The sequence below is a fragment of the Thermobia domestica genome, chromosome 2, assembly GCF_964235325.1.
Source record: "Thermobia domestica chromosome 2, izTheDome1.hap1.1, whole genome shotgun sequence".
NCBI lineage: Eukaryota > Metazoa > Arthropoda > Insecta > Zygentoma > Lepismatidae > Thermobia > Thermobia domestica.
This window is the reverse complement of record NC_137455.1, coordinates 333,978,007-334,089,027: the sequence shown is the minus strand read 5'-3', so window position 1 is coordinate 334,089,027 and position 111,021 is coordinate 333,978,007. Positions and strand designations below refer to the sequence as shown.

Sequence of the window (111,021 nt, the reverse complement as noted above, 5' to 3'; positions counted from 1 at the left end):
GCAACTCTCTCCTTCCTGATATGAACTTAGGTAAGTTCTTACTATTTCAGTTTATATTGAATTGTGTTGACTCATTTTGTGAGCGAATTAAAAGTATGTTATATTTCTCTTCTAACTAAACCATACAGAATTTATGTATTCATTTAATTGCTGCTAACACTTTACTTTATCAAAGTGGCACTAACACGCTGTTTCTTAATAGTCGTGTTATTACTTGTTATCTCAATGTATATTATAATACTGAAAGAATAATATTATTTATATTTAAATGTGTACAGGGACAGATACGTAATCAAGGGTCCGGACCCATCACCCCGAAATCTCAGTTTTTCTGTAAATTTAGCCTAATTTTAGGATTAATTTTACAGACTATAATAAAATTTATCCTGATATTGAATTTGAACCCCTCCGAAATAAATTCCTGTGTATGTACCTGTGTATTGGTGTATTTGTGTTTTTTGGAAAAAGAACAAGTTTATGAAAAATTAAAAATATAGAAGCAAAAGCAAATGAGGTTGACACTTCCTTTAATATAGCTAAGTTAATTTAATCATATAATTTCGGTGTCGTCCCACTTGCGACATTCCTACTAGCGACAGGAACTGTTAACTGTCCTATGAGAGACCGATTCGATCTGTTAACTGCTCTATGAGTCACCGATTCGTTCATACTAAGATAATGGAAGAAGACAAGGTTCTCTCTTCTCTAACTTGTTTCATGCTAATGCGATTTAGAACCTAACAAAATATACTATGAAAAATTTCGCTCTACCTGAATTTAATACGTGAGACTACTCTCATTACACTAACAATATTTTATACGTTTTTCCTAATACAGTATTATATTTTTTGAATTAACTTCTATGAATACATTGACTATACCAAGGGGAAAACTAACTAAATATTTAGAGTAGCTCCGCCTTTGTCTATGATTCTAATATAATTAAAAATTTCATGTTAAAATGATGCGGAGCATAAGTTTAGATTGAATATGTTTATGGCATAAGAAAGAAATCAGAAAGAGGTAGGGGCGCCCGAAGAAAATTTTCTAGGGAGGGACATCTTCATGGTTGCTGTACTATGTCTGGTATATCTGGTATTTAATATACGTGGTTTACTATATTACGTATACATTTTCGTGAGCCAGAGGGTGATCCCTGCCTTCCCATCGGGCGCCCATGGAAAGAGGGTGTTTACCACTTGAGGACATCAAAGAAATCTTTAAAAAAATGTATTCGAAAAAAATTATTACACAAGTTACAAATCTCTCGCAGGACTTGACAGTTCGTCTAGTTATAAGGGATTATTTCAAACAAGCTTTTATGTATAAGTCAAAACAAGGAAGGAAGGCAAAGTAAGCAATTAGTTTGCGTTTTAGTAGCTTACAATAGGGAGGAAGGTAATTTAAAGAGTTTGTTTACCTTTTGGATTGTTTAGAGTGAACTGCATTGTAATTGGTGAGATTGGTTAAGAATAGCCAATCAGATGTAAAGGATCTCAAAAGCTGTCTTTTATCATTGACTTTTTTTATTTTATGCAGTGCTTTTGGAAGTCTAAAAAGTAGATAGGTGGCGAAACTGTTACACGTTTAAGTTTTTCAAAATAAAATATATTACTGTCCTTAGTGAGTAATTAGATTTGAATCAAATTAAGTACAGAAAACAGAGCTTTTGAAGAAAGGGGATACTACAACTGGATTTTCAATAATTACATAAGAATATACTTTTCGTGGAAATGTCCCTGTTGTCTCGCTAAGTTATTCCATATGTTTTATGTCAAATCTAACTCAAAATAAATTTTATTTGTACTCACTGTAAAGGGAAAATATATTTGATGAACTGTATTACTGGCACGTACATTTTTCGTAGCAACGTTTTTCGGACGCTAATACGCCAGAGGCAAACATATTTCACGAGAGGGAATCATATCATCTTCCATCATCTCAATGTAAATGAATCGGTCGCTCATAGGACAGATAACAGTTCCTGTCGCTAATAGGACTGTCGCTTCTGGGACTAATTCGCACACAGGAAAAGGGTACTCAACAAACCAGGGAAAATTTGATAAGAAAAGGGAAATTTTTGTGTCAGTCGAGGGAAATTTTCTTAAGGAGAACCTATGCAAAAGTTATAGAATTCTCATAACGAGACGTAAGGCATTACGCTGTATATATGAGTGAACTTTCCGCAAAACTGCTACATTTTATAATTTTATTTCCATAAAATCACAAATGTTACGCAGGCCCGTACAGAAATTTGTGCTGTTTATGGGCAAGATACGTTATTAAAAGCAAGTGCCAAAAGATGGTTCAGTCACTTTCGTTCTGGAAATTTCGGTATTCAAGATACTCCTGACAGTGAACGACCAATCACAGCAAAAGTACACAATATTCTAACGAAAATCTAGCAAGATTGACATGTAAGCAAGCATGACATTGCCAATGACCTAAACACACATTACCAAATCAGATTAAACAATTTGGAGAAAATTAGCTACAAATAGAACCTCGACTTCTAGGTGCAGGGAGTGTGCCAGAGAACCACATTTAATTACTCAGGAGAGACTAAACGATCTTGTTAGAGACTTTAATTTATCCGAATAACAAGCTGACAAGGAATGGACATGAAAGCGTCATCCGGACATCCGAATCAAACCTAGTCCATTCGATAAACAACAAAGATATATTCATGCACTAGAAAAAGGTGTCATGGACAACGAAGTAAATCCCTGGGGTCCATTAAACCTGTTAGTAGAAAGAAAATCGTAGACTCGCTGACTATTGCATCAACACTGTTCCCCTAACAGCACAACATGTTCAACTTAGATGTCCCAGCTACTTTTTAGATACCCGGCACTTGGTACATATGGTATTCATGTGCTAAGTATGTAGTTCAGCTACGTAAAGTTTTAGGTGCTTGTTACATCTAATTGATATTTGCGACTATGTACCACAAATGTAGCATTTATATACCTGGCTCAGTTTCGCACTGTGATAGTCATTTGTATGTCGTCACTTAGGACGTATATCTTTCACGTTCGAGGTACTTCCTTTAGGTGCATCCTTTTTCAGATACTTATGACACATAATTGATATCTGCAGCGACGCACGAATGACAGTCAGCTGTTTGCATTTGCTCATGCGCAGTAACATGGAACGGTTTCTCGCGCTTTCTCCTGCACTTTCTGTCCTTCTAATACACAATCGCTTAGAAAAAAAGAAGCAACAAATGCATCAAATTTGGGAGATAAATTTAGAAGAAAGAAATGACATAACTGATGAATCTGATCCCAAACGATTATCGTCGAATATAAAGAGTTACAAGAGCAATCTGATTAGCCACATTAAAAAGACACCACGGATTTATCCCTCTACAAGCGACGTTTTCTTCATCGCCTCCATGGTTAAGTCGGAAGTAATCAAAGGGTTGGTGGTTTGCGCCCACCCCCGTGTGATTGTTCTTTTTTTACTTTTTAAAGTGTTTTTAGACACCTTAATTTAAACAAATTACGCATAAAGGCGATTTAACATATTTTGGAGGAGTAATTTTCGCTTAAGGTGTGGGGAAGAACATACCTAGAACATACTAGGTAAGTTCCCCACGTACATGTCAGGCATGTGCCTAGGAGCGGACATAGACTGTGACTATCACTTGCCATTCATGTGATTTCTCTCTCATAGGTACATTAGGCACATACTGGGCACATTTCCTTGTACTTGAGGGAACCTGATAGGCATATGATTGCTATGTAATTGTGCTGTTAGGGCCATTGGAAAGTCATGGTTTATAGTTCATTCTCTTCAGCATAAAACAAGCTTTCCAGAGATGCTATGAGTTGGGGACCATAACGTACTTGAACAGGGAAAATTGGGAGAATGTCGGTAAAGTTCCCTCCAAAAATCCCTTCCATCAACTGCGCCCTCCCTCTGGAGTGGCCCTGGATAAAAGCACACAATCCAAATTTATTTCGAAACATACTATACGAGTATGAGTTAGGAAATGAGTATACCAAGTTTCGTTTTGATAGACGGAATAGGTATGAAGGATACTAATACGCTCTGTACATACAAAACCGAACCTATGATCTGACCTATAAAGAAAACATAATATAAACAATATAAACGCACCACTATTTATCCTGATATCAATAATTGTACCACATTCTCTGTAGAATGAAGCAAGCGTTTCAATGGTTATCAGTAGGGCAACCCAAAAGCATAACAGTAATTCACACATATGGTTGGTACCTTCAACATGGTTGTGGTTGTTTATGGGCCCAGAAGAAACTAATTTTAAAAGCATAATAAAGTATAATTTTGGAAAATAAAGCATAAAGCATAATTTAAAATATGTAGCACAATTTTGGGAAAATTCTGTTTAACTGCAAGTTTAACATACTGTATTAATATTTTTAACCAATATTTACAGTGCAAAACCTTTGAGAATGTAACAATGCAACAATGAAAGCTTATTTTTATTTCTGTAAACTTTTCTGTGTAATCCTTTGAAGTGGAGAAAAGAAAAAAGGAAAACAAGAAGAAATTTTCCGCCAACAATCAATAAACAATAGTTTTATTCTAAGTATAATTGCGCAGTTATGTATGATGATTCGAAATGAACAAAAAGTGCACAAGAACTCCATATGTGTACCTCTTGAGCTTGAGCACTTTTGGTGGCATTTTTACTTTCCCTTTCTGCATATATGCACCTCTAAGGGGCACACAAGAAGGGTAAAAGTGGATCTGAAAAGGTAGGGGGACGGTAGGTAACGATATGACGTCACGCCGTCCCCTTGCCTATCTTTGCCCATTGTATTTTTGTAGGAACTGAGGGGACGCCGTACATATTTTTTCGAGGCGGGGGACGGCGTCCTCCGCGTTCCCCCTCACTTTTACCCCTGCACACAAGTGATAAAAAACTGACTCGAGTAAAGCATATCTCTTTACCGTGCATTAAGTAGAAAGTTCATTAAATATGAAAGAAACTGGTTGCATAAAATATTAATAAATAGATCAAGATATTTAGAATATTTAATGTATAGTAAATATTATACATTATGCACGATTAATGTAAAACAATGATTGAAATTAACAATAAAGCATAATTTGGAAAAATATAAAGCATAATTAAGCAAAAAATAAAGCATAATGTGGGTTCCTCTAGTTATCATGTATATTGTTCCTTGATAGGGAAATTGAGGATAAGTCGCAAAAATATCTTCCAAAATAGTCCTATTGTGGAGTTGTGCGTCCTCTAAAGCGACACCGGAACCAGTTGAAGTTAGTGTACAAATTAAAGGATATTTGACAGAAGGAATAAAGTGCACATTCGAGAAATTTAACATGGGGAAATTCAAAACTTATGGGAGACATCCAATTCTTCAGAGGAGGAGTATTTTTCCCTCATCTCCCATGGCAAGTTGCATACTGATACTGGTAGAAGTACACAATTAACATGTACCTTTAAAAATAATAGGGGGTATATTCTTAAAACAAGGGAGAAAATATAGTATGACACCGTAAGAACGAAATAGAGAATAAAGCTCATGGGTGAGGGTATTGGTAGATAACGTGGGTTTATCCCAATACAACTGTAGCACAATTGCTGTTTAAAACTCTTGGTTCATTCTACGGAGAATGTGCTACAAATCTTCATATCAGGATAAATAGTACTGCGTTCATATTTTTTCTATTATGTTCTCTTTATAGTCTCGTCATAGGTTCGGTTTCGTATGTACAGAGCATATTGGTATACAATCTTCCCTTTCATACTTATTCCGTCTATCGAAAAGAAACTAGGTACACCCATTTCCTAACCATTGAAATAGCAATAGCTATAAATATACCACATTGACTTGACACCTAGTCTTCCGTTTCAGGCGCTGCTATCGGCTGAAGGAATTCCACTCTCTTTCGCTAAGGCTCTCTCGCTTAGTATGCTGAACCCTTATTGGCTCAACTCATGGGTGTGTCGGGGTGTGAGTTTTAGTTCGCATTTTTGCCACGGCTCAAGACATTTTGGCAGCACAATACTTCACTGCGAGTCTACGATTTTCTTTATACTAACAGGGTTAATGGGCCCTAGGGACTTACTTCTTTGTTCATGACACCTACATTTTGTGCATGAACATATCTTTTTTATGTTTATCGAACGGACTAGGTTTGATTCGGATGTCCACCTGACACATTCATGTCCGTTCCTTGTGAACTTGTAGCTTCAAGGCTTCAAGGTTGGAATCTTCTTCAACATTCTTCAAACCAAGTGACATTCTACCGTATTTTACCTACTCGACAACATGACTTTCTTAAAGTTTAGTAGTGATGATTGCATATATTGTACAGATATTGTATGACTTGCAGGTATTACAAATATAGTATAAATTATATTAGTGGCGTTTTTCATTCAAAGGCAAGCATTATTGTGTCCTCTACAATGGTAAGCCTTACTCTTCCATTCCAGTGGGATATTCAGTTAACTTGAAGGAAACTTATCAAAAGTTGTAATTACTGTTGAGAACGTTTACCTATATTTATTGGGTAACGATCCGAATCTTGCTGTCCGATCCGATCCGAAGTGCCTCACATTTAAAATACAATATCTTCCAAACGGTACAAGATACGGTAAAACTTACTACACCAGTGAAATTCCGAGAAAATTCTACATAAATTTGATGTATGACTTGCAACTATCCCCAATATAGATACCGAAAGTTGAATCCAATATGGCGGATCCAAGATGGCGGCCCGGCTTTGTAACATGTGTCAGAGAAGCAGTACTTTATCGTTTTTTTCCTTATGCCCACACTCATGAACAGTTAGATCTAAAGAAACTAAAAGCAATTTTGTGTCCAAACGTTATAGTAGTGTGTGATTGAATACCATATATATGAAGGCCAATAAATATGCAAATCACCGGCATGAGCGCTAAAATTAGTACAATACATATTCGGCAGCGGGGAAATTTGCATTTGGTTCAATTTTACACAAATACGGGGAGCACTTCACGAATGTATCTTGTAAGTCCAAGGAATTGAGTGAGCCACAACGTCCAAGAAGAGAGAACACTTCTGGGATAGAGTTACCCATACCTTTCATGCGACAGATTTTCATTATAATCGAATAAACCCTTTCCACCCTTTTATCGTCTCTCTCAAGGAAGCCACGATTCTTCTGAAAGATAAAATGGTAGCTTGATAAACCTTGATTTATTTAATTGTTTTGAGTTTCATATGTACTACAATATTTACTGTTTTCATCACTGCTTTTTGTAATATAAGTTGCACACACTAGTAAAACTTACGGATAATCGTAGAAATCTTCCATTTTATTTCATTTCATGCATAAATTTCAACCATCAGTCTGCATACCGTAATACTTCATAAGCTTATATACCAGGTCTTCTAGCATGTCAAGTTTTATCCAGATTGGATACGTTTGGTTGAACTCGTAGGAATTATAGAATTTTTGTCATTGATTTTTTAGGGAAAGATCAAATGAAGAATGATAATACCATGACAAATTGATTTTTATATCATTGTTTTTGGGGGCGACGTGAAATAAATGAATGAACTCTAAACTATTTTGGGAGGAACTGTGATAGAATGCTTACCTCTGGTGCATGGGATCTCTGATTCGATCCCCAGCCAAGTAAGTTAATAATGGACGACTTCATGTGCGTGGGTTTTCTCGGGGGTACTCAAGTTTCCTCCCATGTTCTCATTCCACTAATTCTTTCATCATCATTCACTTGCCTTAATCATCGTCTCCGTTAGCCTAACGGGTATAATCGTGTGATGTTAAACTGAAAGATTTCATTTCTAAATTATTTTAAATGAAAAATTCTATTCGGAATAGCAGATTTTTGAGAATAGACACGATTAATTTTCTGGAACGGAGTATTCGAGTAAGTAGAAGTACTTGTATTTAAAAAAAAAGTGAGTTTCGTTTTACAGTGTGAAACTATGGTAAACTACCAAAATATGTGAATTAAATATTCAAACTTGGAATAATACATTTAAAACTATTAACTGCAATAGAATACTTTCATGCACTTCCAAGTCATTGTTGCATCACTTAGTAATCATTGATGTCTGCTGGTGTGTTACAAAGTTTGTTGCACAATCTGCCTCCTACGTTCAATATTAAATTCCTAATTGTAATTATGTTTTGGGGACGTCATGATCGCATTGCCGGCGCACCTTTTCCATTAACAAGTGGGGCATTGCCCGGCCTGTCTCGACGCTAAAGACACCAGTGATAATATTATACTGTACTTATATTTCTACTGTTATCTCATGAATTTACAGTGATAGAACATATGAAGATACATATATTTACATTCTGTTGTAAGAAACTTACACTCTTCTTGAATGTTATTTTAGGTAGAACATCAGTTACTTATATACTTCGGTGTTAGATGCTTAAAATTCCAAACAATAAAGTAAAGCAGTGTTTGTTATTTTTAAGTTTGTTTCATGATGATTTTTTTTACAGTACGTACGCAATGATACAATGCTAATAATGTTATTCCAAAGTGGCAAGAATTCGTATATTGATTGTAATATTCAGTTTAGGTAGTATTACAGTTCGAAATTCTGTTTTAAAAAGGTTTAAAGTAAGTAGCCATAATGCTTTATAGATATTTCAAACCTGCAGCTGAAGTAAGATTTGGTAGCTATGTCAAATATTAGGATTTGACATTTATCATTTGTCACATATTAAGAATGAATAGCAAATCAAGCAATATTGTCTCTCGAACTGTGCAGAGTATTTGTAAATTACAAAATATAACTGAAAAAACTAAAATTAACAATTTTCCTGTATTAATATATTAGTGACGGCATGATTGTTCTTGCTAATTTTAATTTTACGTGTGATATTTTCGTAATTTTGCAAGGTGGTAAGTTGCACTAGTAGCAAATAGTTTTTGTACAATTAATTCTGTTTCTCTAGCGACAATCTGCTGTATTATCGCAGCAACAATAATTTTGTAGTGTGTAATGATAAGTGCTCATAGGAATATGGTATTTTACATTTCGCATACTTTCTTAAATAGACCACAATCCCTTAAATATAATGAAAGGTAATATGTAATATACTACATATAAAATTTATTTTCGACTTAGAAATAATAAAAATCGTAATCACTGGAGAGTTCAGTCTTTAATAAGGTTTATATCGATCAAATCTCCGAGTTTGGATACTCTTTATAAGGATGCTTTTTAAAATAAATATAAAATTCATTTAGTTTATTCTTCAACTTCAGTGTAGAAATCCTCTTTTCATGCTGAGAGTATCGATACATAATCACAAGAAATTATGTATTCTTTCTCAAAAATAAACAATTTTCTGAAAATACATATGAATCATATCAAAGAACAGGACATTAAAAGAAATTGACTAATTAATGAAGTTAATAGTCCGTATAAATATCAATCGTATTTCCACATGTTGCTCCTCAAAAAGTAGCAAAACTTGTTGAAATAACAACGTAATGTCAAGTTATTGTAATAATTTCAAATAATAAACCTTAACTAGTTATCCTTGTATTAATTACTTAGTGTATGTAGTTACTGTAAACATGACTGATATTCTGATTACACCAGTTTATCTGTGATACTTGCCTTTACATTACTTGATTTTCTTTCTTTAAAAAATAGTTAAATTTTACATTTTAGTTTTTATCTTCTAGGACTGTCCTATAAGAAATAAAACAACCTTATTCCTTGGAAGCTTATTTATGAAATTATCTTTGTGATTTCGAGCATCATTTAAAACAAAAGTTAAAGTTTCATAAATATCACAAGTCTGTAGTCCATTAAAATTATTAAGAATATCATATATAAGATTGTTTTATTTATTATTAATTAATTATCTTTCTGAAGTTTAAAGTTCTCTTTACAATCATAAGGATACTGTTTACAATAACACTTCCAAAAGTATTTTCATGAATGTGTGATGTAATACAAGTAAAATAAGCTTATATATTTATATTTGATTTGATACTTTTACTATATATATCTAATATATTTATTTATTTTATATTGTCTGAGTTTATATAAAGTGAGTATTACTAAAGCACCTGATTTCATGTAAACACAACTTTTAAATTTGATTCAAATATAATGAACAGATTAAAATGTGTTTTATTACATGTAAATACATATGTTCCTTCATTTATGCGCTTAATACATTAATATGTTATGTTATACTGTATCTAAATTGAGAAAAAGTGTCAAACTGAACTTTGGTACTAATGTAACAATAAAACTACGTACATAATATTTTTCATTAAGGAAATTCATAAACGAAACACGAAAAAAAGACTTCAATATGTAAAACATTTCATGAAACAATACATTTTGTATGTTTGGCCTACAATATTTTACTAAAGGATTGTAAATTCTTACCGTATTTATTGTAATACATGATCTATTCAATCAACTTCAATCACAATTAAAAAGTGAAAGAGAAACCACAATATTAAACTTTCACCCACATATTTTATTATAATAAGAATTAGCATCTCAGTAAACTGAAGCTACCAGTGTACACTAAAAGTGTTACATACCTTTGCAAAGAGTAATGAGAATATTATCAAATGTGTAACTGATACACCCATTGTACTATCTATTGGTTAAATGTTTTGATTTTACCACGTGCAAAAGAAAAAAGGCAGAGAAGAAAGAAAGTTGAAACGTAATATCACACGTAAATCAATAATAAAATAAAAAAGTATTTTTTTAAAAAAGAACTTTATTAGCCATAAAATTATGGAAATCCTTTTCCGCCAAGGTTCGCTGAACACTGACTAAGATTTGTATTTATCTGGCTTTGCTTTTACATTCAGCACTTATCTCGCTTCTTTTGTTTCAGTTTGTTTATACTTTGCGCAAGATGCAATTTCTACTTAGTTCGAGAAACTAAACATCTCTTTCTATGACGTTCAATTTGATTCTGCGACACTATATGATTAACTTCACTTTAGTATGTTATGTTTTATTTGCGTATTTTTGTTTTTCAAGTTACAGAGCTATACATATTACTTTGAGCTCCTGAGATAAAAACATACAAGATCGTTTGTTCTATGTGACACAAATTTCAACAATACTTCATGAGCATTACACATTGAAAGAAGCCAAGAAAATGAGCAGTTGTTAATATTTATAATATAACAATAAACGAAATGTAAATTATAATTGAATTTGGTAAGTGCTAGAAATGTTAATAAGTTGACCACACTTGGTTTAATTTAATATTCAATCATAATTGTACTACTATATATGTACTGTACATGCATTGAAATTCAGCTTACTATACTCATAATCGTTAGAATACAAAATCCATGTATTGAATACATTAGAAACAACTGTATGACTAAATTTAGTAGAAATATTCGATGAGAAATGATCAATCATTGTCTTCTTCTGTCTGAGGGTTTTGTTTCGAAGATATGATTGTAATCTATTTAGCGTAATTAAGCAAAGGCACTAAGTCAGTAGAACATGAGTAACGTGTGTGCATTATTTCTCACATATTGCTTAAAGAGATTCATTCGGAACTGAAATTCGGAGATCTACAATGGAGGAAACTATTAAAAGCTCTTATGATTAGCACCAAAGACAGACGTGTGAGCAAGTGTATCAATACAAACAAAAATATAATATAGATGAACCATTAACCTTCTCAATTAGCAGTGGAAAAGCCCGGGTTAAGAATAAGCATTGACATACTCCAAGATGTAAACTTTCATACTTAATTTAAATGTGAAATATCGACCCAAATTTAGAGTATATTACAAATTTCCTCATTGTAAAAATCATAAAAATATCATTAAATATTAAAAAATGAATTAGCAGCACTTATAAAGCATATATTACTTTAATGTAGGATGTTTGTGATTAGGAAAAAGTTGTATGATAGGGTAAACCATATTGAAATGTTATTATTATCATTATTATTATTACTATTCACACACAAATATGCTTATTGTTGGTTAATTGGTCATGCACATATATGTGAATAATGCATAACATTTTTTTGTGTATTATATATCAAATATCAATTATTATAAAACTCAGTTCGAAGTTATAGGAAAGATAAAGAATTTTCCTTAATAAGCATGCAAACTGAAGGCTCGGTATAAATAAGAAACAGAGAGAGAGAGAGAGAGAGAGAGAGAGAGAGAGAGAGAGAGAGAGAGAGAGAGAGAGAGAGAGATGTATATTTTGTATACTTTCTAATAAAATAATCACAATTTATAATATACTTCATATAAAAAGTTACAAGCGCATTAGAAATGACATCAAACATAACTTATGTCGTATATAATGCTTCTTGTCAATTTTTAGTGAAACTAATGCTCTAGTAAATAAGCATACCTATTAGTTATATTTTATTTGAGTATAACACTGTAGTGACCTTTAAATGGAACTTCTATTTCTAATTACATGACGATTACCTTGTGAATGAAATGAAGTTTGAGCTTGAGCATGACCATAACTCAAGCATTTTCAGAACATACATAAAAATGTTATATTTCTTTTTACTCTCTTTTTAATCATTATCTTTTCATCACAGTGAAATATGACGTGTACGGTGTATAAGGGAATCAAGTCTACTTTTGGTCATTTTGCATGTGTTTCATCTTTAATATCTGTATTTGAAGCACCTTTGAGAGATTAAAAGATTAATTTTCAAGTATTGTAAATAAATTTTATAGTATAAAGAAACAGTGTTAACTTTTCCATGTAAGCATACTGTACCAACTTCATGTCTTTTTCTCACAACTTGGACTGCGGAACTTCATGTCCTTGTTTTCTGAACGGCTCATGATATATGTTCTCTTCTCTTAGGACTGAGACCCTAAACTATAGGTAAAAGAACATAATTTAACCCTTTATTTTCTTATTCCCTTTTTCCCTGCCGCAGAGCACGAATATCATTATTTAATCATATTTTAAATTAATTTTTCCCAAAACATTTGTCTGATAAATGCAATCAGGATTTGCTGCACCCTGTTATGACTTTCCGGAATTTATAATGAAAGAGAACTAAATACATTGTATTGTAACAGTGCAAGAGCAAGAAAGTTCTATCAGTGTTTGTAAATCGTACAATCAGTAAGTAAATTAATGGTTTGTAAATAGAAAGATCTACGAAGAATTTAAAAGATACAAAAATTTTGGAATTTTGCGCAAGAGCATGACTTGTTAAAATTAATTGAGGATTACAGAAAATGTAATCTTCAGCACATGAAGTGACGATAAAGAACATCAGGGTTTCTGAACGTATCTCACATGAAGACCCCTCTTCTCCCATATCATGTTTCTAGTGATCCCCAAAAGTAATGTCTGTTTTGTAATAAACTTCTCGATTATCCCTGTTTAGCGCTTACAGTTATATATATGTGTGTATGCGTTACACAAATATACAACTATACAAAATAATAATAATAATAATAATAATAATAATAATAATAATAATAATAATAATAATAATAATAATAATAATAATAATAATAATAATAATAATAATAATAATAAAAAGATTCAACGGAGGCAAATTTTCAAAATATGTCGTTATTAAAATAAGTTCAGAACAATACTTTCTAAATATTTCTTTTTCGCTACTAAATCCTAGTTTCGTTTCTTTTCCACCTCCATTCGCGATCATCTGGTGATCCCTCTAGGAATCCAGACACCAGTTTGAAGAATTCCGATGTAGAATATTTCAATAGCTAAATTAAATTTCCGCCACAAATCCCCAAGGGACAAAGCCAATTGACGGTTTATTTAAAATTGAGAGAAATGTGGTGAGCACATTGCAATTCCATGTCTTGAGCGAATGAGCCATCTCTTCCTTTCAGTTGGCTCCCCAATCATCCTGACGACGCTGAGTGAATAAATGCCCTGCCAACGTTATCTAGCTTCCTCAAGAGTCATCCATGTAAGTAGTGACGAGACTCAACACTGCTTGACCTCAGTGATTTCACGTGACAATAATTATAAAATAAAACATACTTTATATACCTGGACATACTGTAAACAGTGCTCACAAAGTCGTGATTCCATTACAATGATCGTAGCACGTAAACGATGTGAGATAGGTACATACGTTTCTCTGTAACGTCTTCTACATCTCTCAAAGTTTTATGTACGTATTATATTGTGTGTTGCAAGTGTTCTACATATATATCTCAAAGTTTCCTTTCCCCTCTTTACAGATTCTGATTTGAACAGCAATCACAACAGCACAGAAGGCCCAATGTATGCAGTGGTATGCTGAGTCTGGAAAATCACCAGTAAATGTTTTGCGAAAATTCCCCCGGCAGTATGGAAGAGTTTCCCCATTAAAAGCATCCATAATTAGATGGGGCGCGAAATTTTAAGAGACAGGTAATGTAATAAACATACCACAAAGTGGACGACCAGATATGCAGCAAGCAATGTTGGACAACGTGCAAGTTCCATTTCAACATACCTGCAGAAATCGGTCTGTCGTGCGTCACGGGAATGACATGTACCGAAATCTACCATTCATAAGGTCCTCCATAAGCGGTTACATCTTCATGCCTACAAAGTGCAACTTATGTAAGCTTTGAAGCCAAATGACCTTTCTCAGTGTGCTACATTTGCTGCATCCATGCTGGACTCAATCGAACATGACAATCAGTACCGTACCTATAAAGGGTGATGTTCTCTAATGAAGTATCATTCTTTGTGTCTGGACATGTTAAAAGCCACAACCTTTGGATATGGTATTTTGAACATCCACATGTCATTCGTGAACATGTTCGTGCAAGCCCAAAACTTAACTTTGGTGAGCTCTTATGCATGATAGAGTAATCGGTCAATTTTTCTTTGCTGAGAACATAGTGACAGGGGCAGCTTACCACGACACGCTTCATGAGTACCTATTGCCTCAGATGTTGGGACTCCAGCCAAAAAAATCTTCCAACAGGATGAACCACCTCCTCATTGATCTCTTGATGTTAGGAACTTTTTAATCGCTGTTTCTCTGGAAGTTGTATTGGCCGTGATGGACCAATCACCTGGCTCCCGCTCTCCCCTCATATCACCTTGGATTTTTCCTTTGGGAATAGGTCAAGAATTGTGTTTACGAAACTCATGTTCCAGATTTTGCCGTACGTACACAGATTGCTATGGTTCTCGAAAACTTTGCTTCTACTATGCTGCAGCGTGTATGGATGGAGCTTTTGTACAGATGGGCACATGTAGAGGTGTTGTAATTAGCAATACATCTTTGAAAGATGTAGAACACCTTGCAAAAAGACGCATGTCTCTATCTCATGTAGTTTACGAGCTATGTTTCATTGTAACGGTAGCAGGACTTTATGAACATCCTGTATATTATTGAGTAGTAAATATTTATATCCCTTCTTAAATATTAATATTATTGTATTAACTTCTTGTGGCCCTTATATAAATAACATCTCTTCATTTCGTTTATTTTCCGACTCTTCCTTCTCAAATGGGCAAAATGTTTTCAACTAGACAGTACCTTGGAGTAAAAGAGGATAAATTATGAGTTCTTGCGCTTTAGCAGATATGTTAACACTTGTTACCAAGTCATGCATAATACTGGAATATGAAGTCTAGGAAAATAGCTCATCTCAATACTCGCTCCACATGTCTGTCTACTAATATCGTCAACAAAATTCCTCAAAGGTTTATCATATTTTCTTGAATTCTCCTCAACATGGAACAATCCAGTAAAACCTGTTCCCGGAAATAACTGAGAATCCGGATATTTACAGGATACACCCCAGACTTAAAAATTCTTCAGATGCAATGTTCATCGGTTTGAGAATAAGTGTTAGTGGTGTTATTGCAAGCCTCTGCTTTATATCCAGTCTGGTAAATATGAGATCAAAACAAGGCATGCAAATTTTGTTTATTTAAGGAATGCTATTTGGTCATTCTTTACAGGCTCCTTGAGTTATATAACCAAAACTTTACCGGTATAAGAATAAATGGACAATGATAGGGTTGACTTTTACTAAAATTCAACAAATTTCATGGATATACTGTAGGGGCAAATATATTTTACTTAAGGAAGAAATTATTTTTAACACACACACACACACACACACACACACACACACACATATATATATATATATATATATATATATATATATATATATATATATATATATATATATATATATATATATATAGTATATTATATAGCCGACACCGACAACGTTTGGGAGGTGATTCCTGACACCAAAATAAGACAAAAAATATAGACCAATCTGGGTGCACAAATGCTTCCTTTCTGAGTTAGAGGATGCCGAAAACAAAAAAAAAAATAATTTTAAAAATCCATAGCTCCCAAACTATGAGACTTACCGTAGTTGGGTCAAGATTTCACTTAGGAACTAGTATGTACCCTATCCAAATATCAATGTTTCAGAATTCTGTGGTGTTTCCGCAACAGTTTTTATAGAGGTAGTTGGTGAGTACTTCAAATTATATGCCCGTAGCTAAACTCCCTCTACAAAAATGTTGCATGAGTCTTTTAGGATTCTGAAACATGCATTTTTGGATAGCACATATATTAATTCCTAAGTGAAATCTTGACCCGATTACGGCAGGTCTCATAGTTTTGGAGCTATGGATGTTTAAAGTTCTTTTTTTTCATGTTTTCGGCAGTCTATAAGTCCGCAAGGAAGCATTTGTGCACCCAAATTTGTCTATACTTTTTGTCTTATCTTGGTGTCAGGAATCACCTCCCGAACGGTCGGTGTCGTCTTGAAACACCCTGTATATATAAAAGACAAAAAAGTATAGACCAACCTGGGTGCACAAATGCTTCCTTTCGGAATTATAGTGTGACGAAAACATGAAAATATGAACTTTAAAGGTTCATAGCTACTAAACTATGGGACCTGCGTAGTCGGGTAAACACTTCACTTTGGAACTAATATGTGCGCTACCCAAAACTACATGTTTCAGAATCCTAAGGTACTCACCCAACGATTTTTATAGACGGAGTTTGGCTACGAGCATATAGTTTGAAGTACCCACCAACTACCTTTATAAAAAGTGATGCGGAAGTACCGCAGGATTCTGAAACATGGATATTCGGATAGGGCACATACTAGTTCCTAACTGAAGTCTTCACCCGACTACGGTAGGTCCCATAGTTTTGGAGCTATGGACCTTTAAAGTTAATTTTTTCTCATGTTTCTGGCATCCTATAACTCTGAAAGGAAGCATTTATGCAAACAGGTTTGTCTATACTTTTTGTCTTATCTTGGTGACAGGAATCACTTCCCAAACGTTCTCTGTGTTGTTTTAAAACACCCTGTGTATATGCAATTTGGTGATTGTGCCCATTAAGAAATAACTGTATATTTTGCAGTAAACTGTTTCTATTAAAATACTATATCTCCTTAATCAGAACGCCAACGTAAATGCAGCTTAACTTCTAGATAGAGAGAGACATAGGGAGAAAACACGTTCCAGTACTTTTACAACACATTTAATTTATACATTTTAGAAGAAACTAATTGCGCGTTAAGGAGTTTGAAATCGGAAACTTAGAGTATACAAAGCCACAGTATGGTAATTTTCCTTTAGGTCAAATATATGCTCGAAGCAGTATAAAAGCCACTTATTGCTCAGAAACATATTTGGCAGCATTGGCTACGAGACTATTTGAAACTTATTTTTGTTAAAAATATTTGGTCTTGTGTAATATGATTTCAAGAAATGAGTGTGAGGACGTCAAAGTGAAGCAGCACTAATCACTTTTGAAAACAGAAATCGGTACCGGTACCTCAGTTTCTGTCTGGCTCTCCTCCACTGCAAAGATACTTGAAGTCCAGCGTCTTTGTTCTATAGTGGAAAATATTTCCATCTATATTTGAGGGAAATTTTTTAAAACACAGGAGATGAAGGTAGTCCATTGAAAGTGCTGTAATCTACATTCACAATCAGAGAATTTTCTCCCGATTCACCTCCTGAAATCATCACCACCACTTATGACAAGATCCGTCCTTTGTTTCTTTTAAATTGAACGTACGCAATTTCGAGTATGAAGAACGTTTGGGAAAAGTTAGAAGGACTTTTGTCATCACTATGTTTCAAATGCTCTCGTAGCGTCAAATTGCGTGGTTTTCAGTAGTAGCGTTATTTCAGCATTTAGTTGGAGAAGGAGAAAGGCACAAGACTCTCCGATAGAAATAGAGTGTCATATGTTTTCTATTATTATATTATTATGGTATTGATTGAAATATATATTAAGACGCCTTTGTTCTTAGATTATATTTTGTCATTTTCTCAGGCATATTTGCAAAGTTTCGAGGTCATAGAAATCCGACCCCTCCCTATTGATAAACACTCAATAGGCTTCGGAATCACTATGATTTTTCAAAGAGGAACAGATTCACTGGTACACACTTTTGGGTTAGTCCCTGGCTATTTGTAGCGTTTGCAAAGCGATTTTATTGCTCTTGGGTACGCTTGGAATACGCTGATCATGTATTTAAATGTGGATGTCTAATCACAAACGCGAAAGCAATAAAATCGATTACGAAGACGCGGAGAAAACGTCAGCTCGAGCGTATTTGATGCGTTTCAGAACAATAGACCGCCTGCTGTTTAAAAGATGTCAAGAGGAAGGAAAAAAGGAAAGACGTGTTGCCAGGCAAGGGAATTTTAGCAAGAAACAGTTGCTTTGAAGATGCTTTGTGCAGAGCACTGGAACTCTGCTATTATAGGCCTGGACTTGGCAGAAAAGGCCTGGAAACCCTGACTGGCTCACAGTATGATTTATAACTCTGGCAAAAGTAAAGTTACCAAATAGCCATCTTGGTCGCGTTCGCTCTAGGGGGTAACGCTTCGAAAACGCATTCCCAAATAGCCACAGACTTACAGTTTGAGGAGAAAATTATTCTCTTGAGTGAATGCGATTGCCCTGAGTGCTCCTCTCATCTTAATCCAATCCACCCACGCACAAGCCTAAACGTAAGACTTGGGACGAAGCAGTCTAAGTAAGATTCAGAAACTGGTTTCAATTCGTAAAATCAACCTTGAAGAATCTACATAATTATTTGTTTAAAAAAAAAGCTGAATTTTTGTTATTTTTGTGAAATACATGTTGGCTTTCGTCCAATAATAAGAATCTAACAGGTCATGAAATCTCAATGGCCCTCAATTTGTCTATCACTTCTTTTTGTTCCAGTGACCCCTTTGGAAATGAGAACGCCCCACGGGGGAGTTAACGCCCATGCTGAGAACCACTATTATAGATGACAAAGCTACTTAAAAGATACAGTAGCCTATTACCTGAACAAACTTTGCATCAATAGTTACATAAGTTCAGGTCCATGAATATCTATTAAACAATCCTGTCTTCGTAGGTAAAGTTCCTAGTAATTCCGAAATGAAATATAAATGTTGAGTGTTCACTAGGGTGATCCAAAAATAAATGCAAAATGTTTTGTTCAAGTCGTAATACTGCGGAAAAGTTGCAAATTGGAGAGACTTAAAAAATTAAAAAAAAAACATATAAAATTGGTTTATTTCTTCCGGGCGCTCGTGGGGTCTAAAGTTTGCCCGAATATAGAAAAATTCAAATTTTTACGATAATTTTTGATAATTTTAAATTAGCATTTTTCCAAATGTAATTGCTCAAATTCTTATTTATTAGAAGCAAAGAAAACAATACTTAAATATGATTTAAATACATTAACATCTTCTGGTCGCGCGTTGTCTTCAAAATTAATGAAATTTTGAAACAAAATTTACAAATAAAAGGTAGATCATAGTTCTGTCAATAAAAAGTATGTTTATAAATATTACTAATAGTCTAAAATAATTTGCTTTGAACATTTAAACTTGTACTCAATAAAGAAAAGTAAAAAAAAAAAAAAATCACTTGTTAGTATTATCTTTCCTTGAACTGTGATCTGCATTTATTTGTATATCTTGTTTCAAAATTTCATTAACTTTGAAGCAATGCGCGACCGGAAGATATTGATGGATTTAAATAATATTTAAACATCATTTTCTTTGGTTCTAATAAATACGAATTTGAGCTATTTCGTTCGGGAATAGGCTAATTTAAAATGTTAAAAGTTACATAAATATGTGTACTTTTCCACATTTCGCAAAACGTTAGAGCACCAGAATATATATAAGCCTATTTTATTTCTTTTTTTTAAATCCTTTTTAGTCCCTCAATTTGCTACTTTTCCGCGGCATGACGACTGGAAAAAGATTTTCTGACTTTTTTCCGGCTCACCCTAATGCTCCTACGTTATGTACTGGTCATTTCGAGGTGACTGATATACCTTCTTACTTTTGATTTGCCGACATTAAATTACTTACATGAAAATCTTCAGTATGACGTTAAAAATTAACTCCCAAATTTTGTTCTAAAGCTTTTGAAATATATGTATATACTCAAACATTATATATATAACTACAAATTGCAATAAGGAGCATCATCTGTTCTTTTGTGAATCCAATCGAGGTAAGAAGTGAGATCTGTATAAACGCCAGGGGAATCTTTTCTCGCACATCCGAAGCCCCAAGAAACAATTCCTGAAATAAAATTATATTATGAGTAAAAAGATGGCATGATATAGGTCTACAAGTATATTGAAAACATTTTTGAACATTACATTATTATGGATGCAGAAATAAAATAATTAAGCTTTGGATTACCTTTTAAAAAAATTATCCAAACATCTCTTCACTGATTACTCACATGTCAGGACTTTTGGGTACCTTCTTAGATTTCTGGAAGAACTGAAACTACAAGAAAATGTTGGCCTTTTTAAAATTAATCTTTTCCTTGTTTCAATTATGCAATTATACAGGGTGTTCATTTATTATGTAGCCAAAATCCATGCTGAAATCCTCACACGTAAACAATTAAAAAAGTCCATATAAACATAGGGCGAAAAACGCGTTGTTTCAAAGCTATGAGATGCCGAAATCGAGAAAATTGTAACTTCGAAGCTGTCTAACTCGAAAACTATGAGAGATATCAAAGGCGGCTAAAGAAATATTAGAGGAACTAATACACTCTCTATCTAAATACCTATGATTCAGAGTTGGATTGTACCGGCGCACATGATTTTAGAGTGATATGCCTTACGGCAATATTATAGGATACTTTGAGCTAATCATCATTTTCGACTATATCTCATTAATAATACTGTGTGCTCTCATCTTGTTAATATCACAGTGTAATGATGAGTGCATAGTTCAGTGAGGTATCACAGTTACCGTTCAGCATAAATTTTAAGTTTTAGGAAAACATTAGTTTATGTCGATTTTCGCCAAATATGGAAGAGAATCTACGATCATTCATATCATTTTATTGAGCTCAAGGTAATATATCGATTGGTGTGTTTCATCCCTTCACTTTTTTTTTTAAATCTATAACAATATTTTTCGGTAGCTTATTGACCGTGCTTAAAGTGTAAACAGCACTTCTGACAAAATGAAGTTGAAAATTGAAAATCTACTTACGTAAGAAAAGTGTTTCTTTCTTTGGAAATACAACAAAATTAGCGCCAACCAATTTATCAATCCAACTTTTGGCTAGGTTTCTGGTTTCCTTTCTTAAGAAATAAGAATCGCAATTTACATATTTAGATACATAAAGATGTTTTCATGGTAATTTAGTTAGTTACACGGGGTATGTAGTGGAACTCAATGTGTGGGTAAATTCATTAAATGACTTATAAAGATTTTTAAATTTTTAAATTTTTACGTTATTTCAGGTGCCGTAGAATGTGGGTCATTACGGCATGGGAAATCTTTGGACTGCTGATCGAGGAGAAAGCCTCCAGACCTGGAGTTTCGATACAAATATATTGAACAAGCATTCGCGGACAGCCAACAATGGTTTGTCCTACTTTGGGGTTTGACGTTACGCTAACAAGTTCATTCTGTAAAATATTCAATCGTTCAGAAAAGTCTCAGAACACGACTGACAACGTGGCACGTTCTTAGAAACAGAAAGTGAACATTGGATTTGGAACGTGGAATGTAACGAGTCTTTATAGGGCAGGGGTTTGATATCAGTAATAATTGAGTTGGAAATAACAGTATAGACTGAATTAGAAGAAAAGGAAACATGACAAACTGGAAATTATATCGTTCGCACAACTTACTTACGCTTATATTTCTTTCTACGAATTCATCAGCTTAATTCATATTTTATACAGGAAACTATATAATAAGGCACAATCATTGAAGAAAGATTTGTATACGATTAACATACATCGGCGAGGCTGTAGATATATTTGTGGTAAGAAAATGGTGATCCATCATTACTAATTTAATTTCAGCAATGCTGAAATAACATGAAATATTAAAAGGTTCTGAAGGCAATTACAAATGTCGGGAACATAACTACTAATAAATATCCCATTTTTTGAAAATTGTTAAGAACAGGAAGATAAGATTGGATGAAAAAAAAACTGTGATGCAGAGTGCTGCAAGAGCATTCGGCAGAACGAGAAGGTATCTTTCTTTTGATATTGATATTTCAAAGTATTGATCGATATCGAAATATCTCACAACCCTATAATAATAATAATAATAATACATTTATTATAGTTCAACATTTGGCTAAACTTTATTTACTATCGAGTGCTGTGGTACATATTAAGGATGGCTTTTATTCTTGAATGTGTAACACAGGATATAACTTAGACATGGTGTTTCTGATTGTAAGCTTATCCAAAGAGTACACTCTAGTCAAGAATCACTTACAAACGAAGATCTATCGTCAACTTAGGAAATAATCTTCAATGTATACCTTTTGTAATTGTATTATATTTCCTACACTTTCTTCACATGGAAAATTTGGCCTTGTAAGTTGAACTTTGCTTCTCTTATAACACCCTAAGCAACCAAAAGGGTCGGTATAACATTGTTTTATGGTTGAATTGATTTTTCATGCGCAAAATAATTTTGGAAACAAGCATTTTATGGTAGTCAAAACAGTTGATTTCCACCAACGAATTTTACTTTTGATTCAACCACAATTCATGATTTCTAATTTCGTTGAATTCAACCAATACTCAGCGTATGACCAACGATTACTTTTGGTAGTTAAGTTGATAACTGGTTGTCGATTTGGTTGCTTTTCCGGTGAAAAGTGGTTGGTTGAAAACTACTCCGGCAAAGCGGATACCATCAACGTATTAGCATCGTAGAAAATGGTTATTACAACGAAAAATCGACCGTTGGACAACATTCATTTGGTTGACTTGGGATATGCATGGACGATCATTGGCAGACGTTTTCTTCATTTGTGGTTTCAAAGTGAAAGATATGAACCACAGCACTAACCTTTGTTCCAATTTCTTAAACTAAATCTTGTTATGCGGCAGTTATTACTGAAACATTATTTTTGTGAAATATAAAAAAAATATAAGCCATTGTTCGAATTTTTGTCAAAAAAAGAGAGAGAGAGAACTCAACCTTGTGGACTTCGTGGAAAATTGTTTATGCTGTACTGTAGGAATTTTTAACGAAACGTACATTTATAAAATATAAACAAATTTGTTGACATTATTTTTGAGAAAATCATTCAGAAAACTGGCCAACCAATATTCACCGTATGACCAATAAAGAGTAAACTAACCTCTTATAGACTTTTCCATCCCTACTAGAGTATTCCAAATTATAGAATTGTTAATGAAGTGTTTATTTACATAATACGAACAAGATCACTTACGTCGTTTTTGAGAAAATGATCTGCGGAAAACTCATTCCTAAGCGCAAGCTGCTTCTTGTGAACTTTTTAATGAAAAATGACCTCATTATAATGCAATTAGTTATTGAAACATTAAGAATATGTATGAAATACGAAGAAAATTGCCTGAATCATTTTTGAGAAAATTGTGCACAAAAGTCTCACCCCCCAGAAAGTAAACTACGCTTTCTGGATTTCTCCCAGAGAAATTGATTATGTTACATGGTTGTTAATTAGATTTGATTTATTAAAAAAAGTAAATGAAACCATTAGAGTCGTTTTCGAGAAAATTGTATTTTTAAAATGTTTGCCTTTCTGTAAGGTACCCGTATTTTGGGGATAGGAAACATTCGAATGCCTCTAGAGAATCACATTAAAACCTTAAATTTAAAATGTTGTCGAGTGAGCGATATGGCCTCTAGGTAAGTGAACATCAGAATGAACAGACATCGAAAAATCACTATTCTTGTTACGTAGGAGCCATAAAACTACATCTGTTGAAATCTCAAATTCAATTGACGATCGCCATACGAACTCTTCTATCATTACTCGTAAAAACGTCACTGAACGTAAAATTTTATCTTTTGTGAATTATGCAATAAGTAATTGTTCCTTTCTCATCATTGCTTTTAGTATTACAGGTAAGTTTTAGAGGTTAGTTTTCAGCTTACGAACAATAGCATGGATTTTTACGTATTTACTAATCTTTTAGTCCCTATACGTCTTTGAATGTACTTCACCTCTACATTCATCAGTTACACTATTGTCTCTGAGTTACACTTTGAGAACACTATTTTCCATTCGTTTTTACAGAGACAACCCACAAATATATCGTACACTGGACATCTGAAATATGATCACTTGTCAAATATTAGTTATATATTAATGATGGGTACAGATGTGTTTTATGGATATTAATTCTAGAAATACAAAGATCAGATCAAAATGACTCAGATACTAAGAAATGTTTGATTTTTTATATCAACTATCACACAGACGTCTGAAATATCATACCATGAGGAATACCCTCACTCAGAAGTATTTAATAAAGTTGATACATTTATTCATTATTTTGGAAGTTTATATATTATCGAAACTGAGTCAACTGCACCAGTCTTGGTATTTGTGGAATTTCGGAATGTTTACAAAATTTATAAACAACGATCTTTATTACATATAAAATCAAATATTTCGTCAGTAAACGAAATTCTTATTTTTGTGACCAACTCTTTACAGTTTATAAACACGAATCAATGAAATAGCGTGCAATGAATTAGTCTTATAATTAGTGGAAGTAAATATGTGTGTATATAAATATCAATTTAACATATGTTACAGCCTTATTTGTTACAAGAAATACTGTATGCATGAGTTAACAATGATCTAATCTTGACGTTTTATGCGATGCAAATGTTCTTGGCTTAGATAGCCTACTCGTTCCATCGCTCACTTTCTTCAAAATCTAAACTCTGTTCTGATTGAATTTGACGAGTCTTTAGTACAACCTTGTGGCATGTTGACCCTCTCGCCATTCAAGTATCCTGTCATCTCTCTACGAAAAATGTCTTCTGGAGTCTCATCTCACTCCACAATTAAATATAGCTCAGAATAGAGATTCGTGATGTCCGGATTTGAATATCGAATATCAGTATCGATAAAATACTGAACCTGATATGAGTATCGGAATATAGAAAAATGTTGAATACCAAAATATAGACATTTTGAATATTAAACTATTGAAATATTGAAGATCGGAGCAGTATTTGCCTAAATGCAGTCGAAAAGTATCAGATGTTAACCTTTACCTTTCTTTTGAGTTGTACTGAAAATAGAGTGTTGTAAACGTAAGTGATGGGAGAATGATAATGGAAGTATTGCAATCACTAAATCATATTGCAATGTTCTGTTTGATTGATTCTTAAATGACGAAACCGAGATTTAAACCCATCACCTTTTATTATAAAAACAAAGTCTTATAAAAGTCTTTACAAAGTTCTTGTAACTGTCTAAATGTCTTCAGAGTTCAATGAAAGATCCTCGGACACGAAAGTGGTCTCGGAATAAAGATTTAATTGTCTTTAGCTCATAATGGCCTTAGACAGGTATCGATGATAACTCCTTCGCTCATTGCAGCCTCAGGAGTGAGTTGTTAAAGGATATCTCCTTTGCTCATAACAGCCTCGGGAGACAGTCAAAGGAATTCCCTGTAGCTCATAGCAGCCCCAGGATAAGGTGATTAAAGTATCGTTTATGGGAGCCTCAAGAATGGTTTAAAGAAATTCTCCATTGCCCATAGCGGCCCCAGGAGATGTTAATAGGTGAATGATCAACAATAAACTGATAGTTTCCTCTTCTGGAGGTCTTCTTTTATAGACTTCTCTTGAAGGGGGGACCCATGAGGGGAAGTCGGCCTTCTTCGTAGTTTTTCCGAATCCTCCTCGTGTCTTCTTGGTAATCTCATTCCGTCGACTGCTATTGTTTATGTATGAACGTAATACATGCATGTTCGTAGTAAAATCATATGGTTCCTGTACGTGAGGATATGAAACCTTACAATATGATAGTGTTTCCCCTTAACATGACGTGGATGGTATAGTAGAGGCTAAACAATCGTGATCCGTTGGAAACTTGGGTTTCAGACGGGTGATGCTGTTTCAACTCATGCCAAAATGTCGCTGTAAGTGAAGACAGCAAATCAATAACTCCAAGCAAATGCTTCTCCCGAGATCCTCATCCAAACATTTCAAGAAAAGTGGTTAGACCGAAGCCGTCATCGGATGCAGTGAAACTCCTGGCAACTCTCTAATAACAGCGAAACTAAAGAATACTCCTAATAGCTGTCTTACTAACTTGAATATATCCTATTTATATATACGCCTACAATGTGAAAATTTTGTTCTACAACTCGAGTTTCAGAACATTGGTTGTGTTGTTGGTTCAACCGTTTCCTCTTGTGTTATTTATAATTTAAGTATCACCAGAATAACGGTGGACTGTGAAATCCTCAGTATTCGGATAGTTTGCCTCTGGTTTAAACGAATTTTGAATGTCCAACAATTTGATTCTGTTGGAAATGAGTTAGTTCTGTTATTAGCATAAGACTTAGAGACATACTTCTAGCTTTCGAGAATGTGACGCTACAGACTAAGCTATGAAGACAGGAAGTCATTATCAGGAACTTGTTAATATTCCTGACATTTGAGGAATAATTTCTATTTTTTCTCAGTTTCCCTTATATATATATATATATATATATATATATATATATATATATATATATATATATATATATATATACTTAACTTTGAAACAGCAATACTTACCAACTTGATAGGCTCTTCGATTTCTCTCATAGAATATAGGGCCCCCACTGTCGCCCTGAAAACAATAAAAAAGACATACTTAAAATCTATATAAAATTTCATTTAAATGGGCTCGAATTCCAAACTTGTTACAAAGTGATTGTTTAAACTATATCTAATTAATAATAAGAGTCAAGCATGGGGTTTGTAGAATTGCTAATGTTATTACCAAGTAAAATCAGTTAATTTTCTCAGAGGACACACATCATAAAAAATTCTAGTTATGTTATCAATATTCCAGTGTCTTTTATTTAGTCTTTGATAATACTATTATAACTGAACATGACTGTGGCATGAACTACTTGGACTTGGGATCAGCTAATCTCTCCATAAGCAATGATTTAAATTTACGTGATATAAGGTAATCAAACAAACTTTGCCAAATGGAATTAGGGGCTTTTAAACAGTATGATACCGATGCAGCACTATTACTATTATATGATAAATAATGTTCGAATCATGGCCTATTCCTTTAATGATTGCAGGAAATAAAATAAAACGAAAACTAGTTTAACATTTTACTATCATGCCTTTGTAACTAGGGGAGGCACACGCTGTTGTCACTCTGCTTTTAAGTCTTTCACATTTAGTTGCGTAACAATCCTAACCTTAGACACTGGTAACTCTGGAAAGTCATCCGGTTAATAGGTATAGTACGTGTAAACAATGGATAAACGACTCCACAGTGTAGGAATAACCACTCTGTCGAGTAGTATAACTTTTAATTATCTCGTTCATGTGATTTGTCACTACAAGGGTCATTTCCTAAATAATACGCAGGTTGGTAATACTGTATAGTGGATGACGGAATCGCAGGATGCCTTGCGTCATTTGAACTTCAATTCATGAGGCAACAGGACATGTACTTGTGCGCACGTAGTGTACACACGTTGCTGTGGCAAGTGCTTGAAATAGAGTTGAAGGCATTTTGGGTATTATGCCTGTTAACTACCAGAGATCGTACATTAAGATGGAAACATTACATGGAGAAGAGACGACAGAAATTCATAATACTTCACGGGAAGTTTGCAGTGAATTAACGATGGACTCTAGTACAATTTTGGTCGTGTGAGTATAAACGAAGATGCAAGAACCCTACGATCAACCAAATGTCGAAGAGTTCAATCATAGATCAATTAAATTATTATTTTTTGTCCACAATCATCAAGATATCATTATAACAGACAGATCTCCATGTAGAAGAAGTGTCACACCAATGTATTATCTTGATTCCTGCAAAACTTGAGCAGAAGATTGCATAAATCCAGGTTTTAGTGCTTAAGTCTGGACCATTCGTTCTCCACGAAAGCCTTGCTCACGGGAACGTCGTAAGTGAAAAGTTTGCTAATACAGTTGGAAGGTGTTACCTCATGCTCCCTACAGCCGTACATGAGTCAACCAAACTTCGATCTAAAGCTGAAACAAATTATGCCTGAACATTGTTTTCCACCTCCTGAAGCTTTCTGGACGGGGACTTGGTCACTGAGGGACAGGAAACTATATTGAAAACATGTAAGGATAAACTAAAAAAAATAACATGTAAATAAATAAAAATTAGTGTGCATTATTTATGGAATGACCCTCATACTATAGAGTTTTCATGAAAACCACGAAATTTCCAGTGCTGCCTAAACATTATCATCATAAGTGTCCTATTTTCAGGAAAATCACTTACCTATACAAATTGAAGAACTCTCGGGCAAATGGTCGTTAGCTAACCTTTGCCGAAACAACAAAACGAAAATTGGCGCAAAATTAAAGATATTCTTTATTATTGGGACATTCTTCTGATACGTACTACACTCAAAAGAAATTCAGAATTATGAAAACATTACGTGATGCTCAAAAAATATGTGCAATGCTGAAGAACATAATTTTACCTATATAAAATGTGGCAAATCTTAAATCATCACAGGTAGGCGTAATACGAAAAATTGTTAGTTTAATTTAAAGATCATGTGTTTAATGATTGTAATTTAATTTTTATCTTTAGTTTACTTTGCTGACTGTTGGATAGTTCAAATGAAAGTTGTATAATGCTCTACATAGTCTAGAAATCTCGGATTCCTTACGCTATAGTTTCATAAGATTACCTGGCAAGCATCAGTATCGTTTCCAATAGCGCAAAACATATCATAATCTAATATATTTGTATACACAAAGGGAGGCTTTTTGCAGGCGTCCAAAGGCACAAAGTTAACAGAAGTATATTGAGGACTTGTTGTTGTGTATTTATCCGTTTCCTTTAGTTTTCCCCATCCAGCAACTGTCAATGGCTCATTGGGCTCAATACCTGCACAACACAAGAATACTATTAAAATCTTGTTACGTGTATTTCACTACCACAACATATAAACTAAACATGCACAGAAAACTCTTGTTTAAAAACTCATGTTTCTAGTAAAAGGGCTTATACTCATAGTAGTAAATACTGTATACTCTTGCTAGTCCGGCCCTCAGTGGTCCATCCTCTTAGTAACCCGATTTCAACATCTGGGGCCTTGTGCAGAGTCGTTCTGACGCGTGATTAGGGCCATACTAAAGAGATCGACTAATATATGTTTCCTGCAGTAGTCAGGCCTTTAGTATGACGCTAATCATAGGTCAAAACGACTCTGCATAAGGCGGCTGACGTCTACCGTATAACGTTGCAACAATCTATCAGTGATTGTATTTGTTTATACATACTGTACTAGCGAAAAAATACATACCATACTATTGTGGATTCCGTTTATTGTTGCTATGCACAGAAGAACACCAGTTACATTCCTTCAACATAATCGCCTCCCTTATAAATTATTCATTATAGCTTTGAAAAATTCAAGATTACTAATAAAACTCCAACTGATCAAAGCAGTATATATATATATATATATATATATATATATATATTAAGATTGTATGTTTGTGTTACAGTTTCGTCTATGTAACATAACCTTCCTCAGACATATCTTCAAAAAGTGTGAATGTCGAGGAGGAGAATCGAACCCAAACTGCGGGATTAGGAAAGCACAACTCTAACCACTCATCTAAAGCGTTATGTTACATACGATAATGTGCCTGAGGAAGGTTATGTTACACAGCCGAAACTGTAAGACAAATATATAATCTTAAAATATACTATATATACTGCTTTGGTCAATTGGAGTTTTATTAGTAATCGCGTCCCATGTCTATCACCTCCTGTCACACATATGAAAGGCATTATACGCCCTCAGCGTGTCCATCTTTCTTGATGTCCCGTAGGGACCGCAATATGGCACAGATAATGGTTTCTTTTGCGTCGTAGTGCCTCCCGCCAAGTTATCCCTTCATTTTAGAGCAAAAGTGGTAACCACACAAGCTCATATCAGGTGAATACTTCGGATGCTACAATCAGTCGTTCTTTCAGAAAAAAATGTTCCGAGGGGGCAAACTTAGTATTCCGGGGGGCACTACTGGTACTATTCTATTTATTATTATATTATAGACGTATTATTTTGGTCTCCTCCGGGGAGCAACCTCAGAGCTCCAGGGGGCGGTGGCCCTCCAAAAATGTCTGGAAGAAACACTGGTTACCATATCTTAACTACCACAAATGTAGGAGCTCCATTACAGTGTTAGCCATGTGACATCTTGCATTGTCATGAAGCATGATGGAACTCCGTGAAGTCGCTATCTCCAGAGTGAAAGACGAAGGTGTTGTCGACAGAGGATGCAACAGTAGATTACAAACCGTGGCCCGTCTGCCCTTGAGATATAGCATGATGCAATATGATCCCATGGATATAGTAAGCAATAATGCAATAATGAACATCACTTTCACATCACCACTGTGTGCAGGGTGCATGCTCTTTGCGCGAGAGGAGTCCGGAAATTTCCATTCATTGCTGCCAATCCACTGTGGATCATACGATCGAATTCAGATTTCAACCATAATGACAATCTTTCTAAGGAAATTTTCACTCTCCCTCTGGTTGCGATTCAGGAATTTCTGTGCAAGTGTATAGCAATGCCATTGCTGCATCTCGACGATTTGATGCAACATCCGATGCGCTGTAATTTTGCGGAATCCAAGAATGTCGTGCTGTATGTGTATCACTCATTTGTGGCACACACCTACCTCTGGAGCTAAGGCAATCGACAATCCGCATGCAGCAACGAGGTAAGCTGAATTGTGTTGTTGTTCGTTGAAGATCTTCTAGAATATGGACATCTTGAACGTCATCCCTGCCTTTACTAAACACTTTCGCCCATCGCACCACTGTACGATGCGGCAACGCTGCATCACCGCATGGGTCACGAAATATCTGAGACGTTGTGTACTGTGCTCATGTGCCACTTCAATCTTGATCCACCTACGTTGTTCGTCTTTCCAAAACATGCTGTTATGGTACGTTCACTTTCCTTCTCTACTTCAGTGCACTGCTGCTTTTGACTGAATAACACAGTCGTTAACACTCGTCACACTTTCTCGTCTCACATTTCCTTATCAGCTACGGAACTCTTACAATGATGGGACCCACCCCTCTGAAGTAAGAGGTGTTGCCACTACTTTTTTACCAACATATGTACTAATATTTCGAAGAACATTTCAAAATAACTAACAGAAAGAAACAATTTAAAATAATATTTGATATTTAAACTTAAGGTAAATTCTGAATTCTTACTCTGTATGGTATCCAAGCATATAGGACTAACAAGTCTGTTGAACTTGATGTCTTGTCTAAGACGCACAATTGCAATATCTCTATACTGAGCGTAAGGTGTGGCACGGTACAGTCCATGTTGGATATAGTAATCAGTGTATGTCCTAGCTCCCTTTGAGTTTCCGATGTCATGAGCTCCTAAAATTATTGTAATGTTCTCACGAGCTCTGAAAAGAAAAATTAGGCGTTTAACTTACCATCTTTAATCTTTAATTCTGCAGTAATATACAGGGTGGGCTGCAAGTAAGTGCACATCAAAAGTTGTTTATAACTTTAGTAAATATTAATGACTTTCATTTAAACGAATAGGTTTATTCATAAAGTAGTGGAAATCTAACCATACTGTTATGTTTTCTTTTATTCTTTTTGATAGAAGCTAACTAAACGGGGCAATATTTTCCAGTGTGTGATTAATCTCAACTTGCCTCACGGCACGAATTGAAGCGTTCAAGATATATTCATAAGATGACGAAGCAAGTCAAGACCTCTTTTTATACGAGGAGTGATCAGAAAGTAAGGTTACAAAGTCTGCAGTGAAACATGTACATATTATTTCATACAACCAATACAACCAACAGATAGTACATACATTAGGTTATTTTTCAACATAGCTAGTCTTCATATCAATTGAGGCACTTGTCGCATCGTGGAATGAGTTTGAAGATTCCCTCCCGGTAAAAATCATGTTCTTGCATGTAAAAACCACATTGTCACGAAGTAGTCACTTCCTCGTCTGAAGCGAAGCGATGGCTTCCTAGGTGTTACTTCAAGTGCGAGAACAGGTGAAAGTCGCTCCTGTTTTCCTGAATCAGGTCCTCCACGCGAGCTGTTTTCAAATCTGTAGATGTTGTACTGGGTCAGCCACTGCGCTCCTCGTCGTTGACATTTTCTCTACCAGACGAACGCTTTTGACATCATTCTGCGACATGCTAACGAAGCATTACAGTTTCTCCGTAAACCTCTACCGCGCGGTTACATGTTTGTCCACAGAAATCGAATAACTGAACGGACTTCTTCGCGAGACCATTTTTCCAAACAAGAAGTTAATTTTGTTTACCTACAACTAGTGACGTAGGTGCTGGGTGGCTGAAACTCTGCATAGTTGCCAACTCCAAGTATTAAAATTACCGCGCACTCCTCATTCTTTTACGACAGACAAAACTCGGTGCTAAGTGAAAATAATGAAACATTATTATTATTATTATTATTGTTATTATTATTATTATTATTATTATTATTATTATTATTATTATTATTATTATTATTATTATTATTATTATTATTTGCGAGGATCCATCGTCCAAGCGAAAGGAAGCTCTCAAACACCAAACGTCCTAGAGAGTGGAGGCGACGATCAATCGGTGAAGATTGATACCTTCTGCGGCACTGTGGCTTCTTTTATCCTGAAATGTTGCTAACTTCAACTTCGTTACTTGACGATTGTTGACGATGGTTGATAACGTTTTCGTGGTTGTTGTCTGAAGTTGTTTACAGCCTGAGCGTGGTGCTGGGAGTACGTTTAGATCATTGCAATATTATGTAATTCAGCTTTCGCATTGCAGTATTATTAAACAGTATTCTTTTTCATACCTATTTGCGACAAATCTTAAATTATGGCAAAAATTCGACTTATTCTAAATTTCAACATGCGCAAAGACTCTTGGAACGACCTATTTACTTAATTCAAGGGTTGTCTGTATTTGTTTAAATCAAGGGCATAACAAGTCATAAAATTATAAAATCTCAACATGGAGGTAGCAAATAGTTAAATTTTGAATACTTACGCGAGTACACAATGTCCAGCTGTGAGAATATATCTGGCATTGATAATTGATCCACCACAAATCGTACGTCCAATCAACAGTACTACCAACCATGGCATTTTATGTGGACTCAACTTTTGCCCGTTTACAATTCTACCTTCAACATTTATTATACCACAAGCTATTGGAAAGACAAGTTGTAAATAATCCATGTTGGTTATGAATTTGATATTATACAATTCTTCCGAATATGGGTGATCATCAACATCTCAAGAAACTAACTATTTCTATTAAACAATAACTACAATTTTATAGTAAATGGATGGTATATCAGTACGAGGCGTATTGGAAAATAAGATTACAAATCCTGTAGGCCAACAAGTAACATTTTCGTGGAAGTTGGCTATGCTGGCTTCCATTGTGAGCCTTCCTCTTCCCTCTCGCGGCTGTTTCTCATTGCTACGTAGAGTCTAGTGCGGAGTAACAAGTGTTTCAATGGCTGCGCCGAATCAGAATGCCCCAAATGTCAAGTGCTCTACGTCATTCGTATTCTCCATGCACAAGGAAAGCGTACAGCAGATATTTACAAATCTCTTGTTCTCGTTTATGCAAACATCTTGTTGGACAATACTTTCACGACAAAAAAGAGATCAAGAGCGAAGTTGAAATATGGATCCAGCAACAGGCGCAAGAATTCTACGACTGTGCGATACAGAAGCTAGAACCCCGATATAACAAATGTTTACACAATGGAAGCAATTATATACCAATAACCCCTATGTCACTAAATATTTTACAGAAACATTTTGTCAAATACACATTTTTCAATGAATAGTAGCCATTGTAAACTTATTTCCCGGGCACACCTCGTATTTGTTTACTAACTTGAAGGAAGGTAAGATCAAATATAAATATTTTTTTTCCGATTTAAAACATATATTACTCACATGTGATAAAATTCAGATGGAAAAATAGTAGCAGTGGAGAAAAAATAAAATTCATTTTTCGGTACCCCATGTAGGTGTTAGTAATTGTTTACATTTAGAGTGTAGTCGATTTTTCCTGGTATTTTACAAGAAAATTATGTCTTTTTCAGTAAACAATGCAGGCAGGGCAAATTCAAGTATGGACAACAGCTTTACCGTAGAATATTCTTTGTTCTATCTTTGAACACTATGGTTAACCACTACACTTACAAATGAAATGAATAATCGTTGAACTTAAATTCAGAAAATTGTTTAACCGATGTCTGTAAATTGGTGTTGAGAAACAGAATAGGGATTTCTCATTAACTTGCATGGATTTCGGAAATTCCATCTAGAATGAATGAAAAGTTTTCGTATTTCTTCTGAATCGTTTCACATAAATATATGAGCATGGGCGCATGAAGGGGAGGGCAGAGTGGGTCCCCAGTCCCCAAACTGGCTCACGAAAATATATTAAGTTTCTTAAGATTTTCTTAATACAAATATAAAATACCAAATGTAATATAGCAACTAGGGATTTGAGCCCCCTAACTAGAAAATTTTCTTCGGGCGAACATGTATATGAGATATTATGGATACGGCTCTTGCATAAACAGAATACGAATATCTCACGAATTTTGTAAGAGCCATCCCAAATTGATGGAAATTTACATATTTCTGAATCGTCTCATACAAAATAAGGTATGGAACAGATGGACATTTTTATTGCTAGAACACTTTATTCACTTTTCATGAACTTCTGAAATTATATTCCGAAGCGTGTTTCGGTGTTTCAGTGTTCGGTGTTCGGTATATATATTCGGTGTTTCAAAACAACACCGACAACGTTTGGGAGGTGATTCCTAACACCAAGATAAAACAAAAAGTATAGACCAACTTGGGTGCACAAACGCTTCCTTCCGGACTTATAGGCTGCTGAAATCATGAAAAATTGAAATTTAAAGCTCCATAATTCCAAAACTATGGACCTATCGAAGTCGGGTCGCAACGCTCTTCAGTTTCTTTTTCAGCATGTGCACTAACTTTTAACACTTTCCGCCAATATGCTCCCAACACTCATAAATACAATGCGGGGAGCCCACATGAGCTTTGGAGGGACCCGGGACCCCTCGACCCCCCAGGATCGGCGCCTTTCGATGAAATTTATTATATGGAGCATCTTTGTTATCTATACAGAATATGAATATCTGATCAATGGAATACATTTTACAAATTCCACCACAAAAGGAGGAAGGGGGAAATTTAATTATTATTACATATTGTTTGTTTTTTTCTGATTTAGTTTAACGTCCCACGGTTATGCCTGCTAGGCTAAAGGAAACGTGGACCCGCTGATTAAAGTGGAATCCGAACCATTTTGGTCGTTCAACTGTACCCCCACAGGAAATCGAACCCTGTATGTTTCTCAATAATCATGAATAAAATCATAAAATTTGGTATAGGCCTACATATATATATGTTCTTATTTAATAAATAAATAATAAAAAACTTATTTGTTGATAGAAATTTTTGAACTTACTACCGAAGAGAAGTTTTCTATTTCTATTATGATCGTTAGAGACATAAAGTCACGAAATGTTGAACATCATGAGTTCTTTCTTAATCACTATTATCCATTTGCTTGAAGTTTGGAAATAACGGAAATACCCTTAGATGTATAAAATGGAGATTAATTCAATATTGCAGAAGCAGAGAAAGGTTTTTATGGGAGCTGAGGTGAAGGAGGGCAGGGGAGTTTCGGAGTTCTAGTGGATTCTAAGTTGCATTAACAAGTTTTCCTATGCAGAAGCTAGGCTTATTTCAAATGCTTTTCATTAAAGTGATCTTTCCACGAGTGCAGAAAGAGTAGTTCAAATAAAATAATTTTCTATACGATGCAGCAGTTATACTTAACGAATATGTTAGAAATAATCAAAAGAAATCTTCAAAAGTCACTGTTATTATAGCCAGAAAAGCAGTATGGATCAAAGTATGTGCTTTCCTTTTACTTTCATCCTAGAAGATAAAATCAAATACGTAATGAAGCTATTTTTTTAAAAAAATACAGAACGCAGCTGAAATTTATGAGAAAAAAATAAAGTGGTAGAATTTCTACTCCTTATGGAACTTCGTTTCGGCGTGTCTGACGGAAGATGATTACTTGCAACAAATAAAGAAAATTATAAATGTAAGTGAAGTAAAACACACACTCCTTTGCAAACAATTTATGAAAAAGGTGGAGTTGTTTTCCAACATGAAATAGGTTGGATATACGTTACTATCTAGAAGTTTTCTCTGAGAGTGAGAGCTGAATCGAATAATATGGTTCCATATTGTTACGATGCAAAATCACTCCTTATCTTGTAATACTATGCTGTATGAAAAACTGCAATGTGAACGGATTTCTCACATAGGGTATTTAGTAAGGATGGTCAATCACGGAATTTTTACTTTCCGGAATCCGGAAAGTAAAATCAGAAAAATTACGAAATTCGGAAAAATCCGGATTTCGGAAAAATTTCAGAATTCGGAAAAATCTGGGCTTGATAGTGTATCAGTCATTTCCAACTGCATGCTCCGGGTTTGATAGCGCATTAGTCATTTCCAACTGCATGCTCTGGGCTTGATAGCGTATCAGTCATTTCCAACTGCATGCTCTGGGCTTGATATCGTATCTCGTTTCAAACTGCATGCTCTGGGCTTGATAGCATATTAGTCATTTCCAACTGCATACTCTGGACTTGATAGCATATCAATAATTTCTAACTTCATACTCTGCAAACTGCATTCTCTGGGCTTGATAGCGTATCAGTCATTTCCATCTACATGCTCCGGGTTTGATAGAGCATTATTCATTTCCAACTGCATGCACTGGGTTTGATAGCGTATCTGTCATTTCCATCTGCATGCTCCAGGTTTGATAGCGCATTAGTCATTTCCAACTGCATGCTCTGGGCTTCATAGCGTATTGCCCAGGGGTGCAGTTGGTTGCGAGTATGTAGGGGGCGCCATTTCGATTCAAAATTAGAAGGAAGGGCGCAGATGTACGTGTTTGACCCGGACGCAATATTTCGTATATCCGGCCCTGACGATCCCGTTCTACAACGTAAGGCAGTTGATACTGAGATAATTTTTAGAAGAATGCAAATTTCAGTTATTTTCAAATATTTGTAGCTTAGGCCCTAACTGGTGAAGCCTAAACACAAAACAAGAAACAATATACATGGGATAGCAGTAGCGTAACGCAAAACTGTCGGTCCCACCGGCTGAATTATTTTTGGGCCCCCTTCCCATGCCCATTAACTTCCCACTATATTATGTCCCTGTAGAAGACAATGGTTAATAAATCCATGGAACATAATAAAATTACAATTAAAATTAATACTCACCGAAAAGAGTACAAATTATTCCCTTAACCTTCGAGAGTTAAGATGATTTCTTTTAAATTGGTGTTGCTAGAATGGATGAATTTTCACCCACAGCATATTTTTCTTTTCTAAAGCAAATAATGGTGTTCAAGGAAATGGATATTCCATATTCAGCTTACTTTTTGTAGCCTATAAGTTAATTCTTGCCATTTGCTTCGCGGTGGACCCCCAAACCCTGCGGGCCTCCCCGCACTGCAGGCCCTGCGGCCCCTCTGTTACGCCACTGTAGGATAGAACAAATGTTCATAAGACATGATATGCATATAATATGTTCTTAAATTTTAACTTGCCGCCATTGTTTATTTATTTTTAATTTGTCTGGCCACTAATTATGGCTTTTATTTTGTCCTGACCCACAGAGCGTTATAAATTGGTCATTACTGTTCTACATATTATAATAGAAAATTACTTACTGCAATCTGGAGGTTTAAAAGCTTCTGCTTCTAAGACATCTTCAGGTTTCACAGAAGTGGAATCACCAACAGATGTTTCCTCAACAGTAGATGGTGTTTCGTCAGAAGGAGGAGGCGTTTTCTCAGAAACACATCCGTCTTGCTGAATTTTTAAAATGAATAAATGAAGTTTCGCTAGAGCAGTGTGTTACTTACAATTTTCTAATACACATTTTTTCTACTTGTACATAACTTATTGAAAGAACGTATCATTCACAGATAGTAAAATGGAAAAATGTAGATTTTAAATGAGAAAGGTACAATCTTGTTTTAAAAAAAGTAACCTGGCCCCCACATCTCTTCGAAATGTCGTGTACTCTTACCAAGAATTTAAATTCATTCAAACAAATGTAGATTTTATTTGGCCCATTAAAATTTTTCTTACAATTTCTGACGAACAGTTTTTTGAACCAGACTATACACTGATGGAAACGCATTTTAGAATACTCATTATACTTCTTCCGATTCCAGCAAAATTTGTTGCGCAGAATTTGTTTGTGGTCGAAAATGATGATCTTAATTTGAAATTTTCAGCACATCGGTCACCATAGAGGGCAGTCTGATGGTATCGTATGTTGAGGGTATGCTGTTAGTAGCTTGAAGATCAGAAGTATGTACTGTACTACACCAGAAGTATGGTTATTCGTGCAAATCGTCTGTGTGTGGATTTGTGTCTGGAACGCGAGGACTACGTCAGCGAACGTCTGTGTCAATTAAGAATCTTCGAGTGTTCAATTAAATCGTATGGTAGGACTGTGAGGTCCGACCACTTGCTTCACAAAATTGGAGCTTGTACAGTTTGTGTCTTGTTAGTGGTGGCATGATGTGCTTGATCGAAGGCAGAAGGTAGCCACAGCATATGTGACCCTCAGTGCAATCAATATGCTCCGGCGACCGCCTGGACAGAAGGATTATCAGAGTCACAAGAGAGCAATATGCAGGGCAATAAGAATGACCGTGGCCCCTCATGCAATTACCCCAAAATCAACTGATAGTCATAAACGTCTTGTGTGATGTCGGAAGAAAGTGCAATGGCGCAAGTCGAACAGAAGCAGTAGGCAATGAGAGTACTTTTTGTCTTCGATACAGTAACAGATATGTGTGCCATGTCCGTAAACGTGAGGTAAGCTGAATATCTGCCTACTGGATTTCAGGATCTAAGCTTTATCGAGCACTCTACGATGCATGAGACGGCGCCTAGCCTACAGCCGAGCTTCGATCTCAAGATTTGCAGTGAGCGTTGCCAGATATTCAGAATCTTTACGACAGGCTACCGCGCTGTATGCTGCCTGTGTGGCTATTCGGATGGTTACACGTACCATTACGATGAACACTATGATTTTTGACGACCCTACGCTAACGTATTGGGATTTTCACAAAAGCCACGTTGGGATCCAGGCCTGTAATTTCAAACGGGCTAAAAAGGGTAACATCCACGAGAGAGATGTTTAAGGGAGATAGATCTATCCTGAATGCGTTGTTGGTATCACAACGCGACAGACTTCTCTTGTTTCGAAGCTACTGGCGCTATAAAGGCTTGAGTTATTGTTAAGTGCTCTGTGCTTTTTGAATGAAAAAATTGTAGGCAACAAAAATTACTTCTGAACATTTTGAAATGTACCTGGTGGTGACATATTGTAAATCAAATGATTACATATATCCAAACTGTGGTTAACATCTGAAGGTACATTACAGAAAAACAAGAACACTTGATGTAAGCATCCTAATATTGCAACTTGAATTTTTATATCATCATCATCATATTTATAAGTCCTTTAAAAATAAGTATATCTATTTGTGAGGAAATTCATTTAAAGAAAATGAGAATTAATGTTAAAAATATATTTGTAGTACATGTTTCATTTAATTTACATTTTTGTTTACATATTTCAGACATTTTTACTACATATTTATGTACATATTTTAGGGTTTGATAATACATAAAAGTATGGGCTCTAGTAATCAGTTTTGGCTATTAAATCTAAGGAAGTCTGATTAACAACAATACAAAATGAATAACATAGCTAAATTAATAATCAAATGTATGGTTACTTCTTGACATTGTTTAGACTGGCGTGCGTTGCGGACATTATACAAAGGGTACTTCCTTGAACGTTCAAATGATTCCACTTGCAGTAATATAAATAGTTCAGGGATGCAAATAAGCAACAAAATTTTACCAGCCCAAGAAAAAAGATACTGGCCCACATCCCACAATAGAAATCATTTACTTACCTTCGGTATGATATTAAATACTCACCCGCATCAATGAACTAGCCCCGGGCGAGTGGGCGATTGGTTATTTGCATCCCTGAAATAGTTATATCTTATTTATTAGATAGTAAAGACATTATAGGGCTTGACCACTTTACAGACACCGCGGCAAATTTTCTATACCGTTACTATACCACGACAAATTTTCTGTCGCGGTATATGGGATACTTCCTTTTGGTAGGCGGAAGAACACAATGTCAGAAGTAAAATATCCGTAGATCTTGGCTTCCTTATAGTGTCATGCCAAGTACAAAGATGGCTCAGAGGTAAGATACTGAACTCTGTACCGCAGATTTAACCTTGATCGTGGTACGTGGACTTTCTATAGAGCGTATATCATTCTAAGAAGTTTTTCAAAATAATTTATCGCTGTCTCTGATTGAATAAAAGGCATGAATTGATTAGTCATTCATGAATTTACTGAATTCGACTCTGTATGAATATAAGGCAATGCCTCTGTAATTATTTCGGACCTAATTATTAAAAAAAATACTTAAATTAAGTTTTAGTCGAATTCATTCCGTACCGAGACAGGAAGTACGGGTAGTGATTAAAGTCCACAGTTATACTTGCTAACAATTGCACGAAGCATTTGCATAAGAAGTGATCATTTGCAACAGCGATCTATAAACATTAAACAAAATATTAGCAACTGAAATAAGACAACAAGTTTTCATAGAGCGTGAACGTTCTTGCATGTTCAACACGCTCTCTCTCATGCCGGATTGCACTTGAGCACGGGTTTGTGCCTGTAAATACTACACTGATTGTAACATGGTTCAAAAAATATAAAATAGTGAAAAAAAATCGTACGAAATTTTAAAATATGCCATATCAATGTATTAAGTTTAGTAATACAAATTTATTAGGCACGAAAAAATACCGAGAATTATATAAATAATTAATTTGCAATTAGAATAACTACAGAGGTACCACCTCATATTAATACAGAGAGTCGAGTTCAGTAAAATCGAGAATGGTTATACGTTATATGTGAGATTAATTTATTCCACGGACCCTGTCAGTACAGCCTGATGAACTCTAGATTACGTAGTGTTTTCTTAAGGATCATGACTAACAAATACATCTTTTATTCAATCAGAAACGGTTATAAATTATCTTGACATACATATTAGAATGATATATGGCCCAAGAAGGAAGTTGGACATATGCCTACTGACACATTCCAAGAAAGAATTAATATCCCAAGAGTAATCTTTAGAGAAAAACAAATATATTTTAATTACTCTATATTATTTACTTATGGAAAATAGAAACATCAATGACAAAATTCAATTTCTTGATTATAAAAACTACAAAAAAGTGTAAAATACAGCTAAAATCCATCCATTCCAAACAAGGATTCGTTCCTCTGGATTGAATCGTTTGGTTCCGGCAAGTTGTATGATTCCGAGTTTCTTGGATTTTCAATCCGGTTCCTCTAAACAAGGATCCGATCCTTTCTCTGGATCGAATCCTTTGGTTCCGATGAATTGAATAATTCCGAGTTCCCATACATCTTTCCAATGATTCCTTATTGCAGTCAAACGAGTCAAACAACTTTTACTATCTGATTAAAGTTATCGCAAATTTGCATTTGTGAGGAGAGGAAGAAAGCGTGTAGAAAGGGATAACTTTTTAGACACACTCATACGCACAGAAAGTTTAATTTCTTCCTGAATTCTAGCTCTTGTTTGTTATTTGGTGGCCACCTATTGTATCAGTGTTGCCAGACATACGGTCTCGAACGTACAAATGGGTAATTTGCTCTTCGTACGATATAGTATACTTCCCGACTCCTTAACCGTATTAATTACGTACGGTGTTGCTAAAATTTTGTAGCAAAATTTTATTTTTAAGCAAAATGTGTTATCTTCTGTCATATTTTCTCTCTCTTAATGGCCACTAGTTCATACATTGCCTCAACCAGATATAATATGGTGCTTTGGGCGCAAACTCTCCCTTTCGCCTTTCAGTAAATATAATCAAATCGCGGGTGATTTCAGGTGGTGGCTCAGGAGGAATATCCCCCCCGAAACGTATCTTTGACCGTATTCACAATGGATTACCAGTATTTTCGCAGTACTACTTCCACCCTCCGAGTATTCAAAATCTGCCGGGATAGGATTACCATAATTTCTGGGCACCAATCCCGGACATTGTTTAGAATGGTTTGTGGTAATTGAGAACTTAAAAAAGTCTAATCTTATGTTCCAAAAATGGTTATATTCATTGTCTTTACTTAAAATATATTTCTATAATTGTCTTAATAATTTTCTAAATTTCCGAAGAACACTTGATCATTATTGATTTTTTCATAATATCCGCACAAGACAGATTTGCAAGCCAACCACGACCAAATACAGCGAAACTTCTCGGCTTTACATTGACTAATCCTAAAATTTCGGACATTAGTTAATCCCAGACATTTTTCTGAACACAGGCTTGAATCTCGGACGTATGGTAAGCCTTCCCGGGCGAAACCTTAAAATCATCCCTGACTTTAATGAAGATGAAAAACTGAAATAAACTTGCTAACTTGACAGCGAAAATACAGTATATGTTCTAAACAGTCAGTCTGTGCATTATGATGGATCTACACACTAGCGGATCCAGGAGTATCGTTTGATGAGGGTAGACTCCCTCCTGAACGAATAATGTTGGCTTAAAATACAAGAGTTTTACATTAATTCAGAATAACGTGGTGCATTATTTTATATATAGTTCTATCAAAAGATGGTCTTGAGGAGGAGGACGAGGTCGCCGCAGCCCTCCCCGTGGATGTGTCAGTGGATCCACATGCGATAGTTTCATACCATCCCAAAGTAATCTTACGCTTTTGCATTCCGTTGGGATGCTTTCGTCGTCATTTTGAAAAAAAGAAAAACGATAATCGTTACTTTGGGAAATATAACTCATTGGTAGAATTGAGAGGTATCTGAGAAGATGACGAGCGTTTTAGTTTGCAGGGCACGCAACTTGTAATAAATAAGAACAAATATTTAAAAAAGAAAGTCGAGAGTTTTGGTTTGGGAAGAAAGAAAAAGGAAGATTGTTAGGGCGTTTAGGGCTTTGGATGTGTGTTCCGTACCTCAGCTTCTGGACGTCGACTGATCGTCTCCATGTCTTAGCCTCTGTACCAAATTGGCGTGGAAGTTGGAATAGATTTCTCCTGTTGTTGCTCACACTCGCTCCTCGTGTACTTCTCCGCTTCTCGTGGGCTTCTCCCATCTTCCGGGTTCTGGGACGTTTTTATACCAATCAAAGAAGGAAGATGGCCGTCGAAAATACGGAAAACATCCAAAGTACGCACGGGTAAGAATTGAGGAAAATGCAAGATAAATGGAATTCTCGACTTATTTAATTATTTGTCAACAGTTACAGAACAATTCGGTTACATCAGGTCACATAAGTTACATAAAATTACAAAGAATGAAGAATGAGGAATCGTCTGCAAAAGAGAATTTTAAAATATTTGCTGACTGTCTTATTATTAAAAGTTATGGCTGTTTTTCACCATCCACAGAAAATAAAGAAAAAAATTTTAAAAATAAAATCGTTATTAAATCTTGAATTATCTTTATACTGAATACTAATAATATGAGGGAAATCCAATATCTCTACAGTAAGTTAAACTCCATGACTTGTGTCCTGCATAGTTCGAGCCAGTGGTGTATGCAGAATTTCATCAAGGAGTATTCATGCAGTCAATTTTATTATTTTACGACAAGCATGATCTTTGTATATATGTAAATTAGCATAGTAAAAGTTTATTATTCCATAATATCTTGCTCAAGAGGATTATTCCATAATAAACCTCAAAGCTCTTGTGTACGTTACTACTTCAATCCAAGGTACTTAAACTAAGTTTAATAATACGTTTTCATTTTTTTTATAATAATGCTCTTTTACTTTTATTTTATTGTGCACAATTTCAAAACCAAACAAACATGTCAGGATACAGTTTATTTTAGAAAAAAATTGACTTACCACGTTTATACTCTGAGGCTAAGGAAGATGATGATGATGGTAATGAAGGAAATGTTGGATTGAAGTAAGCGGAAACAAACAGGAGAATTTCGAGAAAAAATCACGCACATGGTGTTTGTGGACCACAAAATTTTACTTGACGCGAACTCAAACGATCCATAGACTCCACGAACTAGAGATATCTGGATATAAGCAACAAAATGTTATGTGTATATATGCAAAGTACATTATTTACGTGAGAAATTTTATTGTTCGATCCTCCGGACAATAAAACAATCCATATTTATCTTGGTTACGGTTTTCGCGTTTCTTAAGTCTAACAACGTTGTAACGCTAATGTTGGTTTAAAACAATTTTACACACTCTTTTCGACAATATAGAATACGTAACTAAGTACTATTTCCTAAGTAATAAAGGAATTTACAGAGAAATTTTAGTATTAGGCAATGGTGGCACTTGCCGCTGGCGCACGGGGTCCTTGGTTCGATCTCATCTTTCATTTGTGTGAGTGGATTTATCTTCGGGGTTACCCATTTTCCTCCCACTTTCGTCATTCCACTATTATCACGCATCTATCTTACCATCGTCTCCCTTAGCCTCGGTGCAAAACCGTGGAAGATTAAACTAATGAAGAAGATTAAACTAAAGATTAAACTAAAGAAGAAGAAGAATATTATTAGATTTCTGTGGTCTTTTGAGGAATGTAAAAAAATGAAGGGGGGACTGATGAGCACCCCTCAAGGAGTAACTCTGCCGTGCAACTAAGAGCGACAAACAATGAAAAGCAACGGTAGTCCGTTTGTTCTGTGCAACCCAAAAACTTAAAGGATATCATTATTATTATTATTATTATTATTATTATTATTATTATTATTATTATTATTATTATTATTATTATTATTATTATTATTATTATTATTATTATTGCCGCTACTTCCCTGATGGAGTTCAACACTGATGTCTTTTTTCGGCTGTACTAATTATTGGTGGGGTGTCGCAGTGTCTCAGTCATAGAGTGTCACTCCTAGTGCGAAACCATATCATGAGAGTTCGTGATGGATATCATTGTGTTACTGTTTTTTTGGGGGGCTCACCTGTTTCCTCCCACATTTTCATACCATCAAATTCCGTTAATTTCTTTCATAATCATTTACTTTCGTTAGAACCTTAGAGACATTTAACTGAAGATTTTTGCTTAAATATTGGCAACCTTGCCTTAGAAACCTAACGTAGAATGATCAGAATTTTGGAAAGTATATTAGTTCACCCTGTGATGTACGCAGAGGTTCGTCAAGGGGGGCTTCATGCGCTCAAGTTTGTATAATTTCAGGTGTTTGTATAATATGTATTGTAATGTCCCACGTGATGTTGTGTGTAAACAACTCTTCGCGCCAATGTTTACAAACATAGAGGCCATACTCTGAATAGACTGAATTATTTTAATAACATGGCAAAAATACCACCACATGGTTTAGCAAGAGGATTTTACACACCAGATGGATCTACAATCACCTGCAGACGACGGGCTTCTGGCCCCTCCCATGGAGCAGGTGATAACGGCGGAGCAGAAGCGCTACCGCCGCCCAAGGACCTCTATAAATTGGCTGGACGACGACAATTCTGTACCAGTTTTCTGGTGATCCTCCTACTGTTTGCCACAGAACATTAGGAGTAACCTAACCCCAGGGCCTCTAGTCTGCTTCGGGACTACGCATATCCTATCTCCTGGCTTAGCCTGATACGGGGCTCTGTTGACCACTCAACCATTCCTCTGCTTGCCACGGAGCATAGGGTCTTTAACTCCACTCTGCTTAGCCTCCTACGGGTCTCTGTAGAGATCCTGTCTACGACCTTACGGTCAAAGACTACCTGTAACTAACCTTGCAATCTTGGAGAGATGATTTGTACAGTATTTTGTAAAAATACTTTTTATAGTGGAAATTTTATAATAAAAGCCGGTAATGGGAGTCGATTCCGGACATTCATTTTATTAACGCTCTACCTATACCTATATGGGACGAAGTTTTACAATATCAATATGGTAAATAATTATTTTTAATTATCATCTTAGTCAAAGGAGGTTAAAACCCCGAAAACTCCAATGCGTACGTCACTAACTCACCTAACGTTGAAGTATATTCTCCCTTTTCTATCCCATGTTTCTCTGGTCTGTTTATTCATTATTTCATCTCAGTAGGAAGATCTGGGACAGGATTCTAAATTCCTGTATTAATTGCTGTGACATATTATCATGCTATAAGCGATATTTTGTTTTATTCATAATGATCAAACTTTTAGTTTAACTTAGAGGTGAGCAAAGTGATTAATATTCGTATGGTTTCGGGTTCGATCCCAGCGAAGGTGCTTGCCTTTCAGAAAAGTCAGAGTAATGTTTAGGATCTCACCTTATGCAATAGGGCTTATCTCATAAAGTCTTTCTGTTGAACTGTAATGTTAAAACTCAATCAAACAATCAATGAGTATTTTATATTAGAATACCTGACGATGGATCAACATAGGTTACACCAAAAAGCTCATTTTCTAAATAGCAATACAAAAAAATCAGTAGACCTGATAACCCTGAACACCTGTAGATAAGTAAACAGTCAAGAAACATTCTGGTAAGACTTATAGTAGCCACCCTCCCCACTCCCAAAGCAGTTTGATGATCAGAATATTCTGAGAACCCAAAAATCATAAAGAAGGCTTGATTGTTTCTAGACACTCGCAGTAGACCCTTTTTTCCTTTCTCTGTTACACATTGTCTAATTGTTTTGCAGTCTTTCTTTTGTCCGATTCCATCTATATCAATCCATCAACTGGATTGATATCCACACTTGTGTCGTGTGATTCCGTCTTTTGGTTCCACTAACCAAATCCACTGTCTCAATCCGTCTCTTCCTTTCGATGAGCGAATCCTCCAAAGTCAATCCCGTTCCTTTCAGAGATTCGATCCTTTCATTCCACTAAAGAATTCGTTGCTTTGGACAGCGGCGCAAATCTGCCTTAACATTGGGAGGGGGACGGGTAAGACCGTTCTCATAACTTTTTTTATATTTTTTAAGCGATGTTCAAAATATTTATGAAGTTGAAAACAATGCTGTGGAGGATCAGGAGAGCAGAGTTGTCTTCAGCATTGGGAGGCGGGCAGATGTGAAGCTTATTCTAGGAGGACATCAATCTCATCTCACTTTCTTTTGTTTCAATCGGACACAAATCATCACATTTCTCCCCAAAAAATACACTTCAAATCGGATTATTGGGGGGACAGTCCCCCAGTTCCAAGATTGGAGGGAACATGTCCCCCTCATCCCCCCGTGATTTGATTTGCACCAGTGATCCGAATCAATTTGCTTCCGGTAGTGTTTTCACGTCTCACAGCGGTCTACACTATTCCTGAAACGTTGCTTGACAAGGATGTAATCGAATTGGTAGCGTTTCTTATTTCCTGGACTCTTCTACGTGTACAGTTTGGTTTTTCTTCTCTTAAACCATATCACGTTCATCACGACCATATCATGTTGCCTACAGAAATCGATAAGCATTTAGCTACGTTCATTTCTTCTGTCTAGTCCAAATAATTGTTTGTATTTCCTCACGCCCTTCAATTAATACCGAAAGGCAATTCTATCATTATTGCCAAAGAAATGTATAATTTTAGGTAAATTATTGTACATATACACAAGTGTTTCTGATTCTAGACTAAACGTCTATTCCAGATGTATGAATAATTAGTATTACCAATGAATTACGAAATATTTGAACAATACAGTTCACATAATAGTCCTATGTAATATATTAACTAGTGCTTTTTAACGTTTTATCGTGTTATTGTTGCAATTGGTAGAAAAAACGCTTATCGATACAGTGCATTACCGGCACAAATCATCACGTTTTTCCCAAAAAAACACATTTCAAATTGGATTATTGGGGGGACAGTCCCTTAGTTCCAAGATTGCATGTCCCCCCTCATCCTCCACCACCCCCCGGGATTTGCGCCAGTGCCTTTGGAACTAATCGTTCCGGATGGTGTCTACTTGACAGTGTTAGGTGTCCAAGTGAAACGAGGTGAAACCTTATTGTTTGTACGTGAATGAAACTGAGTGTTTAAAACTTACAATAGTGCCTTAATAATTATAAAACAGTATCAAAGTAATGTAGCATTTAAAACAAGTCCTAAACTATGAAGTTTCTCTCATCCAGACGGGATAATTGGTAGTTCGAAGGCAATCATGCAACACAGTGGCTGTAGTACCAACGCTGTGTCATCCTGATTTCCTGCAGGTATTAAGTGTACTTGTTGCAAGAAAAAATGTGATGACACAGACCAGTCTAAAACACTTTGCATTATTTAGAAACATTAGTAATGATACACAAGGGAAACTCAATAATTATTATGTTATAATTCTTAACAAATTAACTTGAAATAAAATATTTTGACAAGATTTTGCAGTCTCCAAATATAGGGAAAAGGTAAACATTGACTGAGAAATATTTTTTTTTTCAGCAATAAAAGACGCGTATTCCAAATGCATATAGTGTTCAATGGTGAGTAGGCAACAATTTGTTGCATTCTGATATTGTGTGAATAAATGATGCTACAAAACGTACCAAATAGTTATTTTATTTAGTTTGAAATAATGCATGTAGTTTTAAAAAAATTAAAATTATTACTTTGAGAAGAATAATATGCAAGTTTTTGTTGTTTAACGTTAAACACAGGCAAAATGAACAATTGAAGGCATGCGTTATACGTGCAATATATTGTCAATACAATAGTTTTTTTTTTTTTTTTTTTTTTTTTTTTTTTTAAAGAATATGGAATTAAAATGTTATCAAAAGGAAGAACGTGCGAGCTCTATATCCAACTCCTGCAATAATCAAAGAGATTTTAACACTATAAATAAGTCTTGTCGCAATAGTCTGGATACTCTAAAGAAAATTAAACAAAGAAATCGAATAAGTTTAATAATTTTCTTTGAGAATGGTTAATTAAGAGTGTTTCTACAAAATATTTTATAAATTGTTAATGTAGATAGACAAATTTAAGAAGAAAATAACTTTCACTAAAATTTTCTGTCATAACCATTTCGTTATTGAAATATTTTAATTTGCTTTTGAAAACGTAAGACTCGTCGTTATTTAAAAGTTCAATTTCATAGAACGAAAGTCAGATTCGACAAACAAATATTAAAAAATAAAAATAATACAAAGTTAAAATAACCTCAAGGTGGTAAAAGGGTAAATTCAAATTACTAAAAGGTATAAAATGAGTCCTTGGAAACTGTAACATAAACGGAAAAGAAATAACCTTGTGCAATATTTCTACATTTCTTCAATACGTCGTATTGTATGAAAATGACCCAGTTCATCAGAATCAAAACGGATTTACATAATTCAAAAAGAATAAAGATTCTTTTCTAGAATAAAGTAAATAATATATACGTTCAACAGATATACGTACATTCCTCACAAAAATATTGGGGGCATATCAAGATAGTAAAGAAATGAAACAAGGGTGTACTAAGTTCGTGTTGATAATAGACGATGAACTTGTTTTCTCATTTAAAATACCGAATATTCTCACTTCTATGAAAAAGTAGTTCAGTGGTTCTCAACCGATGTGTCGCAATACGCTGATGTGTCGCGAAATTTTGGAATTTAAAAAATCATGAAGAATTTAATAATAATTAGTTCAGAACGTACCAGCTAACACCCCAGCGGAGCAGTAATGCTCAGTGCTAAATAGAGTCATTATAAAAATCCATAGGTTTCACTATTATATCACTTATTATTATTATTATTATTATTATTATTATTATTATTATTATTATTATTATTATTATTATTATTTATAATTAAAATATCGAACATGTGTGTTGCGGTGTCCTGGACTTTCATTAAAGTGTGTAGTCAGTCAAAAAAGGTTGAGAACCACTGAAGTAGTTAATACAATTGAAGGTACACGGAAAGAAGGGGCTAATCGACATTTTACATTATTTTTTTCCAGGACAAGCAATTTAAAATGTTAATAGGGCCCTTCTTTCCTTGTATAGCTGTTTTTCTTGTGTAAGTTTCTCTGCTTCGAGTCACTGTTTACATAATATTCGTAGTGCATTTGAAAGTTCAAACTGGCACCAACAGGTAGTGTCCATTTAGGCTTTTTCGCAAAAAAAAATGCAATGAGCCCCTTTTTTTCATGTGTACTCTTCAATTTTGTTTCATTTCTTACTTTTCATATTTTAAAGCTTTTGCAAAGAATGTATTGATGTTTACATTTTATTTGGATGACATCGTTAGATTTGCATTGAAAAGTCATTAAGAATGGAAAAACAACAAACATTACATACATTTCAGTAATGTGTGAAATAAAGAATTGAAATGAAAGATGTTATGTAAATATTCAAACGATTGGAAAAATCACCATTAATCCCATAAAATCATTAAAAACTAATTCTGCACATGAAAAAACTAGATTGAAATCTTTATATGTGCATTTTTCGCAAACAATCAGAACAGAGTTCCAGGAGATTTTATTATAAGTTTATTTCAGGCAACAAACAGGAGAGTATGGCAAACATAGTAAAGTTTCCAACAAGGAAAAAAACACTACGTCAAGGTATTTTTTCTAAACTTTTGTACGTAATAAATTAAATAATCTTCATTTTATCAAATTAGATAGACAGAAATAGACCAATCAAACAACAACTGTAACTTTTATAAAGGTAAATTTATAAAGTTTCTCTGGATCTAGTTTCTTCACTCACAGAATTAGTTGCTGATGACTTTATATGTATGATAAATGATAGCTTTTTCCAATCTTTTGATATGTATATAATAATTATAAGATACTCTTCAATTCATATTTGTATTGCATCCTCCCGTTCACTTCAAACAGTGTAGAATAGATACGAAAATACATGAAATCTCAGAAAATCGATTACTAATACTTGTAAAGATATTCAAGGTACATACCGTTGCCAAGAACAAAGCCACAATTAGAAAAGACCTAATAAGTATATCCATATTTCCAATCTGTTTTCTTACATAGTTGAATGTTTTGTGAAAGGTGCGTGTTGTAGTAACAAGCTTACACAACGAAAATGTATATAACTCAATAGATTTCTCGTTATGCAAATATTTGTATTAAGAAAAATGCTTACAAGACTGAACAAAATGAGTGGAGAGTTGCACAAAAATATGAAACAGTTATTTATCCATCCCAGTTTTCTTTCTTGTGTATTTATTTGATACAAATATTTTCGCAAAGACCAATGTTTGATTGTAAAAATATAGTAGTTGATTAAAAATTGTTTCCTATTCTAAACTCCAAAGAAACTAGTACGTTCGATTTTTTTATTATTCCATCCTATAGTGTGTTTTAATTAAGATTTAAAGGAGAAAAATGTTCATGAATCAAAAAGAGAAAATAAATATTTTGCAAAACTTTTTATTACAATATCAAGAAATACCAAAGTAAATTATTATCTATATTTTGAGCATGAATGTAGTACAACGCATTCACTGTTTCTGTTTCAGTTTATAACACTGTAGAGAAACGTGGATATTATGATTATATTAATAGAAAAACGGACTGCAAATTACCTCACCGCCATGACTTTAAATTCTAAAATATAAAGACCTTTTATAGTTATGTTTTAATATTGATATATTCAAAATTAACATTTGAATATCTAAGGTGATTTTAATGTTAAATTGTGCAACAATATTAGAGTATAATAAAAAAAAAGTTCAAAGATGAGACCTATATCAATCGAAAATCTTATTGAGCTAAGCTCAATGATAGAGTAAATTCTTATTTATTTATTCATTTATTTATTTATTTGTCACCTATAACAGGACTGCTGTCCCAATTACAATAGGCTTACATGAATTAAATTATATTCAAATACTTATATGCATGTACAATAATAAGAATAAAAATAAAAATAAAATAAAACTAAAAGAGAGGAAAAATAGAAAGAAAAACGAGTAAATAAAAATAAAATAAAATAAAATAAAGAAAGATATACGTTTGATTGGCATTGGTATAAAGAAAAACAAAAACAATGTTACATCTATAACGTAATAGAAAAAAGAACTATGTATACAATGTTAGAATAATCATCTGACGCATTGCTTGTCTGATATTTGTTTCAACAATTGCAAATATAAAGGATATAATAGAGAAAATTATACAATATATACAATATTTTAATAATCATCTGACACACCTCTTATCTAATGTTTGTCTTAATAATTTCAAATATAAAATGTATGGCAAAGAAAGATCAATCTCTGGACTTTCCTTAGATACATTATTATAATTTCGACAAATTCTAATTAGGGGGGAATTCATATGCATAGAAGTTCTAGATTTTACAGTATAAAATAGCGATCTAGTCCGTAAGTTCATTTTGGCAGTATTAAAACTTAACTTACTTATGCATTCATGATGCCAGTATATCTATAATGCCATTCACCAATTTAAATAAGAAAATCAATTGAGATATTTCTCTTCGTGTAGTTAATGGCGAATATTTAAAAATGTCTAACAATTTGCTGTAAGAAACTCTCATGTCATAGGAATTCACCCTGTACATTTTAAAATACAAATATCGTAAAAACTTCTTTTGTATTTTTTCAATATTTCTTTCCTGTTGTTTATAGTAAGGAGTCCATACTATTGACGCATACTCTAACTTGCTACGTACTAAGCTATTAAACAAAACCGTACAAGCTCTTATGTTAGTAAATTCATTTGTATTTCTAATTAAAAATCCTAAAGATTTGTATGCCTCATTAATCATTTTATGTATATGCTGATTGAAGCATAGTTTAGAATCTATAAGGACGCCTAAATCCTTTACATGTCTACCTCTTTGTATTATAATGTTATTCATAGAATAATTGGAATTAGGTAGGGTTACCTTTCTCGAGAACGTTATTACCGAACATTTATTTATATTAAAAGGCAATTTATTGTCAATACTTCATCTGTAACAGCTATCTAAATCCATTTGTAACTTGATTACATCACCGTTGTTCTTTATTTCTTTATACAATTTCATGTCATCTGCATACAACAAACATTTGGAGTATTTTATAACTCGAGGCAAATCATTGATAAACAACAGAAAAAGTAATGGTCCAAGATTTGAATCTTGTTGTACACCCGATAAGACTCTATACTGTGACGAACTTAACTGATTATATAATACATACTGTACGCGATATTTCAGATACGATACCACTAATGTCAATAATTTATATGATAATCCAAAGGAAGATAATTTTCGTAGTAACATATCATGATTGAGTCTGTCGAAAGCTTTTGCAAAATCCGTATATATGGTATCAACCATAAAATTATTATTTATGGAATCTGAGATATTTTGGATAAATGTAATTAAGTTGGTCACAGTTGAACGTCCTGGATAAAATCCGTGTTGATATATGGATATGTATGATTTAACATGATTAAAAATTCTATTAAAAATTATGTGCTCAAATATTTTAGCCGGAGTTGATATAAGTGATATTGGCCTATAATTTTCAATTAAATTTGTATTACCTTTTTTCAGAATAGGACAAACTTTACTGACTTTCCACAATTTAGGAAATGTTGCCGTTTTCAATATTAAATTAAAAATATAATACAAAGGGGAAATTAAAATATCACCACAACCTTTGAACACATAGCTAGGAATAGAGTCTGGACCACTTACCTTAGATGGCTTTAGTTTTTTGATGGATTCTTTAATTTCAAGTTCAGTTATAAAATCAATTGTTAAATTCTGAGAAACTTCCATAGTACTTATATCAGGAATAACGTAAGAAGAAGAATCTGAACTATACACACTTCGGAAATACAGCACAAAACTGTCTGCAATATCTCTGTCAGAGTTCAACTTCTGATTATTGTAAAACATACATTTATTTACAAAATTATTATTTTTCTTGGATTTAATAAAATTCCAAAAACATTTAGAATTCTTATTTAGAGTATTTTCAGTTTGTAATATATAACTCTTGTACGCAGTGCTCAACATACGTTTTAGCTGTCTACGAAGTTCAATAAATTTATTATAGTTATACTCCGATTGAGTTTTGTGTTTTCTATAATAATCCTTTTGCTTGAGAATAGTAATAATTTCATGTGTAAACCAACAAGGGTAAGTACGTTTCTTAAATCTTAATCTTTTCTTTGGTACGTATCTATCAATAACACCATTAACTACTTCATAGAAAATATCCACGGCCTTATCAACGTTATTGGAGTTAGTTACTTCGTTCCAATTTTGTTTCTGTAATGATTTATGTAAATTGAAAAAGTCAACTTTACTGTAATCATATACAATAATAGGATCTGGTTTAATAGTAAACTTTGAACTCTTAATATAAAGTTGACAGGTTAAAGAGGGATGATGATAATATTCAGGTAATAAAGGAAATATACACTTAGATACATTTAAACCTCCTTCAATGTTAGAAAGAACTAAATCCAAAGTTTTTCCATTACTATTTCTCACTCTATTAAATGATTGTAAATTAACCAATGACAAGAAGTTGGCCAACGAAACGGTAATTTCTGGAATATTGAAATCACCGAAAATTAATAAGTTATTGTGCTGAATATCCTTAACCTGCTCGATTTTTGCAAAAAATTCTTGATATTTATCAACTTTTGTTTCCGGTGGAAAATACACTACAATTATATAAAAAGATTTATGTGCTAATACCAATTTTATGAACAGTATTTCAATTGTATCAATAGTTATTGGAATATTTTCAACAACAAAATCCTTGAGGACAGCAATCATAACGCCACCCTCATGGGTAAATTTCGAGTATATCGGTAAGAAACTAATTTTATAGCAGTAAACAGTATGGTATTCGTGGATGACATTAAGGTAAACAGCAGACTATCTATTATGGGCAAGCGGATGCTAAAATTTAACCTCTTCAACTCTTTTATTAAGACACTAGCAAAATGTCAGTGCACAGTATGCATAAGGGTTAAAGTTAGGGACTAGGGCTTATCTGTTAACGTAGAGAGAGAGGCAGAGCCGTAACTTAAAACTTTTCCTGAGCGAGGGCTGGGCCGTCCTAGAAAAAAAATATGAAATTTGGGTCTCCTAGATGCAAACCTTAATAAACGTTTAATTACTTTTAGGGGCCCCAGTTGATGTTTTACCGAAATAAGGGCCAGATTACATTTATGCTTCATTTAGGGAAAATTATCTGTTCGGATGATGGGGCAGCAGCAGTATCTTACGTTAAATTCTTTTGATATTGACCCATTCCATGCTTCGCTAGTTAAATTTAGGGAGTAATATTTGACTCAATGTTTAAAGAAATATAGGCTACTTCTGGAGGTCGAATAGTGGGCATTTTACTGAACTAAGCACCGAGTACATTTTTATTTATTTATTTATTATTTTATTGTGGTTTACTTATTTCATGCTTCATTTATACAGTACCTTCATTTTCGTATCATATTATATGGAGTAACAAAATTTTGTTGAATTCCCCCCTCTCTCGAACGGCAGGGTGTTTAAATGGGTGCAGTAGTCCCCCCAAACACAAACACAAGTTACGGAATTGGAAAGAGGCTGCTGGAAGAAAGAAATTTCATGAAAATTGTGAATTCTTATGCCATATTATTAAATATAATGAGAAGTACGCGTTGATTGAATATAAGCAAAAATGCCATGAATATTGTTGAGAGAAAAGAAAATTACATATAAATTTATTTTCTTGCTAAGGTTAAGATCCGCAAAGATTTTAAATTGTTTATCTTCAATGTAATTGTTTAACTTCGCAGTGATTAGGCCCTAATCTTCGGTGAGTGTACGTTTCATGATAAGTGCCGAAGATTTTCAATATTTCTCACAAAGAAAATTCACTTTCAAATGAAAAGATCATGCTCTATGACACTTAATGTCTTATTTAATTACATGCAATGTACAATATAAAAAGGAGCATAGTACTAATGTGTATTCTTTATTTTTTATATGCATATTTTAATGATGCACATATCGACGGTGTTAAGATAAAACGTCGTAAGCCTCATTTCCAACTTTTTTTCAGGAGAGCAAAAAAATAACCTCTAAGTTCCATTTACATCCTTGCAATACACAAGTATAAAAAGTGGTTTATTTGCCTTAATAATACACACAAGCTTACAATATTTTTGTCACCTATGGCCTTACCTATAGTAAGCTGAATAATACCGGTATAAAAATCCACATTTTCGTTTATTTATTTATTTATTTATTTTAGGATTGCAACCTTTTAAGTTAACACCTCGATATGTATAATCATGTGTTATACAAATTAAAAGTCATGCAGAAATCTTTAAAATTCAAACAATAGTCAGTCTTACACACGGTTATACATATGAAAGACTTGTTGATTCTTTTTTATCTTATTACTGTTCAGGCCCGTAGCTAGGAAATGACCAAGAGGTTGAACCCCCATGCAACTGTCTTTAATGCTCTTGAAACTTTCATTTCTGCATTGGTAGATATATAGTGCATGTACAAAAAATAGTGTGAGTAATGTTTCTTCTCTATTTGTGGGTCTTCTATATTTTCCACTTGACATCATCAGACTTGTATATAAAACTTTTTGCAACAGTAAAGAATAATCTTCTAATGGGCTATTGGAATCAATCGCACATAAGCGAAATTGATTTTGATTTTCTTAGCTCTACAAATACTTTCCAGGATCACAAATTTATGAACTTATACAATTTTAAAACACTAAATGGTATTAAAAATGAACTTGGCAGAACATTACATCTAGTTCTTGCAAATATCAATGATATTGAAGTGGGACATGAACTTCAATCATTGGTAATTGAAGTTGCTCATCATCCTGCTTTATTTATTGACTTTTGCTACAGGAAGGGAGTCTATTCTGAATGTGAAATATTAAATCACATTTAAATCAGATTATATCTTCCATAAAGCTAATCACTAAGAGCTAATCACTTAAAGCTAATTAGAGAAATGACATCCGTAGAATTGGAAACAGTGTAGCAGTTCTACGGTTTACGAAGCTGTTGATGCTTCCCAGGGGTAAAAATGAGGGAGAACGCGGGGAAACGCCGTCCCTCACCTCCGAAACATACCTAAGGCGTCCCCCAGTTCCTAAAATAATAATAATAATACAATGGGCAAAGACAAGCAGGTTCACAGCGTGATGTCATGCCGCTACCTGCCGTCCCCCTAACTTTTCAGATCCACTTTTACCCCTGATGCTTCCTATAAAATAATGAATATATTTCCGGCAAATGTGTACCACGCAAGAAAATTAATCAGAAATATCTTGTTTGATTCACGCATAAAAAGTAACCAAAATAATAAAGTACAAAGGGCATCTTCGAAGGAAATGGAGACAAGTAGTTGGGACATTACCTATCATTTAAAGAAATTAGGGTTGTAGACAACGGGAAGTTTCAAGCGCTTATGATAGATACATAAGTGATTGCGAATCCAGCATTAATGTAAATCCAACGTTTTTTGGACTTGCGTTTAAAAAAAAAAAAGCAATTCCAATAACAGTATCCTAACTGATGAAGAACGTCAATTAAACACCAAAATAGATGTTGCTAATGCATTATGCAAAACTTTCAGATCTCAAATAACAAATCTAAGTATGATCTTGAGCCTATTTTTTTTTTTTTTTTACTCAGTTTATATTTACTAATGTTGAAATGGAATAAATCATAGATGCTATCAAAAGGCTTAGACCTCAAACCTCTTCAAGAACTGTCAAAATGTCGTCAATTATCATCAACATTTTGCTCTTAAATACCCATTACAGACGATATTTAATAAGCCATTAGCCAGTTTTCACTTTCCAACTAGATGGAGGACGTTGATGATAACTTGCCCAATTCCCAAGGCCAATGAAAATAATATTAATATAAAAAGTTACAGACCAGTAGCAAGACCTCTGCACCCACGAAGACAATTGAGATTATTATTATTCAGAAATATATATATACTCACACATTTATCCAACTATTTTACAAAGTCAACATAGTTTACTACCCAGAAAATAAACAGTAAATAATTTCAGGAAGTCCACTCACTCAAACTAGCAACAGAAATTGATAACAAAATGAATATCATGGTGTTCAAATCACTATTTCCTAAGTTATAAGTAAAATAATAAGTAGCAGTATGACAGTATATACAATGTAAACTAAACTTTTTAATAAGCTAAATTAAAGCAAGCCTGTGCTTACATATAGCATTTTACCCCTGAAATAAAGTGAAGTGTATATTTTAGGACGAATGAATAGTTGAAAATAGAAATATTTAAGTCTTCACATTTGTCAAATATAAAGTAATTTACTTTCATTTTAGCATCCTGAGCATTATACTAACATCTAGTCTCAACTGCATTGCGGGTAGTCTGCAATCAAGGATATCTACAATTACTCCCATAGGAATATATGGGGAACTGATTTTTGATTTGCATATATTGGAATCAAATGGATGAATCACCTCCATTAATGAACTCTTTTTCTTTTTTTTTTTAATTTTTGACCCTGTACTTCCTGGTCAAAATGGATGGTGAGCCATCAAGTAGTTCTTCACCTTTTGTGTCTTCCGGATGAACTCACAAACAGACAGAGAACCTTTGATAAACGAAGCTCCTTAAAAAACAAATGAAGGGCGATATTTCACGACTATATGTAAGTTTTACTTCTAGTACAGGTCAAATCAAAATGATGGACCCGATTTCAGAAATTTATTTTGTGAAATCTACCTAATAAACATATTGTGAAACATCCGTTTCGAAAGACTAACTTTCAAAGTTTATGTTCCACGCAGTGTTGCCACTTTCTACTGCTAAGAGTCAGCACCGAGCAGGTAAGAAAAATGGCGTTGACTGGAGATGTGTGCTTGATTACTATGTAAACAAGTCTGTGATTAGTGTGCAACGTCATTTCCATACCAAATATCGGAGAGACTCACCTGCAGGGAAGACCATTCATAACACCCTTCCAAAAACATTGGATGACCTGCATAACCGTATTGCTCACATTGACCACAAGATGCTACAAAAGGTTTGGTAGGAAATAGACTATCGGTTGATGAGTGCCATGTTACGAGAAGTGCTTACATCGAACACTTGTAATATGTTTGAAGAAAACTTAGACAGTTTACCTTTCTTAGCCTTAAAATAACAAGTTTATTAAATTTCACAGAATACATTTCTGAATTCGGGCCCATCATTTTGACTTGCCTTATATATTTGCTCCTCATGCTTCCCTTCACATCTGTCGCCACTGAATGTTTATTATAAAGTGAAAAAGCAATATCGTGACATCCCAATGAAAAAACAGAAAAGTTTTGCAATGTATACAGAAAAACAGACTTAAATAGTTTTTTTTTTAACGCTCTTTTCCTGACATTCCATATTCTTCCTCTTTCTCCCTGCAGTCTTCATTTGAATTATAGAAAAACATACGTCTTACAGATTCTCAATAATTATTATATTAAAATTTTCTCTTTGCCTTAAAACACTTAAACAATTCCATTTTCTCTGTAACTTTGCTTCATTAAACTCTCTTATACCGATATGAAATGTGCTATTTCATAAAAAGAAATTAATGGTCTATATAGATATTTCTTTGCTGGTAATTTTTTTTATGGAATAGCAGTTTCAGTTTTTGAAGTTATTTCTCTACACGAATAAATATTGGAAGTTAATTGTAATTACACATAAAGGAGTATGTTTAATCAGTATGCTTACGTGAAATTAATTGTATTGTGAATAAAGTAGTGTTGATAGCATAGTAAAGAATGCTAATACTTTTTGCGTCAATATTATTTTTAAAATGTTCATTGTTACAATCAGTAGAGTTAAAAGCGAAGGACTTTCTTATATTTTGGATGTTCCTACTACCTACAAAAGAGGTAATGAAACTTTTTCTTTGCAGAAATCTGATAATACTCTCCTAATATTTCTAACTCACTAAAATAGTTGTTCATACATTCAAGTTATTATAACTTTCATATTTGTAACTGGCAGGTGTATAGAAACAAGTTGTAAAGAATTTTATGGTTTGTTTTCATAAGATTGGGTCAACTTTTCTCCATTTTTTTAAACAAAGAAATTGATAACACGTTATCAAATAATTGAAATGTAGTAAAACACTAAAAATACTTTCTTTTTGTGTTATAGTAAAGGTTTGTAGTTATATATCAGAGTGTGGCACAAAACAATGTAACATGTAACAAACTTTTAAAATCTCATATATGAAACCGATATGAAAGATGCAAATGACAAGCAGCAAGGAAAGAAACATATTGTCCTTATTAAAACCAGTGATATATCGTAAATAAATGGCAAAACAACATTTTTGCAATATTTCTTATATTCTTTAAAGTTAAGTTACTTTCATAGACAGAATATTGCCCTATATTTTTGAATCCAAGACGACTCCGAATTCAAAACGAGCCCCATTTTTTTTTAACAAAGGATTTTGAAAAACCTACAGTACATACTGGAAAGATTGTTCAGAACTTACCATGAAAATAACTCAAAAATCTGATCAGATACAGACCTCCGTTAGTCTTCCTCACTGGGAGGATTAACTGAATCTTGAGTGTTACTGCCAGTGCCATTTTGATCTTGGATTTCTTCCCACACAAGATCGCTCTTAGTTTCACATTATATGTCGCGAAAGCAAGACGACCCCATCTTTTGAATTGAAATTGAGGCAAATAAACTTGTCTTCGATTCGGAAATACAGTATACGATATATTGTTTACTTATTGAAATTGAACTGGGAAAATGCTAAACACTCAAAGGAAAATGACAAAATTTGTATGACATATTCCTAATAAGAAATAAACACAGAACTCAATTTTTTAAAAAAGTGCTCAACTTCTTGCAGTAATTGGATATGCCTCCCCCTTCCGTTTTTTCATATAAAAATTAGGCAATTTACAGAAGTGAGGTAAGAAATGATTATGTGGAGTTCTTGTGTGATGTTTAGGTGTGTAAATTTGGCTGTAAAGTTATGTTTAACACGATAAAAGATAAGTAGAAGTGGGTACTATTTGGAAGACGCGGAAGATTTCACTGATACAGCAGCATGGTAGTTGTATAGGTTGGCGAATCGGTGCGTTGAATGTGATATTTCCGCATTAAGTTTTACAGAATTATATAAGAATAATGAAGAGAATCTATTGAGTTTTTTTAATTAAAAGCACGGATTACAGAATTTAAGTGATGATTGAAGCCTCTATGAGAACCGGTTCCAGTCACTGTTAGTCTAACTAAAATCTTATCGGAAATCTAATCTAAACTTAGCTAGTCTAACATAACATTTTTTAATGTTTTAAATGCTTTTTGTAGGTCTGAAACTGGAGGGGCACCTCTAAACGTAAGCCCAGTAATTTCGTGTGTACAAATAATCAGGCGTTTAAGTTTTTCTTCATAAAGAACTAGGAATTAATGGTTACTCTTTCGGAATCACTGGCATATGGTTTAAATGCCATTTATTTATTTATTTACAAACATAATTCCAGATACAGCTGAACGCCAATTTACACTGGAATACCTAACAAATCTAAGAGATGATGAAATAATAATAATAATAATAATAATAATAATAATAATAATAATAATAATAATAATAATAATAATAAATAACAACATCAAGTAATAACAAGAAAGATTGCCAATAGGTGACTAAAATTTATTCATTAAAATTTAAACTCCAAGTTATTACTCCAAAGACTTAAATAAATAACATTACCACTATCGCCCTAAAAAAAGAAAAAAACTTTTTTTAAAGTAAATTTTTAAATGTGCATGAAGAGTCTTGTTAAAAAGAACTTGCCTTAAACTCCAACCATTCCACGTTTTCTCGACTTGATTTATTTCCTAACTTTGCTCTGTAGATTTCCTGTAGCACTCCTGCTCTAGAGATAGACCAGAAGGACTAATTTTTACCCGCCGAATCCTATGTTCCGCCTCTTGAGTCTTTGTGATGGGGGTAAAATAGAGATATTAGCCAATGCCTACGCCAGCTCCCAATATAAATAGAGGACCGCACCTTCACTCCTCTGCTCTAACCGAAGGAATGATAAGATTCGCGGTCTTTCCTTGCGCCCACAATACCGTATATGACGGCATAAGAAAAACAAATTAATTAAATGTCAATAACTAATATTATTTTTATGTTTAATGAGATATTTTACAATATGTACTTGTCTTTTTTATATCAATATTACACTGGTCTCAATATTTCAATCAGCGATTTTCTCAAAAACGACTCTAAGGATTTTATTCATATTTCATAAATCAATTTTTACATAATAATCCCACACCGTGGTATAAGTAATTTCTCTCTGAAAAATCGAGGATGGGTAGTTTAATCTTGGGATGGTTTTTTTCAGACAGACGATTTTCTCAAAAAATGACAGAAATAATTATCTTCATATTTCATAACTAAATATTTATGAACAATCTGATATGTGATAACTCATTTTTCCTGAAAATATATGGGAAGTAGTTTATTCTTGGAGATGAGCTTTTTCCAGATGATTTGCTCAAAAATTGCTCAGGTGATATTGTTCAAATTTCATAAATAAAAAAAATCATTAATAACTACAATGTTGCTTCAACTACTTCTTACGAATGAATTTACAAGGGATGAATTTACTCTTGGGGTGAGTTTTTTTAATATAGTTTTGTGAAATATAACTTGTGCGATTCTGTTATTTTTATATACAAATATTTCGTTAATAATCCTAACATATGGTAAAGTCATTTTCTTGTGGAAAAATCTACAAGGGAATATTTACTTTAGTAGGTCAGTTTTCTTTGTGCAAAATTTTCCTAAAACGCCCTATAATTTTGTTCATATTTCACAACAAAATGTTTCGTTAATAACTGCAGCACAACATGATTTAGCTTAAGGAATTGGAGAGAGAAAGTTCAGTGCCCTTGCCCATACCTTTTATTATAACTGAATTCCTTTCTTAATAACAGATTCATTCCAAGGTAATTAAAAGTTTTTATTATTATTATTATTCTCGCGTGTAATCTTATTCACAATGACTTCAGATGGTAAATAGCTTATCCACTTTTTTTAATTTATGCAAATTATGAAAAGTATTCTGTTATTGGAAACTCAAATAAAAGTAAGTACATATTTTATTACGTATATCCTAATCATAAACGAAACCTTAAAAATAACATTTTCTTATTTGCAGGTATGCAAAGGAAACCGAACGGAAGAATCAGTATTTATCCCTCCAAATTGTGGCAAGTAAACCTGAACCATTTCCATTATACCAACAATGCACAAACAACCATATTTAGCTTGAAAAGGGTCAATAAAATATACAGTAAAATTAGTTCATGGGAGATTTGCAAATCCACTAATGCATCAAGTAATGTGATTCAAATGCAGAAAATAGTATTAAGTAAGACATAGGAAAGAGCTTCTATTAACGCATTTCCAATTTGACAAGTATATTAAAATTATATGTTGGATACTTTCATGGCTGAATAGGTAACAAGCAGTTATTCGTTCCTTGCAGTCATTGTTCGCTTTGCTGTCCACGTGAAATTAGAATATGTGCTTGTATAGCAGGTGTCAGCACACACTAGACTTTCCCACACACCTGCACGTCTGCACTCTGCAGATACTTGCGCACGGCTGCTACTATATATCGGAGACTGAAACCCTCATCGCTGAATTTTATCGCCTCTATTCATCTCACCTCTGCTTTTTTTCCGACACCACTGAAGATGTTCTCGGTGATGAGTAGGTATCAGGAATGTAAGAATGTAGACCTGTCTCCAAGCGTTTACATTCTTGGCCACGGTGACTAATTTTACTGACAGTTTCCGTCCTGCCAGTTAGGGTAGCCCGAACAATCTTTCTGCTCAGGCGCTCTCCGGACCGGTACGTCGAAGAACACGTCAACAGTGAGAACCTCTACCTCCCATCGTGTACACCACTGATAAATCACTAACACATCACAACCTATACGTGTGGCAATTCTGCGGAGGACTTTGCTTTTTTGCAGCCTTACTATACGCCCACTCTATGTGTCATTTATTATATATTATGCACTTGCTGAAATTGCAACAAAGAAGGTGTCTTCTTGGACTTGCAAACACACAATAGTTTAGTACATAGAACAACATTCTTTGTGATATCCAATATCTTTCAAACTACTTGCAACATACACTTCACAGACACTACGATCATCCTACCATCTGGCCGATGTGTTGGGCAATTAAAACTTTAAGGTCAATATGCCAAAACAGTATTTTCAGCAGCTGCTGTTCTCTTATACTCTTTTATTCGCTATAAACAATTGTACATTCAGGTGTTTTGTTGCACACTTCTAATTTAGATAAATTAACCCTTAAACTACGGATGTAAATCTTTAACTTTTAAACTACGGAGGCAATTTATCTTTAACCTTTAAACTACATTTAAAGCGTTTTCGTAAGGGTTTACAAAGAAGTCCATTTCTTCACTTCTATTTATCGAAGACACATGAAACAAAACGTGTTAAAAAGTTATTGCAGTACCATTTCGAAATCGAAATATCCGTAGTTAAGACACGAAACAGGGTATTTTGAAAACAAAATATGCCGTAGTTTAAAGGTTAATTTTTTTTCGGACAACCATTAATGAAGGACACAATTAATCAGGGCTTATTTATTTATAAAAAGTGTAATTAATATCCTTTATCAGTGTGCAAAATTTGGACATCTTCAGTTTTACAATTCTCGAGACATAAACAGTGAACAAAATTCATAAGAACTTGGAACCGTGTTTCAAATACTGGTGCAACCTAACTCTTGTTTCTTCCCACTCCATCAGTTAGCTTCCTAATGTCTGCTGTAGCTAATTTTATAGCAAGATACATGTGGCATATTGGATTATGCTTTTCGTTTATGGCATAGTGAAATGTGTTGGTTGGTTTATCTGAGAGAGTAGCCAGCTGTTTAAAAATTCATTCAATATTGTCATTTTTCTTTTTCGTTTTCTTTTTCTTTTTTTCTTTTTTTTTTTTTAAAAGAATGTTCATATGAATTTCTATAATGTGTCAATACCTTAAATTGTCTTCCATTTTCACTGAAGTGAAGAAAGAGAATAAGATTGGGTGAAATATAATTATCATATACTGCAATCGTAACTTTAAATCAACGATTTGTTGATCTCCAAAAGTTTAGATGGATAAGAGTCGTATAAGAATTACATTACTATACTACTCTATATAAAAATAAGATTGTTATTTCTTAAAATTTAACAGCATGTGGACTGACAAATAGAAATCTTCGTATTGTTGGTGGTTTCGAAGCACCGGCACATTTCTTGCCATGGATGGTTCTTACTTTTTACTTTGTGGAAGCGGAAAACTTAACAAAGGGAATTATGTGTGGAGGCTCACTCATCAATAACAGATATGTCCTAACAGCTGGGCATTGCGTTATTCCGTAAGTCATTTATTTATTATTCATAAGCTATTAACATTTTGAAAGTGCCCATATTTTCTCTGTAAACCAATACATTTGCTTAATTCCAAAGTTGAATATTTGAAATTGCTTTACTTCAATACCTTGCACTTTTAAACGTGTTTTTCTGTTTTGTTATTGTCGCAACTTAACGGATTTAGAAGCGTGGCCATAGATTTTCTGATGTAGGTTGTATTGACATTTTGACCAGTTGCCCGTTTGCACAGGGTTATCGTAGAGAGTTGAGATTTGTTCTATCTTGTTTTATTTAACAATAGCTTTCATACAATATGCTATTTGAGCCCCGGTTCCATTTGCAAATTTTGAGTTGGACCCCGCCTGGGACCCTACGAGTGCCCCGGGGACATAAATTTTTCATTCAAAAGGTGCTGTGCTCCCCATACTAATTTGATATGTGTTCGTTTAGTTTCCTTACCTGACCGTTTCCGAAAAATCTGACCCGGAATCTGATTTTGTAATGTATAATATGGAGCTCAATTTCTAACTTTTCACGCTTATATCTTCGCAACGGTTGCGATCGAGGATGTATCCCTTTTCGTGTTATGTTCTTTTGGGACAAGGTATCCAACGGCCATAGTCTCGACTCGAAGTCAGAGTTACACTTGGATAGATTCCCTCATAAGATAAATTATAATAACATGCCATATAACATGCCATTCTTCTGTATGTACCAGTGCAGCCCTATCACATATTTACAAAAAACAGAAAAAATCCTATTGAATACTACAATAGGGATATAAATATCAAATATAAGATAATACATAATTAACCCTTGATATTCTTAAAACTTGACAAGAAATTTATAAAATTTGTAGAAGAATTTCCTCAAAAGATATAGCTACAAAATGTGAAGTATTGCACTATTCTCGCTGTTTCTCGAAATAATTATGAGACAATATCCTATTTATAAACGACAAACGTGTGCAGGCAATTAGCCGGTTTAAACTATTGTGACCATTCAATTGCAAATTAAGAACTGTTTTGCTTGAATTTATATGAAATAAGAAGAACCGTAATAATATTTAGATTTTACCACAATTAGATCCTATTAATGTAATTGTATATTAGTTGATGAATAGACTCAAAACAAAAATTATAATAAAATAAATTAAATAAAATTGTTAAATTTAAACAAATAAAACTTTTAATATTGCATGATTTGAATCTCCAGTACCACCAGGGTGACTCAGGTGCAAGAACTAGTAGTATTTATTTTCAATGTTTTTTTTTTTTTTTTTCAGAGAAAATGTCGGAATTATTGCACTTTTGGGTTTACCATCTCCAAGAGATGAAGCAGATAATACTGTCGTTGATATGAAAGTTGATTATTGGCTACGTCATAAGGATTTCCGTTTTACAACGAAGAAGATTGTTTCAGACATTGCGCTTCTTCATTTGGAACGAGAAGTTACAATTAACAGATATATCTCTCCAGTGTGTTTAGTTACAAGTTTTCAAGGTAATAGATTTATACTACTACCAAAAAGTACTTACTAATAATATTCTATAAAACTACTTTTACATATTTTTTTTACTGAAATGATTTGCTTAACAAAATCATTTAAGAGAATTATTGAAATGGATGTTTCTAAAGTTTTGGGGAACTGGGCATATCCACAATTGAACACACATTACATTGTTTTTGATCACTCGCCTAATGTTCCTCATAGAAGAGGTTCGACTGAGTGAACTACAAAATATTCGGGTATATACCTAGGTACTAGTCAATAGCCATGATAATTGCTCTGCAAAATGGAGCTCCATTTTAGGCTCTGCAGAAGGATCCTACAGGCTTTATCACTCCTAATGGATGTAACTGGCACCACTGAAAACGAGAGTAAGTATAACTTGAAATCATGTCAACTATATTTTTCCCGCTAATTTTCAAATTCTAAAGACAACCAGAAATAATTATATCAGACTTGTGACATGTGTGTAAGAAATAAGTTTTCATTTTCTGTTTGTGTTAGTAGATTTTTAGGCTAAACAATCGTATTTACCTTTCATAACACAGTTTAAAATTTCGTATTGAGTGATCGTGCCTTGCCACACTCGGAAACACTGCTTTAAATATTTCAAAGCAAATTTACTTTCAACTTAGCAGTAAGCAAAAATCTATTTATTTAATAAACACCTATTTAGATTGATTTCTATAGACTATATAGGGCGAGAAATACAGTTTAAATTGAGACCATGAATCAAACTCAGGGGCGTGTTGTTATGAGTCTTCCGTCTAGGTATATTACTATTAAATTTGTGTCAAAGTTTATATATCCAATATTGGAGATAAATGGCGCCACCTCCAAAAATTTTTGGATACTATCGGTACTTCTACCTTTCGTTACACTTGGTATTATTTCATACGATCTGGTGCCATAGGAAATAACGTACGTCTCTGATTATATAGTCGACTGTGATTAGTTCTTTTTAGGGATGGTACCGAGACCGAGACTAGTCTCGGTCTCGTCTCGGTATCGTCTCGAATTATCGAGACGAGACCGAGACCGAGACGGCCTTTTATATACCGAGACGAGACCGAGACCGAGACGACCTTTTATTTACCGAGACGAGACCGAGACCGAGACGGAGCTCTATAAATCGAGACGAGACTTAGGTCAGTCTCGAAAGTCTCGGTCTCGTCTCGAATATTGATATAGACAACTATTAAGATTGACCTTTGCTCAAAATTTCTTTCGTTGCTGTATTAGGTAATATGGGAACAGTTGACTAATGTTCAGTGGCGTATTTAGCGAATGGCTATCGGACTGAAGCTCCTCCTGAAATAGATTTGTGATCATTTTTTCGCATTGCACGTACAACATAAATATTTCTTACTCGTTCTCAAGCCTCTCCCGAAACAAAATCCACTGCTGATGTGGATAGTCATCTCTGTCTCTCTCTCCCTCTATCAATATATATATATATATATATATATATATATATATATACAAGCGGATCCAGGATATGATCGAGGGAGGGGCTAAACCATAGTTTGACATTTTATCCAGTGTAAAGAAAGAAGTAAGATTGAAGCCCATTTTATACAGTGTATAGCTGAGCGTCAAGGTGAGGTATAACCCCTTTAACATTCCCCTTGGATCCTCGCCTGTATATCATATCTAATATAAGTAAAAGAAAGAGTTTGTTTGTCTGTGTGTCTGCGTGCCTGTATTTCTGATTACCTGTGTGCGGCCTGAGGACCAGATGAGAGTCCAAGAGTTACGAAATTTGGGTGACAAGTATCATGTCCCAGGCCTCAGACCAAGAAGAAGGTTTTTTTTTTATTTTGAATCAGGAGGGGCGTTTACCGGGACATGTAAAAGTAGTAGAAAATGACCGATATTAGTGTCGAATACATAGTTTTCATAGTCGCTGAGATCAATGATGATACTGCCATTAACGATGACTTTCAAAGTCAACTACCAGTGCATGCGGGCCGTGGTTCACTTGCGGGGGAGGGGAGTACCGAGACGTAAAAATAATACAAAATGACCGATATTAGTGTCAAATAGTTTTCGCATTTTCTGACAAGTAAACCTTACGTTTGGGTGAATCGAGTTGCTGACTGAGACACATATGAAAAAGTAGTACTAAATGTGGTAAGTATTTCAGTGAAGTTTTAGGTGCGAAGCTCCAGGGGTTTAGGAGATACAGCTACCAGAACATCACATGGAAGTACACAATAGTCTTCATACAGTTGGAGGTAAAAGCCCTGTAAGACCTCTTGTAACGACAAAAGGTGAATAACAAATATATGGGTACATATTAGGACTAGGGGGAAGTCATATAGTAAGGGTATACCTGACGGCGGCCATCTTGAAATCCGCCATTTTGAATTAAAGTTAAGTTTTTAAAATAGGAATAGGGTCATGTGATACATGATTTAAGGCTCAAATTTAATCAGAAGAACAATGGTGACGTTAATTTTGATTTACGCGCAATTGTTAAAAAGTTACAGGCAAATTAAATATTGTTGCAGCATATGTATTAGTCCTTTATCCCACCTTGTAAATTTTGTGTTAATGATAATAATTAAATAAAAAGGAGGTGGATAAATATTAGGTCTATGGTAAGAGTTGCCTTGATGGCGGCCATGTTCAAATCCCCCATTTTGAATCAGACAAAAGTTTTAAACAAAACGCATGACAGTGACACCATATTAATAGCAAATTTTACCGTAAATCCAACAGTATAACCATTTTTGCTTTATCATTAACCAGCACAAAAGTAAATGGGAATAGAGTAATGCAATAGATGACTTCGGGCTAGAAGTTAATCAGAACTACAATGGTGGCGTTACAATGTTAGTTGTTTGATGCTGTACTTGCACGCCATTTCGTTGTTTTTCGTGTATCCTGTTCACATCTATTCCTCGCTCGCTCTTGTCATTGGATCGCTCCTTACGATTACTGCTTTGACGGAATTGTTAACGACAAATGTGTGAAGTGTAACTCGATTGCCTTTGTCAGGTGTGCTCACTGTGAGCAGAGCATTTGTGCAAGTCATGCACTCTTTTCTGAACTACATATCGATTGTACTAATTGAGGACTTTTCTGGAAGAAAGACCCAAGTTCAATTATGACTCACTTCCACTTTGGTCATTTTTTCTTAAATTAGCAACTTGTTTATGCGATAACAAATGCTGGTTCATGATAAAGTAAAAATGGTTATACCGTTGGAAATTTGCTATTAATAAGGTGTCAATGTCATGCGTTTTGTTTAAAACTTTTGTCTGATTCAAAATGGGGGATTTGAACATGGCCGCCATCAAGGCAACTCTTACCATAGACCTAATATTTATCCACCTCCTTTTTATTTAATTATTATCATTAACACAAAATTTACAAGGTGGGATAAAGGACTAATACATATGCTGCAACAATATTTAATTTGCCTGTAACTTTTTAACAATTGCGCGTAAATCAAAATTAACGTCACCATTGTTCTTCTGATTAAATTTGAGCCTTAAATCATGTATCACATGACCCTATTCCTATTTTAAAAACTTAACTTTAATTCAAAATGGCGGATTTCAAGATGGCCGCCGTCAGGTATACCCTTACTATATGACTTCCCCCTAGTCCTAATATGTACCCATATATTTGTTATTCACCTTTTGTCGTTACAAGAGGTCTTACAGGGCTTTTACCTCCAACTGTATGAAGACTATTGTGTACTTCCATGTGATGTTCTGGTAGCTGTATCTCCTAAACCCCTGGAGCTTCGCACCTAAAACTTCACTGAAATACTTACCACATTTAGTACTACTTTTTCATATGTGTCTCAGTCAGCAACTCGATTCACCCAAACGTAAGGTTTACTTGTGAGATCAATGGTGAAACTCCGATCGCATTAACCTCCAAATTCACCCCCATTCAGCTGCGGGCCGGAGTTCACAGGAGAGATACCGAGACATGTAAAAGTAATCCAAAATGGCCGATATTAGTGTCAAATGTATACTTTTTGCGGTCGCTGAGATCAATGGTGTCACTTCCATTAGCGATGACTTTCAAATTCAGTTACCAGTGCATGCGGTCCAGGGTTCACCTGCTGGGGAGGGGGTGCCGAGACATGTAAAAATAATACAAAATGACCGATATTAGTGTCAAATACATAGTTTTCGCGGTTGCTGAGATAGTGATACTCCCACAGGCCTTGACTTCCAAATACTGGTCCCATGAGGAAAATGGGTATTTCATCAAGTTATATATAATAGTCATATATATTAAAAATGCTGAATTTTTTTTAACATGCTGTGTGAAATATGGAAGGGGAAATTCTTCTAGATACTCTGCAATACCACTAGATAAACAAGCAATGTTGCCAACGCAACATAAAGTTGTAATTTCTCAAATTGCACTATGTTTGATATTACATATTTATGTTCAGTTAATTTAGTTTAGTGCATGGGTTTTCTCGGGGTTCTCCCGTTTCCTCCCACTTTCTTCATTCCACCATTTCATTCATCTCTCATCATCACAGTCTCCTTTAGCCTAACCGGCATAAACGTGGGACGTAAAACTCAAAATTTTCATTTCTTTTTTAATTGAGTTTAACGCCTCTTTCAGCAGTGAGATTATATGAGACTGAACCTACTGATTAACGCTGAATCTAAACCACGTGATCTCCCGCCGGGAATCTAACGCATAGGCTAACTGCTTAGTCACGAAAGAGCTCTACATATTTCTAATTTAGATATTAAATAAAACCATAATACCACATACATTATTCAGTGTAACAAAGAACAATACAGTATCACTAACATCAACATTTTGGAGATCTCTAATAACTCAAATGACATGAACATTATAACATTAGTGTTCAGTAGTTTTAATTACAACAAGTCTCAGTTACATTATTTTAAGCAGTGTTGCGAACTTAAATAAATTGCTAAATATTATTATAAATATAGTGCAAATAACGTAGCTAAAGTGCAAAATGTTTTAAAATTACTCGTAATTTGTTTTATGGTGCAAGAATGTTTGCAAAACACGATGTTTTTCATAGTCTTTGGGCTACTTATAATGTTAATGTCAAATTTTTCGTTCCAGCAATACATGTAAAAGCAAATTGTATTTGAAATTAAATGCAATTGATAACTTTTCAGTAGCACTAGTTGTTCTCCCTAAGCCTTAGGCCTGGTGTATTTTTTAGATTAAAACACTGCTTTATTAAAATTTTAATTACACCCTAACTGCATTTCATTTGTTATAGTTTGACCACCGACCACCTCAAACTCGATCCATACCATATAGCTAAATGCAATTATTCAAAGACTTACAGTTAGTAATACACATTGTGTTGATTTTTGGTTTGTTTTGTTTTAGTTTAACGTCTCACGATTATGCTAAACCAAAATCAAGCGTACTAGCCATTACAGCAAATGGGGGTTCTTACATTGTGTTGATTTAAATAACTGAGTCAGTGTTGCCAGATCCGAAGATCAAAAAGTAGCGTGTCTGTTCTCCAAAAGTAGAGGATATGAACTATTTGTAGCCCAAATATATAGAAATGAATTATTTGGCAACTAATGACTGGTACTAATGAAATAATGTTTAAAATAGACCGAAAAAATGTGATGGACATATTGCAAGACGAAATTATGATCGATAGACGAAAACAATTTTAGATTGGATACCACGTGACAAAAACAGCCTAGGAAATGTCCGCATACAAGAAATTGTGACAAAATCAGGAACCACTGGGGAGTAACCTGGAAAAGAATTACCCAAGATAGATAGTTGTAGAGAAAACTTGGGAAGACTTCATCCAGCAGTGGATTGATAATGCTTGATTATGATGATGGTGATGATTTTATATCGAGATCTCAGAGGTAAACTAAACCAAGTCATAATTTCGTAATTTTACAGGAGAAGCGAAAAACCTTAACTAAGATCTATAATACTGTTTTTCAAACTATACTAAGTAGTTACAAAGTAGTAAGATGGCTTTAGACTTACATTATTACACCACTAGAAAGAACATAGTCTATTTAAAAAAAATATTCTAACTCAATTTGAGCAAAAAGTGACTTAACATAGTCTACCACTAATGTTCATATATATATATATATATATATACTGTATAAATTTACTAGGTAAGTTAGGGTAAAATTGGATCCAAAATTTAACGAAAGTCATACAGCGAAAAAAAAATATTTTTGACTATTTAATACTTCATGTTGCTGCAAAACTACGAAAATGAATACAAAAGAAAACTAGAATGTTAAGAATCACTTGTTTTGGCAAGAGAGAGAAAATAGATACAGCTAGCTCGAATTACCTATATACTTATATAATATGTATGTTCATGTTTCAATCAATATAAGTATATCAAGTAATTTTCAATCAATATAAAATTTCAACGTAATGAACGCACGATTGGTTTTCTCGAATAAAAATCACATGCACCGCTAAGAGCTCAGGAATAAGCTTAATCTATGTTACGGCAGTGGATATACGTATGCGTATGTAAAGCATTACAACTTTAGGAACTTGTATAAGAAACAGAATGTACTTAAATTTAGACGCGAACTATCCGAAACATCTGACTTTGAATCTAACTTGTTTTATGATGCAACCCGAGGCCACACATAGCAAAGATGAGTGCCGTAGCTCCCACCACAAAGTTCAGGAATTTCGTGTTATAAGGTGTCAATTAAACACGTAGATGTGAAACGGTAATAAAGCATTTGATCAATTTTAAACAAAATATATTGTAGTAATAACTTACCCTATTTGTTCAGATAATGAACGTTATATTATGTTTTTAAAATGACAGTGAAAACAGAATGTATTGGATAATAAATGAGAAATTGTAAAATTTCAATTTCGGTACGATTAAATACATTTAAGCTGCTATGTGTTGCGTTATCCGTTAGAATGTATTGAACAATTCTTATTCTAAGGAAGGAAATAAACTACTGTATAGTACTGAAGTTAATTTAATAGAGTTTAATTGTATAGGCAGTACTGAGGCCATATAAGAAAGTCTTTTGCGGAAAGTGAAATATGGGTTACTATTAGAATTTTATCCCAGATATGATATACCCACTGATGATTGAAACTGGAACACACGCATGGAAGGCATAGCACTAGCAAATTAGCTCTGAAGAAGTACAACATACTATAATTCTAAGTCAAGAATAAGGTCAAAAATAAGAAGCAGAAACGACAGACTTTACAATAATAATACTTTTACAATTTTAATTTCACCTATTTATTTCGAGACTTTCGAGACGAGACCGAGATTTGGCCCTCGAGACCGAGACCGAGACCGAGACAAGCATTTGTTGACCGAGACGAGACCGAGACCGAGGCGGCGATTTTAGACTCGAGACGAGACCGAGACCGAGACAGCTATTTTTAAACCGAGACGAGACCGAGACTGTACAAAGTCTCGTCTCGTCTCGTCTCGGTACCATCCCTAGTTCTTTTCGAAATAGGGCCAAATTCAATGTTCAAGTGACCTGATTCAGGCCGCTAGCCAGTCCAAAAATGTAGGGGGGGGGGCGTTCCAACCATATAGTGCATCATCATATTATAGTTCGATTGCCAGCCTACCGTGAAAATTTTGGGGGAGCAGCAAAAATTTAGGGGGGCCCGGCCCCCTAGACCCCCTGGATACGGGCCTGACCTGATTCATCACTTGACAACGATTATGGTACGTGTTAACAATTTTATGTTTTTTGTGTTACAATAATTTGTGATAATAGAGGTTTATATAAGCCGTGAATACGAAACTCTACACATTAAGAATAATACAATTGATCTTTCTTTTCATATGATAATGGTAAATTACCCTCTTAAGATAAATATTTCATGCTTTTTTGACTGAAATACAATTTTTCGAAAAAAGTGAGAGGCCATATTAGATACAAATACTGACATGTGTAATGAAATGTTATTTGTTATTCGCAAAGTTTGCAATTCTTTATTCTAGTCTGTTAGCTATTGAAGGATTAAGTATCATCCATGTGCATAATTTCTGTAAACTGTAGTTTTTGTATATTATATTTTTTTGTATATTATTTTTGTTGTAATAAAATTATTCATGCACTTTTAAATAATGGGTTCTCCATTACCAAAAAAAAAAAAAAAAAAAAAATGCATACAGCCCAGAACTGAATTGAAACCTTTAATTAATTATTTTCAGTTTAAAAATGCACTCTAGCGTTCTTAGATTAGAGTATCGGTTCACTTCTTCTGGACTGTTATTCGGATACTTTGTGTTCATTCTATTAGAAATAATTTTTTAGTTTTTTAAGTTTATTTTAGTTTAGCGTCCCTTTCAGCAGCGAGGCTATATGAGACGTGGACCTACTGATTAACGTGGAATCCGAACCACATGAGCTCCCGCCGGGAATCGAACCCGGGTCTCCCACGCCAAAGGCGCGTACGCTAACCGCTTAGCCACGGAGGAGCTCTCCTCTATTAGAAATAAAACTTAAGCTATATTTTGGGCGGATGTCCTGTTTGTTTTCCGAGTAGTGGTCTGGACAGGGATACAGAATGGTACAGTGTACACCAAAAGCACCTGCGTCAGCCAATAGGCGAGCGAGAAAGGCTGAGTGCTATTTAGAGATGAGTTTCTATAATTATTCCCTGAATGAAAACTCGTTTGAATAACGCAATTGATGAGTTCCTCATAATTGTGTTTTCATGTTAATTTATGCAATCAGTGATGTCATTTAAATAATCTATCAACTGGTTCCAGAGAGGTACGCAAGGGGTGGATGAGTCCCGAAGGTTCACACCCCCTCCGTGAAATGTTGACTTTTCTGTAAATTTAGTTTAATTTTAAGAGTAATTTTACAATTTTTTATATAATTTATTCTCATTAAATTTCGACTCTCCTGAAATAAATTCTTGCGTGCCTGACTGGCTCTGATTAGTAGGCTGTCGTATGCTGAGTTACTATATATATATATATATATATATATATATATATATATATATATATATATATATATATATATATATATATATATATATATAATAAACAAAACAGCATCAAGGGCTCCACTTCATGACGGTTTGTGCCAACTCAACACAATATTTGCGCCTCTGACAGGAAACTCGTAAACATCAGAAACAAATTGCGTTTACAAATCAGCAGAATTACTCATTGAAAGATAAGGCGATGTAGAAAATTGAAGTATCATGTCTCAAGTGATACATGTCTTAATTACCTCTTTAAAAGCTGGCAAAGAACATATATACAGGGTGAGGCATTTAAAACTGTTTTTGGAAATAGAAAAACTACAAATCGGATTTTAAAAAAGTTGTAGCAAAAGTCGTTCGTCTCAAAGGAGGACATTCAATGATACCACACTTGACCCCCTACCCCACCCCCTATGGGCGGGAGAGGGTCAACTTTGAATTCTTACATAGGAACCAAGGCATTTTTAACAACTGATTCGCAATTCATATTTTATGATTGAATTCTTGTTGTTCGTGATACAAGAGAAGAGAAATTATTAAAGGAAATGATGTTTTACGTATTTTTTAAGTAAAAAAATAAACTAATTGTATTATGTCGTAAGTCATAACAACCCTTTGACCATCAGGTAAAATAATTTACTTTCTTTTTCTTTTACAGTTCCAAAAGACAAATCAGGAAGAGAAGTCTTTGGTAAGTATTATTAAATACAATTTTTCTCTTTAGCTCATCCAGAGACTTAGTATTTAAGCTATAGAGCTATTAATACACATTTGAGAGCCCTCTTTCTGATCATCACCAATTTTTAATGAACTTAAATAGTTCGTTACTGAATTCTCGATGTCTGTGTGTGTGTGTGTGTGTGTGTATTGTTTGTGAATTTTTCAATTTTGAGCCCTTCATTCGATAGAGCGTCAAAAACTATCTGAAAGAAGTGATGGAATTTTTGTTCATTCTTCCGTTGCCGAGATATTGGCCAATAAAAGTTTAATTTCGGGAGGTTTAAGGAGCCATATCTCGGGAACGTAAGTCATGGAGAGATCATATTATTGTTGATCAATATCTAAAAGGATGGTGAACATTTTGGTACACTCCACATCAAAAAAATTGCGACAGCTAACGCCATGCAGCTAGGCCACCCAATATACACCTTCTTATCCCATAATCTTGTCTGGTAAAGACATCCCCTCTCTCCCCTCCTTTCCTCTCTCCCATACTAAAATCAGCAAAAAAGATGAGTGCAATTCTTATTTCAATATATACATATATTAGTATACACAAAATGAAACAATCAAAGAGAGACGAAACAAGATTCATAAGATAATGTAGGGAGAGACTTAAACACACACACAATGAACAGTTGAAAGCGATGTATGCCTGTTAGACAGACATACAGAACTGAGATAGAGAGAGGAAAGGGGAGAGAAGAAGGAGAAGAAGAAAAACTGAACACAGATAAAAATATGGAATTTAAAAGTATTAATAAAAGAACCTAACATTATAAAGTTCCGTTTCCAGAAATCCAACAAGAAATATAGGAGTAACGTTTGGATTATATATTTCTTCAGGACAATTCGAATACATAGAAGATACAGGAAACAATCATTAAGTTACGTTCAAAATGAATACCAAACTTGGAGGTCAAATTAAATACTCAATTTCCTGTGAAACTGTACAGCTCTGAAACACATATAGAATAATGTCAGTAGTTTAACACACGTGCTTTGTTTCACGTGTTTCGGGAGCAAATTCGGTGGTGTTCATTGAACGTACTGATACGAAATACATGATAATAAACCCGGTAATACCTCCATTCCGGACTACTAATACAAACTGAACAAAAATTAAAAAGGAAAAAGAAGAAGGAAACAGAGAAAAGGATAAATGAATGAGTGCTATTTTACTGCTAAATTTCTATTAAAAAGAGTCAATATTAGCAGTCCAAACTGTATCATAATGAAAAGTTATAAATATTCAAAACAAAAATTGGATGTTCTTTATAAACGTAACAGACCTTGCATGTTTCACATTGAAAACGTGAATAAAATACATCGAATTATAGGATGGAAACGAACTTTGTGTCAAACTAATATAAATAAAATCTTCTCTTGAATCAGAAGAAAAGGGGCCATTTTCTAGTCATCTCTGAAGATTTATCTGTTCTGCAACATCCACTCTCGATTTCACCTATTGTGAATATAACGTTCTAATTCAAACAAATAGAATGAACGCGCCAGAGCTTAAGTGGGCCATTGCATCAGTTGGGTGATGTGGGTTGGTTATGGACCGACACTGCGTCGAAGATTCGAACCCGTACTGACCAGGTGATTCGATTGAGACACGGTAACCTGGAGAACAAAGAACAGATTTACGAGAGAGAGAAGCAATAAGAGAGAGAGAGAGAGAGAGAAGTAATAAATAGGAGACGAAGATAAAGATGACTAGACACAGAGATGAAACGAATTTATAAATGAACACTACTTACCATTATACTGTATGACAAAGAACACATACACTCTTTACTCATATTCTCATAAGTGATGCTTTGTAAGTTCTCCAACGGCAGATGAATCTCTGTTTGTAGCCATTGTTTTATGAGAAAAATATTTTACTTGATAGGGAATCGAACCGGGGTTTTCCAGTTGCAAGTCCAGCACGCTACCGCTTCTCCACAGATTATTGTACCCAAAACATCTTTAACAAATGGTGTAATTTTCTTTCTAAGACCAATAATATGAAAAGTGGATACTTCAGATTATTGAATAGGTTCGATTCGTCCTGGTAATTCCTGTAAATGTTGTTTGCCCATCCCCAACCAACATTCGTAAATTGTCTCCATCGTGATACAGGTGTGTGCTTCCACCTTCTTAACGATTCCTCATTTAGTATGAAAAGTCAATCTTAGATTCCTCACGATCGCTTTGTGAAAAAACAAAGGTTGGCCTGAAGAAGATTTGAACCTATATTGCCTAGCTGCACTACTCATGAGTCCCACACATTACCCCTACACTATCTTGGCAGCTCAAACCATAAGCCAAATATTACAAAATTCAGCCATGATGTTTGGAACGAACTAGTTTCTTTCTGTAATGCTATTTACACCACAATACACGCCGAAATTCATTTATTGGATGACCTGGAGACAAGGTAGTGTCCACTAATAAACTAAATAACATACGATCCAGGAATCCAGGAAAATTTTCAGAAATAATAACAAGTTATGCAGTAATTTCCAGTGCACATTCAAAAATACGCTCATAATAATAATAATAATAATAATAATAATAATAATAATAATAATAATAATAATAATAATAATAATAATAATAATGACATTTTAACCTTCATTGCATAAGATATCATCTCAACGAACAATAATATTAATATGCTCCCAATTTTCGTCGCCACACACACGCACGTCACACAGCGTCCATCTCGCGAACGATCCTTTTGGGATTAGGTTCCTGTCTCATTTCCTTTTCCGTTTCTATAAAAGCCACACACATGGTGTTTATCCACCATAAAGTTATATGGCATGAGGAGGGATCTATCTTACGTATACATAAAAATCGGGAACAGTACTACAAGTATTATTGTCGAATAAGCTTGCGCACAGCTTTACACAAAATATTCACTTACGCCTTGCTGCACGTCCGTTGAGGACTATTGACCGCATTAGTTCTTAGCCCACTTTAGCCCAAATTGCAAGCCCCGTCGTTAGGAGCCTAGATGTTCGTTTTAGTCTTTCGTAGCAATTCTTTAGTACTGGTAATAGTGTTTGTTTTGGTGTATTGTTTTCACTCTTTTCTTCGTTTTAAAAATATATCCAAATAAATGTCATTATAATTCCTCTTATTTGGAATGTAAAGATGAAAATTTCAACGTTCCGACATAGCTGCAAAAAATAAAAAGTGGTAGCGTTGGGCTTCGAACCCATACTCATGGACACCAAAAGTACAACAAGCAAATGCCTGAAACCCCGTGACCATGATGGTTAGTCTTAGGAAGACTCAATTTATTCAAGTTCTGTACCGCCCCATTATAGCAAGCTTGTGCGGATTATTTTTGCTCCTTATTCTAGAGAAGGGGTAAATGTGGAGATAAGTTTGATGCTATGGGACTTCAGTCATTAAGCTTGTTCTTCAGAAAATATAGGAGAAGGTACACTTTCGCGGAAAAGAGACATATGACGTCAAATCCAATCCTAAGGTACTTTTTTGAGTAGGAATCAATACAATGCGCCTGCGTTGTTTTCACAACGTCACAAGCGACTGTATATTATCGTTAGCTGATAATATGCATTGTTGTGTGCTGGGACTCTGGGAGCATGGCGCGTCATTACGACAGTGCTGTTAAACGGGGTGTTATAGCTCTCATTCAACATGCAAACGTGAGTGTTACTGATGCAGGTTTGGAATATGGCGTCGATCGTGCTACTGCGTACAGATGGTGGAAACGTCATCAAGAAAATGGAAATGTAGCCCGAAAACCTGGATCTGGCCGGCCCCGAGTTTCTTCTGCTGTTCAAGATCGCTCTCTAACTGAAGAATGCCGTCGGCATCCTTTCATGTCTGCCCGACAACTAAAAGAGGCATCGGGGTTTCCAGGTGATGTAAACACCGTTCGGCGCCGCCTCAGAAATGCAAATCTGAGGTCGTTCCGGGCTGCAAGGAAAGAACAACTGTCAGATAGCCACATGGTCGATCGACGGGCGTTTGCAGAAGAAAATATCGGTCGTATGTGGGACAGCGTTGTCTTTACAGACGAGAAAGTTTTTTCTACTGCAAATGATGGTCCTCAGCGTGTCTATCGTCCACCTGGAACACGATATGAACCACGATACATGACCCGTTCACGTCGAATGGGACATGTTACTTTTCATTGTTGGGGTTGGATATGTAAAGATGCCGGTGGTGGTGGTATCTACCGCATTAATGGTCGACTTCATGGTCAGAAATATTTGGAACTACTGGAGGATGCGCTTCCTGAGATACGAGCTCGATTAGCTGACGAAATCTTACACTTACAACAGGATCATAGCTCTGTACACGATTCCAATCTTGTTCAGGCATATCCACAACAAGAACCACATATCGAACTAGTCGATTGGGTACCTCGCACAGCGGATTTGAATCCAACAGAAAACGTTTGGAGTGCCGTTGTAAGAGAACTTCAAGAAAATTGGCTGCAGAATCCACCACGCACTGGAGATGAATTATGGGAGCTGGTTCAACATACATGGTCGGACTGTCCACAGCGAAACTATATTGCTCGCCTGGTTGATTCCATCCAAACCGACTGCAAGCAGTTATACAAGTTAATGGCGATTACACTCGCTATTAAATAAACATACCTCCCAACAATTCACCTTGGATCACAAGAACAGGTGGCATCACAAACTTGTACCTGTTGTTGCTACCTGTCAATGAAAGTTTATAATTCTCGAGAAGTCCACACTTCGGTCTTACTGTGGTCAAGTTACCTCATTAAAATGATAAAGTAAGAAAATTTACAATTCCTTTACTTTCTCAGAATTATATCTCTCTTACATTTCATATTCCTTATATAATTTAGCATTTTATATAACAGACCCAGAAGTTCGCATTTTATGACTCTCAAGGCCGCAGGTTCCCTAAACCTGCCCTAAACCTCGTCTTCTATGTCATTACATGATTGAAGATTTAGGCTTGCACTATTAAACTGCGTAAACTATTTGAGATATGCAGTAATCTTTTTTAATTAAGCAAATTATTTCCTAACTAACTAACTAACTCTATGGCCTATGGAACCCGAAGGTTCAATGCCGCGTTCACAAAAACTCTCCACTGACTTCTACCCTTAGCTAACTGCATCCAGTTTCTACTTTGTATTCCAATCTCTGCGAGATCCATCTTAATATTGTCCTCCCATCTGCGCCTAGATCTTCCTAATGGTCGTTTTCCGATTGGTCTTCCAGTCAAGACTTTGAAAGCGTTTCTACTTTCTTCCATTCTAGCTACATGACCCGCCCACCTAAGCCTCCTAGACTTGACGACCCTAACAATGTTGGGTAGACCATATAAATTATGTAGTTCCTCGTTATGAAGTTTCCGCCATTCCCCATTCCCGTTCCTCTTGGGTCCGAATATTCGTCTCAGAATCTTGTTCTCAAATACTTTCAGTCTATGTTCTTCCCTCAGAGTAAGTGACCATGCTTCGCAGCCATACAGAACAACAGGCATAATTATCGTTTTGTATATTTTAAGCTTCAAATTCCTCGACAGAATTCGCGACGACAAGAGATTTTGAACCGAATAGTAACACGGATTCCCTGCTTTTAGTCGACATTTAATTTCTCCGTGAATATGATTTTCCTCTGTTAATATTGATCCTAGATATTTGAAACTATCCACTTTATCAAAAGTATTATTTAATATTTTAACGTATCCATAATTTGCTGTATTCCGGTCCCGACGCACTTCCATGTATTTAGTTTTCTCTGCATTTACTTCTAAACCCATGTCCCTGCAAGCGTTTAAAAAGATCTCTGCATTTCTTTCTATTGTTCTCCTATCATCCACTATTAAATTTACATCATCAGCATATGCCATTACCTGGTGAATACCATTCAACTGTAGGCCCTGGTTGCTATCTTTGATTTTCCTTATAGCTTATTCCAGAACGAAGTTAAATAATAATGGCGACAACGCATCTCCTTGTTTCAGGCCATTTTCGACGTGAAAGCTCGTGGGCAGAAATTTTCCTACCCGGACTTTACTTTGGGATTCATTTAAACATATCTTAATTAATATAATTAGCTTTCTTGGTATTCCAAGTTCTGTAAGAACGTTGTATAATGTTTCTCTCCTAACCGAGTCGTACGCCTTTCTAAAATCAATAAATAGTTGATGTACTGGGGTATTGTATTCCCACTTCTTTTCGAGTATTTGGCGAATGGTAAATATTTGGTCGATAGTTGATCGATTTCGTCTAAATCCGCACTGATAATCTCCAATAATTGCATCTGCGTATGGGGTCAGTCTTGCTAACATAATATTTGAAAGGATTTTATAGGATGTTGACAGAAGAGAAATGCCTCGATAATTATTACAATCAGTTTTGTCGCCTTTCTTGTGAATTTGAACAATGGTTGATTCTTTCCACTCTTGTGGCAATTCTTCCTTGTTCCAGATAAGGAGAATGAGTTTGTGTATCTTGTTCCACAATTTTTCGCCTCCAGCTAAAATTAACTCAGCCGGAATTTCATCTACACCCGGAGATTTGTGTTTCTTTAATTTCTTTATAGCGGTTTCTACTTCTATCCGGTTGGGTTCTGGAATATACGGTTCTGCGGTGTGTATCTCCTTTTCTCTACGCACAATAGTTTTTGGTTGCGTGTTAAGCAAATCGTCAAAGAAATCTTTCCATCTATTTAAGATGTTATCCGTGTCAGTGAGAACTGTACCGTCAGATTTCTTTAATATATAAGCACGAGGTTGATAGCCTTTCTTAAATTCATTGATTCCCTTATACATGTCCCGGATGTTTTTATTTTTACTATTATTTTCAAGGTCCTTAATTATAGCTTTCAGAAAATCGCGTTTCTTTGTTCTAAAAGTTTTGGAAGTTTCCCGCCTGATATCTGCGAAATTTTGTGTAGTGTTTACATTCGGATTTTGTAGCCAGCGTAATTTTGCCTGTTTTCTCTTCTCTGCTAATTTTATGCATTCCTGGTCGATCCATGGTTTGTTCCTACGTATTTCCGCGTGTCCCAATTTTTCTTTTGCTGAAATTTTAATGCTATCTCTAATTTCAATCCAGGTATCCTCAACACTAGTGCACTCCGAATCTTCTAAGGCCGAGAATCTATTCGAGACTTCAATCTGGTATTTCTATCTTACCTGGCTCTCTTCTAATTTCTTTAAATTGAATCTCTCCGTTTCCGGACAATGAATATTACCTTTATTCAACGATAACCTCTTTCGTATTATCGCTGCTGCCAGGTAGTGATCAGTATCACAATCAGCCCCTCTAAACGACCGGACATCAATTATGCTAGATTGCCTTCTTCTATCTACTAAAACGTGATCAATTTGATTGTGTGTATTTCCGTCTGGTGATGTCCAAGTGTATTTATGAACGTCGCGATGTGGGAACTTTAGAACTTTAGAAAATAGAGTACTTTCTACATGAATTAACTTTTAATATAATGTTTTTGTCTAATATTTTATAAATTATAATCTAATATGTTCTACTACATTATTTATACTTGTAAGAGTCGTAGGGTTGCCAACCGTCCGGTATTTTACCCGACAGTTCGGTTTTTGACCTCCTTGTCCGGTGTCCGGTATAAACTGAAAACCGGACGTTCTTTTCCAAATTTATTAAATATTGTAAAACATGTGTACGCTGTACCGCCAAGTAACTCCTATGTCGAACGCATATTTAGTGTTGCCTAGGTCTGAAGACTACACTCTTAAAAATTTCCTTGCTCAGAAATGAGAAAAATGCATGTTCAAAACAAAATAAGTAATTTTTACTCATATTTGAGGAAAAATGTCTCATTATTTCCAAATGTGTTTTCATTTATGAGCTCAAGGCAAATTTTCAGGTTCCCATTTATGAGATTTTCTCATTTCTTAAAAATGAGAATGGAATAGTGCGTGATTTTCAATATCATAGATGATTTAAAAAACAACGATAACAATCTTACCGAAATAATATTACTATGTTTTACTAGGGAGTAATATTATTAGGGCTTAATTACTATTCAGGAAAGGAGATAAATGATTTCAGCTGTAGCAGAGTGCGAATGGATATGAGTACGCAGTAGGTGATGCAGCTGAGGTGGCGTATGAATACACGTCATGTGACAGCGGCGAGGAGCAGCGTACATATCAACTTTCGAACGTAAGTTTGGGTGAATTGTAAACACTACCATACACTAAAAGTTACTGTAGTATACTGTAGTATAGTAAAAGTACTGTAGTGTAGAACGCTGACCCCCCCCCCCTCATACAGGTTATATAGGCTATAGCAGTCAGGTTGGCTCTTTATGTATCAAAGCTCAGTACTCAATTTACATAATAACGAGTGCAGCAATAACAAGTGAAGGCGGGTTAGAGCCCCGTAGGACACGTTGTTTTCTATATTACAATAGAACGGGGAGGCATGTCAATGTTTTACACCCTTCTTCATTCGTTATAATGTGCAAAATAGCTTATGTATGGAAACAAAGAATACGTAAGTCATCTGTGTAGTTAGAAACAGCGTTACAAAAGTGTGAGTTATTATTATGGAATTGTAATACAAAGGTACTTTGTACTGATCACCTAGCATAGCTTGGCGCCTCCCTTCTTTCACTAAAAGTAATCGTTTTAATGACACGCGTTTGCTGGTTATTTATGACATAGTACTGTACGCATTTGCTCTTGATTTAACGTAGAGGCTGCGGTAGCTCAGTGGTAGAGCGCTAACCTCTGGTGCGATGAGGCCCTTGGTTTGATCCCAGGATTTCCAGCTTGCGGCAAGTGGGCTTGCTGGTGGATAAACAGTATGCATAGGTTTTCTCGGGGTTCTCCCATTTCTTCCCACTTTCTTCATTCCACTATTTTTTTCATTCTCATCATAATCGTCTCCTTTAGCCTATCCAACACAACTGTGGGAAGTAAAACTCAAAGATTTCATTTATTTTTTTAAACCCAACGTCCCAGAATTGTGCTCCAAGGCTAAAAGAGACAGTGATAGAGATGGATAATAATGGTGTAATGAAAATGTGGACGTACGTTTCTTGGCAGTTTTTGCATGGGTTTGTGACCTTGTTTCCAATCTGAATTGAATCCTAGCAGTGGAGTTTCAGCACATTTATGAGGGGCACAAACTGTCGCATTCCCCTGCAGTAATGAAGAAGGTGGAAGGTAGGGGGTGATTCCTGGAGCTCCGGACCTTCCCCGAAATCGCTACTTTTATGTAAATTTTATCTAATTTTAGGTACAATTTTACATGTTTTAATACAATTTGTCCTCGTATTGAACTTGGAGCATCTCCGAAATAAATTCCTGCGTGCGTTTCTTGTAGGAGGAAACTGAAAAATCCTGGAAAAACCCACGAACACGGTGTTTCTCATGTAGGTAACTTTTTTATGGTAGAGAAGTAGGCATATTGGACTGCGATAACTCAGTGGTAGAACTAAACTCCGATGCATGGGGTCCCTAGTTTGATTCCACCTCCGTCAAGTGGGCAGTGTGAGTAAACATATTATGTATGTTTGCTCGGGATTCCCTCACTTTCTTCATTACAGCATTTTCGCTCATGATCATCATAACGTCTCCCTGAGCCTCGTAGCATAAGCGTGGGACGTTACACTCCAGCAGAAATTGTTCTGTTATTCTGAAGTAGACGGATAATTCTTGAATCTGAATTATCAAGAAGTTGGTATAATGTTGGATCAAACGGGACAATCTTGAGTAAACCACGTCGATGAAAAAGAAAAGTCTTGAGAAAGTGGACAGTGATGAAAAGAAAAATGTTCAACTGTCTGATGCAGTAGGAATAAGTAACGCACCTAAAATACAAGTCATCGTGGTATTCGTGGAATTTTCATGAATTGAAGTGAAGATTAAAATGTTATGTTTTAAACAATACCTATAACTGTAGGTGTTTATTTAATATAAATTCTGGGTGTACTAATAGTTTGAATTTTTTTGCAGGTTTATATTTTGTTTATATTCTTTTCCGTCTTCTCGTATTTGAGAACCCTGTTTCTGTGCACCGTTTCTCGCTTTTGAGGGAGATATTTCTCAAATCTTTTTGAGAAATGTGTTTCTCAAAATTGGGGCTATACGTCTCATTTCCTCAAATGTTACTTTCTCAATTTTAAGAAAAAATACACTTTTTCTCAAATTTGAGAAAGCATTTGCACCCTCAGAAATGAGACATAATTCCTCGCATTTGAGTCATTATTTCTCAAAATGATTTGAGAAAATCGAAATCTCACTTTTAAGAATGTATTACTCGGTGCACAGATAAGAAACGGATGTTCTCAAATACGAGGAATATTTTCTCGAATTTAAGAAACCATTTTTAACAGTGTACTTTGGAGTGACGAAAGGAATCGTTTGTCGATGAACATGGTTGAAGCAGAGCTTATAATTCGCTTTGATATCGACCTGTCGTGCGTGGAATTTGCTGAAGAGTTGAAGGCGAGCAAATTTACTGAACTGCTGAAGGTCAACAAAAGTACATTGTCAAGAGCGCTGCTAGCACTGCATCATCCTCAGCTACATCTTCCAATTAAATAATGCATCAGATCCAGTAAAAATATGTAAGCATTATGAGACATTACTAGCCTCAGCGAAGCTGGTAAGGCTTATTTTTCAATATATTTGTGCATGTCATGATTATGCCTTGCCAATTATATTTGCCTTTCTGTTTTAAATACGATGTATTATTGATGGTAGACTACAAAAATTACATATGCCGATTCATTCAAACCTGGAATAAAAAAGTGTAATAAATGCTTCAAAAATAACTAAAATTATTAAATTTGAACTTCGAGTCGCTCAATTTTATGTGAAGTATCTTTCTTCAGGTTGTTCACACTTTTGACGAGTGATGATGTTACAGTCTTAAGTATAGACCTACGTACTCCAGAAGGGTGTCTGGTATTTCCATTTTCAAAAGTTGGCAACCCTAAAGAGACTGAAGTTTAGTCAGTATTCGTTGCATTTCATATATACTCCGAAAATTTGCCTTCTTAAAACTTGTTACTACCCAGATAGCAAAAATGATTGCAACAAACTTGCAGCAGATTTGCAGTTCAAGTCCGGCAAACTTGCAGCAGACTTGTGATGCAAGTCTGCAAGTTTGATGCAAATTTAATGCAACCTTCCTAGTTGTCGCTAGTCGAACTTGCAGCACGCCTGCAGTGCAAGTGTATGGCAAGTTTGCAAAGCAAGTTTCTGCAAGGGGTTTACTTGCACAGCAAATTTACTGCAATTTTCCACTTGCACTGCAAGTGCACAGCAAGTTGGCAGCAAGTTAGTGCAGGTTTGACGCAAGTCTCTGTAAGGATACCACTTGCACTGCAAGTCTACAGCAAGTTTGTAGTAAGTCTTCTGCAAGTATATACTTGCATTGCAAGTCTACAACAAGTGAGTGTAGTAAGTCTTCTGCAGGTATATACTTGCATTGCATTAAATGCCTTTTACAAACCGAACATTTACTGTATACGAACAATCACACAGTATATTTTTCTCATCAACTTTGTCAAACAATACACGTTTAAAATATAAATTATCTCTACATAGTGGATACTTACGTAATTATTATAATTATCCACTTGTTTTAATGCTTCACACGCTTCGCACCTACTACAAATGGCAGCTGGCGGGGAGATTTCTAAGATTAGACTTTTGTGCCACCCGTTGGTAGAAACTAGAACTGACACACTTGCTACAAAGTTGCAGCAAGCCTCCGAGGCAAGTAAAATCTAGCAAGTGAAAATCAAATTCGACATTTGCGGGTAACTCTTTCAAAACGTTTGCAGCAGGTGTACAGTGCACGGAAATTCTAGCAAGTTAAAATCAATTATAGTGAAATACTTGCTGCAAACCAACATGCTATTAGGGTAGCAGTTGTGACAACTTTTATGTTCAACAGTTATCTGTATTTAGCATTTGAATTTCCTATTACTAAGCGCTAAATTCTACCAAGGCAACACTCAAAAGTCAAGTATATTAATTTACAAAATAAAACGAGACAAGAAAACTTTTCGAGAAACGAGACGAGAAGTATCCTTCGACAATCGATACGAAACGAAGCTTTCACAAAATTTACGAGATCAGAGGAAAAAAAAAAAACTTATTCTTCGTCTTATAGGTAACACTATACATATCGGAGTTTTAAAATCCTCATTTGATGGCTTTTGTTTTCTGTATAATTGCAACTTCAGTTTCTTCATTTTTCAGGTGAAATCCAAGAAAACTCGACTTTGATGGTAGCTGGATGGGGAGCAGTGGGCGAAAATGATAGTTATAGCCGTATACTTAAATATACTTTCGTTAAGTACATTTCTCACAGCAAATGCAAAGAAAGGAATTATGAATCATATCTAGAAAAGAACATAAGCGACGAAAACTTCTGTGCTATGAATGAGAAGACAGACGCCTGTAAGGTAAATAAAGTAGCTTATCATCTTTCATTTATCCTTATTTGAGCATTTACCGAAACAAAGTTCAATATTCGAGAAACTTACTTAAAAGGCGTTTATTTATAACTGGTATATAATGGTGTTTTAAACATACCGGTACTGTACAGCATTGGATGCTTGATGATGATGACTGAGCTTGCAGCATAATTATTCAGGTGGCGGAAAAGCTGTTACACTTTTTTGACCGAGTGTCCCCACCTGGAATCGAACGCGGGACCGCTCGCACCAAAGGCGTGAGCGTTAGCAACTACGCCACGCGGGGCCACCCAAGTGAAATTATTACACCAAACGAGATTAAATATAGTTCAATACAGCTCTAGGTACCAACCATATTACATTGACCAAGAGATGGAGTTCTTGATTATTGCAAGCTCTTAGCAGTTTTTGAAAAAACCTTTGTCACAATGGAAAGCTTGAATTATATAAGGCTACATAACAGAATTTCAGAAGCTCCTACGGAAAGAATAGTAATTTAATGTATTTTGTACGTCAATATATATTTTTATCTATCTTTTTCCAACTGTGGTGTTTTCATATCCATAGAATTAGGTTATATTTAACATTTTCTCAAAGCTGAATCTTGGAGATATCCAATTGTTGCACAGGAATGAAACTCTCGGTTGCCAGTGCAAGTACACGCACTGACGACGTCAGCTTTAATTTCATGATGGGGGAAAATGAAGACGGGTAGAAATTTCTTGGGGAGAAGGCCCGTATCCAGGGGGTCTAGGGGGCCGGCCCCCTTAAGTTTTACTGGCCTCCTCTAAAATGTTCACAATAGGTTTGCAAATGAACGGGATGAATTATAATATTTTTCGATCGCCCTTCCCCCCCCCCAACTTTCACCGGGCCCCTCTACATTTTCGAGCTGGCTGCGGGCCTGGGAGGGGGCAGTTATTTTGTACACCGAAAGGGACAGTTTTATATTACTTGACCTAAATTACAACACATCTGTGGGCAGGAGTAGCAACCGGGGGTAGGCGACCACCCCGTTCCTTTCTTCTAGTATTGTTACTGAGTACACGTGCTCCAAATGGAGGTGCATCGAAATTGAGATGAAATATGCATATTCTTTAGTAGACGAATTATGATGATGGAAGACATGTGTGAGATAAAGATAGTCAGAAGAAGATAGAATAATCTAGAAAAAAGGACGGGACATAACTTATCTACTACAATGTCAGACGGCCTAGAATCGAACAAATAAATCTTTGCACGAGAGGTAAGTGCTCTGTAACTGAGCCACTGTATCCCCTCTCAAAAAAAAGAATAAATTTATCCTCTTTCCTATTTAAACTTTTAGAATAGAAACTTTATGTATTGATGTATGTATTACGCCTATCCTTCCAAAGTGTTTGACCTTATTTCCCTAAATTAACCATTCATCCTATATTCCTCAAAAACAAAATAGTAGAGGAGACCGGAGCTGTTTGTAATAAAACCAAGATAAGTTGCTTTGTGGGCTAAATTCTATTCGATTTCGGAAATACTTGTCATTCTTAGAAGCGTCATTTGGTATAATTCAAATTGGATTGTAACATTTTCAATGAAAAGTCTCCGCCGCCTTCCCTTTCTCCATAAACAATCTCATGAGCGCAATTTGAGCCCTAAAACCCGCCTGTGGTCATCTCTAGTCTTATTATGTAAATAATTATACGAAACTAAATCATTTACATGTGAAATTTTATTCCAGGGAGACAGTGGAGGGCCAATAGTCATAGAACGTCACGGGCGATTTTATCAAATAGGTAAGCAGAATATCTGGTCAAAGGATTGCACTTAATTTGGACCTACGACTAGTGATGAGCGCAAGAGTCTTGGTCTTGTAGTTTTTGCAAGAGTCTTGCATGCAAGACCAAGACCAAGACCAGGAATCCCGATGCAAGACCAAGACCAAGACCAGGAATTCCGATGCAAGACCAAGACTAAGACTCTTGCGCAAGAGTCTTGCACAAGTACCGACACTACTTGATTATATATATATATATATATATATATATATATATATATATATATATATATATATATATATATATATATATATATATATATATAATGTAAAAAAGAAGGAGATGGATTTCTTGACTTCAGTAAAAATGCTGCTGGAGTGAATGTGTTCCCAGTAGTTTATGCAATCCGTGTGAGTCGATCTGCTCCTGTAGTATATAGCTACAGTATGTCGTTTTCTGAATTGATTGTTCGCGTTTCCTGTAAATATTGCTCCTTTCCAAGCCACACAGGTGTCATCTTGCGTCATGTGAGCTTTTTTGGTGGACAAACATTGTGTGCGTGGATTTTCTCGGTGTTTTTCTGTTTCCTGCTACTTTCTTCATTCCATCATTTCAGTCATTTCTCATCATTACCGTCTCCCTTAGCCTTGATGCATACTTGTGGGACGCTAAACTAGATACGTTCATTTCATTTCAAAGCATATTAGTGGTGTTCTTCTTCCAAAACTAAAGAGAAATTCAGTATTGAACATTGGTAATACCGTACACCATAGGTGTCGACTACATGGGTATGGGCTTGGCTCCTCGACTCAAGGATCCGTTGGAAATTTTTAATGTGTGCTCATAAACTTAATATCGAAATAACATTTTCATGACATTGACAAAAACTTAGTGCATGTGACCGCAAGTTTGATTGGGTGCTTGTACGTTGGCAAGTTTGGACGGATGCTTGTACGTAGAATAATTGTTTATTAATATAGCTTTTAGCCTCCTTAGGTATACGGCACATCGAGGATTGAGCGATATAACATTATACTATAACAATAAATCTATATTATAAAACTGAAAGTGACTATTTTTGTGACTACTAATCTCTTGAACCACCTGACGATCTCGATCAAATTTTCAACATAGATGAAGTTTGGGCCTGGGAATGTTTTCATAATTTCACTTTGACGGTAAAACTTAGAGGAGGGGAGGGGAAAGATATTTAAAAATGATCGAAAATGACCGATATTAAAATGGAATCTATATAGTTTTGGGAGTCGCTGAGCTAAACAGTGACACTTCCGATGTTGTTTAAATTCAAATTCAGCCCCGTAGCTTGGCGGAGGGAAGGGAAGAGATATAAAAATGATCGAAAATGACGAATACACTAGTCAACAAATTTTAACTTTTTTTCTGCCACATGAGAGAAAACACCTGATCTTAAAGGAACTTTGGCCGCTGAATTCGAATCTGCAATCCATTTTTCTCTATCACGCACAGTTTTCCCGTGACAGAGGGATTTTCGGGAAATTTCCCCCAATATTTCCCTTTTTCTTCATTTTTGTATTTGGTCTAGGAATTAGTTCGTGCGGGTGGACAAGAGATGGCGCAACGAACGGAGCGTCCCACAGTTCCGTGTATCCACACATGTGTTGCAAACCCCTGTCATCGCGTATCGTTCGTAGTATAGGGCAGTGGATTAAAGCGTCAACAACACCAGTTTGTAGTTAAGTGAACATGGCGCAATTTGTGCCTGATAAAGTGTTTTTGCGGGGTGTCCTGCTGCATTACTTTAACATGCAGACAAGTGCGACTGAAAGTCATCGTATTTTGGTGGAAGTGTATGGTGACCATGCTCTAGCTGAGCGAACGTGTCAGAAGTGGTTTGCACGGTTTAGAAGTGGTGATTTCGGCTTGGCAGACCAAGAGCGAGCTGGACAGCCAAAAAATTTCAAGACGAAGAATTGACAGCATTGCTCGAGCAGGATTCGTGTCAAACGCAGGAACAACTTGCAGCAGCATTAGGCGTTGATCAAACAACAGTCTCCAAACGCTTGAAAGCCATGGGAATGATTCAAAAGATGTCACATTGGGTTCCACATGAATTGAAAGACAGAGACGTTGAAAGACGAAAAACCATTTGCGAATTGCTGCTTCAACGACAGAGCAGAAAGGGGTTTCTGCATCGAATTATTATGGGTGATGAGAAGTGGATCCATTACGAGAACCCTAAACGAAAAAAGGCCTGGGTGAAACCAGGTGAACCAGGTCCATCACAACCAAAACGAGATATTCACTGTGCAAAGGTTATGCTGTGCATATGGTGGGATATGAAAGGTGTGGTGTACTATGAGCTGCTGCAACCGGGTGAAACTATGAATGGAGAACGTTATCGACGACAATTAATGCGTTTGAAGCAAGCTCTGGCCAGAACACGACCAGAATGGGAGAACAGACATGATAAACTTATTGTTCAACATGATAACTCTCGCCCACATGTCGCAAAACCGGTCAAAACCTATTTAGAAAATGTCGGATGGGAAGTTTTACCCCACCCGCCGTATTCACGAGACGTTCCTCCTTCGGACTACTACTTGTTCGATTGCATGAACAACGATTTGATTGGACAGCGGTTTACTTCTTCAGAAGATATCGAAACATGGGTCTCTGACTGGATCGCTTCCAAGGATGAGGACTTCTTTCGCCACGGAATCCGTACATTGCCTGACAGATGGGCGAAAGTGGTGGCTAGCGATGGACAATATTTTTCTTAAGGTATTTATGTATTTTGTGTTTGTACTACAGCTTCAATGTGTGCGTACCAACCGCACGAATTAATTCCTAGACCAAATACCTCTAGCTCGGATACCCTTAGGCATATAAACATACAAATTATATTCTAGGTTAGCTTGATTTATACTTAGTAAACCCTGTAAGTTTCATCTGAGTCGCATCATTCTTCATTGAGAAATAAATATGTTTCTATAAATATATGCTATGTGTACTGTCCATTTTACCATATACAATAGGTGCAGAAAAATCACATGTAACTTCCACGGGAATTACAATATAAGCAAGGTTTATACTTCATTGGATTTGTAATGAAACATACTGTACAATGATGTATACATCATGTCCGCCATTTTTATAAGAGGGAAATTCTAGAGGGATTTTTCGGGAAATTCCCTAAAAAAGTAGATTTTTTGTCTCATGTCACTGTTCATATAGTGATACAGAAACGGGAATTGCGCCAGATTAATCCTATTGAAAAACTTATCTTTAACTCCAAAAGTATACAACAATATTCTTAGTTTCCACGCCTTTAAAACGTTATTCAAGATAGTAAACAAAAAATTAATATTGACCTACAAAAACAAATATCAATAACTCACAATGGATCAAATGCACAACTGCTTTACAAAGTATGAAAATAAAACATTTGTACTTCCAATTAATTCTTCCTTTTGTAGTGTCAGTCACTTTCTCTAACTAAAAACCAGCAGTAGTCGCCCATCATATGAGGATCCCATTTACCTTGATAACATTGCTCCATTTTTTGAATGTCCTGATAGATTCGTTCCCCTTGTTCGTCACTTACAGCTCCTAAATTCTCGGGGAAAAATTCCAAGTGGGAATGAAGGTGAATTTTCAGGAACATTCTACATCCTAACCTTTGATAGCGATCCAAAAGCTCTTGAACCAATTGACGGTAATTTTCTGCCTTATGATTTCCCAAAAATCCATACACCACTTTAACCACTTTACTGAAAGCTCTCCAGGCGGATAGTTCATCATTACTTAACTTTGTCTCAAAGATGTTGTCCTTTAATAGTTTCCGAATTTGGGGCCCGACGAATATCCCCTCTTTTACTTTCTCGTCACTAAGTTTTGGAAACTGACTTCTAAGGTACGCAAAACCTTCTCCATTCTTGTCCATGGCCTTAACAAAGTTTTTCATTAAGCCTAATTTTATATGTAAAGGCGGCAGCAGAATTTTTTCTGAATTAACTAAGGGAGAATATTTAACATTGTGTTTCCCTGGCATATATGTTTCTCTTGGGGACCATTCTTTTTGAATGTAGTGTGATTCAGTTGCCCTACTGTCCCACAAGCAAAGAAAACAACAGTATTTTGTAAATCCTCCCTGAAGCCCCAGTAATATAGCAATGACCTTTAAATCACCACAAATTTGCCAACAGTACTTGTTATAATGTATCACAGCTAACAACACAGACAAATTTTTATAAGTTTCCTTCATCTCTACGGAATATGCCATTGGAATTGATGGTTTAGTGTTCCCATTATGTGGCAAAACAGCCTTAAGGCTTGTTTTAGAGGAGTCGATAAACAACCTCCATTCTTCAGGGATGTGTTGGAAACCTAGTGCATCCATTAAACCATCTATATTTGTACATGCACAGAGGGAATTTTGCATTATATAGTAACCTGAAAATTGTTCATGTCGGTTTCTGAAAATTGAAATTCTGGTGGTAGGAGCCAGTAAATTCCATTCTTGAAGTCTCGATCCGAGCAACTCAGCTTGTTGCTTACTCAGATTTAGATCCCTCACTAAGTCATTCAGTCTGGACTGGTTAACAAGAAGAGGTGTGTTTTTGGTTGGGCTATAGTTTGGATCAAAGGAAGTTGATGGTTCGGGCAACTCATCTACTTGCTCTTCTGCTGGAGAAGATTCTTCTAACTGTGCGTATGGATCAGGGATTGCGAGTTCAGGTCCATGTGGTATGGGTTTTAGAGCGGATGGAACATTTGGATACTCAATATTAGATTTTGTTCGTTTAGAATGACCCCAAATTTTTGTTAGACAGAAATAACAGTCTTTAGCATGACTGGTTGGTTCTCGCCAGACCATTGGCACCGCAAAAGGCATAGCTCGAGTTTTATCGCCACTTTTCCACTTAATAAGAGTAGAATAGCATGTTACACAGCACATATGGGGAGCCCACACTTTGTCTTGATCACCCACATGACACCTAAAATAGCTATAATAAGCTTGTTTTAACGTTTCTGTTAATGCACGGCGCTGACTTTTCACAGTATATTTTCCACACACGTAACAGAAAGTGTTCGGTGAGTTTATACACGCACGCCGCGATCTCTTCATAGCGGAGAAAGAAAACAAACACGCACACGCACTTACGACCACTTGTCACAGGTAAATCCAAATTAAAACTAAACCTACAATATGCATGCAGTTATACAACACTTCCTTATCTATTTGCCATGGACCTGACAATTTATCAGTAGAGTCCGATTTTGCGCAGCTTTATTGCATCAGCTAAACACGTGTTGTTGTACAGCTGTATCAATGCAATCACATGCCAGGTGGTAGAAAACCACAGACCTCTTACTCCATGTCGTATACTCTCATTTTTCGTATTTGTGCCTGTATGGGTAATTTTTTTTTCTTTCGGTGCAAAGAACGCAACATCACGTCTTAAAATAAGTAGTACAAACAACATACATGCAGCTATATTTATTTCTCTAGAAATAATAATGCGATTGTTCTGAAACTTGCGAGGTTTCTTAAGTATAAATCAAAGTTTTATATGGTGTCATTTTTGTATTTATATTTCAAGGGCCAGTGGTAAGAAAATTTGGAAAAAAGGTATATTTTGAGGGAATTTCTCAGCCCCCTCCCCTTGTCACGCAAAAAACTGTGGGTGATGGAGAAAAACGGATTGCACTTTCGAATTCAGCGACCAAAGTTCCTTTAGGATCAGATGTTTTCTTTCATGTGGCAAAAATCTTGTTTACTAGTGAGCTATTGATTTATTGAATTGATATAAATCTATATTCTGGCGCAATTCTCGCTTTTGTATCACTATATGAACAGTGACATGAGACAAAAATCTACTTTTTTAGAGAATTTCCCGAAAAATCCCTCTAGAATTTTCCTCTTATAAAAATGGCGGACATGGGGTATACATCATTGTACAGTATGTTTCATTACAAATCCAATGAAGTATAAACCTTGCTTATATTGTAATTCCCGTGGAAGTTACATGTGATTTTTCTGCACCTATTGTATATGGTAAAATGGACAGTACACATAGCATATATTTATAGAAATATATTTATTTCTCAATGAAGAATGATGCGACTCAGATGAAACTTACAGGGTTTACTAAGTATAAATCAAGCTAAAATAGAATATAATTTGTATGTTTATATGCCCAAGGGTACCCGAGCTAGAGGTACAAAAATGAAGAAAAAGGGAAATATTGGGGAAAATTTCCCGAAAATCCCTCTGTCACGGGAAAACTGTGCGTGATAGAGAAAAACGGATTGCAGATTCGAATTCAGCGGCCAAAGTTCCTTAAAGATCAGCATTCTTCTTTCATGTGGCAAAAACCTTGTTGACTAGTGATATTAGTGTCGACTCCATAGTTTTCGAGGTCGCTGAGTTGAATACTGACCTTCCGATACCGTTTACGACCAAATTCAGCCTCATAACTTGTGGGAGAGGGAGATATATAATAATGATCAAAAAAGATCAAATATTAGTGTCGAATCCATAGTTTTCGGCGTCGCTAAGGTGAACAGTGATACTTCCTATTCCGTTTAAATGTAAATTCAACACCGCAACATGGGGGAGGAAGGAGATATATTAAAAATATCGAAAATTACTATTATCAATGTCGAACTCATGGTTTTCGAGGTCATTGGGATGAGCAATGACACTTCCGATGCCGTGCCTTGCAACATAGGGGAGGAGGAGATATATAAGTTTATTGAAAATGACCTATATTAGTGCCGAATCGATAGTTTTCGGGGTCTCTGAGACGAACAGTAACATTTCTGATGTCGTTTAAATTCAAATTTAGCCCCGCAACTTGGGGTGAAGGAGTTGAGGGAAATATAAAAATAATCGAAAATGATCGATATCAGAGAGCGCTTTACTAATAGTAAAAAGTGACTGACTAACGAATTAGTTTAATCCAACGAAGTGGATAATTGATTCTAGTAATCCATATTCACAAATGAGACTTCAAATAACTTGGAGTTTGATGCCGTTATTTTGTATTTCTAATACAGGTCGAAAGTATTCATATAAATTGAGTTTATATCAGACATAGGCAGTTCAGCCATTTTCAGTTTTCACTCAAATTATTCTAAAATATTAAGAGGTTTGATTATAATAATTATTTTAATTTTCTCTTTTTTTTTTTTGGTCAATATTGCTAAACATATCATCATCATCGTAGCTTTTCTGCCATTATTGGCAGGTTGCTTGCTGCAACTGAGAAGGTTCGACGTTCAGTGGCCCTCAGCTAGTCTCTTCGTCTTGACGTAGCAATTTTCTGTTTTAATACCTTCCTTCAACTACAGTCTCATTCGCTCCCTCCCTCTCTTTCCTTCCACAATATCCACTAGCACGTCCCTCATAATACAGTTCCTCCTCAGCCAATATCCTAACCACTTCCTCTTCCTCCTCTTAACAATATCTAAAATTCTTCTTTTTTCCCCTACTGCTAATATTTCTACATCTACATTTCTCATTCGTTTTACGTTCAACACAGCTAATTCTTTCCTTTCTTCTTCATGCCCACATTTCGAAAGCCTGCAATTTTTTTATTCGCTTTTGCGTAATGTCCATGTTTATGCCCCATAGAGTACATACTGGAATCAGTAAAAGAAAATCTCAATATGTAATTGGAAGTTTGTTTAATATAAGGATTAGCTAATAGTGGTTAAAAAGAAAAATCTGACACCTTTAGAGTGTAAAAATTATTTTGCAATTCATGGTATTTCAATAATCTGTGCAGTCTTGATTTTCTTTCATGTGCCTCAGGGGTAGCTTCCCTAATTTGGGAACCAGAAGAGTGTTGGGATCTGTTAAAAAAATATAAACAGGTTACGAAACGTTGTGATTTAGGCATATCTTATAAGTAGTGAAGCGTGGGCACCCATTAAAAAAAATAAAGGTCATCACCTATGTTGTACACTATCATCATATTTACACGAAGTTAAACTATATTACATTTAGAAACATACATTGTATTTCCGTTACTATTGGCGCATTGTAGAGTTTATTATCCCTTATATCCATAGTAAAATTTACCTATGAAAAGCTTGAGATGTCTTAAATGCAAGACTTGCAAGACTCTTGCATGCAAGACCAAGACCAAGACTGAGTGTGCAAGACCAAGACCAAGACCAAGAATTCCAGTGCAAGACCAACTTCACTTACGACTGTCCGATTGTAAGTCAGAAACGCGGTAGCCTATTAGTATATACAGTTCAGTATCAAATGGTTTAATTGTCAACCGAGATTTAAGCTGCGATTATACTGGATCAGAACTCGAACAAAATTTGGTCATGCTAATCTCATAAATTAAATTAATTGATCTTCATAGACGTGGTAATATTACTTCCTTACGATTCGTATGAATAAGCGTCTATGAACATCAATTATAGCATAACCTGTTAACTTGGCCATCTGTCTACGTTGGCCTCTTTCCTAAGGAACTTGTAATTTCCCATAAGACATTATTTATTACTCTGCAACTTAGTCATCGGTCTATCTTGGAACTTGGCCGTACTGAAACAACGTTACTTCTGTGCTGCTAATGTTGGGCACCTATATAATCATAATTTCTTAGAATACATTTTACTGTTAAGTATTTCTTGAAGGTCAATAAACCGAAGGAAAAATGTATAAAACTTGTCCATTAAAAGTAACTTCTCCAAAACTGCAGCAAGAAGTGGTAGTCTTTATTCCTTTTGTGACTATTGTCGACATTTGTATCAATAAACTGATAAAGTTAAGGCTTGTCTAATACCTGAGATGCGATAGAACATCCCCATATAATAACATGGTATATTTCATTCGAAAGTTTTATTAAAACTATTTATTTTACACATTTCAAAGTGCGGTCCAGATCTGTGTTATTGAATCCATATCTATGGATAAGTAAAAGGCACATTCAAATTCGGCTCAATATAACTGGATCAACCTTTGTAGCTATTTTGAGGCAATCATAGGCGCCGACTTGAAGAAAATATTGGGGGGGCCAAAACAATAATAAATATATCATCATATTCAGCCGTTTTCTATCAACCGCTTGATGACCCTCCCCCCCAGTTCTTGGTAAGCTGTATCCAAATTCACGGCCTAATGCAAATTTGCCTAAAGGCTTTAAAACAAATTCAAGTTCAAAATTTGGGAACTTCACTGCAAGTTTGCGCTCACATTGATCTTCACTTGTCATATCAGTGCTGCCTAGTGTTGTAAAATTTCCTGAAAGTTTGAACCGGCTGGTAAAAAACCGTTTTTTCCGGTTTCTTTCCGGAAAAATTGGGAAAATAACAAAAATCTTTGTATTAAGTTAGTTTTACTAGTAATGGAACAGTTATTGTTTGAACGCCTGAAAAATGTAACTTGAGAAATTTCAATATTGTGAATATTAAAAAAAAAAAAAAAGCATTCGAAAATAAAACTTGTAATTATTCTTGAAAATTAATAGTATGTACTCATTTCCTTTATACAGGGGGGCGCGGTGGCTCAGTGGTAGAGCGTTCACCTCTGGTGCTGGAGGTCCCGGGTTCGATCCCAGCCTCCGCCAAGTGAACTTTGTGGTGGACAAACACCGTGCTCGTGGGTTTTCTCGGGGTTCTCCCGTTTCCTCCCACTTTCTTCATTCCACCATTTCACTCATCTCTCATCATCACCGTCTCCTTTAGCCTAACGGGCATAATCGTGGGACGTAAAACTTAAAGATTTCATTTCATTTCATTTCATTTCCTTTATGTGTCTTTTAGTCGTTTACTCCTGGTTGTGCAGACCTGTTGGTATTAATTACAGAACTTCTACAATTGCATACACATCTAACATCAGAAAGCGTTTCTGTTGCAACAAATAGGGCTCTTGAATGAAACTGAGTTCTTAATATACTCTTTGATCTGGTGAAATTTTGTTAATTTTAACTAAACTACTGCTTAAAACAGAGAGCAGTAAGCAAATTTCACTAATATTCATGCACTAAGACATATAATTATTATTTAATATTCAAATACAGACATAAATATAAACTTTATGTGCAATGTAAACAAATACATGTTTTCTAATGCGACAAATTATCTACATATAAATGAAAGTGACTATATTTGCAACTTAACAACTCTTGAACCACCAGACTGATCTCGATAAAAAATTTCAACATAGATGAAGTTCGGACCTGGGATGGATTCGAGACCTTTGAAAGTGCAACTTGGAAAAAGTACGGATATATATTGAAAATTACCGATCTTAGTGTCGAACTCATCGTTTTCGGAGTTGCTGAGATGAACAGTGATATTTCCGATGAAACTTAAATTCAAATTCAGCACTGGAACTTGGGAGAATGGGAGGGAGATACATAAAATGATCAAGAATGACCGATATTAGTGTCAGATCCATACTTTTCGTGGTTGCTGAGATGAACAGTAACATTTCCGATGCTGTTTAAATAAAAAATCAGGCCCGCAACTTAGGAGAGGAGAAGGGGAAAGGGGAAATATATAAAAATGATTCAAAATAGCCGATATCAGTGTCGAATCCATAGTTTTCAGGGTCGCTGAGGTGAACACTGATACTTTCGATGCCGTTTAAATCCAAATATATCCCCGCAAACTGGGGGAGGAGGGAGATTTATAAAAATGATGCAAAATGATCGATATTGGTGTGAATCCATAGTTTTCAGGGCCGCTGAGATGAACAGTGACATTTCCGGTGCAGTTTAAATCAAAATTCAGCGCCGCAACTTGGGGCAGGGAGAATGGGTGGATACATAAAAATGATCGAAAATGGCTGATATTAGTATCGAATTCATAGTTTTGGGGGTTCCTAAGTTCATTGGTGACAGTTTTGGTGCTCTTTATACCCAAAATGAAACTCATTCTCTCCGTGCGAAAAACGGGTATTTTGTTAGGCTTTAGTAATAAAGAATGGAAATTTCAAATGTTAAATTCTTTAATATATTTGTCGCTGCTCAAATTTACGCACTTCTGCGGTATATGTGTATATATGTAAATAACATCCTCTCTCTTTTTGAGTTGTTCGAAAAATATAAATACAAATAATAAAGAGGGATTCTTATCAGAAATCAGAAAACTAAATGTAAAATTAAAACCTGTTACTTTAAATATTTCCTGCTAGCGAAATACGTTGTATACATATATGCTGCAGACACGCTACAGAAAGTAAGATTAGTATCAGGCGAAAAAATAGTTTTTAAATTATATTTTCTGGTTTTGGCAATATTTCTGAACAAAAGATTTTTTTCTAATGGGTTCAAAAATTCCGGAAATTTTACACAGCACAAGGACAATACGTATCTCCATAAAATATACAGGGTGTTTCAAAACAACACCGACAACGTTTGGGAGGTTATTCCTGACACCAAGATAAGAAAAAAAGTATAGACCATCTTGGGTGCACAAATGCTTCCTTTCGCAGTTATAGAATGCCAAAAACATGTAAAAAACGAACTCTAAAGATCCATAGCTCCAAAAATATGGGACCTACCGTAGTCGAGTCAAGATTTCACTTAGAAACTAGTATGTGCCCTATCGAAATATCCATGTTTCAGAATCTTGTGGTACTTCCGCAACATTTTTTATAGAGGCAGTTCGAGAGTACTTCAAATTATATGCCCGTAGCCAAACTCCCTATTTAAAAATTGCTTCGTGAGAACCTTAGGATTCTGAAACATGGAATTTTGGATAGGATTCATATTAGTTTCTAAGTAAAGTCTTGTCCCGACTACGATAAATTCCACAGTTTTGGAGCTATGGACCTTCAAAGTTCATTTTTTCATGTTTTCGGCGGCCTATAACTTCGAAAGAACGCATTTGTGTACCCAGGATGGTCTATACTTTTTGTCTTATCTTGGTGTCAGCAATCTCCTCCCAAACGTTGTCGGTGTTCCGTGTTCTTTTGAAACACCTTGTATATTTGATTTTAACATACTGGTATTAACTAGAATGATTCTGGCCCTTTTATTTAACACCTTCCTGCCATAAAACGGTAACTTTATAAGATTACTTAAGATAATTTAAATACGTCTATATTAATTATTCTAACTAGGATTATATTTTAGGATCTTTTGTTGCCATGACTCCATTCTATCACGGTGCAAAGGAATGGTATAAATATATTTGTTGCCACAAAATTTTTCTATTCTAATACAAGAAACATAACTACTCAATGATCTTAACTGTAAACTAGTAAATATAAAATAGTTTTCATTTTAAAAGCATAATGTAGTAAAATATTCGAAAATTTCAATTTTTCCCAATTTTCCCGTTTATTTCCAAGCTCGGAAAAAAACGGTAAAAAAACAGTTTTTTACCCAAAATTTTCGTTTTTTTTCAGGCCTTTACAACACTAGTGCTGGCAGAGTGTTGGTTGAAGCTTCAGTGCTCTATTCTACAAAGTTTTGAAAATGGCGTTTTCTATCGAATAAAAAGGTTCTTCCTATATTGAATTAAAAGCACGACAAAGTCTACGACAGAAATTCTTGCTCCTCTTTGTTAATTCTTCCTCGACTGGATTATATTGGAGGGGCGAGGACCCCACCTATAAATATTGGGGGGCCAAAAGTGTCTTGCCCCCCCCCAAAGTCGGCGCCTATGGAGGCAATGTTGCTTGCAAATAAACATGCTGTGTATTAAAATATAAAAGTACTTTTAAAATTACGAAATCGAGAGCAGGAAAACGTGTTTCACCAGTGTTTCTTCCAGACATGTTTTTTGGGGGGCACTGCTCCCCGGAGAAGACTAAAATAAGACGTATATAATATAATAATAAATTGAATAGTACCAGCAGTGGCCCCCAGTCAGTCTTTGTTTCTGAAAGAAATACTGGTTTCAACCATAAAAGCAAGCTAAAACATTTTGACGGGAATTTCTGGTTGTCAATTAAAAGGTTAAGTATAGCACGAATGATATTAACTTATGGTTTGGAGGAAAGCCAGGACATTTGAGGTTTCAAACAATTTCTGGGGATGGGGGAGGCATGATATAATAATTTTAGTTAATTTTGATATGACAGCAAAAAAGAAACACGTACATAACTGTGAATATGATGCAGTTTTCATAGGGTGTCCCCGTTTTTTAGTCAAGAAACCTTATGGCCCTACCTATCCATGTATAAATTGGTTTATTTACAAAACAAATTTACTATTGTACAAAATAGTATATACAGGGTGTCTGTGAATAAACCGACAAACTATGCATGCGTGGACAGAACTTAAATACTACAAAAAAGTTGATCTGCGATTTTAATCGGAAACTCCAAATTAAAAAGATAGAAATCAATTTCAGGTAATTAATGGAAACTGTCTGCTTTCTTTTTCTGTCCGGAAAATGCAGAAAATTTAGTAGTATGTCCGGTTTTATGAAGAAAACAATATGAACAAGATTATTTACTACAAGTAATCTCCTAAATGAACTCATACAAGTGCCCAACAAAATCAGCATCTTGATCAAATGACTAGTGGTGGTCTTGTGTTCTGAGGCTGGAGCTGTTGTATTTTTCTCGTGGAGAAAATACTAATAATAAACCATTATCCCCAAAAGACCATTAGGTCTTTTTCGTGACTATATGGTTAGTGTATGCACCCTCTGCGCGGGAAACCCGGGTTCGATTCTTGGCAGGAGCTTATGTGGTTTGGATCCCACGTTAAGCTCTACGTCCACGTCTCATATAAGCTTGCTACTGAATGGAAGGCTAAACTCAAACCCAATCCCAAAGACCGTTGATTTTTTCTTAACCTCCTTCAAGAAGTAGTAGAATTTATCTTATTATCTTTACCCACCATCGTTATAATGATTCAGAATTAGAAACAAATAAACCGCATCTACTGAAGAAAACGATCAATTGAAAACTACCCTCGGTTATCAACAGGCGCATCAAAGGATAAATACTGTAGTAGTAATATTGTTTTTATGCAGGAATAAATGTATTCACTGAGTTAGTAAATTTGTAGTTTTGGTGATGTATCAATATATTTAATGTGGGGGCACGGCACTAGTCCTAAATGGCACAAGACCTAAAAATCATTTCGCGGCACAAGTCCTAAACGGCACTAGTCCTAAACGATATAAGATAAACGGCACAAGACCTAAAAATTATTTCGCGGCGCAAGTCCTAAACGGCACTGGACCTAAAAATCTCTTGTGACGCTACCATCGCGTCCGTGCCAAGAATACTGTCAATCTGTTAGTCAAAGTTTTAGATATGCTGTTTCATATTACAGAACCAGATTCTAGCTTAGTTCTTATAAGTAATTTGTATAAATACATATTTATCGTTCTAAAATTTAAAAAAAATAACAAATAAAGCCTATTGTTCTTTCTTGCTGTTATAACGGTATGGACTGGCTTGAATTTTTAAATCAACCCTCGTATTTCCCCAGCTTCAATTCTTAGAAATATAACGCAATCAGATAACAGTTGGAGGAGAACAATGCTTAAGAATTTGTCACCCAAAAGGTGCCTCACTTTTCCAGACAGTCTTGCTTCCTCCCGTCAGCCCATATTTGGAGGAGGAATTTTGCTACTCTCGAAATCAACGCCCACGCACAAGCCCTCATGACGATGATAGATTTTTACGTGACAATATAAAATCTATCAATAATCGTCAGTTCCATAACTTATTGGAACAATCAGTGTTTTTAATGTGATTTCTATTAACTTATGAACCATTCATTATATATTATTAGCAATAGAATAAAGTCAAAACTTAATGTTTTCTACGAACTATATTTTAGTTTAGTCAGTGTATTCTTGCGCTGCTAACTGGCAACTATGTGACGCATGAAGAGAAGCGTGTGTGTTCTGCTAGCCGTCATGTGAAGTGAATGTACTAAGTTTCTGTCTTCACGAAGACCATTAAAGTATGTAAAGTTTTAGTGTTTAACTCCCAAGAATAATATAAGATGATTTGAGCAACACACCATTCGAATCTAAGTAAACAAATCATTACCTTTTCATTTACCAGTGAATAATGAAAACAACATAATAATATAACGGAAATTCACAATTCGCAATGTCAAGGAGAGCACCGACTTCTAGTAAGCGACGTAGACATATTCACCAGTTGTAGTTGACTTTTTCGAATGAGGAAATTTATGGAAAACGATGCAAAACTCATTTTTATTCAACAGTGCACTAGTGAATTTTATTCCGTATAGTTGCCGGAATCGTCGTGCGCGCTTACGTATCGGTTCGTATACCACAGTGATTGGGCCATCCTTTTTTATATAAGTGAAATCTTGTGTTTTGTGTTCTTATACATGTGTAAATGTTTTATATTCATTGAAGTTAGAAGTTAAATATAAGTGTTTTGCAAATATTTCTTTTTTTAATATGCAATGAGAAACAATATTTAATAATTTCAAAGTGTGTGACCTATATTGTCTTTCTCAGCGAATGGAGGATGTTACCTTCTAATAGTGTACATGGCTTAGAGTAGAATTAAACAGGTAAGGTATTTCTAATCAGTGGAGGACAAACATTACTTTCGTCTCTCACTATCCATCTGGCGTAAATTATGCATTGCTGTCCCACCTTGTATTTTTTACAGGTATTGACCAGTGTATCTTGGAGCTGACGTACCAGCGACGGTGGGTATACGGCTTATGCCTCTGATATGTATAACGCCCGAATCCCAGGACCGTGGGAGTGAGACTATTTGTTTACTTGCCAGTTCCTCATTGGATCTATTAGTCTTTTACAAATGAATGATGTTCTAAGGAAGACTCATAAAAAGATCCAAGGTTCGAATCCCAATATTGTATCTGGCTTTCGTCACGGAACCCAGCACCCTTATAGCTGTCGCTCCAAACAGGAACACACTACAATTAATAGTAAAATGTGTTTCCCAAACTCCCATTATAAATGGCGCCCGAACAGGGACAGATGTTTTAGTGGGGAGAAAGCGAATTTTTGAACTCCACTGTTTCGTATTCAATGCCAGTGTAATGATTTGTGTGTTGTGTTTTGTAGTATAATATTTTACAATGTCAACGCTTAGTGAAATGGAAACACTGCTCGAAGCGGTGAGAAAGTTATCCGTAGATTTGGCTGCAACTAATCAAATATTAAAATCAAATCAAAAAGAGTTGACCAAACAATTTGAGAATTTAAGAGCAGATGTGGTTGAATTACGCGAAAAGGTTGAAAGTAATTCTCAGGAGCTGTTAAATCAGCCAAACACTGTTGTACAAATGCAGGTAGATCCTGGTTTACGCATACAAGAATGCGAAACAATTACTGAAAAGGCAAATTATAAATTTAGCAATTAATGTTCTGCGAAAGAAACAGTTCCTTGCATTCTTTTACATGTAGTGTTACTTACATTTTTATATTGTTGTGTTCGTTTTAGAATATATAATTCATAAATCCACGTACAAAATGCTAGCGCTGAATTTAATGAATGTAAGAGCACAGATAGAGTTAGAGTACGCTAACGCAATAAATGAATATAAATATAGTACTGTTCCATTTTGCTTAGAAGAGTTTCAAAATGTTTTAGGCCTCAATTTAGAAACTCATAGATTCAGTAGAGCAGCGAAAATTGCAATTTGTGAATTTGTATTTAATTTTAATTGTGAATATAGGAGAGATATCGAAAAAGAGATCAATCTCCGCGTACGTGGTATTAGGAAATCAATTCAGTACGAGAAACTGAAAGAGAAGTGTGCTCGCGGCAAGTATATAGATTTTAACTATGTAGCTAGAAAGTTGAAACTTCAATGTGATGACGTTAATGTCAAGAATAAAGTTATTGAAATAATAGTTCAACGGCTACAGGAAAAGTATTTTAATGTTAGTTATTTTGGCGATCAGGATAATACGTTCAGTGAAAAGGAGAAAGAATTATTTTCAAGCAATGTTGAAAATTCTCCTGAAATTGTTGTTAGTAGTATCAAATCTATCCTCAAAAAACGTAGCAAGGATGTCAACTTACATACTATGTCAGGTAATGTGGGTCAAACCGAAAAGGAAAATAAAATTCCGAAAAAAGTTAAATTTGCAGATGAATTTAACGTGGACCCGTTAGCACATGTTCGTCATAGTTATTCTTTTGAGGTTAGAGCTAAAAGTTGTAAGAGGAAATTGGAAAATGTCACCGATGATACTGATTTATATCCAAATCCTGTAACTCACTCAACTTTTTTAGATGAGTACAGAAGATGAAGACAGTCAAACAAATGGTCTTTCATGAACAGTTTCCGATTTCTTATTCGTATATACATTTCCCATAAGCTGTAGTTTTAAATTCACGCACTGTCAAGACCCAGGTTTCAAAAATGTAACAAACTGAAAATATAATAATAATAATAATAATAATAATATGTGTATTTATGTACGTGTGTTACATGTATATATTTATTGTCTTATTGAAAGCTTTCGTAATTTGGAAAAATATTTTTGGTTTACTTTTAATATGAAAAAGTCTGCTTCCCTGGAAAAGTGCAGCTATATCCCTAAATGACTATGTATTGATTTCTTTAAACGTATTGTGTTGCGTATTACATTAGTGATTTAGCGTTATTTGTTGATTTTTCTTGCTTATACGTATCAACTCGATCAAAACACACTGTGAAATATACTAAATGTCTGCGGTTTTAATGTAGGCTATATAGTCGGTATTTAATGTTCACGTGTGAAGTATCTAGTGGACTTTTGCGCTAACTAAGCAAACTGGTGGGATTTTGTTCTATCTTTGGAGAGTTAGTGGGCTTCTGTCCTACTCTTAATAAAACACACTCCACAGAGTATATATTGCAATTCTTAATGCTTGCTTGGTTTCAGAAAAGTCTGGTAAAATATGCTGTTTAAACATTTTTATTAAATTCTTTTTTTTTAGAAATCTGTTATGGGATTCTCGTATCTACATTTGAAAGAAATGAATTTCTTAACCAATTATATAATTAATTCTTAGAATGAAATAGGTTATATAATGTAATTCATGTATAACTGCATAACAGATAATAATTTTAGTAGTACAAATGTAGCTGCTACCGCTAGAATCAGCTACGTTTGTAACATTATTGCCAACTAGTTACTGCATCGTCCAATTTCGTGAGGTGGTGGCGGATTTCAGAACTAAAGCAGATGAATCAAAAAGCACAAGACCTAAAAATCATTTCGTGGCACTAGTCCTAAAAGGCACAAGACCTAAAATTTAGGACTAGTGCCTATATTTTTAGGACTTATGCCGTTTAGGTCTTCCTTTTCTAACATAAACCCTTTTGTTTCAAAGACCAATACTTGAAATTAGATGTCCTCTATTTAGTTGTATGAAGTTTGGTAACCCTGATTTTCGTAAGTTAAACCAATCAGCTCTAAAGCTAAATTTCGAGTTTTCTATCACGATATTTCAAATTTTTCTTTTCCTTTGTACTTTTAGGTATCACTTCTTGGGGATTTGGATGTGCAAGGGAGAATACTCCTGGCGTTTATGTAGACTTGGAATACTTCAAAGACTGGATTCTTCGAAGAACCTCTGATGCACAATATTGTACGAAATAAATATAGTTCTACTAATGTTTTTTTACTCATTTAAAACTGTGTGGTTAAAGTAAATATTTTATGTATTTGATCACTTTTTTTTTAAAAAAAAACAAATATTAAAGGTTTTATTGTATCTCAGGGAGTTGTGATTTTTGTAAGATGCTACTTTGGATGTCACTAGTAAGTGGCCGATGTATAGTCGATTAAAAAAAAAAACGATCCACACTGCAAATGCCCAGCAGATACTAATGAAAAAACTTTACGTCCTATGGTTATACCATGTGGGCTAAAGGACACGGTGATGATGAGAAATGAATGAAATGAAGTGGGAGGAAACAGGAGGATCCCGAGAAAACCCACATTCACGGTATTTGTCCCCCACAAAGTCCACTTGGCGCGAGCTGGGATCGAACTAGGGACCCCACGCACCAGAGGTGAAACGCTCTATCACTGAGCCACCGCGGCCTCCAGATAATAATGGAAGTGGTTGTGAAATGTTTCCTGCAAAGAGGAAGTGAATGTTGGAAGGAAATATAATTGAGTGTTGTAGTATCGCAAATGATGTGTTGAAGATGTGAACAGAATTTGGTACCGGAATTCAATCATATTCTCAGTTGAACTGCAAACTGAATATTGAAAATTGTGGATCAGATTCTGGAATAATCTGATATATTCAGTAGTCTTGATGCGTTAATAAGGAATGGCGGATCATTGGAGTCGCTCTCCAGGTTTTATTTATAAATAGCAGAATGATTGTTCTTCGCATGGGAAGAATAAGGTTTATGGGAAATATCTGAAAGATATATTTCGAACCCAAGTCTTAGGATATGCAAATTCCAAAATCTACGTAGCCTACGGTTGCTTCCATAGCTACCTAGAAGTATGTCATGCCAACGGTATGGACTTGTATACGGGACACACACAAATATTCTGCTT

At 35.1% G+C, this 111,021-nt stretch overlaps 2 protein-coding genes across 3 annotated transcripts; one reads left to right on the top strand and one right to left on the bottom strand.

Moving 5' to 3' along the window:
- Positions 1–20,454: 20,454 nt before the first annotated feature.
- Positions 20,455–54,485, bottom strand: LOC145679531 (trypsin alpha-like). The gene is made up of 7 exons (XM_081750109.1): positions 54,402–54,485; positions 38,371–38,512; positions 33,586–33,745; positions 31,763–31,968; positions 29,207–29,406; positions 27,075–27,129; positions 20,455–20,576 (listed from the first exon to the last, which is right to left on the bottom strand). Exons 1-7 carry the CDS (start codon positions 54,483–54,485, stop codon positions 20,455–20,457), a joined length of 969 nt encoding a protein of 322 aa, XP_081606235.1.
- An 11,547-nt stretch (positions 54,486–66,032) lies between these two features.
- LOC145679859 (serine protease 44-like) lies at positions 66,033–110,227 on the top strand. 2 transcript variants are annotated; one of them, XM_081750381.1, is made up of 6 exons: positions 66,033–66,174; positions 67,455–67,672; positions 77,314–77,346; positions 89,601–89,806; positions 91,536–91,590; positions 109,982–110,227. In XM_081750381.1, the coding sequence occupies exons 1-6, from the start codon at positions 66,062–66,064 to the stop codon at positions 110,101–110,103; spliced, it is 747 nt and encodes a 248-aa protein (XP_081606507.1). In that variant the 5' UTR covers positions 66,033–66,061; the 3' UTR covers positions 110,104–110,227. The 2 variants fall into 2 exon arrangements, with proteins under 2 accessions (XP_081606507.1, XP_081606508.1); XM_081750382.1 differs by lacking the exon at positions 91,536–91,590.
- The last annotated feature ends 794 nt before the right edge of the window (positions 110,228–111,021 follow it).

What these genes read in the sequence shown, in the direction of transcription:
- LOC145679859 (XM_081750381.1), top strand. Translation starts at nt 66,062, where the DNA reads ATGGTTCTTACTTTTTACTTTGTGGAAGCGGAAAACTTAACAAAGGGA. An exon ending in GCTGGGCATTGCGTTATTCC is followed by an intron (nt 66,175 to 67,454) that starts GTAAGTCATTTA and finishes TTTTTTTTTCAG; the next exon opens with AGAAAATGTCGGAATTATTG. An exon ending in TTTAGTTACAAGTTTTCAAG is followed by an intron (nt 67,673 to 77,313) that starts GTAATAGATTTA and finishes TTTCTTTTACAG; the next exon opens with TTCCAAAAGACAAATCAGGA.
- LOC145679531 (XM_081750109.1), bottom strand. Translation starts at nt 54,485, where the DNA reads ATGGAAGTTTCTCAGAATTTAACAATTGATTTTATAACTGAACTTGAA. An exon ending in ACGATACTGATGCTTGCCAG is followed by an intron (nt 27,130 to 29,206) that starts GTAATCTTATGA and finishes TATTGTTTTCAG; the next exon opens with GGCGACAGTGGGGGCCCTAT. An exon ending in TCGAAGAGCCTATCAAGTTG is followed by an intron (nt 20,577 to 27,074) that starts GTAAGTATTGCT and finishes ATTTTATTTCAG; the next exon opens with GAATTGTTTCTTGGGGCTTC.